This window comes from Haemorhous mexicanus, chromosome 7 (assembly GCF_027477595.1).
Source record: "Haemorhous mexicanus isolate bHaeMex1 chromosome 7, bHaeMex1.pri, whole genome shotgun sequence".
Taxonomy (NCBI): domain Eukaryota; kingdom Metazoa; phylum Chordata; class Aves; order Passeriformes; family Fringillidae; genus Haemorhous; species Haemorhous mexicanus.
The window spans coordinates 19,614,959-19,719,714 of NC_082347.1; the positions used below are offsets into that span (position 1 = coordinate 19,614,959).

Sequence of the window (104,756 nt, forward strand, 5' to 3'; positions counted from 1 at the left end):
GCATTGCAAAATAGATGAGCTGTGAGATGAGCTCTTCAGGCATGTGTGGAAAGACAGGTGTTGCACAGTATCTAGAGAGAGAACCACGCTTGTATGCAAACCTGTCTCCACTTCCTCAGGGATCTCTTTGGGCTTGGACTAGAGGAACTTGGACTACCCTGGAATTTTTGAGGAATATTGACTTTTCTGGAGCCATTTTGTTTGGCTTCAGTTGTGCCATCATCAAAGCACTGCCTCTGGAGTCCCTGGAAAACTTACGTTGTAATTGACATGGATTCAGCTCTTAAACCCTTGTACCTCAGTGAGCAGGGCAACTACTTGCTGTGAAAAGTACATCTGTCATTCTTTGCAGAGCTAAGACATGGAATATAAGGAAATGCTTTTGCTTCTTCAAGGGCCTTTAGATTCAAATTGCGTTTGAAAATACTATTGCTGGCAAAACCAATGAAGATGGTGAAAATGTCCTGGGGCATTCTCTGGAATCTTTACTATTATATTTGGCTATCTTCTTCAACTGCAGTTTGGGTTTTCTTTCTACAAGCTCCCAGTTTTTGAATGGCTTGTTTATAGAAGTTGCCCATGGAGGTTTAGGGCACCCCTTTGCTTTTATCTCCCTGTTAGTGCTAAAAGAAGCAAATGATTGGTATAAATAATCTTTTGCCTTGACTTGAAAAGTGACCTAGAAACTGAACCAATAACAAGCTGCAAGCAACAGCTTTCAAAGGAGCTGTTTAACATCTGCTTGCTTATAGAAGTTGACCACATCACAAGCCAGCCCAGTCTCCCAAAGAAAATTAAATCATGCCCCTGGTCTGCTCTAAGCAAATGGGTACTGGGGATTGGCTTGCAGAGTGTCTTCCCTACAAAAGCTGAAATTCTTACGCCCCTGCAGGACTGTCACCAATGTGCCTCCACAGGATTTCTGGTTTTCTTTTGCTGCTTGTTTTTGGAAGCAGTTGTCTGAGAAACAGAAGTGATTGTGTGTATTCACAGCTCCAGGAAGAGACAATTTACCTACCCTTTTCTTCTCCCCCTCCTCACTCCAAACAAACAAACACCCTTCCTGCCAGCTCTTCTGCCCTTGAGGAAGGCCTTTTCTTTCTCTTTTAACAAGTTGATTAAGTCAAACAAGTTTTTTATTTGATTTTTGAACAGCCATGGGGGGAATCTAAAATCTTCAGCAAACAAGAGTTTTCTTTCTGTTGAAGCTTGTTGAAGCTCACTGAAATAACTGTCTCATCTTCATTTTAATTTGCCCAGAGTGGGAAGAGACCATAATAATTTTTATCTGAAAACTGCCTAGTGCAGTACAAGATGAAGTGACTGGTAGGTTTTATGGCTATAGAAAAAACCCCAAAAAACAAGGGGCAAAAAGTGGCAATATAATCCTCTAGTCTGCTTTCCCTCATTTGGTACGTCAAAGAAGTTCAGTGAAGAAAGAGCTAAACCATTTCCTGAAGTTCACAGTTACACATTTTTGGGAAGATAAATGATCCTTGTGCTTCTGTGAGTGTCCAACGGCAGCTCCCTCAGTCTGCAGCTGCAGCAGGAACTCTGAGGATCTAAGAATTTATGGGCATAGCCCATTCCTGGATACGATACTGGCAGGTGAAATATTTTCCCTGGGCACTGCTCAGACTGCTCACATTATGGTTTGGGGTTTTTTTTAATGGCTAAATGAGATCCTTTGACCTGCTGGCACATTAAACCAGCACCTTCCTATCCTAATTAATTGTCTATCAGTTACATTAATATGGAAAAATAAGCTGCTGTTGAGAGCTGCTTAGCTGCTAGTGTTTTGTGTTACACCCATGACAAAGTCTCTGTGGAGTTCATGTTGAACCTAAAGAGCTCTAATCTTAACTTTGTGATTTCTTGTATTTTTCATATGCCTGTCTTGGAGATTGCATAACCTTCCTTCCATTAACTTATGGTAAATCTCTCAATATTTTTCTCTGAACCATCATATGATAGTTTGAATCATATGATTACATGAGAAGCGTAGCTTTCATTACTAAGCCATTACTGCCACTGGAGCCTCAAGACCTGTATCCTAAGGGCTCCAATACCAAAAAGCAACTGAAATATCTCCCATGTATTTAAATTTAATTTTAAAATCCTCTAATCTTAAAGAAAACCCTCTGGTTTTGGCCATTAGAATATGTGATTGGTTCAAACTAAGGATTTTGAGGAGGGGATTTACCAGGAAACCTACAGAAGCAGAGCTGCTGCTGCTGTGACTTAGGCAGCAGTAAGCAGGCAGGTGGAGACGAGGAAATGTTTGAGGAGTGACAACTAATTTTGCCCAGAAGACTATTGTCCAATGAAAAGTTCCATTAGAATGAGTATAAGAAGCCTGTTTTAAAGCCTAGATATATCTAAAGGGTGTCCTATCAGAAAATATCAGCATTCTGGGATACTGTAGTGATCTGAATTCGGGTCACTGTATAAACTTTTGGCATAATAAATTTGCATCCATTTAATAATTTGAGTCTTCAAAGTATACCCATGTCTTATGGAAACTTTCCCTGCTAGAGGTCTACACTGAGTTAGGTAACAGAGGTAACAGCAAGGTCCCTCTCTTATACAGGCAAGGGTCTGACAGCTAGACCCATGAAGAGACATTTGTGCAATGAGAAATTTATCTGAATTTTTCTGAGAGCAGACTTGCCATTTGCAAGACAAATGGAGCACTAGAGACTTAGACAGGACAAAAAGGTAGAAACTGCATTTCCAAAAAGAAAGGAAGAAACCTGGTACAACAGATTTACCTGCTACCTGGCACTGCCTGAGAAGGGTAATAGCCAATGTGGATCTGCAGGGAAAAGGTGGAGCAGGTAAGGCATGATGAGAAGATGAATGTTTTATTTTGAAGAGAAGGCAAAGGACTAAGACACACTTCTGGAAGAGGCAGGAGTAGCAGTACCCAGAGCCACCACTTCCCTCTAGGTTTTGAAATGAGACTCAAATAGCCAAGTTATACCCTACCTGAACGCTGCCATTCCTGTGTTACTGCAACGTCTGGTGAAAGGTGCTCTTCAGTGCCCAGTCAGGAAGAGGATGGAAGTCAAGACTGTCTTTATTATTTCAAGTAGCAGAGAACTGCTGCATTGACCTAAAGCAGGGCTCATAACATAATGCCTCGTAATGAAATGTGATGGCCTGTTTCCTTTCCTTTACAGGAAACTGTTTAAGCACATACACAGTAAAATAATATTGTTAAAGGAGATTAGCTGAGGTTAGAAAGTCTTAATAACTTGTACACTCTTTCTTCAGTCTTTCTGTGCATGTGCCTTCCCAAAAGCTTTCCATGGCAGAGTGTCCTGTGGCAGGCACAGAGGGCCCTGCCATGGCACTGGCCAAGGGAGGTCTGCTCGAGTGGATGACACCAGGCAGCTTTCACTTCTCACCTCTGCTGTGAGGCCAGCAACTGATGCACACTGGTTAGCTAGCACTTGTGGAATCTGCAATTACTTGACCTGCAAAACTACCCAACTTTACCTAGAGAGAAATGGGCTGATTTTCTGATAAATTCAAGTAGACTACAACTAACATAGTCTGCAGAATTTGTAACATTAGTCATTAGACAACAAAGGTATAGCAAAGAAGTTGTTGAAAAAAAAAGGGATGCAAAATTAGAAGAAACTAGTCTACAAGAGCATTAAATAAAAATGAATGGACCAAAAAATAAAAATGAATGCACCAAAAGTGAAAATATTTATTTCAAAATCACCCCATTGTTGTAAATAATGACTTAAGGTCGAGAACAATCCCTAACTCCTCTTATTCTTTGTTTGCCTTCTCCAGAAGTAAAATGCATAGCACAATTGCATGTAACCCAAGAACTTTTTACATGAGAGAAATCATCATCTACTGAGCTATATAAAGTGGCTTGAAACTCAGTTCAGGACCTGAATTCTGCCAGTGGGTGTGTTAACAGGAAATTTTAGGGAACAAAGACTTTCCCTTGTACCTCATTGAGTCCAGGTTTCTGGACACTAAATAAGCCACGGGGTTAGTTGGACCAGAGACTGTCAGATAATTGCCGTTCCTTCTTGATATAATTGGGTTACCACCACTACCAGTAAAGCCATTTCAGTGTAACTGAAAAGTATGAAATGTGAATTTAAGATGAGAACTCCTTGAGGTCATTCTGCAGTCTGTTTGCAAATTAAGCTAACATTGGGTGCAAGTGATGTTGGCAGCCCGTTTATTTTCAGACAGAAAAGTTGTTATTCTCCTATTTCTTTGATAAACAATTGAGTCCTCCTGCTACGGCTGACTACGGACACATCTGTACTCTATTCGTCAATTACCTGGTCTCTGGTCATTCATGAAACGCTGAAGAAATTTACAAGGAAGATGAGCCAGCAGCTCTTACTAGTGTTTAGATCTCCTTTGCAAACTTTTGTTTTTGCAAATTCTAATGGACAAAGCCTGTAAGCAGTCTGTTACTATTTAGACGTTTAGCTTCTCCCGGGTTTAGGACGAAATAAACCTTGACGCCTGAAGCTGCCGCCCGGTGCCGAATTCGGCAGCCTCAACAGGCGGCCGCTCCCGCCTTCGGGAGAGGGCAGCGGTACGGCCCGCCCGGCCCCGGCCCGTCACCAACGCGGTAGCGCCGCCTTTGTCTCGCCGCCGAGACACCCGGGCTGGGCACCCCCGTCCTGGCCCGGCGGAGCCCGGGAGGGAGGAGCGGCGAAACCTCCGGCAGGCCGCGCCGCGGGTCCCTCCCCGGCCCGCCCCGCTCCGCGCCGCACGGGGGCCGGGGGGCGCCCCTGACTGACGGCCGGGGGGCGGGCGGCGGCCGGGCCGGGCCGGGCCAGAGCGGGCCAGGGGAGCGGCGGCCGCTGCGGCGGGCGGGCGGCGCGGGGCGGGCGATGCGATGCCGCAGCCCCGTCTCGGCGCAGGCGGCAGCTTTGTGTAGCCAATATGGCTGCGTGCGCCCGCCGATGAAAGGAGGCGCCTGGAGCTGAGCCCGTCTCCCCGCACCCCCTCCCGGCCGTGTGGCTGCGGCGAGCGGCGGAGTGAAGTTATCCCGACTGCCCCGCGGGGGTGCGGGGTGCCGGGAAGCGGCGGCGCTCCCGGCGGCTCCTGCTCCCGGCGGTCCCCTCCCGCGGGCAGGCGAGAGGAGGAGGAGGAGAAGTTGTTTCGCCGCCCGGGGGGGCGGAAAGGAGGCGAGCGGGGCGCCAGACGGAGGAGGAAGAGGAGCAGCAGCCCTTGACGGCGGCTCGCCCCCCGCCTGCTGGAGGAGGAGGAGGAAGAGGAGAAGGCAAAGCCGCCCTCGGCCCAGGTCCTGTCCCAGCTCCGCTCCTCCTCTCCGGACGAAGTTTCGCCGGGGGCCGCTGCGGGGGCGCCGGGTGCCGGAGGAGGGCGGCCGGCGGCGCCCGCCCCGCCTCGGCCCGCGCCTCCCCGGGGGCGGCGGTGGCGGAGCGGCGGGGCCGGGGGCGGGCGAAGTTTGGCCGGCGGCGGCGGCGGCCCTGCAGCGGCCATGGAGCCCAAGCACAAGGAGCTGCTCGCCCAGTGCCGGCAGAGCCTGGCGCAGGCCATGACCGAGGTGGACAAGGTGGTGGAGCTGCTGGAGGCCGCCGGCGCCCTCGGCCCCCGCGACCTGCGCGACCTGGAGGCGGCGGGCAGCGGGAAGGCCGAGCTACTCATTGCCCTGCTGCTGGGCAAGGAACGGGACCACTTCCAGGACCTGCGGGTGGCCCTGGAGAAGACGCAGCCCCACCTGCTCTCCATCCTCTACCTGAACGGCGTGGCGGGGACGCCGGCCGCGGCCGAGACGGCCGGTGAGTGGGGCCGGGGACGCGGGGCGGGAGCAGGAGGAGGGCAGCGGCTGCCCCCGCCCACCCCCGCCGGGGCAGCGCGGGCCCCTCCGGGTCCCCCGCCCGAAGGTGGGAAGGGAGCGGGCGGGGGTCCTCCTTTTCCGGTGGAGAATAAAACTCTCCCGTGTTTGCTTTTGGGCTCTAGATGCTTGTTTTCTGCTTCCGACCCTTTCGCTTTCTCTCCTGGCGGGAGCGCTGGTACTGGTCCCCGAGAGGTGCCGCGGATGCTGCGCCTTGCCCTTTGGAGAGGCTAGCCTAGCCTGGTTCTTGCGGCTGCTGCCGTTCCCAAAGTCGGCTGTCGTCTGGGGACTCGGGAAAACCGAACCCTAAGGGGCTTTTCTCCCTTGAGCACCAGCGCCGGTGGTGTTACACAGCTGCTTCTTGACCGGGCAGAGCTGAAACTCCCCCGTGCAGCCACTCTGCCGGAGTTGGCCGGCGGGCAGGACTCCAGCAGATGTGCCTTTGAGTAAATATTGTAACTATTCCTCTGGACAGCCATGTGTTTGTTTGAGGCTATATTGTTGTAATTCTTCTTGTCGGTTGGAACAGGGAAGAACATTGATTATAACAGGTTACAACACTGATTTAACTGCAAATCCAGACGAGAAGCTTTTGGGTGTAAAACACCTCCTTAAGTAAATCGGGCTTTGATCCACAGGTCTTTCCATATTCTACTGCCTCCAAAACCAGTCACAGCCTACTTTCATGTGTACAAACCAAAGCTTTGAAATTACAATAGGTAAAAAGTACGTAAGGTGTTGCAAGCGCAGCTCTGTTTCTAAATGAAAAATTGGAGTAAATGGTAATTCTGTATTAAAGTGATGTATAGGTATTTTTATCCAGCATGACCAAGTGGACTGATTCAGAAATGTGGGGTCTCTCTGCTGTTGTTCCTGGATTCAGGATTTACAGTGTCACTACCTATTTACATAAGGAAATGCTTTGGAAGGGCTTCCTGACTCTTACAAATGATACAATTTCTTTAAGAAAATAAAGCCATTTAAGAGCTGCTTCTGTCTGGAAAATAGTCCTTGTATGTGTGGCTGCACTGTGTACTCTGCCCTTACTTGAATATGCTGTGGATGGTAAGAGTTCCGTAAATGCAAATGCTTGGGGATCTTAGGTTTTGTTTTATTTCAGTGTAGTGTAGTGTATGGCTTTTTCTAATGAATATATGGCAGGACCTCACAGATGGGGGAGAAATGGACTGAACAATAGATCTCAATACTTGAAACGTTATGTGGTCTGACATCAATGGGAGATGAGGGCACTCACTGCCGTGCAGAATGGCACCCATGATGGCTTTGTATGGCTAGAGTAAAGCTCATTCTTGTCTTGTTGAGAAGATGGATTGATGGTACTGTGCTACCAGCACTTCCCAGGCTTAAAATCAAAGGTGTAAAATATGAAAAGTAGAAAAAAAATACAGTATATGTTGGATGTAGTAGTAGTCTTAATTTTTAAAATGCGAGTTGGAATTGAAAAATGTCTCACAGCGCTGAGTTCTCAAGGAGAAAGTAGTTTGATTGTCAAGGTGAGCTATATCCTGTTTGACTGACTGTGTTCAGGAGGCTTAATCTGAGTTAAACTAACGTGTGTGGGGAGGAGTGTTTCTCTGATGGGATAAGTTTTAAAATATTATTGCTTTCATTTATCAGTGATAATAAAAGCTAACTTTGAGAGTTATGGATTTGTTTTCCTTGTGATAAACGTTTTTAAAAATTAGTTCACAGGAGACTGCTGACAGTGAGTTTAATTAATAGTAAACCATGGAAAGGTAGTGGGCCTGAGCCTTCAAATATATACTGGTGTATATATTCCAGCATCCCCCTGAAGAGGTGTTATGGTAATTAGTCATGAGACTGCTTGTGTGTCCACTGAAACTCCCTGGTAATTCCTGGTCTTTTTGCGACTTTGTCCTGGAGATGTTTAAGAGTTAATATTTGGGGGTAACTGTGATAGAAAGGTTCTTGTTGAACATGTAATCAGTTTTATTCCAATATCTCCCTGTAGGAAGTTTGACCACCCCTCTGCTCTTGTGCCATTTGGGAGGTTTACTCTTTTTCACTGGAGATACTGTAGGTGGATGAGTCAAGTCACTTTTTGTTTTTTGGCAAGAAGTAAGATGTACATGTGGCAGTGAGAAGTGTTGGATTATGTATTTAAAATACCAAAGTGAAACAATCCATGTCACTTAAAATGACTTTATTCCTAAAAATAAAAAAAAATATATATCTCAAACGTCCCTTTGATTAAACCTGTAGAGTTGAATAAGTTTGAGTTGAATAAGTTTTTTACATACATTAGTGTATATTAAAATGATAGCTTACAGTGGTACATGTAATTTTATTATTGTTTAGAAGAGGAGGCTAATAAAATGCTTATCACCTCAGTGCTTGTTGGAGATGAAAACTATTTGTAATCAATAATGTCTTGTAGTGGTGTTTGCTAATTTCTTTTTTCAAGTACGCTGCTATTGTGAGGGAAGTGAGAAGGTAATTTAGCAACATAATTTTGTTCAAAGTTTCAGAAATCAGCATGCACATCACTCACTACAGTAGGATGAGTGTTTCATCTGTTTTGTTGTGTGCAAACATGTACCATTACTCTGTGTTTTCTTCCTTCTCAGTTTAAATATTGCCTCCTTTTGTACTTTAAAGGCGATGTGTGAACTCTGATAGGAACTCTGGTTGTTATTTATACCAGCAGTTCTTGTGACTGGCTGGACAATGTAGAGCTGACACTTTTATAAGTATTTATCTGTGCACAGAAGGAGGTAAACAGCTGGGCTGACTGCTCAAGGGAAATAACTGGGGTCCTGGTAGCTGCTGAAAGATTTTTTCACTTTTTCTCTACTTTACAAACAGCTTTTTTGTCTTTATAGAGTTTCCCCTTTGTTCAGTCACCATTTGAAGACATTTGTCTTCTATGGGGACTTCTAATTGCTGATTTTAAACCTTAAACTGTACAGTTTCTCCAATAAAATGGATGTTTTTTTAAGTTTTCTCAGATTTGAAATAAAGCATAATATGCCTAACCGTGTTAGTTAAGAGTGCAAAATCAAACAGGAAATTACCTTCTGTAAAGCAGAAGCTAAAACCAAGTGGGATTTTCTGTTTCATTTAATCATGTTTGAAGATTTTAGTTCTTCCTTGAGTAAAACCTTTGATTACTACATTGCACTTCTTTGTAAACATGAGAAGAATTGCCTCTGCCCTTGTGAGAGTGGTTGCTTGGCTGATTTAAAATCTCCTAGTATTTTACACATGGATGAATTCTTTAAGTAGTGTGCTAAGTTTTCTCTGTATTTACTTGGGGGTGAATTTATAGATTACCGTTAAATACTTGTTTTGGCAAATGACCTCCATCATGCATCTGGGAAATCCTTATTCTGATGGAAGTACATATCCTTTATAATATGAAAATAAATTATTTCTGAGCATTCAGTTGTCCCTTAGATATCTTGCTTACCAGAAAATATTTCATTCTTACTATTGCTCTAGGTGAATTTTGTGTCATATAAAGTGTCCATGACAATAATGCAATGGAATATACTTCATTGTGATAAGTGCTATGAAGATGTATTTTCTTTACATGTAATTAAAAGACGAGAATGGAAATCTGAGGAACCTATGTAGTCTTCAAATGGCTTCAAAAAATGCAGAGCTTTGTACTTAGATTTTTGTGATACTACAAAGATGGGAAAAGGCAGATTTGGTTTTTGAGCTTGGAATTTGTTTTTGAGATGAACATGTGCAGCTACAGAGGTGCACTTTATCTTGAAACTGAGCAGACTGATGAACTCAAAAGCTTCATTACAGCTTGCACAGTTAATAAAATTTTAGGTTCAGAGTTTTCTTTGCTATTAGCAGCTGGTCTTCTATATTCCTTCAGCTGGAGTCAGTGAGCATGTGTTAGGCTTTTAAGGTGTTTTCTTTAACAGTTTCAAGATGAGAATTTAAGTTTTAGAACTCAAAATTGATTGCATGTTTAAAAAGATCTTTAAAGGGGCCGGAAAGAAAGAAGATGGTTGTAGATCGACTGTGAAATTTTTTCTTCCATTATTTATTAAGACTTATTTTTTTCTAATTGTGTTTAGTCAGACATAAAATGTTAATTCCCAGTCAGAAAGTAAATGTGGACATGTTTGAGAGGAGGGAAAAAAGGAGGGATTATCTCAGCTTCCTCTGTCTGCTTTGTATATAAAAAAATGAACCAAGTTGTTTTGGGCAATATGGGATTTGAAATCACAAAGTTTTAAATATCTCAAAGTCTTTCAGCATATTTAAAACCAAACACAAAAGGCAAGCTCTGTAAGTATAAGTTCAGGAGATAGGCAGCTGGGACCCACTTGTCTGACAGCATCACAGGAGACCCACAGGAAATGCAGTAATTCCAGGGTTGACCTTGAAGAGCTGGAATCCTGACTGCTTGGACCTGGTGCGGGGACATCCACGTTTTGTTTCTTCTTTCACATCTCTCACAAAGTCTTGACTGATCCCCACAAAGCAGTGGCTGGTGACTGGCTAAGGGAGTGGGATTGACAATTTGTGCTAGTGAGGAGCTGAGACTCTGGATGAAGAGTATGAGATGGGGAGGCAGGATGTGCTCTCCCTGTAGGCACACAGTTTGTGGTAATTGGGGTGGGGCTGGGGGAGCCCCATCCCCAGTGGGCACAGCTGTGAGCAGCAGTGAGCAGCACTGACAGCAATGAGCCATGGAGTGCCCAGGGGCACTGACCAACCACCAAAGGGAGCAGAGGGCACACAGGTGCAATGCATGTTGGATGAGAAATATAAAAGGTTGGGCTGAAGAACAAGAAGAGCAGAAGCTTAAAGCTTTCTGTAGTGATATGGTCATACTCTGTGTATTGTGGCTGTCTCGACTGCAGCATGTGCTGTATGCTGTGATACTCCTGTATGAGCAAGGTGGAAGAAAGAGGAGAAGACACCCTTCTCCAGGAGATGAGAATTAGTGCTGTAAGTGTGCATTCCTGGAGAGAGGGGAGAATGAGAGAAATGGTAAAAACATGATTTACTGACTCAAGGACTGAACTGACAATTTTGTAATTAAGTACAATTTATACTCCCTTCTGTCACTGAAATTGAAGAGTGGGAGCAGTAGAGCAGTATGTTTGGGTTTTTCCAGACCTGTTATTAGTTCCCAGGGAAGCTATGCAAGTCGTCTTGCAGGATTTCTTAAATCGTGTTGATGAAAAAGCAGGCGGTGTTCAGAAGTCACCGTTGGAGGAGAGGAGCACTGAGCAGTAATTAACCTCGATAAAATACCTGGCAGTTGTTTAGCAGTACCTGTGTCTTTTGATGATCTCAGATTTTTGGTATCTCGTAGAATTGCCAGGCAGAAAAAATGCAGGGAGATTCTGGCAAGTGTCCGGATGGGTATTCCCAATGAAATGTCTAATAGTAGTAAGTTCATGGAAGTAGGCTCTCAATTCCAAAGAAGGAAATGCATGTTTTAGTAGTTCATAAATCCCAAGGGTGGTAGTTCTCAATTACATATTTGCTGTGCTCAGGGAGGGAGTGGAAAGAAAGCTGCCCACAGTAGACTCCCGGGGACATTGTTTTCATCAGAGTAGAGGGAATAATAACCCTTTTTGTGGTGTTGGTGCATCCAACTATCAAGTTGCTTTGGACACACACAGGACTGGGTGTCTTAGAAAATTAGACATGATATCTAAGGAAAGCCAACAGCTTTCTGTAACTTGCTCCTTACTTACTTCTTAAAGATTGCCTGTTTCAGAGGTTTCATATGTTTAGCTTGTTTTAACTACCGTTCTCAGTCTCACTGTTCTCTTGCAGCTGTAACCAGTCCTACTTTGTCAGATTTTTTTTGGACCCCTTGTCTAGCTAGTGAAAACCAATCCACGACATGGAAATTGACTTTGGTCTTTCCAGTTCTCTCAGTGGTCTCTAATGTGAGCTAAGTATTTTTTTCCTCCCTTTTGCTGCTTGCTTTTGCCACTTTCTGGGTGTTTTTTATCTTCATTTCTTTATTTTTGCTTCTTATTTTTCTTAGCTCCTATTAATTGTTACTTTAATTATTTTTTTCTGGCATTAAAATTCCTTATTCAGAATTCCTGTTGTTAGAAAGATATCAGTAAGTGTTGATAAATTGCTTGTAAGGATTCCTTACTCTGTAAAACCCCAAGGACAGAGGCATCTTTCAGAGCTGTTCAGTCCTATCATGATTTTGGCTGGGGTTAAACCGTGATAAGCCACGAGCACATATTGGGTGTTGGTGTAAAGCAGTTAGTTCCTGTTGTGGGTTCTTTTCATAAGAAGAATTGTAAAATCTGTATGTGTAGTAATGCTAAAACATTTCTTTATGTAAACTGTTCATTGTGTTGATGGAGACAGAAAAACATGCTGTTAGTGGATGCAACTTTTTGTGAAAAGAGCTGTAGTCACATAGGTGAGACATCTAGGCTACCAAACTATATTGGGTAGTTCATGGTGGAACATTATTTGTGACCTTTGAGATGCAAGTTGTTGGCTGCTTTTTTGTGAACAGTGGCAATTTAGAACTGAATCATTCTGATGGAGGAGCTGGCAAGTTAGCAGTGACTGAGCTTTGGCTTGAGGCTAACAAGGCTTTACTAACAGAAACAGACAAGAAGGATGCTGTCCTCTGAAGAGACCCATGTTGTTAGTCTGTCTCAAATGTTGGAGCCTGGCTCTTCCAAAAGGGACATTTTTTTGGAGTTCCCAGTGATACTGTGGTGTATTAATTCTTGTCAATGGGAGACAGAATTACTGAAATATCAAAGGAAGTCCGTAGTGCTGTTACTTAGAAACCAATTCAAAAGAGCCAGTCCCCAGTGTGATGTGCAGAATATGCCTGTCATGGGTTGTGGTGCACTAGAGGGTGTATTGATGCTGATGGGGTAATACCAGCATCCACTCCTGTTATAGCTAACAAATAAGGTTAACTCTGGGATCTCCTGTTGCCAGCTGTTGTGCAAGAGTCTGATCTCCATGGGACACCCTTTCCAGGCTTCAGAAGCTGGTGACAGCCAGAACTGATGGCCCTTGAAGTTGATGGAAGTACTTGGCCACCCGGGGTGAACACTGAACAACATTTTTCTAGACAGTCTATGATTACTGGGCATACAGAATAACATCCTACAACTGGAAAGCCCTTCTTACCTGAACTGGTGTAGGAGGAAGTTAAAGGCAGCCTATTTGATATGTATAACACCACCTTCTTCCTCACAGCTTTCAAAACCTCTAATTTCACAGTTCATGGGTTGAGCTGCTCAGCAGTTTGCTTGTTCACAGCTGTAATATGTTTGTTCTGGAGAGCTGCTCTTTGTATTTTTGAAAATCATAAATTTTTTTTCTAGTTGTCTGATGAAAGCCTTGTATTTTAAATAGCCTGTATCACCCTGATTAAGATTTGCTGGCCTGTAGCTGGAGACAAGAAGCAAGTGAGAATGTAAAACCATTAGGTGTTTCAACTGGAGAGTTGAGGGGTTGGTTTTTTGCAGACTTCTAATGTAGTTGACAATTTATTATGTATCGGATGATAAACCAAAAAACTTCTTCCCCACCGCCAAACCCTCAAAGCAAGTGTTCTTTAAACTTATTTCAAAATTAGTTTTCCTAAAAATCTCCTTTTGCTCTAGCTTTTTATTCTACCTGCACATAATTGCTGATTCACAAACATGTTTATTATTCATGTACTTACCTTCCAGGAGGTGAGTAATCCCCATTTATATGTATCAGGTTGGGCATGTGCAAATGTTGCCAGAATCCAGGCCTTGCATACTAAGCTCTCTGGGTTGAACAATGTCATCAGTAAAGTACCTCTTGTACCTTAGAAAGTGAGGCTGATGGTTGTTTGCTGCTCAGTAGTGCTCAAAATGGAGTTTGTGTGGGAAGAGATAGCTGTGGTGTAGGTAGGAAGGTATTTTCCTTGAGGATGGATGTAAAATGTAGTGGGAATTGTGAACTCACTTTTGGTGTAAGTGAACTGTGTTCTTTTGATGTTGGTGCACGAAAATCCCTTTTTCAACTCTGTTCTCTCTTCCTGAGACTGACCAACTGACAAGTATAAGTATGGTTTTTGGTAGAACAATCAGACTTTTGGGTTGGGGAAATAAAGCTGGTGTAGACAATTAACAATCTGTCTGAATTGTTACGTAGATGTTCATGGGGGTTTTTAATAAGCACAAAACTATATCATCTTTATTTTATTGTTTGTTTTTCTTGTTTGTATTTGGTTTTCTTGTGGCTAGCTTTCTTCTGTTGCATGCTTTTGTACGAAAATCACCGTAGGGGGAATTTTGAGACTTGGGTAACCATGTGATCTAGCTCTTTTTGGTGCACTTATATAATCTGAGTTTGCCTTCCACAGTTCTGATCCTCTTGCAGAAAGAGGGGTTGATTGAGTTGTTGGGAGTTCTTCAACTATAAAGTGACAGAAGATTGACAGATGTTGTTTTAATAACTTCTTTCAGGGAATCTTGATACTTAGTTTTAAAGTTCTCTTAAACACTTCATGCATAATCTTGTGAACACTTGCAGTGATTTTTAAGAAGGTCTAATTCTCATTTAGGTCATGATGATGTGTTTTTCAGGTGGTGAGCAAGTGCGTGTGTTTAATAGTGGTGAAATTGGGTTATCTAAAGGTTTTATTTGAGGCTAAATGCATCAGTTATTAACTTCACTTCTCAGTGTTTAAAGTAGTCATGAATATCCAGTCTGGTTTTTCTTTTCTGAGCACTTGGATGAGAGAGAGCAATGTTATTTGCGAGCGTGCTTAAGCTTTAATTGAATGTAGGATGTGTTTTTACTCTTTCAGTTTAAAGGCCATTTGACTTTAGTAGATGTGGTTAAAAATAATATAAAATGCTAAGGTCTTAAAGAAAAACAAAACAGAGAAAAAACTCCCCAACAAACAAAAAGTCATAGCAGTAGGCTTTCCTTTGTAATTGATTAACTGGTTCGTCATTGTCATTGGTTGTTCCATCATGTACCTCTGATATTAGGCTGGACTCTGAACAAACTCTGTTGGTGTACCTGAATTTTAGTAATGCTGAAAGTGCAAAAAGCAGTACTAAACCCTCGCAAGATCACAGAAGAGGTAGTCTCAAGAGGGCATTCCCTTTCAATTCTGTTCTTTTCACCTTGAGGTATTGGTATTTTCCCCATTCTTTTAATGTAGGGTGTACTGAAAATCTGACTTGTTCAATCCCTTTTCTGCTTTCTGTGGCAATCAGCCTTAGGATGCTCAGGCTCCTATTTTTGCCTCCCTATTTAGAAATGCTGCCACAGCTTTCCTTTGCTGTGTACAAGCAATCCTTGCTTTTTTTTGATGGGGAAATTTAAAGTTTTGAGGCTTCTGGTTACCTTTAGGGCTTATTGGGAAAGGACACTTTCTGTAAGATGCATTGACTACTTTTGGTTAAGGGTCTGATTAGTTTACCTCGAGGCTTTAACCCTGCCTCCCTCTCTTTGAATAACTAAAGGCTGACTTAGGTATAGACTGCAGACATGAACTTGGAGAGGCATGTAGTGAGATCTTTTTCTAAACTGCTGCCCTTGAAAATGTGTAGGCCAGCACTTTAGGTATACTCTATTTCAGATATAATAATTTGTTATCCTGGTTCATGAACCTTTCCTTTTTTCCTGGCACCTTTGAGGTAATCAGGAGTATTTCAGGGGCTGCACTGCTACAAGTGTCAGAGCAGTGTTTTGGCTGAAAAGAATGTTCCTTGATAACACAGAGTAGTAGTTTCAGATCCTAAGGTCAGAAATACTTTCTGCCTCGGAATTTTAGGACTTGGTAGGATGTCAGGAGCATGGATACTAATATGAAAATCAGTAAAAACATACAAGAAAAACTTGTCTGTCAAGGCTGGTGGCAGTCCTGTTCTGTACAACAATATTTGGCTGAAACCTGTGTGTAGTGTGTGCTGGACTGGAAGGAAACACAGTGTAAATGCTGAGCTGTTTTTCTCCCCCTGGCTGAGTTGATCTTCAGTGATATGCTGTGCATACATGACTTGCATAAAATTTAATTTGTTGGGGAGTACCTCATTATACTGTCTAGAATGTCAAATCTCAATTTAATTTTAGAGCCAACTATAGCAAATTTCTTCAGTGCTGCAAAATGCCAGGTTGTTAATGTGGTTTTGATTCTGAGCTCGTCTTTTGGGGCCCATGATTTCCTCTACACCAGTGATAAGCAGAAGGTAAAGGCAGAATGGTGGAGCTGGAAGGATTGCAGTGGCTTTTGCTTGGCTGCAGTAATGAACACTTTGTTGCGCTTTGCTCTCTTGAAAGGAATTTCAGGCTGCTACTCTGAAAAGTTCTTTTTCTTCTTCTGCAACTCTGCATTGCAACAATACAGTGTGGAGTTGATTTGTTTTGCCCTGTATCTGTTTAGCTTTCTTGTGGGCACATGAGCCAGATCCTTTCTGAGGTTTGTAGTAGCTGATTGAGGAAATCCCCATAACAAGTTCTATGCATTCATCTCATCAATTGCATTGTATGTGTACTTTTGTGTGTGGAAATTTTGAATACATGCTTCGTTTTTTAATGAGAAATGCTTTAAAAAAAATATATGTATTGAAAGTAGATAGGGGGAAATTAGTCTTTAAAAATCCTATCAAAATATTTTTACTTGTTCCTGCAGCGCACCCCTAAATTAAGGCTTTGCTAAAGTATGGTTGCGTACATTTTTGTTACCGTGCAAGACACAAATGCACAGCCATAGCTAAAACCCTTTTATTGCACATTGTGGTGAAATAATAGTTTTTGAGAGGTAATAAATGTTCAGAAGAATTCCCTGGTCTTATCACAGTAAGAGGAGGTGAATTTGGATCACTGAGGCTGTAGGATTTCTTACCTTAGAGATTAGATCACGAAGCCTTGGCCTTCATTTGATTCTAAGTAGTGCCTAATGTAGATAGTATCTGCAATTTATGTGATGTGTTTCAGAAAATAACCAGAAGTGTGCTTCATTTGCTTGATTTCAACAGAACATTGTTAGCTTTTGGAGTGGAATCTCATTTGGCTGGCTAATCTCTGTTCTCCATTTTCTGCTGTCCCCATGTGTTTTTCAGTTCACATGTGGTGTGTTGTGAAGATAGGCTTCTCGGCTTTCCCACTGAGTACTCAGTGTCTGTTCTTGATGGTTGTGGTAGAGGACCTCTTTTCTCTGTTACCTATATGCTTTGTGGAAGATAAACATATAAGAAAGAGCCTAATAGGACAAATTACTCTGTATGACCTTAAGAGAGATCCTTATGTTAAGAACAGCTTCTTCAGTGAGACTCAAAAGTTAAAATTACATAAAACACAAGTTTCTGATGTTCATGTTACAAACTTATTTTGGTTAACTAAGTTGTTCTGAACATTTATAAATAAAGCTAATACATGGTGTGGCATGTTGGAAAGGGGAAATTAATTGTCTGTGTCTGATGATTGGATTGCAGGGTACGCCAGGGGCTAGGCATTTCCTGAAAGGTTTTTTGAAAGTCCTTGGAGAAATAAAATTTCTCTTGAGTTCTCTTATTAGAGTACAGAAGTGAATTATGGAAGTTAGTCTTTCTGCTCCAACAGTTTTTTCGTGTTGTGTGGGTGTTTTAATAAGTGCATCTTAAATATGTATATCGGCAGCATTCTGAATATAAAATTTGGGTTTGCCAAAGTGTTTATGCCTATCACAGGTCTTGCTGAATTTACAGGGGTGTTTTCCTTCTTTTTTAAAACACTTCAAAGAAAATACTTTGTGGTGCTTTTTTGTCCTAATTTTATATCAGCCTTGAGAAATTTACAGACTTCTTTCTAAACAGGAACTACACAAAGGCCAGTTTTCAGTAAGCATAGACTAGTTATCATAATGAAAACAATGAAATATATATAGTTCTCCCTGTAATTTTTTTTAAGATCAAGTTTAGGATTTAAATAAAGTAACATGGAGTCTTAGTTTCATTCTGTACACATAACAAGATACAGTGTCTATCTGCATTTTTGTCTGGAAGTAGCATCATGGCGAAATGATGCCATTCTGTGTATTCCCAACAGGTCTAGGGTTGTGTTCATTAAGAGTGAACCTGCTAATGCTTAAATTAAAAATGTTAATTTCATCTCATTATAAAAAACAATTTCAGCTTCAAGTAATGCTCTTTAAAAATGGCACTTCAGAGAGAAGCTTTCTTTGCCAGCTGCCTTCTGATGGTTTTTTTTCAGCCATTTCCTGGATGTCTAAGCTGAACATCCAGCATTACTTATGGTAATTGATCTGCATTAGTTTCCTAGTGCAGAAGTAAAGAAGGAGCATCGTGGAGGTAAGTGTGAGAATGTTGGTCATGGAATGATCGTCTCTGAAGGACTTCTCTGCTGTGTAAAAAGAGAGAAAGGATGTGTATTCAGAGCAGGATGTGAATAATGCATTGTTAATGAAGCAGGAGGCAACTGATCACAAGGACTGCTTTAATGGTAAAAATCAGGTGGAGTTCTCTAAGGGGGAAAAATATCCAGTGAGAAATTTTATGTTCAGGGCTTGCTTAAGCCCTGAGTTTGTTGGCAGACCTAAGTGACCTTTGGTGGGCTCAGGCTGGGGTGGGATTTTTTCAGCTTGCTTTGCAAATCAGGTGTTCTGTGTGCTTGGGCTTAGAGGAGAGCACACCAGCCAGTCTGGGCTTGGGGTCTCTCAGCTTTGTGGCATGGGTGGAGTGATGATGATCTTTCTAGGGATTCAGGGCTGAGATGTGGAGAAGGTGGCTGAGAGAAGTGAGAGCAAACTTGTTGAACTTCCTCTGCCGTGGTGGCTGTGAGCTTTTCCTGGATGCTTTGTCACGAAGTCAGTTAAAATAGCTGAGATTGTCGTCACTAGAGTTTGCACAAAGAGTTCCTTGCCACACATAATAAATGTTTAAAACAGCTTTTTACTCACCGCTATGGTTATAGTTACCACTCTAGTGAAGTTCATCTGGTTTTGGCATATCATTTTGAACATAAAGGTCAGGATATTTGTTGTCCAGGTCTTTGGCATGGTCAGATACTCAGTGATCCATAACTGAAAATGTGCATGAATGCCCTTAATTTTTCTGTTCTTAAATTTGTCACTTTATGACCCTAGAGTTAAGAGTTTGAGTCTGATCGTTTTACCATTACATCCATCTATTTTGTGATTCCTTTCCCAATTACTGTGTAAAACTCCTAAAGAAAGCCCTTTGCAGTGTATGGGAGGTGTAGCTGTTTTCCCCAGCTTGGATAGGATAACTCTGGTAAAATGGTTAGGGCAAATTTAATCTTTGCTGCTGCTTTCAGATAAGCAAATGGTTCATGTATTATGGTGGGATGTGAATTCTCTGCATTATGTGAAGATAAAGTATTCTTTTTTTGCTATGCTTAAATGCTGCTTGCACATCTTAAATAGAAACTTAGTAACATTTAAAATGTGCAATCTTAGTACTGTTTTCAGACACTAAGCAGAATCTGTTTGTAGGTTGGTGGTTAGTGGAAAATGCCAAACTATGTGTCTTATGCCTTGCTAGTGGATATTCCTCTTCAATACTCTTGCTATAAGAAACTATAGAATGATAGTTGAGTTCTACTTGCTATACCATGTTTAGATGTAGGATTACAGAATGCTTGTGAAAAGTTGATTCTTAGATGATTGTTAGATGGATGATGATATTGCTGACTCTTATCTCAAAATTGATAAGTTGTGAATTTTCATGAATGCATGGGTTTAGTGACATTGAGGAGTTGAAGACTTGTGGAGAGGTTTCCCTCATCTGGAGGAAACTAAGATGTGCATGCAAACACCATGGCAGAGCAGAACATGTCTTACAAAAACAGAAATGATGTGCCAAGGTACAACTTCAATTTTTTTTTTTTTTTGTTTTCTTTTAGAATTTAGGTTCAAAATCATGTTTTTTCTACAATTAATCTCACTTTACAGGTTCAGAACAGTGGTAAAATAGAGTTTTACAATTGGAGAGAGAGAAGGGAGTTGATCCTGAAGGACAGAAATGAAGCTGGGAATGCAATACCTACTCCAGTGCTTTGTGAGACGTGCAGCCTGCAGAAATGAGAGTGCAGCTGTAATTTTTTTCAAAATTAGTGCCTTAAAGTATACGATGCAAGCCCAAGCTAATATGAAAGCGCTTGAGTATATCACAGTAGCTGTGTCTTCCTGGCATATTTTGATAAAAATAGCTTACCAAATACAAAGTGGAAATACAGGAAAGCCTTCAACCTCTCCCAGTGGCTTACTGCTGATGGACTTTGTAATTACATCTGTCTATCTCCATCTGTACCCTGCTTGGCTAGAGGCTGGATTTAAGGTTAATTGTATGATGGAGGATCCTGGCTCAAAGCTATATCTTAATTAGAATTCACAATCCTCTTTACATAAAAATATCTAAAAACTCTTTTAGAAAAAAACACTGATTGTAGGGCAAATGAAAAGATTTTGATATTTCTTTTTTCATAATTTGTGAATAACTTAAGTATATATAAATATTCCCATGCCATCTGGTTTATTTCTCTCTTCATCTTACTCTTGGCTTCTGTCATCTTGCTTATTGCTCTTTGGCTTTTTAATTAAAGGAAAAAGCAGTAGAAATTACTTTTGTGATCACAGTAGCATTTCAAAGGTTATTGAATGCTATGAAAAATAATGCTGCTCTATGTTGTGAGATTTACTGCTGTTGAACACAGCTTTGACACGAACATACTAAATCCCTTTGACTTGGGTGTATAATATTCTAATTAGTGTAATTAATCAATTTTTTATTCTATAAAATGGACTGTTTTTCAGAAATATATGGTTCAGTTCTTGAACTACCATACAGAGATTGAGCTATCCTTGGTAAGGTTGTTACATATAAGTCTTATGTTCTGATGGTGTCCTGACTGAAATAGATCTTGTCCTAAAAGTTGTGGTTTGGAAATATTTAATTAAATGTGCTGGAATTAACAATTACAACATTCTCAGGATGCAGTTTGGTGAAAACAGAAAATTCTGTTTCAATGAGTTGTATAAGAAGAGAAAAAGGAGGAAAATACAAACTCGTGTTTCATTTTGATTAATTTCATGTCAAGTGCTACAATGTAACTTTGTTGTTGGATATTTTTGTTTGTTTTGTTTGCTTCTTTTTTTTCAACTTGTAAAAAGTGGTTTGGTCCCTAGAGATTTTTTTCCAGCTGAAGTGAGTTTCTATAAGCTAACCTCTTAGGTCTTAAAAAAAAGGAGGAAGTCCTAAAGACCTTCCTTAAACAGCCTCCCTTGAAAATTTCAGTTCAGTTTAACGAGGTGCATAAGCATATGCTCCTCTTTAGCAAGAGAACGCTTTGTCTCTTGGGTTGTAGTCAGATATTGCTGCTTGCATGAGTTAAGATGATTAAGTATGACCCTAATGTTGTTAAACCAGTGCCTGACTTCCTGATATGATAATTTGCAAACAAAATTTGCTTTCTCATAGTGTCAGTTGTGTTCCAGTTTGGCAGCATTTGGAAGTTAAATGCCCTCACTTGGTGATTCCTTGCTGCTGTTGGATGTCATCTTAAATAGGAAAGGAGATGTTGGACTGAAGCAAAAGCCTGAAGATATTTTTTTAAACCTCAGGATTTCAGTGTTTTTATTTAAAACTTTTGTTAAGCATCTGAATCATGGGATAATAACTTTTAAGATTCTTTAAAAATTGGGAAAATTAAGCTGCTTTTTACCCCAGACATAATGTATTTTGAAAATACGAAAATATGCAGATTTGTATACCAATTGTTGGCACTGTGAATCCCCAAGTACAGGATTGCATGAAGGTCTGCCACAAGGCTGTGTAACTGTTCAGAGTACCTGACTCAAACTCATCTCTGATTAGCAAGTCATCTTTTTTAGCTGTACTGCTGGAGCCATACTAAGAGTGAAGAAGGAAAAAATCTCTTCTGATATTTTTATTACTGCATCATCTAGGAACTGTTCATCTTAATGTGACGTTTCATTATAAAATGACTGGCATGGTATAGACGTGTTGTGAACTTGGCCCAATATTTCTTAGTTCATGTCTGTCTTTATTAGTTTGGCATGCACATTTGGAACTGGTGGTTAAATGAGGAGAATTGTGTCTTGGTGAGCAGCAGAACTGAGAGGAGAAATAGTCCTGTGACAGCACCTTGGGGTTGAGCCGGTGAGAAGTGCAGTCCAGTGTGATGGGATAGATGGTCTTAATGCTGGTGGTGTCCTCAAAAGAGGACAGAGCACAGCTGGGTATCTGTGTAAGGAAGTATCTCTTGAGTTTGTTTGTACCATATGTACAGAACTGACAAGCCTTAGTTTGTGCTGGCGTGTTGTACCTTATTGCTGTGCCTCAGTGTCTGGCAATAGGGTGTGATTGTTGTCCTTGCTAATTACTCTGCAGCTGTTGCCTCCTTCCCTCCTCAGTTCCCGTCTCAGTTCCCTCCTAACTTGGTTACATGGTTCTTTTAGAAAAGGTAACACAGTGTCTTTACAAACTAAAATTATTACACATATGTTTAAGTTACTTAGCTCATCTCAGGATTTGCACTTTAATTTTGCAGTAAACTTTATACAGAAAAAAAATAAAGCAGTGTTGCAGTCACTTGCCTAGATCTGGGGTCAGCCCGAAGGCTGGTTGCGCAAAGCCAGTAATACTGCTTTATAAAGGGGTTGTACTGCAGCGCTAAAATTCATCCGTGAGTGACCTCTTGGAACTCTGTAACTCTACACCCACACATCCTAATTGTCTGCGTAGGTCACAGCCAGCCTTTGATGTCCCACAGACCACGGCAGGGTACTGGGCCAACTGGTTCAGCTGCCGCCTGCTGCAGCCGTGGAACAAGAGCCCTTTGTTGTGCCCGGGCCGTGGCGCTGCGCAGGGACCGCCGAGCCGCGCCTGCCTGCGCGGCGCTGGGCCGGCGCTCCGCCGTGCCCTGCCGCCACCGGCACAAAGTCCGGGCAGTATTTGCGGGGTGGTCTGTTGGGTTCTGTCTGGGAAGGCGTCTGCTCCGTGCTCTGTGCACGGCTTGTAGTGCCTGAAATATGGCAGTAGTTTCTGGGTGAGTTAGCAGACTTCTCAGTTCGTGTTATTGCAGGAAATCTGCTTCTGCTTTAGTTTATACCAGTGGAGTTTCTTGTAAAAGCTTACTAGGCGTGGTCTCTTTGGTTAGTTAGTGGGGTGAGGTTTTTTTATTTGTTTCCTTGGAAGGTTTAGTGTTTGTTTTTTGTGGTTTTTTTTTTGTTGTTGTTGCTTTTTGTTTTTTTTTTTCTCCTTACTGCTTCTCTTCAGCCACTCTTGGACAAAGGCTTCTACACATTAATAGTTAAAACTAAAGCTGGAATGTCTTCTGCAGACCTATGTTGATAAATGTTCTGTTTTCAAGAATAAAATTTTAAACAGGAAAATGTTGATACATGCACACTGCCCCATGATTCCAAGTATTTGGAAAACCAGAAATCTGTGTGGTTACAGAGATGTTGCTTTAAAAGAATATTGCCACGCCGGGATGCGCATGAAGTATTTTGAACCTGTATCTAAGCTGGTTGGCATGCAAGACATCAACTTGTGTTTCATTTATTCAGATACTGCTCTGAGGATTGTTAGTGCTGATTTTATAGCTTCTTGTCACTTTAATATAAATTCATTCTGCAGCTTGACTAGCTGTGTTCCAGTAATTCTTGGTTGTTGAGCATATAGAGCTATAATTTCTTTAGGCCCCCCACACCACAGCATTAACTTATATTTTTAAATCATAGGGACTGAGCTCATTGTTTGATCATAGTCATAGAATATATGTTGGTACATATACAGTGCTTGGCAAAAGTAATATGCTTGCTTGTAATAATGCTTCCTGTGTGCTCTTTTTCATAGTTTCTTATTCCAACTTTTTGTTTTCCAGCTTGCATTAACTTAAGCTTAAGGCTTATTTCATGTTATGAGCTTGCTTGCTGATCTCATTCATCCCAAAAGCAATGCTGAAGAGGGCAACAAATACAATTATAGCTATAACACAGTGGAAATAAGGAAAATGAAGTGTTATGCAGGCAGCACCTGAAACCAGGTGATAATGACTATGGTTATTAAGCAAACTTGTCTGTCTTTAATCAGAGACCTGTTTGTGGAACACGGACTTGATGAGGAGGACAATAACAACGTGATAATGACAAAGCTTAGCCGGGTTGGGAGGATTTGGGAGCAGCATATATGAGATACTGTCTGTACAATCAAACTGTCATCTTTGGAGTTGAGAAGGAAGATGAGTTGGAAGAGAGGAGAAGCAGAAATGCATTACTGTAAAGCTTCACTGAAAGGTATGGCAAAGTTGAGTGGTTGCATTGGTGTTGAGTATCTTTATGGGCTCTTTGTTAGTATTCCTCTGGCTTTCTGCTTGGTTTTGCAAAGGAAATAGTTAAAGGTTGTGAAAAATTTGGAGTAATGTTTCTTTTTTTGTAATTCCTGTATGTTATTCTTCTTTTCTGAAGGATTTGGTTTTTCATAGCATTGATCTGTAGTTAGATGAGCAGAGAATACATTTATTTCAACCATTCTTTTGAGTAAGTTGGCTGTAAAATAAAGCAAAATGCTGTTTACAAGCAGAAACTAATGGAAATCAATTGCCAAAATTCCTTTAAAGAAGTAAAAACATTTTGACTGGGAAATCAAAGTTGAATATTCAATACAGCTTTTACTTTATAAGGCTTATGCTAAGAATTGTGCAGCATGAAGAAGTGAAACATTCTGTGGCCAAAATCAGTTTTTCAGTGGTTTGATTGTGGTAGTGTCAAAACCTACTTCCTTCTTTCAGTGTTCAGCAGCATGGGAAGCTCTTCAGCTGAAGTCCCCACAACCTGGGCTTCCTGTGTTTGTGGGGAGACTGATTAAAAGCAAAATGTGGGGGAAGAGAATTATTTTTTTTCCTTCCAAGACAAGTACGTGTCTTTGTTGTGTCCATACCAACCCAGGATGTATGTTCTATAGCCATATATGTGCTGTGAAGTAATTTCTCCTTGAACCACATTGCCTTCTTAGTTTTGTATAGAACCTGGAGCAGTTGGATAGCTTTTCAGGTCTTATGTGCGTTCCCAGGCAGTCAGCTTTTCTAGAGACAAATCAAGTGATTCCTGGTAGCAGGTAGCCAGTAGCTAAAATGGCATATCAAAAACATTTCAAGCATGTCATTGTTCTGCATGTGTCATGTAGAATTTGACAGAAGGGAAGGGTCGTTGTAAGTGTCATGTTGAAGTCAAGAGTGTGCAAGTGTGATGTATCAATATACCTTCCTCCATTTATAATCATATATAGAGGATATAGTCTTACCAGCAGGTGAGGCTCTAAAAGGAAAGCATTGCAAACCTGTCTTTGCCATCAGGGTTTTCTGCAAGTGACTGGAATATGAACAGAGGTTTTGGGGGTCACTGTACTCAGACATGGTGTTTTCATTTCTGTGTCATCATTCCCACACCCTCCATTATTTTATTCCTTGTCTTAAAATCTTGTGGAACTTTTCCTGGAAATCCCATGGGAGAGTTTGTATTGGCAGTGTATGTAAGGAAGTCTTCAGCTTGCAGCCGCAGAATCAGGTGGAAGTTGCTGTGTTTTGGACATTCTACAGCCTATATTTTAGATGAAGTGAGTGCCATAGCTTTTGCTGTAGAAGTTTATTGGCACTATGCTGGTTCTGCAAAGTTTGTGTCAAATGGGGCATGGCTGAAATCATCAATTCTGAAGCTTTCCAGGCTGTTATAGAAGGCCTGGTGTACTGAAGGCATAAGTGAGGCTGCAGTTCAGAGCTGTTTTTTTATGACACTGTCATTGTAATTGAACTATTTTTAAAAAAATACATTTAGTTAGAAGAGTGAGATGTGTAGTTGATGTTGAAACATTTTCCAGAGTTTTTTGTACCTATATGTATGCACACAGGTTCCTAGACACATCTGTAATGTACACCACTGCAAGACATTCTGACAAAGGATGTTATGCTTTTAGTGCATGTATGAAGCTGAAATATTACCCATTCTCATTTCTTTACTGGTGCAATAATTATGTAGTATTTCAGTAGTGAGAACAGATTTCAAAATGAGCAAATTGCAATAAAGTAACAAGGTTCAAGGTTTTGGAAATGTGAGTAGCATTTCATCCTGCATGTTAGCTTCTCATTCCACACCACAAGAAGTATCACTAAGGATGAAAATAAGTATTAGATGGTGCGCAGCAGTTGTCTTCTGCTGGAGCTGTGCCAAGGTTCAGCTTCTGAGGAGGCTATGTCTCCTGCAAGTTATAAAGAGATCTTCTGTCTGTTTTGATGAAAAGGAAACAGAATGGGGATCTCTGTCACCTTGGTGTGAAGCCTAAGATTGGAAGTCAGCAGCTTTTTCAGTCTGCAGGGAAATGCAGGGATAAAGATAATGTGCCTTTACTGTTTGCTTCACTGACATAGAACTTAATTTATGTGAGACATACAATTTATGTGGGAAGTTTTTCTTTTGCTGTGTTTCACATCAGAGTATTTGTTATTTGAGCAGAAACAGGAATATCGAGACAAATGAGCATTGGCTCCAGCTGTAGATCAGGTTTCTCAAGGTTCTCAATTTCATCCCTTTGTCCAGCAGTTTAAAAGCACTCTTCAGCATCCCTCTCAGAAAGTTTTTGCAACATTCCTCTTTAGTATTTCTATTCAGACAATAAGCAGAATTTTATTGGCCTGCCTTTTTAACAATACTGCCATTCTGGAGCTTCTGTCTTGGTAATAAGAATGGGTTGTATCATTGTAGTTTTCTTTGTGTGTACAAGCCATGCTGACAGATATTCTGCTGTTCACAACTAAACACAGGACAGAAGGAACAGGACTTGTTAAAACAGAGGTTGTGATTTGTTGTTTAGGGCTTCTGGGTCATGAATCTTACTCCTCTTAAAACACTATTAGAGCTTTAATGTTGCTTGACTAGACCCATAGAGAACATATGCATGCTACATTGCAACTGTAGGCAGTTCTGTCCAGGATATTCTTTTGCTTTGAGTTTGCTGGAAGTTTTTTAGTGGAAAAAAGTCAATGTGCTAGCATTAATTTTTGGTTTTCAAGTTGGTGTTTTATTATCTAGCTGTTAACATAATTTAGCTTAATACCAAACTACATGAAAAAGGTGTCAACTGTTAAAAGATTTATCATGCATTACATGACTGTGATTTGGTTGCTGGATTTTTCTTATGCTATACCTGCTTCTTGTTGTAGGTGTATGAAGTTGGGAGCTGTGTTTCAGGCTGAGCTGTCACAATGAGATCACAGTGGCAGAAGAGCTTGTGTGCCACAACACAGTTCAGAGTGCAGTCAAGAAAACTTCCCTACTTATCCCTCCTGCCTTTGTTCTTTGCATTTTTTTCACTTCATGCCATCTGCGCTTAGCCCTTCTATTCACAGGGACACGGAAGGTGTCAAGTGCCCTGGAAGTTTGGCATAGGAAGCAAAACACTAAAGAATGTGTTAACATTGATATTACTGCTTGACAGATGAACATTTCCTTTCATACCACAACATTTTGTCCAGACCTATTCCTGCTGTTAATCAGCATATAGTATTGTGAATACCCTATTCCCCATTCTTTTTTGTCCCCCTTTCCATGCCTGTGCCACTCACTAAAGTGCAGTGGTGTACGGATAGCCACTAGAGAATGACTGAGCTACTCTGAGTGGTTCTGTTTTTCAGAAAGCTTTCTGCTTCCTGTTAATTTTGGGAAAAAAACCCAGTCATTTAGCAGTTGTTAAGGTTAATTTCTGTTCTTTTCATATTGAATATTACTGGCTAAAATTTCTAGCTGCTGAAATCCAATCTGTTATCTTTCTTCTTTAATTTCATTGTTTGTGGGAAGAACAATACAAGTATAGTCTATGGATTTAGTGTGTTTTAACGAATTTTAATCTGAAATTTTAAAACCAGTAATAATGCTTTCAGTCATCACTAGGTCCATTTTCATGCTCTTATAAATGTAGACTACAGCACTAAGCATAAGATACTGTTCATCTTGACCTCCAGTATAGAGGTTGGATTTTTTTTTTAACAGTTCATAGTTTTTGGAAGGTAAGCCTAAACATAATCTTGCTTCTGTGTATCAACAGTGACATTCTTAATTATTTTAAAATTTAGTTTAAAAGAAATTAATCAAGCCACCTTATTGTTCTGTGCCACGGCTCGCAACAGAAAATTGTTGTCATTTGTTCCAAGTGACATCTGTTTGTTTAACTCATAACACAGAAAACCCACCTTGGTAAATTGAATTCAATGTGCAATCCACCTGTCTTTGTGCTACCTCTTGTTGCCAATTAAGACTTCAGTTTTTTCCTGCTTAATGAACATACGTCCTCCAGATACAGTAATCTATATTAAAAAAACCCAAAACCAAACCAAAAGTATGCAAGTGTTTTCCTTACCTCATTTCTTGGAAAGTAAAATATATAGACATCATTTGTGGTTTTGAAAATAGAATACTAGATTTCTGGATATGAAACAGGGATATTGATGAGGTGATGGGTGTTTTGTAAGATTATCATATGTTAGTGGGTCTGTTTTCTTTGAGAATACAGCTTTTCAGTCTCTTCTCCAAACATACAAATCATAAGAGCTCCCTTTCCCCACAATAATAAGACTTTTTACCCTTTTCATGCTAAGACAAACAAAAAATTAAAAGTAGGAATATTATAAAGGTTGGTTTCAGTAAGAAGATGAAGAGTCTCAGCAAGCTGTGAAAGATAAGGATGAAAAGCTAGGAGAGATCTGTTTAGTACGGGGGTCAGCATGTTCCTTTGGGCTCTAACTTCTACTACTAGGGGAAGCATCTTGTGTGGTTGTTGCTTTCCACTGCCCTAATAGACCGAGAATAACTTTTCTGGTGCAGTGTGGATTTCTTTATCCTGTTTCTACTAGTGCTAGTAGTTGGTTGGGTTTTTTTCCCCCATCCAGTAGAAGGGGAATGCTTTGGAAGATCCACTGTACTTTTGAAAGCACAAAGCAAATTCTAGTGCTTCACTAGATGTGCCAGTAAAACATAGTGGTTGTTTTCTGTATAGTCTTTCAGTTTGAATGTTTATCTCTACAATTTCTTTGAATCATTTTTTGTCCTATGTTCTCTTTAGCTGTCCATTGTCACTGCTATTTATTTGCTGGATATTGCTTTTATTTGTATCTGCTCTTACTTTGTGTAGGTGATAAATGTGCAGTTGTGTTTCTGTGTGTGACAAAGCATCCCAATTCCCAGTCTGCCAACACTTTGTTCCTGATGAGTTCTGCCCAGTGAGCACTACTTGCCATGCAGGCATGAATCAGTGAATGATCATTTAATCTGTGCAAATACTTGTCCTTTTTTCCTTGAGCTGAGGAACAGGGGAGGTGACATTTTAAAAACACTTAAGTTGTGACTCGAATCATCCTGCCTTGAAAACCAGATGATGCTGGTCTGCTGTGCCTAAATGTCAAGTGATTAATAGTTGTGGGTAGTATTTGCACTTCTAGGGATGATTACAGGGGTTCAGCCTAAAAGTAGCAGGAGGGAGGTAAGTTCTGTAACCAGGCAGGGCTTCTTCTGACTTGTTCAAAACAACTTACTTCCCTGATGGCTTCTCTTTATGTGTGATAATTGCTGTCTGATGATGTCACCAAAGAGCACTCCAAGTTGTGCTTTTTGATGGGCAAACTTCTTAATGTAGAATGAACAGGTTCTAGATCATCTTGTATACAAACTGAGCTCAGTTTTAAATTGTAAAGCTCCTTGTATTCCTGGGAGGCTGTTTCTGCATAGTGTGTCTTGGATAGTTGTGAATATTGATCAGCTCCTTGGTTTTGTGTATGTTTTATTTTTTTTTTCCTATTAGCCTACCTGAAGGTAACAACTAGGACTCTGATGCTTGGACTGTTAATAGTGCAGGGGACTGAGACAGGAGCTCTGTTTGGGTGGCTGAAGAGGGCTTGTTGGGTTTTATTTATTTGTTTTCTCAAACAATGTACGTTTGTACATTGAGACTCTTCCCTCTGATAATCTGTCTAGAGAATGGAGAAAAGCATGCTTTATGAAGCTGAGATAAATATGACCAACCTCAAACTCTCACCTGTCAGGATATGTAACTGGATACATACAGAGAACATGCCAAAAAATAAGAGTGTTTATGGGATTAAATCTTTCTGGTTCATCCCATTGTCCTCATACTGAAGATAGTAGCATGTATATAATCTGACTTTGCTCTTGATCTAAGTCTGAGCCTCTGTGAAAGTCTGTGAAGTCGTAAATGTTTCCTCTGGCTGGAACCAAGTTGTTGGGTTGTCCTGGTTTAGGGCAAATTTGGGAGAGAATCCCCAAAAGGGGGGCCTCTCCGGAAACCAAACCCACATGGCCCCTCCCCCCAACCGGTTTGGGAAGAATTCCTTGGAGAGAAGTGGAAAGAACCTTTTTATTTAACAAGCTCAGCACCCCCAGCACAAAAAATGAACAATACCATTTGACACCACTCTTTCACCGTTCTGAAAAAGATGACAAATTCAGAAAGTCTTTCTTGGGGGTGGTTGCTCTGTTATCGATCCCTCCGGCACTGGGAATGGCTGCTGCAGCCACAGGGTGCAAACTCTCTCGGTGTTTCCCAGGTCCCAGTCCGGAGCAGGTTCAAGAGGATCCAAACAGGAAAGGAGAAACAGTCCAGGAAGGAATTGGACTGTTTAGCTAAATTAACTAATGAGAAGAGGCAAAAAGCAAGAGCGAGCAGAAGCAAGAGCAGAGCGAAAAGCAGGGCAAAAAGCAAAAAAGCAGCACTATGTACTGTATTGTCTGTATGTCCCGCCAGCTGTGGGGGAGTGGCTGATAAGAGGCCAAAACAAAACTTTCCCTCTTCAGAGCCAGTCTTGAAGGCACAGAACATAATATCCAGCATACACAGCACACATGAATGAGGATACAAGCATCCTAACGTCACCCTAGGACATTCCACCCCTTATCCCCATTTTGTTGACATACTACCACACATTATGCATTTTATTCACATAAAACTTCCATCTGTTCCCCCAAAAATTACAAGCAATACCCATCATGCCCTCATCACATCCTCACACCCGACCACTGAATCCAGGCACCACACTGCAGAGCTGCAGGATTCCCTACTTTCACTTTACTCTCCCAAAACTCCATCTTTCCCTCTTCAGACCCAGTCTTGAAGGCACAGAACATAATATCCAGCATACACAGCACACACAAATGGCGATACAAGCCTCCTAACATCACCCTAGGACATAGGTGTTTGGCTTTTTTTGTTTGATTGGTTTATTTTACTTTCAGGATCTCTCCAGTGGCTTAGATTTCTTTCCCCTCACTTATTTCAATTATCTTAATTCTGTGCATTTTTTTTAAAGTACTGATTTATTAAGAATTTTTGGAGGATCTCTGTGTTTTAAATAAAACAGAATCAGCACAAGCATCTTTAATTAAGAAGCAAATTTAGCCCTTAAGTAAAAACATTGCAGGATTTATTTTCCCATCAGGGTAAAGGGTAGCAAGGAAGGGAAATCAATGATTAAAAGAGCTACATGCTATCAATCCTCTTTTCTTAAATTTGAAGAATTTAAATTTTCTTTGAAGTTTTCCTGTGATGTTATTTGTGAAAGAAAAGAGATAGTTAGATGCTTTTGTACAAATTAAAACCCTTTTGGGATTTGTTGCAGTGTGGATTTTGAAATGTGAATGGATTTCTAATGGATCCAAACTAATATTCACAGTTGTTTTTGACACATCTTCTAATGTAGACTCAAAATGTCAGTTTTTGGAAGATATTATCCAAGCAGTGAGAAGATGTAGGGCTGAAGATTCCCATGAGGAATTTGTGGTTTATAGCACTCTTAGGAAAGATGAAACTCTTGAGCTGAGCTCCAGTCGTCTGTTTGCTTTTACCTACTTCTGTTTACACATTATGACTTCTTTTTGTTTGTTTGTTTTGGGTTTTTTGTTTGTTTGTTTGGTCTTTTTTGTTTTTTGGGGGTTTTTTTGGTTTTTTTTTACTACTTTGTTTTCTTAACAGTAAAATCAACAGCAACATAAGGTGGATTTGGAAAAATTGTGATTGAATGTAACCCACTTGTTTGTAATTTAAATGTCTTGAATATTTTTGACTTATCTAATAGCAGTGTATAATAAGAGTATCTCTGTAACAGCAGCATTCTCTCTATGAGAGAATAAAGAAAAAAGTGGTGAAAATATCTTGTAGAGAAGAGTTGCTGTAACAAAGATGGCTGTAGTTCACAACTGATGATTTTAATCCTGTGATAAATGGTGATCCTTCTCAACCTGTGTCTTCTTTGTCGTTTCCTAAGCAGTTTCTCTTGTTACAGAGTAGTTGAATTTGTTCTTCATTGTAACATCTTTCAAATATTTGGTGGTTGTGGGTGCAGCAGTACTGTAATTCACCCCACTTCAGGCTTTAGGAGGGATTTTTTAAGGGAAGCCTTTTCTTAGTTTATAGGATTTGGTTTTGATTATAGTTTAGTTAGTGTTTAACTGTATGTCAGTGTTTCATGTTGGAAACTGTATGTCAGGAAAACAATGAATGCAATGAATATTTACCTTTTTTTCCTTAAACACACTACCATTCTCATGTTGTTTTCTGTCCTCTGCACACCCTTAACATCACTATTTTCATAGTTATTGTGGAAATGGGAAGCACAGTGGAACACTTGATCCTGATGGCAGCTAGTTTTATTGATGCCATCTTCTTTAGGAGAATTCTCAATATCTGCAGAACCTGTTCAAGGAAAAAGATCTAATGAAAGCTAGTATTCTGAAAAGAAGAAGTGTCAAAGGCAGCCATGAAGCTTGCACAGCAAAGCCTGTTTAAGGCTACTTTTGGAGACACAATATTTACTGCCTCTTCTGTTGCTGATGGTAGAATCAATGAAATATGGGTGTTTATTTGGTTAAATGAAGATGTTGCAAAGTGTTGCAGTTTGCTATGCCCAACCACCTGGCATGTTTATTGAGGGCGTGTTTGTGCTGCCATCAGTAGGGGAACCTGAATGTTAAAACTCTCCCCACTCCATGCCTGACAAGTGGTGCTGATGGGGAGGCAGCATCTTTGCTTGCTCCTCTACTCCAAAATGAAGATGAGAGATGGTTGAGACCTTTCTGATAGGCAGGTGACTTCCCAGTCACAACAAGCCTTGACTTGTTTATTGTCTTAGTCACCTCTCTTGGGTGAGAGGCTACTCTTTCTCCCCTCAACAGCTCTGATTTCTGCTGTCCGCTATGCCATGTTCTACTTCTTCTGTGTTGTAGTCTTGTTTCCTTTCTTCTTCTCTCTTGTCACTGTCTTAGTGGACTAGGGCATTATATTTGCATTTGGAGTACCATGCTGGACGTCAAGTGCATTTGCTGAATTTTTAGCCTGTGTCTCTTCCACAGACTCCAAGGAAGTCGGCTGCACTCCATATAGCTTAGTGTGTGTTGTCAAGCAGTAATGCTAATGCTACTGCTTCCTGTCAGAGTGTGATTTCAGGCTTTTATCTGTACACTGTCAGTGCATTAAGCTTAAACTTTTTCCAGAATTGCTGGAGCCAATAGGATTTGGCTGCCTCTATTGCAGGCATTGCCGCCCCTTTTTTCCCTGTGCCCTTACAGTTGCTCTTACAGTGAAAATTTGGGTTCTAGAAATCCTCCCCCTTAGTAAGATCTGCCTGCCTCTCACTAGGGCCTCAAGTTCCCACCTATTGCTTGTACACACACAGCAACTGATTGCTTGATAACCCAGATCTGTTGCTTTAAAAGGTCCTAAGGAAATCATTAGGCACTAGGTGACTTGCTACACTTGCAGCAATTACATTTCTCCCAAAATAATAACTACAAAAAAGCTAAAAGGCCAATTTAGTATGTTGATACCCTTGCTATGTAGGAAAAATCCTCTCTAGACACTCAATCTCTGAGTCTTGTCGTTAAGAAGCCAGGAGAAGCCACTAGGAGCATCTATGTCTAAGCAAGGAAACTCCTTCAATGTTGAAAAGCACACAGTGTGGCTGCCTCCCCACTCTATCAAACCACAGCAGAGGCTGAAAACGTTGTCTCCTCCTTGACCTGCCCTGACTGAGAGAGAAGGCAAAGTAGCAGCACTCGTGTCCTCCAGAGAAGAGGCAAAAAGCAGGAGTTTGAGCTATAATTGCTTCCAGATGAGTTCCTTTTTTTTCCAGCAGTCTCAGCTCCTAGGTAGAGGGAACATTTGTATGCATGAGCACTCTGGTACTTGGGGAGGATGGCTTTTTGTTCTATTTAGTTACGTGGGTTACTTTTGCCTTTAGGAAGCTTAAGCACTCTTTTTCTGTGTATTCCCTGTGTGTGTCAGGGACAGATCTGCTCACATACAACCTGGTGGTGCCTGTGCCAGTGGACGAGGTTATCGGGCTGTTACTGCCCCATCACAGCCGAAGGTTACCTCTGGTGAGGGATGGGAAGTTCTTCTGGGTGGTGCAGCTGTAACCAGAAGAAGCATGAAGTTCACGCCTGGGCATTTCTGCAGCAAACTATTTTTGTAAATAGTTCATCGGTAATAGACTCCTGTAATGATCACTCAGTACAGCAGAGCAATTAAGGACGTACTTTGGGGTGTTGGTTGAATGAGAGCATAGGTGTGGTTTCTTTTTTATATCTGTGTTTGTCTTTGGAAAAAATACAATCTGGATCAAATATATTCTTAATTGATATTGTTACTTTCTCTGCTCCTTCTTCTGAGGTCATAGCAGTGCTTGGAGCTTGCAAGAGTTGTCTGGTTAAGCTATTAGCTTTGTGAAAACTGATAGATTTCTGGAAAGATCCTGTATAGATGCACACAGACTGATAGATCCAATCTGTCTGGGTTTAGAGAAGGGTTTTGATCACTTGGCCATGGATTTGACATTTCCTTTGTCTGTGGTACTTGGTGTGTTCAAGTAGCATTCACACAGTTCTGATGACCTTCCTGTAATTGCAGAAGTCCTGAAAAGGATTTGGGCCTGAAGTCTACAGGTGACAAGGACTGACATCTCTTTTACTGTGCAGAGTCTTCTACTCTGTGCCTACAGAATAAATATGTGTATTTAATATGGAATTACTGCTGGCAGTAGGATTTCCTGATCTACCGCACTAGGACGGGAAAAAACTGTGTTTTTTGTTCTTCCTTACTTTTGCTATCTTAAATGAAGCTGAGCGTCAAATAAAATTAACTTGCCAAGGCGACAAGCAGATTTAAATTAAATTGTTTAGCTTAGATATATCTTTTTTCTTAGCATTTTAAGTAACAGCTGCTGTAAACAGAGACAGAAGAAGCTTGGATGTAAGTGCTCTTCTGTATGAAAGTGTGTATAGTTTTTTCCATTGTAACAACATAGCAAAGTTGAGTTGAAAACCCTTCTGTAACATTGCTTAGTGGAACCATCTTGGGACTATTTTTTTTTCCCTTGTATTTTTCTGAGTAAGGGTTGAATATTGAAGAATGCTATGAAGAGCTAGGGAGAATTCATTTTTTTAGGGCTTAGTTGGGGAGTATGTATCTCCTTTCAAGGTTGCAAGGAAGCTTTTTGAGCATTATGCCAGATTTCACACAAGTAACATGAAATTCTCTTCTGAGAAATGCATGAGTTGGAAAAGTCAAATTTCCCAACATGACTCTTAATTTCAAAGGAGGCACATTTAGTAGTGACTCCCACATAGTCCAAATTTGACTGGTTGTGTTGATACATCTCTTGCAGTCCTAAGAGCAGTAGGTGTGGACTGGTTTGTAACTTGTAGCAAAATGACGATTCCAGACTAGAAACATCAGGCTCAAATGAGGAGGTGTTGTGTGAGTAACTTCTTCAGTCAGTTGCTGCTTTGCTTCTTCAATAGTTGTGGGCTGCTTTCTGAGAAGAGCATTCCAACTACTTTGTTCTGATTCTTGTTAGAAAAAGAAGTTTGATCCATGTCACTGTGCTAGGGTTATAGAAATCAGGATTTTCAGAGAAAATAGATAGCTTTATAAGATTATATTGTACTCAGGTGAGTTTAGAAAAGGTAGATAGTATCAGTAGAGGGTAAAAAAATGCCTTTTTTATTATATTTTATAATTTTTATCTGAAGCTTATCATACATAATCCAGCAAACAACTGAAATGTTCCTGATAGCTAGAAGGAAGAAAAAATTGATACCTTTGCCTTTTTACCAGTGAAGTGGAATGGATTCCTTGGAATATGTTAATGGGAATTAAAGCATCTGTGTTAAAAATAAAAATTAAAATCATTCATTAAAAAATTTGTAGTTGTTTGAGAAGATAGTCAGCTGTGCTGCCATATCATGTTTTAGAACAGAAGATAGCACTGCTGCATTGGTGATAATCAGCTCGTGTGCAATCCACATGAGCTGAAATACAAGATAATTTGCTTCACCTACCTGCACTGCATTTTTACTAAAACTTGACTTTAAATGCGAATTTTTCCCATCTGTACTAAATACTGAAGTTGAAGAATTTATAATCAGTTACTCTTTTTTCTGCCTTTTGTGCATAAGCCTTTGAAAGCAAATATTTCTCTTGTTCAGATGTTGCTAAGAAAATAGGAGTTTTACAGATAATTGTCTAGCATTGTTTTTAATAGCTGAAGATCTGATGCTGTACTGAATGACAACTAGGAACTGAATTCAGGGCATCTTTATGGATGTCTCTGGCTTCTGGCATTTTTTTGAATCTAGGCCTTAACATAAATTGTCATATTAAATCATGATTATCACTTAAATCTGACTTTAGGTTCATTTTTACTAAATGTTTCAGAGAAAGGTGCCTCAGTCCTTTTTCATGAGTGAAGTGTTCTGTCCTTAACAAGAGTGTATTTATAATCACTTAGAATTCCAGATTGGCTTAAACAGTAAAGCATCTATATTTTCCCAAACAGCTATTTTAATGTTAATACCTAAATATCTCATTAATATCTTGTTATAAAAAGTTTTTTCTATTTAAAAGGAAAATAAACTTTTTGACCCTCACCATTTCTGTAAAACTGTTCCAGACTGAGCTATTTGGGAAATAAAAAAATGTGGGGTTTTAGCTTCTTAATTATTTAAAAAGCCATTTCATGTTCATTTAGTTTTCATGGTGTACTAAAAATAGATATTCAGGATAAATAACAAAGCTGTGCTTGAAAGCAGACAGGGAAGAAATAGCAAACTTTTGGTGAGATGGAATCTACTTTTATTTGACCTTTACTGCTAAGTTTGTACCTTTGTTCTTGGAGTTGCTCATATCCTTAAGGGTAAATGACTGTGAAACATCTGAAATAAGTGTGACGCAGGTGGAAGCAAATACTCAATTGAAGGTTTTGTATGAGATCAGAATTTAGTGTCTGAATTTCACACAGTTTGCAAGCAGTGTCCCTGTCTTGTGGTTTGTGGCAAACCTGGCTGCATAGGCTGCCATTGGAAGAATAGCTTCAGACTCGGAGCAAGGCAGATCCATGTGGTCTTGAGCTCCTTGGGCAGTTCTGTTTTTGTGAAGGCAAAGGGAACATTGAATTCTGGGTCATTTCCAGTTGTAATCAAACAACTGCTCCCCCCAGCACGTAGGAGTCCTGCCAATGTCAGTTTGGTTTGGTGCATGGAGATGTGGATAAAGCAATGTTTGTTGTGCTGCCCTCTCATCCAGTGCATTGGATTTCCGTCAGAAAAATAATTTGCTGACAATAAGTTGAATCAGCTGGCAGTCACTGCGCTGCAAAGGGAGGTGGGAGTAGGAGCAGAATTCAATTAGCAATGGAAATTTGTAGCTGAGGAGCATGGAGGGTTGTTTAACATTATCCTTAAACACAGAGAAGCAGCAAAAGAAATTTGTAGAGGCAAAGGCTCCTTCCAGTCTCGGTCCTACAATAAGTTGTGTTCCTAGTTAGAAATTGTGCCTAATTTAGGAGCCAACCATACTGCAGATCTAAATGCCATCCCTAAAGATGGATGACCTACCAAGAGCAGTGCAGCCAAGATCTGAGCACTCCCCATCATGTGGGATAAAAACAGTTTAGTTCATATAATGAAGCTTGGAAGATGAAATAGCCTTCTTTGAGTTGAGTTGTAAGATAAGGGGAGGAGGGAATAATTAGAGAATTGAAAGCATATGTGCAATGAATTTTGCAAAGGTGAATCCCTATCCCTTCTGTGGCCACTCCAGTCCCCTGGGATACACTATGCTTTAGAGCTATGAGCAGAGCCTGCGTATTTGTATGGAGGAGGATGAGAAGTTTCTATGTAGTACTGGCACTTGACAGCTTTTTTCTCTTAATCTGAACGCTGTATTTTTTCTCACAAGTCATTCATTAATATCCCAAAAGATATACTTGATCCTTTGTACTACTTTCTTACAGAAGGTCCCAAGTGCAAGCTTGTTTTGGAGACATTATTTGGAGATAGCTGACTTGGCCTTTTTTAGTTTTTCCTTTAAGAACAGGTGATGTCCAGTGTTACATGGTGTTTCACAATTCAGAAGTTAGAAAGATAGAAGAAAGAAGTGTTCTGTTTTCATTTTGTATGGCTAGTTTAATTCCACCAGTCTTGATTTGATAGTGCTGATGAGGATTTTTGCTGGTTTAGACAATTGCAGTCTTCTCAGGATGTGTAACTTTTCTCTTTTTTTCTTTCTGGTTTTTTTTTTTTTTTTCCTGTTTCCACCATAATTGTCTTTCTTAGCAAGGAAAATACATATCACTCTTTCTGTGTGGCTGTTGTGTGAAAGATGAAGGCAGACTGGAACACAGTTCTCAGTTCTCCCTGGAGGTGGCTTCCACACTTAAGCAACAAGTTCCTTTCTGGAATTTGCAAGTTCTTAAGTGGCCTTCCTGTAATCTGTTTAATAAAGACAGTAATAACTTTAAGAAATTTGACTTGCTCTAGTTGTTGAAAATAGAAGGAAATGAGATTGTTAAGGTTCTCAAGTATATAGCGTAGCAGTTTCTAAATCCCCATGCTCTGCCAAAGCTGTTTAGTACAGCCAGGAACTGATCCAAAGCCTATGTCTGGATAAGTAAAAGAGAAAGCAAGTCTGCCATGTTAAGATAGGATGGTCATGTATTTTCCCTCACTGTATGAATGTGTATCTGTAGAAGATATGTTTGGTTTTTGGTTTGCTTGTGCTTTTTGGGGTTTTCTTTTTGATGTAGTTGTTTGGTTTGGAGTTTTTTTTTAATTTCTGTTTTTAAGTAGGTAAAGGTTCTACTCTGTTTCTCAAATCCTGTCGTTGCAAGGTGTAATTTTAAACTTTAGGAACATGTCAGCAATTATTATAAACCAGTGAATTGAAATCAAATGTAGCAAGTTTTACCACTGGGGGATTTCAGTATGCAAAGTGAATACTAGCAGAAAAATATTAAAGGGAACTATTTGGAAAAGTGTGGTGAAAGGCATGTGAACTAGGTGTGAAGCACTTTCAACCTTTAGCTAAGACTTCTTATTGGATTTAGTGTTCAGATCTTATTTTCTTTTGATGCAATTTGACAAGATGGACAGTCAGAAAACATTAAGAATAAGAAATAAAGTGCAAAATTCTTTGGGGGGAAGGTGAGTTTTCAACAAGTTAATACCATGGTTGTGCAGCTTACAAATATACAGTCCTTTTGGTTATAAAAACTGACCTGTGCCTTTTTCTTTTCTTTTTTTTCTTTTTTTAACCTGTATCTAAATTGTTGGGATGATTTTGAGTGTTTTCATTTATGTGAGGTGGCATCCTCATGAGTGGGGGAATATTTCTTGAAGTGTTTGCAGGTACCAATGATATATTGTTAGTTTGATCAAGCAAAATATGCCAAGCACAATGCCACTTTAGCCTGGATTTAATACAAGGATGTGTCAGTACAGTACCTTAAGATGAATTTAATATTGTGACAGCTGTGTAGGGACCTGGTTGTTGTTTCTGAAGCTTATTAATACTGCTTCTAATGACAAAGATGGCACTTGTTACAGATAATGAACTTGTACCCTGTGTAATTTAAAAACAAAACAAAACCAGTCAATGTGACTAGATTGTTGTTGTTGTTATTGTAAGTGAGGAATTATGAACAGGTCAGATGATTCCTCCCCTCTTCACAATTGTAGGTTTTCTTGATAGCATGCCATGCATACCGGATCTTGTGTCTACAAATATGAGCTAATGTTCAAAGAACATATTTCTCCATTGATGAAGTCAGCTTCAAAAAACCTTTTGGTCCATTCCAGAGAGCAGAATTTAACTCATCTTAAGTTCTGTCTCTGGCTTGTAATGCAAGACAAGAAGACAGAGGGGATCTGTGTCTTGAAGATAAATAGAACAAAGATCAGTTAAGATGATGAGATTTTTGAGTCTTTTATTTCTTCACTCAAAAGAGCAAAAGCAGCTAACAATTGCTACAAGTTTCTTTAGATGTGGAACTTCTGTGTAATCTTTAGAGGAACTGGGTGATTTTGCCTTCAATTCCTGAGCAAAATTAAGTATCACTTCCTGGCACAAGATTTTGTTGTGCCTGAGTCCCACACAGTTTTGATACAATCTCAGTACATGTGTTCTGTCATAAAGATGTCCTACTCTGTTTAATATATTGATTATTTTTTTCAACTTGTGATTCTAGTCAGTTTAGGTGTAGACTTCAAGAAATGCTGCAAGTCATATGAGTTTAGAATATGCAAGGAGGTTAAGTATAACTAATGTGGAAAATATCTAGCTTTTAATAAACTTTAATTTAATAGGAATACAGCTGAAATTATTATTTGAAAATGTCTGAAGTAGAAGCAAAAATGTGCAGCAGATTTTTTCTAAACCCAGATAGTGTGTCAGTGATGTACTAGTATTTTGTTTAAAAATTTGAACAAAACAAACAAATTACATCCCCTATCATTGAATAGAATTATTGTAACCTATATATTTAAAAAAAAATTTCATAGAGATTTGTCAGATTAAACAGTCTACTTCAAGATGCAATTCTTCTTGCTTATTTTCATTTTTTTATTTTTAAAATTGATTTTTCTGTAATTATTTGTGTTAGTAGAATCATTTTATTACATCTTGCCTTTCATTCATCTAACACCGTAGTAGTTACAGATGTCATGATTTTCTCTAATAAGAAGGAGAGGAGATGAACAAAAACTAATTTCTTTCTTATTTTCTAGCCTATCCTTCCTTCAGTCTATTCCATGCAGTTATTCCTGCTGCTTCTCAGCTTTTATTTCTTATTTCAAAGAAACTAGAAGAAAGAAATATTGGAATATAAGAAGGAGGGACTCTCGGGAAGCGAGCTCCTGAAAGTATTGAAATGGCCTTAGGGCTTGGCTGTTGTGAGCACAGCCCTTGCATCCTGGCAAGTGCTGAAAATAGCCTAGATTTAATGGCTTTTGTACATAATCATTGCCTGTCTTTCTACCATGGTGTGTTTATCCTGTCTGTGAGGGATGGAGGAGCTGTTTAGTTCATGTTTTGAAGTAGGACCTGTCCTTCTAGTTCTTCTGGTAAATAAAATCTGGCATACTTCTAAAATAGCTAAAACGAAGGGCTTCACTGTCGGTTGATCTATTAATCCATGAGAAAACTTGCTGCTTTGTGGGTCCTCGCTTTTAAGACCAGATACTGAGAGTTGCAAATGGATATAAACAAATTTTATTTACAAATTAAATGGAATTTTTAAGTCTGAATGAAGTTTGTGAAGAATACAAATTAGTTACACAATGAATTTGGGGTTGGTACATGTGAAGACATGAGAAACCAAAATAGGTTGCCACTGTTGTCACAAGTATCACTCCTAATCTTTTATAATAGACTTGAAACGCTGAGTTTTCAGTCTGTCTGAAATAACTGATATACTTAATATTTTGCTGAACTCATTTTTACCATGTTAGCCAAAATGGTTTTTTACCACAAAAAGTGCACAGTGAAGTGTTCATTTACAAGTCATACTTTGCCTGTTAGATTTTTGTTTCAGTGATGTGTGTTCTCTCTAATTTAGTAATTTGAATAATTTTAATAATTTTAGTTAATTTATTTGGCATCTACAGTATCAAGGAAATGAATCATAACTTAGTTTGGAGAGAGGAAATGGGGGAGAAAAAGTAATACTATTTTTATTTTCCTGATTCTAGGGTCTACTTACAGTGTGCTCTCCATAATGCCTTCTGACTCTGAAAGCAGCAGCTCTCTGAGCAGCATTGGTGAGTAAAATATTAATATAAGAACTTGATGAGTGTGTCTTTTGGGAACTGGGAGAACAACTTTTTAAGGTTGCCTTTGGGAAGGGTAGAGAAATCCTGGTCATAAAATCAAAGAAGTTGAACTATAAGATGTAGCCATCCATCTTCACCAGGAACAAGTGTACTTTTGTGCAGTGCAAGCTAAGCCTTTTCATGGCTGGCTGCAGTTGCTGCATGTAAAATCTGTTACATTTGGATATATTAAATGATGTAACTGTGCCTTGTGTTACTTAGTAAAATGATGTAAAAATGGCAACATTTTGTTCATTGTGTTTACACAAGTCTGGGTGTATGAGAATATATTTAAGCGTGTGTATTTGTATGTGTATGTATTTGTGTAGATGTGAAAATTGTGGCCAGAGTCAAAAACATCATAGAAGTTATAAATGATGATAGCCAAGGGCATAGCCTTCTAAACCTTTGACAGTGGCTACAAGCTTTAGCAATTTTTTCCTGTGTTCAATGAATTGCTTCATTTTCTCTGGTTTTAAAATCACTGGGAAAGACAAAATACTCAGGGGAAAAAAATGGAGGTATAAGAAACATTATTAGAGGTGTTTTGTCCACAAGATGATCTTGGAGCAGCTCTATTACCTGTCTGTTTTCCTCATCTTTACTTTTAAAAATGCCTTTTATTGTGAAATCCGTGTAGAAGTCATTTGCCCTGGGTAGGGAATGCAGGCTCTTGCATATTTAAAGTTCCAATGTTGTGTCAGGCATCTATAGACTTCCCTGACAGCACCAGTCAAGTCAGTTGTCTTTTTAAGGATGTGGGTAGACATCTATTGCAGTCATTGAGTTGAACTTTTAACTCCAGCAAGCAGGAACAAGATTTTAGGCCTGAATGAACTCTTTACTGACAATACTGGAAGCTGTGACACGTTAGTTTATTTTAATCAAGACCACACTTGTGTGCTGCTGCCTGAAGGAAGGGTAGATTAAATTTGCTGCAAGTAAACTGGGGACTAGTTCCAGCTTAAGTTCCTAAATTTTTAGGATAATCAGACACCTTCCAAAGAAGGTAGTTATTCTAAAATGAAGTCCAGTAAGTTTGTGGGATAATTGGATGAAGTGATGGCTGAGACAGGAGAAATGCAGGTGGTACTGTCTAGTTCCATGTTCTTCATTTTAAAAAGGAGTGGCACATTTAAATCTTATTTTTTTTTTGTATTTTTATTTAATGTTACTTCCCACAAACTATGTTTTGTTCATATTTTAAGATCCTGAAGTTCATAATGAATTTGGATCTGTGCATTTGGCATAAGAGGCTGTCCTCAGAATTAGTTAATGTCTTTGGAGTTTGCAGTGATCAAAGTTGTTTTATGACCTGAAAATTAAGTGCCCTGCTATTAAACAAAAATTGTGTTCTACTATTGTCCCCAATTTTGTTTTATTCAAATTAATAATGAGTGCTGGGTATTTAATATTTAAGAAATTACCAGCCAGGAGAATTCTTTGTTTGAAACTGGCATGTTTATTTTATGGTGTGATTATAGACTTGTTATTAATGAGACTGATTTTTGCTCCAACTGTTTTCTCACCCTCATGTCTTGTTCTACAAGAGACAGTATTTTTTCTGATCCAATATCAATAGAAAAATTGCTTAATAACTGACATACACTAATAGACATCTTCGCAAGTCACTTCAAAGATTATTTTAATACTGATGGGTTTATTGAATGATGAACCATCATAACTAAATCTGCCTGCATGCCAGCTCCCCTAAGGCTTCATATGACTAGTTTGAATGGAATCCTAACAAATACTGAGGTGCCTGTAGCATTTGAGGAATTTCACATGCATCTTCCCCCCGCTCTGTCCCATCTCACTGAAATAATTTTCACGAGGATACTTCTGTGCAGTAGAAATAGTAAGTTTAACCTATGAAATGAATGCATCAGTGAAAAGAGGTAAATATGTCATGGTTTGGAGACAGTGCAAGCTTTTGAATATGTTCAGTTTGACATTGGTAGTTTTAAGTGCACACATTTATAAAGAAGTATTTTTAGTTCCCCGCTCACATAGACCTTCCTCAGGGGCAAGATAAGGGATCTTTTTTATTATAGCTGTGTTCAAAACACTGGCTTAAAATTCATACCTTGATTCTGTTTGTTGAGTAGCTCAAAAACAGATGGGCACATTGGACTTTTTAGGGGAAGTGCAAAAGGTTTTGGGGGCCCCTAAGTACACCCAGATAAATGTTCAGATATTTAAGCTTAGCATCGTCTAATTAGGAGAGATAACAGCATCTTTCATATGTAGTCTTTAGACTCCATAGTTCATAAATGTAACTAGAGACTTGTATGGCCGTGTGCTTCGTCTTTTCTTCCCAAGCTTTAATTACCCTAGCTATTGCTAGAGATGGTTCTGCTGCCAGCATTTTTAATTGCATGATCTTTTTCTGAAATACTTCCAAGTAAGTCAGGAAGTTGTGAAATGGAGGTGCTGCTCTACATTTTACAGCTATCCTGGATTTGAGTTAATTTATGAAACTATGGTATATAACAATGGGCTTCTTTTCCAGAAAAAGAGTCTGATCCATGAACTAATCTTGAACTAAGATTGTTGTTAGAAGATAATTCTGAGAACATGGGCTCAGTCTCAGTCCAATAAATAAAGCATAGTGTTAGTATTTTGAAAGGAGGAGAGAGAGATGAGACTACATGATTTGATCACTATATAAACCCATGGTGCACCCAAGTCTTGGATGTATTTGCAGTTCTGATTCTCTCATTGAAAACCAAGAGTGCAACCAGCATGGAGAGCAGCAACATAGATGAATGAACAGTTATCCAGGAGTTTCTGTATGGGGAACAAATGGATGTTCTTGAGTTCTCTCAATCTTCAGTAATGTCAATATAAAAGCAGAGCAAGGAGTGATGCAATTTGCATAATATGACTCAGAGATAAGCTTAGGGCTAGTCTATTCTGAGTACTGTCCAAGCTGTACTATTCTGAGTACTATCCAAGCTTTTTTTCTCTTTCCCTGTCTCTGTGGGGCTTGCAGAGGATGAGGGATGCAAGACTGAATTTTCATCCTCCTGTGCATGTGATAGCATAAGCAGTTGAATGGAAGACAGTTTCCCCCTGTGTAACAGCAGGTTAGCAGTCTTGAAGAAGAAACTCTGCCTTTTTATTCATTTGTATCTGTATGTAAATAAAAGTGCAGAGTGACAGCAGGTTTTTCTTGTGTATTTTCTTCATTGTTCAAAATTAATTTAGATGGCAATATTTTTTTCTCTTTTGCTTTCCTCCAGTTCTTTCTGATGTATTAATAAAATTCATGCCATGCATGTACAACAGGTGGTTTTGGTGGTACGGTGAGCAAATATTCAGTTTATTTCCAGAAGAGGTGCCATATAAACTGCTGTAATGGTGTAATACCACCACTGGCTGTCCACCCCAGCTTTGTCCCCTCAAAGGAAAAAATCCTCATTAAATTGTCATGGTCTTTCTCTGTATATCCTTTCCCTTTGTTCTTGGTCAATGACAAAGATTTTTGTGTGTAAATAAAAGCATCCTTCATCTGCCCACTCCCTGTGACCAGCAAACTCTCTGAACAGAACTATAGTCCTGTCTCTGATATCAGAACAATTGCTTATGGAGATTCAGTGCCTGTCGTGCCAAGCACAGAACAACAGTGTCACTTAGGAATTGGATAGAAACCAGTAACACAGCTCTATGTGACAGTCCCTGGCAAGTCTCCACTTGACCAGTCATGATAACGGAGAGGTATAGAACAAAGAATCAAGACCCCTTTTAAAAAATGATTTTAAAAAGTGTCAGTTTGTATAGTGCACTTAATAATTTGACATTAATGCCATGACATGATTATGGTTTCTAGAATCAAGCCATTTTTCACCTATTCTAGTACCATAATGAAGCTTCAGAGTTTTTCTTTAGTGCTTTAAAAATGGTTTTCTCCTCCTGTCCTCAATGCACAGATGTTTGGGTTTTGTTCTGGTTTGGTTCTAGGGAATGTTTTTTAATGAACACAGCAGCTTGAGTGCAGGTGACAGGCTGTGATTGGGAAGATCCTCCAAAATAGTTTTTATTATTAAAATAGTTTTTAACAGAGAGCCATTGCATTCTCTTCCATTCTTTTCAAGTATACTGAGTTCCTAATTAGATGAATTTTGGAATGGAAAAGACCTTCCATCTTTTCACATGTATATATATCTTCTTTCCGCAGCCAGACCTCTTTGCATTGTTTTGATTACAGTTGTCAATCTTGTAGCCTCTTCATTCCACATTGCATAATAGCACCTTTCTCTTTGAACAGACTATTACTTTCCAGCTGTCAGTTCTTTGCAAATGGTATCTCATCTTTTTCATCAAAAGTGTTTCTTCTTACTCTTCTCTGTTCATATCACTGTGCTACATTTTGCTGTGGGAGCTTAGATACAATGGTAGAATGGTTTGGGTTGGAGGGACTTTAAAGGTCATCTAGTTTGAAGCCCCATGCCATGGACAGCAATCTGTAATGAGCACCACCACTGGCTCTGCAGTTCTATGCCTTTCCTTGCAGCCATCAGGTGGTCATATGTCTGTCTCTCCACCAAGTTGTCCAACTTTGACTTCAACTGACAGTACTTCCTTGCTTAACACTTTTTTAGCTCATAAGCCTGACAGGCTGTTTACAGATCGTTTTTCACTAATTGCCTTTCAAGTTGCAATCTGAGAGCCTTAATTCTTACTCCAAAGCAAATATTCCTACCCTCCCATCAGATTCCTTCCCAACAATGTTAGTCTTTCACTCCTTCTTTTCATGTTGGCCATTTTGACAAGTGTCCTTTCATGTTGTTGTGATTTCAGTTTATTGCTTCATTCTTTCTACAGCTGGATGTAACAAAGTAATTGTTTTCACTATTCACAGAAAGGGTTCAGTCGCAGGTGTGGCTTACAATGCTCTTTTAGTCTAAAATACATACACTCTATCCTTGTCTGAAAGAGTTATTTATTTTCCCTGACAGCCTATAGTAGTCTCTCATTGTATTTCTTGCCTTTTTTTACTGACACAAAGTTCATATTTGCTAAAGACGCCTCAACAGTTAACACCAAGAAAAGTGACAATATTACACTTGCTGAAAGGCCATGAATGAGTAAGGAGAGGTCCTTAGGGACACTACCGGGACACCACGTCATACTCCTTTTCTGTACAGCAGTAATTACCTTTGTTGTTCTGCCTCCTCACCCATCACTCTTTCTATTCAGAAGTCGTTTTCCTGTAATATTTGGTCTCAATGATTGAATTAAAACTCTTCATCTATATTTGTTTCCTTTGTAGTAAACTACCCATTTAGTTTGCTGGAAACAAGACTTTCAACTTGGAAAGAAACACTTTCACACACCTCAAGTAAACTTCACTCTCTGTTTTTACTGTTTGCAAATCATGTAACTGTGATTTTTCTAGGTGATTTTTAGTGTGCTTATTAATAAATATCTCCTCTTAAGTAATAAGCATTATGAATAGCTTTAGTGTGTTATTGCTATGTTCTTTGGTGTCCATTTTCAGGCAGCTGCAGTCTTATATTAGTCATGCACAAGGTTCTCTCAACTTCTTTCTCTTCCAAGGTACTTGAGTATGCTCCATGGACATCATGCCATTTAAAAAAAATCAACATAACAATGAAAAGGTTGACTTTACTCATTTATACTGATGCAGTCTTGAAGAAGGGACAGTGGGGTTTTTGTGGCGAGAGAACCGCTAATAATAGACCTGACCACTTCGTGGTATTTTGCTTGTTATAGTATCTTCTTAACATTTGGCAGCTCCATATACGAATTTTTGAAGATTTGGTTGGTCTGCAATGATCATTTGGTTGGTCTGAATGGCAATAGTGTATGTGAACACCCACCTCCTGCACTCCAGACAGCACCTCTGGAGCATGGTGTCTTTCACTGCTCCTTCAGACCCTTTATCAGTCTGTGCATTCAGGAAATCCTTTTGGTGACAGTGGTGTTTTTTTTTGGAGCTGTGAAGTGGATGTGGTGAGACAGATCACAACTCCTACAGGAGAAGATGAGAAGGATGGAGTGCTGAAAGAATCTCATCCCCTTGGTTGGTGTGCAGCTGGTGACCATTGTCACTGTCCCCTTTAGGTTCAGTGTGGACACTTCAATGTGGGTTATATTTTCAGTACACAGTTTTAAGCCTGACAAAGGTGGGATTTGAGCCAGGGAACTCCTGTAAATTGAAGCCCAGAAACTCCAGCTGTACATGCCTTGGTCATGGTAACAGATTTTACTCTCACCTGTATTTCAGGTCAGCAAAATTCTGCAAGGACTTCTCAGACTGATGCTCTGCCTTTCCCCCACCGCCCCCGATCTCCTCTGCTGTTTTTTAGTGTTAGGTTATAGATTTTTTTTCATGTTGATCTTTCTAGAACCACTGCTCAGTTCTTTCTATAGTCTTGAACTTATTGAAGCTGAAAGTTTCATTTTAGATGCTGCTGGCTTGGTTTAGGTTTTTGTATTCTGAATTACAACAATATATTGAAATGTTATCCATCCTTTTGTCCTTGCATGTTACATGACTGTCGCTGCTTTCATAATCTATTAGGATTTCTGTCTCTCAGATGAAGCTGTTTCTACAGTTCATTATTCTACCTTTCATTTTTCTTTCCTCAGTGCTGCTTGTTTTTTTCTGAGGTTTTATTTACCTGCGTGCAATTCTGTTCTGTGCACTCTGCTATTCCATGATCACTTCAAAAGGTACATCTGAGGAAATGTATCTAAATGAGAACTAGAATGTAATTTAGATTGCAACCCTTTTCCAGTGCTCATAAATTATTGAAGGAAAGTAAATATTTTAGAATGCAATTTTCCTACATCAGGCATAAGTCTTTACTCTCGACACCTTCCCTAGCTTGGGGAGAAACCCCATTGATCATGCTTTGCAATACATCTTGCAAGTATTTTTAGTACTTTCTGTCATGATTTACAAGACCATGAAGAAATAATACTCTGAATATCTCTGTTCATTTTCTTTTTTATGAAAGAAAACAATGGAAAAGGCTTGACTGTACAATTAGTAGTCTCCTGTTTATTTTCAAGCAGGAAGGAGCACAAATTTATGAGTTTGAGAAAAATCATTGTAAAATTAAGGCATTCTGTTAGCTTGTGACAGATTGCTTTCTGAATTAGTTGAATCTGTTGTACAAGTTTATTTCTCAAAGATTAAGGAGTTTATAATAAACTCAATATATGTTGACATTATTTCTCAAAATTGGCTGTTTATGCATTGGTACCCATTTTCTTATCTCAACATACTCATTTGGCATTGTGGTTAACTTTGGTCAGGTTAAGTTTTTCAGCCCTGTTTCTGTTAAAATGTTCTATTATTCTTCAAAAAAAATGCTACCCGTTCCCCACATATGAAGTTAACTTCTTAAGCAGTAGTTTCTGTGTGGATGTTTTATCTCTTCAGTCATTGTTGATTGGAGTAATCATCGGGAGTTATATTCAGTACAGTGCTGCAGTAATGGATCTTTGTGGTTTCTGTCAAGTCCTGCATTTGGGCTATTATAGGGAAGATACAATTGCTCCAGATTCTGTTTTTGAGGCTTTTCTTTTATACAACCTGTGATGGAAATCCTGCAAAACCTCACTTTGGATGAAGTCAGTGCACACTCAAGACACAGACTGTACTGCCTTGTGGGTAAAGTGGGTTCTCTCCACAGCACCCATCCCTGCTGTCAGCTGCTCCAGGACTTGGTGAGTGGTGCTCACCTGGAGACTGGCCAGGGAGCGACTTCCAGGCAGTCGAGTCCTCAGCACCCAAGTGCAGCTTGTGTCAGGAATGAGTTGTGAGGCTTATGGAAGCAGATGAATGAGTTACACTTGGCAGGACATGCAGTAAATGTCTTTTCAGAAATCCAGGTTGTCTGAGAAAGGAGGTGAGTTACTGAAAGGTGGCATAATTTGTATAATGGAGATTTAGCTTCAGGCTTTTGCATTTTAAGGTCCATGTGACGGGTTGAAGTACAAAAAGGAAGTACTTCTGTGTAAAATATGCAGTCAGATGGAAAAAGAATATGAAGCTGGAAGCACAGGTCACTTTCCTTCTGCTGCATCAAGATGTCAGATGCAATAAAAGGATTTTAGCATTGAGCTCTAAAAGCTCCTTTAAAAGAAACCAAGACTAGAATTTTTCTGGTGAAAAAGGATTTTACTGAATGTGTGTGCCTATTTTTTAAGCATTCAGAAATCTGATTTAAGCTTTATAAGACCTTTTGTACAACTATTGAAAATGGAAGCCTGTCAGGAAATGAAGAAGAGGTAAATTTTCTTCAAAGGATCAGAGTGGGAAGAACTGCATTATATTGATCTGTGTTTTTACAGCCCTTAAGAGGTGTACACATCTTGTGGCTGATATTTTGTGTCAGAAATATCATTGCATTAGAGATGAAAGTATCTGTTGATGTACTTGTAAAAATTGACAAGTTAATGAAAAATAACCCCTTTTGGTACTAAGACAAATGGTTTCAAAATTAAGAAAAAAGCTTATTTCCTAAGGCTAATTAGCCCATCTTTATTTAAAGCGGACTTTTCTTTCTTGGCACAGTTTTGTGACTGTGCACAAATGTTCTTGCCTGAAGATTGTCACTTGGATGCTGTTAAAGCTGTCAGGGGAGGCTGAGGAGCAGAGGCAGACCTCTGGCCTGCTTTTATTGTGCTTAAAGATCCCCATGGTAGCCGTTGGGTGCCTGCCTAGGTCTTGTGTAGCAGACATTGTCCATGGGACTGCTGCTGGGTTAGCAGTGATAGTAGTGATGGACATTGTTCCTCCAGTGCCCTTTCCTCCCTGGAAAGCACAGCAGCCTTCCTGATTCATTTCCTCCTTCCTCTTGACCTCTTGCATCCTGTTCATCTGTTTTGCTTGCAAACGGCCCCAGGATTACATAGGCTTTTGAACCTCTCAGTAAGGATGAGAAGGGGATTTTTTCCATGTTACACATCCTCTGATGTGTCAGCTCAAGTGAAATGATGTGCAGGTCATTGCTGAATTTATCTAAGACCACACAGCTTCTCAGTACCTGAATTTGATTTGTCTGCCTTTACCTTTTAGTTCGTTTATGAAATTCCTTTTTCATTGATGTGTCCAAACTCTTTCAAATGAGTACATGTTCTGACTTTTTGTATCTACTTAGTTATTTCCGTCTTTTATTCTCTATATCCCCTGTATCATGTGTGTTATTACTGGTTTCTTGCCATAAAAATATGTGGAATATTTCTCGTCTAAAAGAAAGGATAACTTAACTTTGGAAGTGAGAAATCCTTAGTCGTTATGGATGAAGGGGCTTTGTCTGGATGCAGGAGTGAAACAAAGTAGTAAGAAAAGCAGCCTGCATTGAGAATTCTTCAGAGTGATGTGAGTTTGTTTTTTTCCAGAATGCACCTTCTTTCTGCTATTTTTTATTTCTTCAGTTTGCTATTAGTGTTTTTGCATACATTATTATGCAATAGTTAGATTAAAAAGAACAGCCTCTGCTCATAAATTCTCATTACAGTAGCAGCTAGAAGGTCTAACAGCAGGGATACTGTTATTGTAGATGCTGTACATATGATAGTCCTGACACTGCAGTTATTTTGGTGTGAGAACTTCCAAGCACAGGTAATTTTGCTGAAAAGCTGGAGGGGGTTTTTACATTCTGCAATACCTTAATGAACTGGGTTTGGGGATAAAAAGCTACATTCATTTGCATTTGATCCAGTGAAATAATTTTGAGTTTCTTTCTTTGAAAAGACAATGAGTGGAGAGCATTGTTTTTCTATTCTGTTGTTGCTTAATTAACTAAAAAAAGGCCTAATAAAGGTACATCCTGACAAGTTAATACGTATGTCAGCAACTTGTTTCAGTTGTATAATTTTGCAAACTATTTCTAAAATTTCTCTTTTGGGTAAAAAATAATCACCTGTATATGTTTAAGCCTTTAACTTTGACATCTGTGACCTGTATATTTTGAGTCTGCTCTCGTGTGTCTGAGAGACACATGAGCAAAACTACATCTACAACTTAATTTAAATGACCAGAACTAAAATTAGAGTTGATTTACTTGTCAGCAGTTAGGAAGTGATATACCAGAGTCACTTCTCTTGGGAAGGAAACAACCTTGTACTCTCACAGTTGTCTGAGAGGACAGTAGCCATCATTGTTCAGCTCTGATATTAGCAAAGCTGAGAATTAAAAAGTCCCACAAAACACTTTAAAGTATGACTGCCCCTTAGAGAAGTTTGATGTGTAGTCCAGTTGCAGTGATTGTAATGTGCTTGTGTTAGCCAGTGTTGGTAAATATGAAGCCCAGTTTTCATGATTTGTTGTTCAGTGAAATCCTTAACATCACATACTAGACTGAGAAATTGTGAACTATGAAAGCATAGAATTGCATTATAAGTAAATGTTTTCTGTAGCTCATGGCAGAATGGTATTTCTGTGCTGCTAGAAAAAGAGGAGAAGAGCCCCTGTGCTGTAGCAGTTTCTTTGCTATCTCTGAAATAAGTTGACGTGGGTGAATTTTACTGTTGTTGGGTTTTTTTTTTAAAGGATAGGCATTGTTCTTTATTTCAAGTAGCTTGACTTCTGTCAGTATGTCAGTTTCTGAGGTCTGCAATTGTTACTGCTAACTTGCCTTGCCTTTTAAGCTGCTTGTAAGTTCCAGAGTAAGCAAGGAACCTACCCATGCAAACTGAACTCACAACACAGGGCCTTTCTGCTAGCAAAGGATCTGACTGGAGTTGTTCTTCTTTCAACTCACTGATAAGAACTTACACGAATTGCTTCATTTTTGGACAGGGTTCTGCAGACAGAAATACAGGATTTTTTAGCATTAATATTCACTTCTTCAGTGAAGTTGTATTGTTCTTTTGAGGCATTTGCTCACTGCCAGGTATTTCTCTCTTCATCAGGTACGACTGGTAAAGCATCATCTCCACCACCTGTGATAGACACAAGACAAATGAGTGAGAAGCTGGAGACTATTTTATATCAGCTCCGTCAGGTGACTCGAGAGAGGGACGAGCTGCGCAAGCAACTTGCACTTTCATCTCCTGGCTCAACCTTCGATGACTGCAGGTAAACAGGAAGGAAATGGAGCATTTTCATTTAGGCTTTAGTAGTGTTTTCAAGTGCCTTGACACCTGCTTGTCTGGAAAGCATTAACTTGAATCGCGAATCACAGATGTTCTGAGTTGGGAGGGACCCTCAGGAATCATCGAGTCCCAACTCTTCAGTGAATGGCCCATACAGGGACTCAACCAACAACCTTGGTGTTGACTCTGTACACTGACCAACTGAGTCAGTCTCAGTGGCTTTAATCATCTAATGTTTTAACTTGATGGCCTCACAAATTAATGTATACATGTTGCTTATATCCTACTTGCATCCTGGTGAAGTGGCTACGTCCATGTTTCAGAGCTTCCTGTTGAGTGCCTATCCCACTTTGTCCAGCAATTTTTCTGTGGGACTGAGGGGAGAAGGTTTCATCTCTGTGTTGAGAAGAGGAAGCAAAGAAGTTGCTTAGGCTTCATGGGCTTTGTGAAGAAGAGAAGAGAAAGAGGACAGTGGATGAAGTATTTGGTGTTTAGAAAACAAGAGTGAAGAAAGCGAAATAGCTCAGAATACTTGGCTGGAGAACAGAAATGAGGAGAGGAAAAAAAAATCCAAGCTATTCCTATATTTCTGCAAAGAGAGAGTTTTGGATTTCTGCTGAGTGGAGTAAGTGTTGTTTAGAAGATCAGCTTTCTGGTATACGTATGTAGGGGAACTTGAAGCAGAAATAGGTTGAGAATAAGGAATTCTCCTCCATTGAACATGCTTTTTAAGTCATTTAACAGCCAGCAGGCTTGTCAAGCTCATTCTGATTTGGGGCCTGACATGTTATGAGGAAGACAGTAGTCGAAGTATGAGTTAATTATGAGTAAAGGTTGTATTGGGTAGGCAATAAAATTAGTTTATTTAGAAGAGTTAAGGATCTGCTAATGTTTAAATGTGTCTGGGTACACTGAGCACTTTTTGCCTATACATGTATAGAGCCTTAGAAAAAAAAAGTGTATGTCGCTGAATCTGAAATAAGAGCAAAGAACAGATTTTCTGGGAGGTGTTGCCATCATGTGTAACTTTTCTGTACTTTAATGTTGTTGTTGCTTGTTACTTAATCAGCTGTGTCTGTATGTGGTCAGGTGGTTAATTAGATTTTTTGTCTCTGTGAGAAGGTTAAGCTTTGAACCAGCGAACTGGCATTGAGAGAATCTGGAGGTTTTATAAACTCGGTAGCTTCTCATCTTAATGCCCCCTTCCTCCCTCCTTAAGTTCTGAGGCCTCCTTCAAGAGCATCATGTTCTTTGTAACCATCTCAAAGCATTGTGGGGATGAGAAAGGAAAAGATTGTCAAATGTCAACATCTTCTGCTCAGCTTCCAGTTAGTTAAATAGAAGGATTTCTTCTTTGAAGTTACTAGAGCTTAGGCATAGAGGATTTTATAGCTCCCAATAATCTTCTGCATAATCCAGGATGCTATTAATAAAGTTCTGATGAGCTGTCTTCTAGCCTGCCCTAGTTTTCTCTTTCTCAAATCAATCCTTTACTTTCAGTGTAGGATTTGTATTTTGTAGAAAACATGAACGTTTACAGCTTCCAGAACAACCCATCACAGTTAACCTTGTATTTGGGCAGTACGTATTAGATGGAGAATGCTGGCTCCCAAACAATACAATATTTCAAAAGTGGGAAGTGAATGAAGATTATTATTGACATACTTTTTCTTCACTGTAAAAGCAACTACTGCTCCCGTCTGCATGTACATTTCTGTTTTTTGAAATCTTACTGGCATTTGTTTTACTTTTTGAATTCTTTCCTTTTATAACACTAATCTTCATCCCTCCAGGAGTCAAAGCCCAGACTTGGTAAACTGTTAATACTGAAGTGTGAAAGCTGAGAGGTGATGATGTGGGTGGTGACTTTTACTACCCAGGCTGTGTGTGCTGCTGTAACTATGGCTGTACCAAACACAGGTGGTGCGGAGGCAGACCTTGGCACGTCACCTTGGATGCTTCACAATAGCTCACAGCACATTTGCAGTCTGGACTGTGCTGGCTGAGAAGGTTGCAAAACAGAGAGCTGTTTTCCAAAGCAAATGTTGACTAAGTCTAGAGCAGTGGCAGAGGTGCCACAGCAGTGGATTGTGATGTGCTGAATCAGATCAGCATGTGCCGTCCTGCTGGACAGGAGTAGGATTGCTCATGCTGTGCCTGTGGATTGACAGTGACTGTATGTGTGCGGGAGATTAGGTGAAGATTTGACCAAGTGATTTAGCATGCTCAAGTTGCACTTTATGGACTTAAACCTGCTCTTATTACTTTCGTAATAGTAACAGTAGAAGAGAACCACCACACAAATAAACTCCCTGAAAATTGTATTTCATAAGAGACTGTTTGTGTGTAATCTATAATTGCTGTTGCAATTAGAATAGTAAATGATAACTCCTTAGAAGGTGTTAGGTAGGATTGCCCACAAAATTGGACCTGTGGTTGGCTTTAGCTTTTATGTGAGCATCAGATATATGTAAATGTCAGTCTCACTGTGGCCTTATTTTATGGCCAGGGTAATTCCGCTATAGCATGAAGGATTTTTAAAGTTCTTGTACAAATATCAGAAAAAACAGTTGGGCCTTTGACACTAGCATTTTAAATTTTGTTAATGTTTGAACAAGTGCTTCCAAAGTAGTAACTGATACTTCTCCTTTATTGAAATTGTAACTTCTAGTATTTTCTGGGGCATTTTAGCATAAAACTTTGGTGGTCTTGCTTAAACAAGAGTCAGCCACTACATGCAGTTGAATGGATTGTTTTCTTGCAACAGTTTTGATTTTTGACTTCTGACCAATATTCCTTCTTCTTATTCCTGTTTTTCTTGCTGAGACATAAAGCGTTGGAACAGCAGTGTGGAACATATGGCCTAAGATCTCCATGTGGTTTTTATTTCATGTATATGAGGTAGAATGCAGAATGTTATTGGTGGCATTGTTGGTCCTTCCTCACTGTGTAGGTTGGCTAACTTGTGTAGTTACCTTCTTGGTCTCCATATGTTTATAGGTGGCTTGTTAGGTTTTTAATGTTAGTTGGTTGGTTTTGGTTGTGTATTTTTGTTTGTGTGTTTGGTTGGTTTTTTAGAATAACGTCAGTGTTACTTCAGCAACATATGAAACACGCATGATGCATGTTCGACTTGGAGAACAAGTTTCACCATAGCGTTCAGGCTGGCCTAATAGTTTAATATGAACATCTGTTAATAAGGCACAGTAAGCTTCATGTCCCAGCTGAGAGTTAAACTGTACTCCAATTAATGCTGTCATTTAAGACTGTGGTGGACAGATGGTGTCTACTTTGAATAATTTCACCCTGAGGTCTAATTTAAATCAATAACTTGGATTTGATGATTCTGTCAATGGTGTAGACATTTCAAATCAAGTTTAAGTTATGCTAACTATGTCTGCATTTTAAAAGAATAACCCTTCACTAGTTTCAGTGATATCTATAATACTGTGTGAGCAACATACTGCTTTTGATACTCATCAAAAATGAATTTAAAAATACCATAAAAGACACCCCTGTAGGCAAGACTTGAACATTTGATTGCTTTATGTGATTTTGGTTTTTAATTGTTAGTAAAGTTTATTAATCAAGGAAGGAGGTTTTTTTTTTTTTCCCAGAAGCACTTCTCTACAGAAAGGAGAAAAGGAGGAATTACAATTGAAGGCCTCACTATTCAGCAACCCATGTGCAACTGAGTTGCCAAAAAGTACCTTATATCATACACACACCCCCAGAAAATCTGTGAACCAGATGTGGCTGGCATTTCTTTAAGTTTTGGTTTTTGATTATTATTTTTCTAACGGCTGTTACCACTTCAGTAGTGCAAAACCATTTTCATTTTGATTCAATTGCCAGCTTCATTTCAGTTCCAGAATCCATGTTGCTGTTTTTTGTATGAGGCAAGGAAAATTCTGATTGCTTTTCAGGCTGTGCTTACAGAGAAGCCAGTTTGAGGAGTCTGAGGTTTGAGGGAGGAAGAGTGATCTGTGCAGCAATGGAGCAAATCTGATATGAGAACAAGCAGAGTTGAGTTAGAAAGCAATTGTTTTCTTTTAGAAGCATTAGTTTCCTCTTTTGATGGTTTGATTGTTTTTTTTTCCTCATTGCCTGTGGGGTTATAAGAGACTCAGGAGATGATACAGGGACAGATGTCAGCAGCTTCATTTTGAAACTAGAAAATTCAGTGGTGCGAAAAATCCTGTGACTGTACAGAGGAGGAACAATTCAATTCCGAGTCTCTTAGAGGCTTAGTGATACAAAGCAAGAATATATAATCCTGCTAATTTAGTTTCTAGCGTGATATACAAATCTAGTTAATTCTAATTTACAAAAAAAGGTATCATGTACAAGTACCATACATTCTGGACATAATCTATGCTGTCAATTGCTTGACCATGTAGATTGTTTTAGAAAATTGCTCTCCCAATCATCCAAAAGAAATTTGAGTAAAAAAATTATTTTGATGGATTTTGGCATTTATTTTGAAAAATGCTTGTTGGAGGTTATATTGTGTTGGAGATTTCTAATAACCCAAATTTTGTTCAAATAATTATCTTATAGAAATGTGATGTAGACTCTGACATGTTTTCCCATTATTTATAGTAGCCTAAAATACTATGGTAGCACACAAACAGGTGTGTAATTCAGCACAATGACTTGGTCAAACAGGTCAAACTCTGCCAGCACAGATGTCTATTTTTGATATTCCGTTGGAAGTCTTTGTCTCAAGTCTAACTATCCTTCCTAGGGAGTTAAAGACAAGGTCCTCTAGATGCTGCTTTTGAGAAGCTTTGCTTAGCCCAGGTTTCCATTCACACCCAGCTGACATTGGCAGCCTCTTCCAGCCCTGCCCTCACTGCAGGTCTGGGCTTTGTCACTGCCACTTGAATGTGGTGGCCCAGGAAAGCCAGGTGTGCTGTGATGGACTCGTTCTTTTATCGGTGGAAGTTCTCTTCTGTGCTGGTGTTGCTGCTAAGAAGAGAGGGACATGCAGGTTCAGTATTTTCGGCCACGTTAGTGATAATTAGACAGAATCATCCCATTATGAGATGTTACATCACAATATAAAATTATTCTAAGTTCAAGTCAATGACTTTTTCTTAGTGGCTGCATCTTAAAGGGAACTGGTCAGTGTTTAAATTAGTGCATATTATAGCCTAAGTATCAACAGTTGTATGATAGCACTTCTATTGGATAATAATTTCCCAGGCTTTCCATTCACTTTAGTTCCTGATATTTGACCCCATATTCTTTTTCTATGCTAGGCCTAGTCCAAAACCAAATCATGATTATGAAAGGCTGAAGATTCAGTGTATGAAGGCTATGTCAGACCTACAGTCTCTGCAGAACCAGCACACCAAGACACTGAAAAGGTGTGAAGAAGCAGCAAAAGAGGCAGATTTTTATCAGTAAGTATTAGTACAGCTGTACAAGGTAAGAGTTTACCAGTCTGTCCTAGATCAAATAGTATTAGAACGTGGTATTCAAGTAATTTTTTAATGCTGTTTTTCCACTAAAATTGCAAGATGGATGTTTGCATCAGATAAAACGTTTCTGGTCCATTTGAAATGATCAAGTATGGACTGCCTGTTTGACTTCTAGGAATTTGAGATACAAATCCCCACTGTGTTCAGGGGATCAAAAATGAATGCCTAATTACTGACTTGAAGTTGCAGTCTAACAGTTTTACTGTCAGGCTAGAGAACAGAATATAATCCAAGAGAATGGAATTTCTTACTCTCTTTTAATAGATTGTGATAGGTCTTGTGATGATCTGTGTAAGTTTTAACACAGGTTTAATTCAACTGTCATTTTCTCCTGCAGCAGTTGCTAAAACCCTGTCTTCTTTTTTAAAAAAAATTTGCCTTCTAAAGACTTTATAATTTGCACCGAAATCTGAATGACAGCAGATTAGTAATCTGCATGCCAAGATTACATATGCTTGATTGTGGGAATATAATTTGTGAAAATACCTTTTTTTTTTTAACAGGTTGTTCTAATTTTAAGGAAACTTTTTTAATGCTTTGGTCATTCTGTGCAGGGGACATTGGTGTTTTACTTCATAAGGAAGAAATGCAACATATCTTAGAACACAAATTTTTGTATATAAATACACATTTAAATATTTACCAGCAAGTATGAGAGCTTAAGTAGAATTGTTCTGTTTCAACAATAGAAATACATTTCAATATCCAAAACTTAATTTTTGATCTGTAGTAGTAAAATACCTTCAGTTGATTTATCTGCTCTTTTTCAGCATTGGTTTAATCTAATTTTAGGTTTATAGCTTGAATTTTAATCTGAATGATAGGCTTCTAATGTGGCTCTCAGTTGTTTAAGTGAGAGTGTATTTTTTTCAATAATTATAGGTGGCATAATGAACTTTGGAGGAAATTTTTATCTCGAGTGTAGTTGAAACATACATATTGTGGTTTTCTTGGTTGTGGAGATTTTTGATAGTTTGGTCCTTTTTTTTCATTTTTAAAACAGTAGCACACAAGGAGATTTTATCTCATTTCCGTCCATGTTTTGTTTAGCTGCTGCTCAGCTGAGGAGCTCAAGACAAAGTGGAAATGATTGGTGGGATAGTGGCTGTTATCTCAAGAATCATCATATTATGCTGTTTGTGTTTGTCTGCCTGCTTTTAATGGCTATGAAATGGCATTGACAGGTGGCATAAATCCATCGTCTCTTCTGATGAAGGATGCTGTGCATGTCTGTGTATTTTTTTTTCACACTTAAGCCCTTGTTGGTTTCTGGTTTTGTTCTTTTTCCTGGTGCGTGGAATACACAAAGAACTGAGTTAGTTTGACCTGCTTTCTTGGTAGGAAACTCATGCTTGAAATGAATTACTCCAGGACTTTGTCCTTGCAAGTTGGCCTCTAAGAGCACTTTTTGTGTGCCCTGACAGCACACTGCACAGTCGGCTGTTGAGCGACCAGTCCCAGCTGAAGGAGGACATGGATACCCTGAAGAGGAAGAACACACAGCTGGTGAGGGAACACAACCACCTGCAGCAGTCCTGTGAGGAGATGAAGAGGCTGCACGATGAGGATCAGAAGGAGATAACAGACCTGCGCAGCCAGCAGCAGCAGGTGAGCCACGGCCTGGAGTGCGTGTGCTGGAAGAGATCCTGGCTTCTTCCTTCCATGGGGAAATGGGAATGTGCAGCATTGCTGCCTTTAGTGTCTTACTGGGTCCCAAACAGCCTCCTTGCCTTGTACAGTATTGGGGAGACAAAGACATCTTGTTTCCTAATTGATTTTCTTTGTCTAGCTGGAAAAAAAAAAGGGAGTTTTTAAATGCAGAGATGAAAAAGTGTACGTGAAGATGGTATTTGCGTGATATTTTTTTGCAATGGGTAGAAAGGCATCAGAAATCTAACTTGAAGTTGCAAAGTGATTAAAAAGATGACTAAGGTATTTCCTAAGGTATTTTTATGGGACAGGGTTTACTTTAAACTTGCATGCAATGTTTGTTGTTGATTTTTTGGGAAGAATCACAAAAGGTTGATTCATGTTTTTGAACTTGAAACAAAAAGACAAAATTTTCAGGACTGGAAGAGTTGGACATTTCAGAATTTTGTATCACAGGTTGTCTCCAGGTCAGTGTTGTTTACGTATTCTGAAAACTTAAAAAAGAGTAATGCTAAGGAGCAGCTGGTTGTATCAGGTCCACTTCACCTAGGAAACAGTGTGTTCATTTGGTTAGAATTGTTACAGTAGCATGTAGAATGGTTAAACAGAGTATCTGGGTTCAGTGTGTGTAGGCTGATTCACGGGGCAAACTTGCAAGTCAAACATTAGGCTTCAGAAGCAAAATCTATGCAAGCCAAAATAATTATTTGCTAGGGCAGGAGGGGCAAAGGTCAAAGCAAGCTGGATGTGCTGAATGGTACTTTAGGAGGTGCTTGAAGATAGAACCAATCTTTAGTCCTCTTTGCACTTTCTTTTTATGCATTTTTCTAACACTGTCTTGTGAGTTCTGGTGTGAAACTATTTAGTGGCTTGGTTCAGAAGACAGCAGAAATTATTTACTGTGTCAGCCTGGGCAAATAGCATAATTAGTCTCTGCCTCAGTTTCCCAGTCTGCAAGGCAAGGATGCAAAACCTCTGAGACAAGGCTATTCTATTTTGCCATTCCATCCTGAAGCTTGGAATTATCTGGAATCACAGAAGGAGGCTGATGTATCATTGTCAGGATTGATTTAAAGAAATCCAGTCTTATGTCAACATCATGATTAAACCTTTAAAGAAAATGATGTATGTGACTCTTAGTGGGAAAATCATCTAACTCCATTTCTCAGCTTGTCAGAGTGATTCATGGTGTCTTGAAGGGGTGCCAAAAGTCTTATCTTGTCCCTGTAACTTCTCATATGAATTAGTCTAGCTCTCTGTTGATCCCTCTGATGCGTTGTTTCGTTGTCAGGCCATAACAAAATACATCTTGGTGGCCTCAGAGAGCACAAGCTTTTGATCAAATTACTCTTTGTGTGGGATTGTCATGGATTTGCTGTGTAGCAGCTGACCAGCTTAAGTTTCTGCTGCTCACATATGAAGTTTCATGTTGCTATGGCTGTGTTCCTTGGGCCAGCTGGGACTATTTACTTTCTTTCACTGGGATTTTGAATGGGAGATGTTTATTGCACTGGTGCAGCCATCGTCCTCTGGCAGGTCTATGTTAGCAAATTTATGCTGAATTCTATCAAATTTCTTGTGTATTAATTCTTCTTTAATTATTTAGTGTGTTTTCAACATATATGCTTTCCATATATGCTTTAGACAGTGAAAAGTGGTTTGTTTGAATTCCTAAATAATGTTCTCAAAGCTGTTCTTAAACTCATTTGGGAAGTAGTCTTCAGGAAAATGGCTTTCTTGAGTGGGTTTAAATCCAGGTATTTGCATTTTACCTATGCCTAGAGTTTACCGTGTGTTCAGCTTATCTGAAATGGTTCACTGAAGCATGCTGCCTAATCACATGTCCAGCTCTGTGCAGGTTGTGCTGCTGAATCCATTGAGGATTTGAATATGTATGGAAATAGCCCAAGTGCAGTCTTGTTCCAGGCCCGCTTTTGTATATCCTGGTTAAATAAAGAAGACCAGTGTCAGGCTGCAGAACTTTTGTCTCGGTTCTGTTATCTTGCCTGTGTAGCCAAGTGGTTTATTAACAGTGACAGTTGTTAGCCTTTACCTCTGGGCAGTGAAGAGTGGGCAGCCTCTTGCTCTCCCCTTCCCTTCTTGTCTGCAGGCATCCAGGTTCCTCTCTTTTCAGGAAGTGGTCCTTATTCAAATAGAAGACACAAAAGATGAGGAGCCACTTAGTGCAGGATAGCTGCTGCATGTTGGGTTTCAAAGCTTTACAGTGCTCAAATTTTCTTCAGTCTTCCTTCTAGTTCTTTAATACTTTTTTTATTTTCAGATAGTTAGGGACATACCTCTGCAGGCTAATGTTAGTATTATGTAATTCCTGGCACCTCTCTATATGGAGCATTCCTGTTTCTTCCCACTGGTCCATCAGGGCCAGATTTCAATCTGAAAGACAAAACCAGAAAAAAGGAGAAGAAAAAAAACCAACAACAACAACAACCAAAAAAAGGCTTACTGCTTTATTTCAGGCATATTTTTTGCCTTTTGAGAGTAAACAAGGACTAGATTTGCTGACACTCATTAGGACTTTCTTATACGGTTGCTGGTCATGTATCATCAGTTTTGCAATTTACAGCAAGATTCCTGCGTTGGTGTAAATTAAATTAAAACTAAGATTCAGGTCAGGCTTTATTCATGTTTAAATGGATTTTTCTCTTCCTGTTCATCTTTTATGTATGCTTTTTGAAACACAAACCTCTGTGGGAAATTCTCAGATGAAATATTGTATGAATATTAAATAACGTGCCCGAGTGTATAACATATTTTGGGTAGATTTTATTTTCATTACACTTTTAATTATTTAAATCATTCAGAGGGTACAAGCAGCCTATCATGAATGCCACCTGGTGGGCATCTCTTAAATTACCACTATGATCTTGGTGATCAAGTAGTGATTGCCTCTTGTTAAAACTACAAGCATTTCAAAAATAACATGGGTTTAATAGGTGTTCATAACAGTTGCCATAAGAGAGATATTTTCATACACTTGTGCTCTTGTGATAAAGCAGACTTTTAACTCAACAGAAAGCAGATGTAATAATGCTTAGAGTGGCACTTAAAAGAAGCTCAGTCTTTCCTTAGTCATTAAAAAAATTATTACTGAAATTGGTCTATACATTTTTGTTCTAATTTTGTTTCTTATGTACATATTTAAAATCAAATTTCTTGAACTGATTAACAGTAAAGGTTATTGATGGAGTTGCTGGCATTTTTTTAAGGTTATGAAGCAAAATGGATCATCAGAGATACTAAATAAACTTTATGATACGGCCATGGACAAGCTGGAGGGAGTGAAGAAGGACTACGACGCCCTGAGGAAACGATACAACGAGAAGATCGCGAGCCACAACACGGATCTGAGCCGCCTGGAACAGGCTGAGGAGGAGAACAGACGTCTGCAGAAACAGATTGACATGCTCATGAAGCAAAGGGACACAGCAATTCATTTCCAGCAGCAATATTCATCCTCTCTGAGGAGGTATAACCGAATTTTCATACCTTTGACTTACCAGTGTTAATGTAGCATCTTACTTCCCTTGTGCTAGAATCACAAATACCTTTCTAATAATTTTTCTAAAATTTTCCTCTAGTGTATGTAATCTTGCTGTAATGAGTAAGCACGTGTATTTATATAAATTTTAAGGAAGGTTCTAGAATGTGTGATGGAGATACTAATTTGGAGAAGTTTTCCTAAGAAAATGGTTTTCCATTTACAGTTTTGGAATTGTATGAGGAATTTTAACCATTGTTTAGCTTGTGTGAGAAAGGGATACTCTGCTTTTCAACCTATGTTTATTTTTAGTTGTAGATACAGGAGTCAAATATAACCGAAATTTTGTTAAACCTCAGGCTGTGTTCCAAACAAATTCTTTAACTCGTGGCAAGCCTGTGTATATATCTCCTTATTTAAATACTAAAAGCAAATCAGTAAGGGAATATAATTTCTACAGGAGTTTTGCAAATGAAGATCATCTCAAGCCTAAGTTAACTTTTCATGGTATTAGAGTTGCAGACTGTGGGGGGCTATGAGACAGGGTTTTGGGGAGGCAACAGAGATCTCTGGCTTCAGGTGTTTGGGAGTCTTGCTTCACTGAGAAGGTGCTGCTATGAGCAGCACACATGTTAAAATAGAAGGGCACAGACACTCATAGCATACTTTACCCCCTCTCTGCTCCTTGATACCAAGCCTACATAGTTAACCACATGGGGTAGGAAGGATCAGCAAACAGAAGGAGTGCAGAGAGCATCCATGGGTGTGTTAAGAATGGTTTCATTGACTTTTAAGGGGTGATACACAACTCCCACAGACCAAAGTCTGTGGGAGTTGTGTATCAACCCTTAAAAAATGGTTTTCTCCGCATTCGTAAATGGTTCCTTTTAATTGTTATGGTTCAGTCCTAAAGAGGTTCTGTAATATTCCTTAAGGTTCACTAACATTCCTAAAGCAGTGGTTATTTTGCAGCACAGAAAAAACATTTTCTAACAGGTCCTCTGTGGTTATATTTTATCCATGGATACATGTGGTTACCCAGCCAAATCCTTAATGTATGAAAATGAGTAACAAGTGTCTTACTGGTGTTTCTGCTTGTTTTCAGGTTTGAATCAGTACAGCAGGAACTAAGCAACGCCACAGCACAGAACAAAGAGTTGCAGAGAGAGATGGAGCGATTACAGTCAGAGGTGACAAGGTTCAAAACAATGCAGCTGAAGGCAGCCAAGGATGCAGAAAAATACAAGGAAGAGAGGGATTCGGTTTTCAATGAGTACCGCCTCATAATGAGTGAGAGAGATCAAGTAATCAAAGAGGTAGATAAGCTGCAAACAGAACTGGAGCTTGCAGAGTCCAAGCTGAAGAACACTTCTTCTGAGAAACGAGTGGCCAGTGAAGAGATGGAAGCTCTGAGACAGGTACTAAGATATTGTTTTAGTGGGGAAGGGAAATGAGTGTATGCTGTTGATGCTGGAATCAGGAATGTATAACTGATTAATGGAAAGTAGGAATCCACTGCAAAGAGGAAATTGTGTGCCTTTTTACTGTCAATTTCCATGTTTGAACAGAGTACCTGCCAGTTGAAATTTGCTATACACTTGACTTAGTTCTGTCCTGCATATTATAAATCCTTTCCTTTCCTGTGTTAGTCTTTTATATCTTAAGTAATGCTATATAATAATATAGCTCTAAATATCCATTATTTTAAACTTTTAACCTCTACAGGAACCACTGGATGCTATCTGCTGTGGCTTAAGACAGTACATGATCGAGTCATCTCAAATACTTATGCAAAGCCTGTGCTGACTTGCATGTTCTTACTCATTTGCCCTTCTACTGCCTCTGAGTTCAAGGGGATATTTTGAAGATTTCTTCTTTAGAATTTAGGCATGCCTTTAAGTGTGTAAAACCAGAACTTTCCAATCTGTTCTTGAAATGCTTATATCACAGCCATGTCAAAATGAAGCTGTTATGATTTGCAGAACACAGTTTACTGCTCAGTTTCATTTCTGCTGACATGCATTCACTTTACTATTTGGTTTACAAATACTTAATTCAGCATGAAATAGATACAAGCAAATGTATTCCATTGCCTGTAAATCTTATTTTACTCTTTTCACAGCATTACATCTGAACAAAATATTCTTTAAAAAAATTAAAGGTGGGGCTTTCTTTTAAATAAATAACACGATTTTTTGAGGAACATAATTGAACTGTGACATGTAGCATCAGAGCTTCTAAGTATGACTAAATTCTGGTTTTAAGAAGTCATATTTTCCAGCCCTGCATATTTGTCAGCTCAGTAATTCAGCTCCTCAGTGAGTGAGGTTTTAATATGTTTCATACCTCTTCTACTTTCATCAAAGCATTTAAGCCAATCAAAACATCTATTGATTTCAGTGGGATCAGGGTAGGTTAGGGATACTCATGGAAATCACCACAATTAGTTGTTCTGTTCCAATTAGTTGTATCTGTCATTGTGGCACTATGAGTAATTTGCCAAAGTGCCTTAAGGGATAGGGAATTAAAATTTTAAATACATTGACTTAAAGGGGTGTTTGAACAAGAATCAGCAAGAGCTTAGGACTGGGGAGCATGATGCTGGCAAGGCAGACACGTGCTTTTTTTCACTCCCAGAACTGGCCCTTCAGAAATCAGAAATAACTGCTACTGTAATATTCTGAAAGGTGTGAAATAGCCATACTTGAGTTGTCTTTTTGTTTCCATTTTTCTTTCCTGTAGCTATGACTCTTCTCAGGAAAATGTTTGAAATATTAAAAAAGTGTATCAATCAGTGCATCGATTAAATTGAAATAGTATCCTGAAATATGTCCCCTGTAAGTGGGCTTACCCTCTCAGTGCATAGTTGTTCTGGTGCTCTTTGAAAAGGCAACTTAGTAGTTTTCACTTTTCTTGTGATATATGGCACTTCTAAGTGCTCTATAATGTAGGGCTCTTTGATTGTTTAAAACAGCACAGGAACTCATTTAGATAATTTTAAATGTAGTTTCTTCCCTGAAGCTTGAGTTTTCTAGTGCATCTTTGGTGTCCTAGAGAAATTGTAAAGCAGCTGAAATGGAGAAGAGATTCATTTTATTTTGTTTTTTAAGCATTATATCTGAGCAGCTACTGCTGAGGTCACACAGTTAATTTCCAAGTTAGACATGTAAGCTTTTATTAGTCACACATGCCCAAACTTATTGGTTTAATGGACATCTAAAATGTACTAATTTAGTATTTAGTAAATTATAGAAGAAATCTCGTTATTTTTCAGGTCTCATGAACTCACTTAATCAAAGCCAGGGATTGGATGTTAGAGATTTCCCCCTCTCTTTTCTCCAATGGTGTTTTTTTGTTTAGCATAATCTTTTACTCTGCCAAATACTTAGAATGGTATGTTTCATTTCAGTGATAGTAGGTTTTCCCCTCAGTTTAACAGATCTGTTATAGTTTGTCCTTATGTTGTATTCAGATGTGAGAACTTCCTTAAAGCATAAAAATAATTCACAAATTCAGAATAATTCAACTCAAACTGCTCTACTGTTATCAAACAGAAGCTGTTCTAGTCAGTGCCAAATGGTGCATTCCCCTGTGCTGTGTAGTGATAATTTTGTGCAAATGTCCTGGAAAAAGACAGAGGTGAAATTTTATCACTGATCACCAGAGGCAATGGCTGCTCCTATTCAGATGGTTTATATTGAGCATGCTGAATTCAACTGTGGTAATGTGTGTTTTTCCCAAACACTTTAAAGGACTGTAAATTCTTGTTTAGTGAAGGTCTTGCTGAGAGCTCTCCCTCAGCCTTGGTGAACTTTCATCTCAGCTGCTTGTGGAACAAGACTTAATATTATTGTTTAAGTTTTATGCACACATTTGAATGCACATTTTATACAATCTGTAGTTAAACTGTGCAAAATGCTGGTTTCCGTACTAAAACTAGCCTGCAACAGCAGACAGTCTAGGGATTTTTCTCTCTTCAGAGTTACTGAGCAAGGAAGGTTGTACTGGTGTTGAAAGCACTTGAGCATTATGTTGGTAATTGAGATTCACCTGCAGAGTGAGTCATTAATTCAGTGCTCATCTGCTACTCTACAGCAGCAATGGCACTCATAATGTCATTGTTAAAAGTCTGACTAGCCTTATTTAGATGCACATTTAAAAAACAATTGTGTTAGTACAGCAAAATGCAATTGTCAACTATGCTTTAAATATTCAGTTTTGTTTTTTGCAAACTGTAGAAGTAAATAAAATGAAAATCAGTTTATGACATGATGTCTTTTTATCCTTAAGCACTTCAACTGTTTCTTTCTTTTGCTTTTGAGATGCCAGTTGTCTCTGGTGAACTTTTAGCAATCAAAATGCCAGTAGTTTCCAGCTAGGAGTGCCTATGTGTAGGAGGACTTCTTTGTAGCCATTGACTGAATACTTCTAGAGACCTGAGCCATCTGAAAATGTAGTGGCAAGAAATTGGATTCTTTCAATGACCCATTCTTCTAATGGGAAGTCTAAGTTAAATAATTTTAGAAGGGCAGAATTCTAGAACATTTCTACATTTGCCTTATCTTTTTTATTACAATGCAGTCGAATTCCACACTTAAGATGTGCTGTCATTCCACTTTATAGAATATTGTAGTTTTATCTTCAGCCTTCTGTAGCACATTGCTATCTTAATGGCATATAACTTGAATGTTCCATGAAAATTTATAGAGAAGCTGTAAGATGCTTATGTAGCTAAGTTGTCCAAATTATTTCAGTCCTGTAAAACTGAAGGAGTTGTTTAAAAATATTGGTGCTATCTTCTTACCCTTTGATATATTTAACTTTTTTTTTAAAAACACCAAGTCTGTCTGGTTTATAACCTTTTCTCATTAAGGTTCCTGAAAGCTATCAGTGCTCCCAGAATCTTGCTTACTTTTGACAAAGCACTGTGCTCATGTGATGGTGTGATATTTTTAATACCACATTTAATATTCTTTGCTAGTACTTACTTGTATGTAATGTGATCTGCCCCCATTTTTCAGAACATTGGTGGTAAACTCTCTAGGCTTTCAAGGTGTCATGACATGTTTTCAGTTGGAAATATGAACTGTTTCCTTCTGAACTTAACCTACTGCAAACAATGGATCTTGTTTTAGGAGCTAAACTCTGCTCTAGTGGAAAGAGATCGAGCCATTTGTGAGAGGAATGAGTTACTGGAAAAATACTGTCATGAAGTGAAGGACAAAGCTGAGGCCCAGAAGGAACTTGATCAAGCTTGCAAGGATATAGAGACAGTGAAGGAAGAAAGAGATGTTGCCAGGAAAGAGAGAACAGAAGCTATCATCCAGAGAGACCATCTGCTAAGGGAATATTATCAAGCCCGTCAGGTATTGCAAGTGATGCCTTGAATAATGCCTTTTTCTTTCTTAGCTTAGTTAGATCAATAACTTGCAAGACATTAAAAGTCTGGGCACATTGGGAGTCCTGCCTCTTTTCCTCAAGTCACTCTAAAATACAAGCATGTGCATGTATGTTCTTCAAGACATACTGACAGAATTTATTGTTTGGAAGAAATGCATTTGTGCTTCGTGTTAAGATTGTTTGGAAATATGAATAGAAAAAGTTCACATTTTAACCAAATTGTAACTCAATAAGTCCAGACTCATTAGTTTCCTTTACATTTTTGAAATTAAACACAAGCAGTTGTTTGCAAGCCCACAGGTTCTGATGGGCTGTACTGTTGTAGTTGGCTTGTGTTACTGTGCTGCAGGCTTGGAGTTTTCTGTGTGTATTTGTCTTACTGTTGTCACCATCTCTCTTATTCAAAATAGGGAATTTGGGAGGGACAAGTTAACTTCAGAATAAAGTAATTCTTATCTAAAACGAGAAGCATTAAATAAAAACTCTTTCAATTTCATCGCTCTTCAGTTTCATTGCTTTGGAATTAAGGGACCTGTATGAATCCCAAGTCTTGGGATTGTTGTCTCAGGGTAAATAATAGGTGTTAATGTGGGAAATATGTGTTGTCTATCTATACTATATATATACTATATGCAGTTGCATATGGTAGTGTATCTTGAGTTCTAAATTAAGTTGAAGGTTTTTCCTATCTGCTAAGCAGAACAAGATTGAAGCACAGAATGTCATCTCTGAAATATGACATATTCACTGATGTTATTTTCATGTGAGGATTCTTATTCAGTAGTTGTACAAATTTGTGTGCTACTGGATGAAATGCATTACAGCAGGTTTTATCTTTCTTCTCGACCCTCCCAAAGTTGTTGCTGAAATAAATGAATATTTTTCATTAAATCATAAGAATTTAATACATCCAGCTACATTAAGATAGCAAAAGCTGTTTGTGCATATGTATCTAAAAATTGTGCCTAAAATACTTATCTGTGTTTCTTTATTCCTAGATACAAGATTCTGCTACCCTAGACATAGAAAGAGCAAACAAAGAAATTGAAATGCTTCGGAAGCAATATGAGGCAATGTCACAAGAACTAAAGGAAGCTGTCCAGGAAGCAGAAGTAGCCAAGTGTAGGAGGGATTGGGCCTTTCAAGAGCGGGATAAGATTGTTGCAGAAAGGGAAAGCATACGGTAAACAACTGCTAGATGATACCTGAGTGATCTCTGTAACACCTGGTGCACAGTTGATGCAGTTCTAGGATGGCTGGATTTTGCCAGCACTTCCTCTGCACTAGCTGTCACGTGATGATTTTTTTAAAAATGTTGAGGGCACCTTACAAGATCTTTGTCATTTTCTGTGCTTTCATAACCAAAACGTCTCTAGTAAATACCCTTAAGTCTAACAGCACTGCTGTGTAGGAACTGCCAATCGTGCAATCTTTTAGGCATGCTATACTAATAATCCTGCTGTAGCTCTAGTCCTGCACATAATTCTTTGTCTGTGGGGAGATGCACAAAAAGTGTCCAACATATTTGCTACTAAATATCTCTAAGGAGCTAAGAAAAATACTTAAATAAGGGGTTTTTCTGCTAGTTTAAAGAAGATAAGTAGAAATAAGATTCTGAAAGGGATGAAGAATTAAGACCTAGCATATGTCATTTTTTTCTTCCTTATCCTTTTTTTATTTTGCAGATAGAAACCTTTTGAAACTGTTTTTTGCAATTTTACATTAACTATACGATGTGGTAAAACCAGTTTACTTTAATAGGGTTTTAAGTAACTAGATTGACACCTTTTTCTTTTGAAGAACTTTGTGTGACAACTTAAGGAGGGAGAGAGACCGAGCTGTGAGTGACTTGGCTGAAGCTCTTCGCAACCTGGATGACATGAGAAAGCAGAAAAATGATGCTGTTCGTGAGCTGAAGGAACTGAAGTATGTTAGAGAAATGACCAAACTGCATTAAAGTTGGTGATGAAAACTTTGTGTTGTTAGCTGTGTTCTTAAGAGAACCATATGTTGTTGCAGCTTTAGGCAGCAGGCATTCATGTTATTGTGTGTGGAAGCACTGCCTGTGTTTTTAGTTATCATGGAAATGATCATGCCGGACACTATCTGTTTCATCTTTTTAATGAGACTCATAGTGTAAGCTTTGTGCTGTGGAGACACACTTAATAACGGGATCCTTTCACTGAAGTCCTATTAACTGCAGCTTAATTCCTCTCAACTGTTTACTCACTGGTTTATGGGAGAGGTTTTGTCTTTGGTATTTATCATGCCCTACATACTGATGAATCTCATCGGAGGGCAAATTAAATGCATTTTGGAAGATGTGAAAAACCTAGTTGTGCACTTTGTCTTACATTTTTTGCAATAGTTTTATATGACTATGTTAAGACAATGTATGGAAATGGAAAGTCAGTTTGACAGCAGACCAAGAATATTGCAAAGATAGAAAACAAAGGAAATTTTTGACAGCTTGGATTTTTGATTTAGAAAACCAAATATAATATCCATCACAATCTTACCATTATTTTTCAGTTTATTTAAAAGGGGGTTGTCTATGTCTGCAAGTAATAATTTTCTTTGCCTAGGGAAAAGATGGAAAATCAGTTGGAAAAGGAGGCCAGATTTCGTCAACTGATGGCCCATAGTTCCCACGACTCAGCCATAGATACAGATTCTCTGGAATGGGAAACAGAAGTGGTAGAATTTGAAAAAGACAGAGTAAGTAAAATCATATACTGTGCTGTCTTGTGTATTGGATAGCTCCAAAGCCAGTTATAGTCTTTAAATGCTAGATAAGATTAAAAATATGATTTTGGTCATTTAAATTTTTTAACGTTTGACCAAAAAACGTGTAGGCAGCAAGTGCAGTTACAGCTACATGAAAGTAGTTGATAAAACCAAGCTGTTATATACAAGCTTTATAATTTTTTTCATATGCATTATAAATAAAAATAGTTCCTCCATCTAATGTTGCAGTGTACCCAGGTCCGTGTAATGTGGTATAGTGGTCTCTAAATTTGTGATTCACTGCAGACATGGCATTGCTAAGGCAGCCAAAACTTAAAACGTGAAGGAAACAGTGATATTAGAGGCCAGTCTTTTACTGGCAACAACCCTTAAAATCTCTGCATAAAATAGTTAATGTTTTACATTAAGGTATTTATCCTACTTTTGCTCAGATCTGCTGATTAGAAATTTTAAAGTATTAAAAGTATTTATTCATGGTTTTAGGGAAACATTACTTTTCAGCTTGAAAATCTGGGATGAAAGGAGATGCTAATCTCTTGCTTGTCTGTAGAGGAAATTAAATCTCTCTTCTGTTTGGGCATATTAAGTAAGGTTCTTAAGTTTAGCAAGCCAGATAACCTCTACTTCTTATTATCCTAGTAGTATTTTTCTCCATATAATTTCACTTTTTTTTTCACTGTAGCCTAAAATTTTTAATTTGCTGCAATGTATGTAATTCTTTTATGCTTTTCTATGTGACATGTTTGGTTGGTACATCCCATTGTTAATGGTAACTTTTTTGGGCACATAAAATACACAGGTAGTCTTCCAGATTGGGATTCATTTATAACAGCTTCTGTATGTAGCAGAATTTCTTTGTCATTCCTGAATGACAAACTTTAGTGATTAAATTCTGTCAAATTAAATCCCTTTCATTCTACTGCAGTATTCAGGGGTCATCTTTTCTTATGCTCTTCCAATCTGTCTGTGTTCTGACAGTGCATCCCTACAAAATTAGTAGTATGTTTCTTTCTTGGCACAAAAAATTAGATTCTGAAATGCATATTGAAAAGATTAGATATTATATTATAATATTACGTTCTGAAATACATATTGAAAAGATTAGATGAACTGAATACTGATGTTGATCCATCAGAATCACCATCTGTAAATTCTTTCTGGAATAATAATGTAATAATTCCCCTTTGACCAAGCTGTTTCAGCACTTCTGATCAGCTCCATCAGTTTTGTTCCTTCTTGTTTTAACTGATAGCTAGTAATTTTGCTTTTCCATTGTGTGTTAAATTAACTAGTAGGTCTAGTGTATGATGTGCCTGTGCTAAACAGCGTAGCAGTGTGATGAATTTTTCATTCATGTGTGGTTATTTAGTTATTCTTTACTTCAAAGATTGCTCTACATGTTTGCATCACTGAGATCAGATATGTGCACTTTGTCATTTGGATGCGTTTCCCTTTTTTAAACATAGGATTACATTTGCAGCTATCAGATTATAGTAATAATACTGTGCCAACCTTGATCAAATATAGGGAAAAATCTTTGCTACCAGCATTTGAATTCCAGGGTCAAGACTACAGAGTTTAATACATTTCAGTTGTTTTATTTTTGCTTAAACTTCGCGTGTCTTATTAAACTTGTGTTATACATAATCACTCAGCTCAAAACTAAGAGAACTAAAACTCATTTTTCAGCTCTGATGCTGTGTGATGATACTGTGATCTCTACTTGATCCTTTTTTATGTCAGCCTCATGCTCTTCCCTATGAAATTTTTGTCTTAGGTAGGATATTGGGAAGAATCATAAGGATTTTAGGTTTTTTTTTTCAGCTTTAGCTCAATTTATTTTCTGCTAAATCTTTATCTTTTTGCATGCTTTATCTCCAGCTTTTATCAGGCACCTTTTGTACTCCCTGAAGACGTTATGCTCTTCTCATTCTGATGGGTTAACTTGAACCATGCTTACACATCTGCTTTAGACTCTACTTATTTTTTTGATGTTTGATTTTAAAGTGCCACCACCCTTCATTATGCTGAGATGGTTGATCCAGTAGACAGATTCAAGTAGAGTTCTCTAATTTTTAGAAGTGTATTATTTAAAAGTGAAAATAGCAATAATAATTCAGTTTGTGGTCAGGTACTATTTTTTGAATCAGTTTTTTCCTTACAGTGACCTTATTATTTACCAAAGCAAGCACTACATTAAAATTTCCCTGTTTTGTTCCATGACCAATCTCTTAAAGATTTTTGTAACTTTTCACATCAAGAATTATCTAGTTTGGGTCAGGCTTGGTAGAATATCACCTCTAAATCTGTATTTAGAAATGGTCCCCCATAATGTTAGAGCTGTTTTTCTTGTTTATTTCTGGTCTCTGGTCATACCACAGCAGAGGTCTGCCTGAGTTTGCCACTAACACACAATGCTGTTTCCTTACCTTGCCAGTTGTTTTTTCCCCCATTCTTAGGAAACATGTCCTTATTTTCTTACTACACAACCAATATTGTACCTTACAACAGGTAATATGAGTCTGAATGGGCTTTTTCACATGCTCAGCTGCTTTTCTATTCCTCCTTGGTGAAGTTGCCCTTTTGTGTTATTTAAGTCTTAATCTGAGAGAGAAGGATCATTCCAATGCCAAAAACCTAATGGAAATGGTAGTTTATATATTTAAGTATAAAAAAATCAAACCTTACTGTACTGATGCAGGAACCCTGTAAACAGAAGTAAATAGAAGTACTGCAAACATGCAGTAATGCCTCCTGGTAACAGACACTGTTTGCCAGTGCAGTGGAATCACCTGTTATTAATATTTACTAGGATGATATGGACTTGAAAGCACTTGGATTTGATGTGGCAGAAGGTGTGAACGAGCCGTACCTCCCTGGAGACTGTGGGATCTTTGTTACCAAAGTAGACAAAGGAAGTATTGCTGATGGTCGGTTAAGGTAGGCTCTGATTTTAGAAGATACCTGTTGGGTTTTTGATCATAATAAACTAAATCTGAGCCTATTGGAAATTGTCATAATTTTTTTCATTTTTTGAAGTTCTTTTTTCTTTATCATTTGCCATGTGTATATTATTAATGTTGGTTGGAAAATCACACTGAGAAGGCCGATGCCTACAAGCATTACAGAAATTAAACGCTGTTTGACTCAGCACTCAAAACTCAAAAGAATCTGAAATGTTTATTTGTTGCACTGTGCCCTGTTTACTCCATTATTATAATCTCCTCAAACTTGTATTTATTTAAATTTTGGGGAAGACATGATGGTAAGTTGTTGAGGGGGGGGCAGGAGAAAAGTAGAGTTTAAGCACGGGATTGTTTGGAGCCATCTGCTATTCTTGGTGTTGATAGAAGCTTTTTAGTAACTTTTTGGTAACTCTTCTCAGTACAAAGCATTGAAGAAGTAGTCATTAGTGATTTAAGGATATTATTTTCCTGGTGAAATGCAAACTAGTAGTTCTGGTTTTCATTTAGCTGCTATTTAATGCTTTTTCAGGAATGGATAACTCCAGATAATGAAGGATGATTTTATTGAGATCAGCTCTGTTGCATGCCTTTTCATGGAACATTATTCATGTGCTGTGTCCAGCAAAGTGTGCTTATAACTGACTTACCTAATTCTGTATATCTACCAGAGTGAATGATTGGCTGCTGAAGATAAATGATGTGGATCTTACCAATAAGGATAAAAAGCAAGTTATAAAAGCTGTTCTAAATGGAGGAGGTGTTATTAATATGGTGGTTCGAAGAAGGAAGTCTTTAGGTGGGCGAGTGATAACACCTCTTCACATCAATGTTTCTGGACATAAAGGTAATGACTAAAAAGGATGGATGTCAATGGCACATGTTTGTTCAGCCAAATAAGGCTTGACATAACAGTACATATTCTCTGAGCCTTTGCTCAAATCACATTTACATGTTAATGACCTCCTAGAGGGGAGTTTTCATAATTTTTTTTAAGCAAACTAAGAATGCTGTTATTGATAATAGCTTCATCTTGTAAGTACAGGTTTTCTTTTTGTCCTTGGGTGGGTTTTAGTTGATTCTTTTTTAAATACTTGTTTCTAGTTGGCTGCCTGTGTGGAATGTTTGTGGGAGTGTAAACAAATCTGTTAAACCCAGTTGTCCCATATTTGTGTGATTATATCCATTTTTGGGATAATTAAAGTCCTTGTTTTCCCCGTCTTGTTATTTCTTTGAAACGATTTTCAGAAATTGAAACTCAGCTAGATTGGTAGTCATATTTCTTTCTTGTGCAGGCAGGTCAGACATGGCATTTGAGCAATATATTTGAATTGCAGAATCAAATTCTTCTCTGTCTATTTCAGATAGTGGGGTCAGTCTCGAAAATGGAGTATTTGTTGCTGCTGTGGTGCCTGGAAGCCCAGCTGCCAAAGAGGGTTCCCTTACTGTGGGAGATAGAATAATTGCTGTAAGTGTTAAAAATCCATTTGTCTTTTTAAATTTTTATTTATTTTGAAGTGTTATCATTGATGTTGCTCTTTAGGATGCCAAACATTTCAATAATTTTTACTTTTGCAATATTAAATCCTTTTTGTAAATTCACTGGATATTTATTCTAAATTAATGTTTATGTATGCTGAGTGATGAATATAATGTGCAGCTTATTTCCTGAGTTCATATTAGAATTTTTGTCAGAAGCATTAGCTTATTCTTTACACTTGGCTCTTTTATATATATATATATATATATATATATATATATATATATATATATATATATATACATATATGTATATATACACACACACACACATACACACATACACACATACACATATATCTATTTGTCATTCTTATACTGACTAGGAAGGGTCAGTTCCAAAAAGGCATCCCTTCATTGAATGAGAGGTTCCTTGTCTTATAAATGTTGGTACCACAGCTGTCATCTGTTCTGGGGAGGGAGTCTGTCCCTGCTGCCCTTGCAGCCTTACAGGATGGGTGTGGTTTGTGCACTGTGGAAGGGGAGGTGATTGCTGCTGGTACAGCTGCACAGAAGGTGTAGTGAACTGGTGGTGTCATGCTGTGTCCCTGCAGGAGTAGCAGATTGGATTTAGGAGTTGTCCATTTTCCACTCTTGAAAATGCACAATCATCAACCAGACTTCAGTCACATATATGTGTAGGCTGGTGTTTTCTCTGTCTCAGAGATCATCTACCTTAAATCCTCCCTACCTATTACCTTGGATTTACACATATCTATTGTGGTTTCTTTTGTCTGCAGATCAATGGCATTGCACTAGATAATAAGTCACTTACTGAATGTGAAGCTCTGCTACGAAACTGTAGGGATTCCCTTACTCTGTCACTCATGAAGGTGAGTAACGGAAGCTAAATTTGCAGAATTCTCTTGAACTTTATGCAGAATTATTGTAATTGTTCAAGGAAGAATATATGCAAGAAAATTAGTATATCAAAATGGGAAAAAGACAACCGTCTGGATGCATTTCTCTGGTGGTATGCTTCCTCAACAGTTATTTCCAAAGTAAGGCTCTTGTGCCATCTAGTAGGAAATGAGATTAACTTACTGTCTTCTTTCCCATTTGTTTGCTGGTTACATGAAATTAGCACTACCACAATTGCTTGCTGCTTCCTGGGTTTTGCTTCAGAGCTGCAGCACTTTTGTACTTGAAAGATAAGCTTCTTGCTGGCTAAAAAAAGTTAGCTTTTAGTCAGGAGGGAGTTGTGCAGAAAATGAACTCTTGCTATCATGAAGATTAAGTATAAGGCTTTGATTTTCAGGTTTGCTTTTTGAGTTTAGAATCCCGTTATTCTGGCCCTGTTAAATGGATTTTGAGTTTCAGATCTTGAGACCTTGAGGTTTTAAGAAAGTAAGGAGATGAAATGTTTGAGGGGAAGTGGGCAATGAAAGCTATCTTATTGGCATCACTTATCAGAGGCAGATGTAGAATTCAGGACCCTTCACTTTCAATTGAGTACTTTAGCCACCATGTGGAGTTGCCCTTTTGGAATTGTTCTAAAAATGTTAGAAAAATTTTTCTAGATTCATTTCATCTGATGTTCTGTGCTTTGAATTGTGAGATATTACAAAGTGTATATTCAGGTATGGATAAATCAAGGAGGGTAGGATATGACTCATACTAAACGAAATCAGCCACAATAATAAGGTGATCACATGTCATTTTTGTTTTAGGTTTTTCCTCAGAGTTCTTCTTGGAGTGGTCAAAATATATTTGAAAATTTGAAGGATTCAGAAAAAATGTCAAACTGTAGAGTTCATGCATCAGAGATACAAGCACAAAATAAAAGAAATCTGAAACTCAACAGCTCAACCCAGACTGACATTTTCAATCCAGACATCATGGATGGCAAGAAGGAGCAGAGCGATCAGGGCAGCACTTCATTTTGCGATCACAAACCTTTCCCTAGTAACACATTACGAGTTGACTCTCGTAGGAACACAGTGCACAGTTGCCATAGCAATTCAGAACACAGTCTCAGCTCCTTCAGCCCAGAGACATACGGGGACCAAGGCTATGGAGCTGTTGACGTGGACAACAGGAGGCTGCCTTACGAACCGACAGGAACTGACTGTGTGATGGTTGAGACAGCATTTGACAAAGGACATGGAACTAAGCATAGTGGTGGTACCTGGCCAAAAGTCATGGTTAATATCTCAGCAACAGAAACAGAAAAGTTCTCTGTGTATAAAAAGCCAAAACAAAGGAAATCTATCTTTGACCCTGATACTTTCAAAAGGCCACCAACTCCTCCCAAACTGGACTACCTTTCCCCTAATCAGGTGACAGGCCATTCACCTCAGCCATCAAAAGCTGAAGTGGCTTCAACTCCTCCAACTCCTCCTAAGAGAAGTGACTCCATCAAATTTAAACATAAACAGCAGGCAAGCTCTGCATCAGAGTCTACAGTAACGACGGGATCACCACCCACCAGCCCAGCCACTGCCCAAGCTCCAGTTTCCTTGGCACTTAAACAGGACTCTGCTACTCTCAAGGGGCGCAGCAGGAACGCTGGGCATTATTATCGGGAGGAGGGAATTGACTGCACTCACCTGTCTTCAAGGAAATCCTGTGAAGATGACATTGGCTTTCAGAGAGTTGAAGAGCCAGAGATCAAGAGACCGCGACCAAAATCGGCTCCTGCTCTGAGGCATAAAATGACCCCTGTGCCCATTCCTAATCCTGCACTTCAGGTAGCATCTTGGTATATTGAAGCACAAAACTAGAAACCTTGAAGTGTGTTAGCAGTGTGGTTTTGGGTGCCCAGTTATGTACCAGAGCAGGAGAAACATAGCCCATCCTCAGAACTCAGGTTCTTCTTCAGAAGGCCTCAGGCTCAGTTGGCCCTTGGCAGTACCACAAAACACAAAACCAACATGTGGAGTTCCAGTATTTACCAGGCAGTGGTGGCCACCAAACTGAAAGATAGTGTTCTGCTTGGCCGCCATACCTGGGGTTTTAATGCTGCTTGTTGCAACATCTGGGCTCTTGTATGTTTTTGACAATGCGAAAAGACAAATAAAAACACAAAGCATCAGCTTTAGAAAAACTGAAAATAGGGTTTCTGAAGTTTTACTAAGTTGGGTTGGTTGTCCAGGTCACAGTACAATTTAATGGACAAAGATGTACCACCCATAAGGTTTTTTTTTTTTCCAAGTCTTTCGATGTGTCAAAATAATTTTGTACATCTTATCTGAAATTCAAAGGGTGTTAGGCCTATTACACTATAAAGGTGAACTGTTTATTAGAATATGATGCATGCTCAAAATCAGCATATAATTTGTTAGAATAAAGAGCCCTGCCGAGAAATGGTGGGCCATGTCTTGACAGAGTGGATGGAAGAAAAATTTTTGTGCTCTGGGAACGACCTATTTAGATGAATGCATCCTATAGTGACATAATCAATAATGCTATTTCAGATCCTCTGCCTCAGATTTGCTCAGCTGGCAGATGGAGGTTTTTTTTTTATTTTCCAACTAAAAACAGAAGTTGATAGAAGTGTGATTTTTTTTGTTAAATGTAATTACATCATAATGACTTAGAATTTCATATTCTTTTCCCTTATTTGTTTATACATGGGTAATCTCACCCTGTTCACAGAGTTTTAGAAACAATACAGATGGCAGATGTGAATTGGAAGTAGTGCAGGGATTAGAGCCTTGTATATGCAAAAATACTGGTGTAAGAGAACACCTGGCAGGTTTTTATGCCTTTTTTCTTGTCTGCTTCCATTTTGTTTTGTCTACGTCCATTCCTTATGCATTCCCAAACATTTTTGGGGAAAGATAGTTATGGAGTGCTTTAGGCCTCTGTGTCAGCACTGCTCAGCAAAAAATGAAAACATGCCTCTATTACCAGCACAATCAAGAAAACCATAGTCCATAGTAGCTACTATGAAGAACATTAACTCTGTCCCAGCCAAAACCAGCACAACAAACGACTGAAAGCATAAGAGTTCAATTTTGTAGCTGTAATCAGCAGATTTGGTCTGAAGAGCATTATGCTAAGAGAAAGGTCACAAGAACTGCATTGCACAAAGTGCAGGGGGGCATATTGTGATCTCATATTTTAGCATGTGTGTATCAACAAAACAAGATCAAGATACTGAACTTGTTTGAGTAGGGTGTTTGCTTTATACAGAATATCAAGTTGATCCATTAGCACTGATAGTCCCATTCCTCACTGTAGTGCATTGTCATGGGCATATGCACCACCCCAGTTATAATTGTAGTAGTGTTTGTATAGTGAGTAAGGAGTTGCCAGTTGTGACAAGGACACATGTAGGTGGGGACTTATGCCCAGGAGATTTGTTAGCTGGAACAGAGTGGGTGGTTTGGCACTCACTGTTGAAGAGACCACAGGGTACATGGGGACATGTTGCGATTGTTTCAATGTGCTGCCCAAGCTGTGTTACAGATGGCAAGGTAGGTGTTGGTTTGAGGTAAAGAAGAAAATTGTATAGTAGAACTACAATGACTTTTTTTTGTTTTGCTTTTTTAAGGTTAATTTATGTCTTTGTTAATTTTTAGTTTTAGTATTAAATTAAAACTAGGTTCTATGATTCTTTTTTATTTTTCTTCACTTTCTCCTGTCCACCCAGAAAATAGGCAGAACATTATAACTCTGAAGTTGTTGGCCGGAGAGCACAAGTGATACTGTGCCTCAAAATGGGAGCATCAGTCACTCTGAAATTTTTTTTTCTGGTGGAATGCCCTTGTCTGTTGCAACTATATGGCGCTGTTTGTGACAGTGTGCAGTCAGCATGCATTCACTCCTGAAGAAGTATTTGTAATAGCAAAATACAGTGTAATTTAATTTTGTAGCCATAGTGGGTGTTGTTATTTTATTTAGATGTGTATAGACACAGTTAATTTTGTGTACTTTGATAAGTTGATAAATTTAGGCGTGCTTTAATTCCTGAATAGGAGGTGGAACAATTACTAGTGCAGACATGAAAATTATCAAGAACTGGTTCTAAGAAGGCACCTGTGCCTTTTTGAGTCTTTGTGCTATCAGTTATTCTTCATTTAATTAAAATACCATTATCATAAAAACTTAAAGTACATTTTCAATATTTTTTTTTTACTTTTTTTGAGCATCAGTCACATACTCTGTGTTGTACATTTCAAATGTGTGAACGCTGTGTGCTGAGCCCTGCATTTGCAGCTCTCCTGCATCACTGTCAATGTCTGAGCTATTCTTATATATGTTCTTAACTCACCAGCGTCTACTTGCTATATACAGAACAGAAGTTGTGAAGAAACACTTGTTGTTCAACAACAAGTTGATTTGCTTGTTGAAGAGAGGTTACTCCTCATGTATCTGGAAATGCAGGCTTATAGGAAAATGCTTTCTGGCTTTTTAGCCAGATTTTCTGTAGCAAACACTTGTGACAATAGCAGCTGAAATATCCTGTGAAAGCAGAGAAATGTAACTGTATGCTGGGTGTTTCATTGATGCAAAAGGTATCAGTTAAATTGCAAATATTGGTTTAAAAAGATTACAAAATAATAAAAAATAGTAATGAAGTGGGATGGAGGAAAAATGGATAGAAGGACATAATTGAAAGACAAATGTCTAAGAAGCACTGGGGTGGCACATTCTGGAACCGATACTTGAAAGTTTGATGTTGCTTATAGTCCCACAGTTTGACTGTTTTACTCTTTTGAATCTCTAACTTCCTGTAATCAAATTTCTATGTTCTTGTAGGTGCAGAAATACGCTCCAGCTAGTGAGGAGCATCTGTCTCCAGAGCTACAGGAATGGGCACCATATTCCCCCAAACGTTCTGCTAGGCACAGCGATGGCTTTGTGCCTCCTGCCTTATACCCTGGCAGCATGTCAGCAGGTGAGTGGCAGAACTCCAGACTGATTCTAGGAATGCCCCAAGTCACTTGTTCACACTGGACAATATTGGGGATTACTTGTGTTAAGTACAGAAGAAACACGACTCACCAAACCTGTTTCCATGGTCTGTTGTAGTCTGAACACGGTGTGCTCAGCTTTTGGACTGTAAAGAAGTGAAGCCTGATTAAGAATCACTAAGGAAGCTGAGCAACTTCTGGCTGAAGCATTTGTGTTTCATCAGTTTCTGTGCAGAGGAGTTCTCAATACATTAGTGCAGAACAAGGTGTAGCCTGTCCTTTAGGAGGAAAAGTAAGATTTTCAGTATTTTTGAAAGTAAATGAAGGTATCCCAGGCTTTAGCTGCTTTATTTCTGAAATTCCTCCAAGGAAAAAATCTGATATTCAGGAAGTGAAACATATTAAGTTGTACCAGTTGGAAACATTTGGGGTATCTGATGTTGAGTGCCCAAACTGGCTGTGATCTTAATCAAAGTGAAAGGTTAAATGTGAGTGTGTTTGAGATATGAAGATACTGAAAAGGGGACTCACAGGAAGCTCAATATATATTAGTATAATCAGGACAGAAAACATCATTTTGTCTCAGTTGATTGAAGAGTTTTTGGTATTGAACTTCTTGTTAGCAGGTTTTGAATTGGCACTGACTAAATGGAGTGCTTAAGGAAGTAATTAGGATATTGTATGCTAGTTAATTTGTAATAGTCAAGAAGCATTTGGTAAATGTGTTTTTCGATAGATTGCTCAGTCTTTAGTGTCTGGTTTTAGGTTTCAGTTTTCAGCAGTTGTATATTAAATTCCCAGTCAGGTGATACTGATTTTTATGAGTTTATCCTCTCTTCTTGTAAGCCCCAAACTCCTGTAAGTTGTAGAAGTTATGGAGGATTTTATTCTTTCTGGAGAACATGAAGGTAATAATCTGAGTATCTGGAACGTTGGACAGCTTCAAGCAATGGTGTCTCAATCAGTTGAAAAGACATCCTCAAGAGTAACTCAGACCAAGAAGCTTTTGCTCTTGTTTGATTTCTTTCACTCTTCTCTCACTTTCTCTCTTGTAGAAATAGTATTAAAAGTACCTTACAGTTATCTTTTATCTTAGCGTGATACTTTTGCGCAATAACTGAGTCGAGTCAAACCTACTTTAGACAGTATTTGACAATACGAGTCTATGTCTTGAAATTTTTGCTACTGTGTTCTATGCTACCAACTCATTTAAAGGGAAATTTTAAGTTACATTTTGGTTTATTACTGAAGGATGAATATACTTAAAAAAGCAGCTTGAGTAATAAATTTCAGAAATAAACATCAGAATTTAAAGTCATGATAGAAGTGGGACCCTTTGAAACAACAAAAGAGAGGAACCAGAATAATTATAGCTGCAGTCAGTTCAAGTGACAAATGAAATCTTGCATGCTGGTTGGATGACTAAATTCTGAATGTCTATTCCTGGTTAAAAAATTTCTGTACTTGAAAATAGAAGATCTTTTATTTACTAGCACATATTAAAATCATATGCTGTGAATGGCTTCATTTTTGCTAATATAATCCACTTTATTACTGACTCATTACAGAATTGTAAAGAAGATTTTAAACATGCATGTATTATCAAAAAGGTGTTGTATGGTGCTTAATAATGTATTTGTATACTAATATTTTTATTTATCATACATGTAAATGTTAAAATATGTAATTATAAAACATTAAGGTTTATTTTAAATCTGGACTTTTTATGCTAATAATGTTGATAAGAATATGCTTCTATCATTGAAGCAGGGACAGTACCAAGAAGCTTAGCACCGTGTCCTGCAGTGACTGCTGTCATGAGAAATCCAATCTATACTGCCTGGAGCCATAGAGTTCACACCAGCAATTGCCCGTCAGTTGCCAGCCAAATATGTCACCAGCATCTGCATCCCAGGTGTTTTTAAATTTATGTCTCCCTACAATTTTGTTTTCATTAGGGTAAAATTGCTTCTAGTAGTTTGGTAGAGTGCAGAGTGAAACATGCTGCTATTGTGTGTTATTTTGATCCAGTAGTCTCAAAACCATTATGGCATATAAATGATGTGCCAGTTGCTTTCATGTCTTTCAGCAACTGATGGATTAGGTTTTCCTCTGCCCCACTGACTGATACTGACAAATAAAAAATTTTTTTTAATTAACTGATTTCTAACTTTTTTTCTTGAAACTGCCAAAACAAACAAAGCTTTCTTCTGTTTTATATACATCAAGGCTATTTTTCTTCTGTCTTCTAATAATTCATAAAATGATGGGACAATGTGGTAGTGGAAATGAAAGAAGCATTCATTTTATTCAGTACATGGGCTAACCAAAATCTTTTGTTGGTCAGTTTCTGTTTGCTGAGGTTCTTTGCCCAGTTCTAACTGTTGCCCTATTCTGCTTTTCTTTTGATGTAGCTCCCAGCATCAAGGTCGCCTGAGTTTGGACCTAAGTCATAAACACTCCAATGACTACTCTGAAAATTCACGTACAAGAGCATCTCATGGCTCAAATTCATTGCCATCTAGTGCCAGACTTGGTAACCAGCTTTTCTGATTTATTTTCTGTGGGATTCCTGTATACTGGAGAAAATTATAAATGGAAAACTCCTTAAGTACACTTGTTATGGGATTGTCATGGTTGGCAAAGCCTAAAAGCTTCTGGTGTTCCTTTGGTTCATTTCCTGTGAGTTTATGACTAAAGGTGTTCCCTGGAAGTTGCTGTGGTTAGTTTGTTCTTTACAGTCTCTTTGAAATGGTCTCTGTGTGTGAGGGATTCTCCTTTCCATGCCTGTTACTCTTTAAAAGTATCCTTAGAGAGTTGGGACACAGGGCCAGATGCTGAGGTTCAATGAGCTGGTGAGAGGAAAGCAAAGGAGAGAGCCCCTTGAACAAACAGTCAAGGATGACTAATAGAAAAATGTAAATTGTATTCTTGGAAAATAAAGTATACTTATGTTTAGTTGACTGACATGTAAATATTTTGTTATGCCTAGCCTAATGACACCAAAGCAAATGCATGCTTTATAGCAGTGACATTTTAACATTTTAGAATTATTTAAGTTTTTAATTAAATAATTCTAAAATGTGTAATAACTGGGGACTTTATATGTGCTTGTGTTCCTGTGTTCCATCAAAGATTGAGTAGAGCATGGTAGCTTTCTAAGCACAGCAAAAAGGGGCATAACAATTTGCAGCCAGTATCTGTGATGCTGTATTCATCCAAGCAGAATGTAATCAAAATATTTTAAATGCCCTTTACCAAGTCCCATGGATTCTTAGTGAACAGAGATGTTATATTCTTGCTTGGACTTGGAGTAAATTTTAATTTAGTAGGAAAATACTAAAAATATTTTTTCATACAAGTATGTACAGTGCATATATACTGTGTAGCTGCATTGTGTTCTGTTTATACTGATTGTGTAATCAAGATAATTTGCTATAATTGTGATATTCGCATTTATGTGGGTAATCATCAAAGCTTTTGCCTTGATCATTTAGAGGCCACTTTAATGCTCTTTGAAGAAGTACAATCTAAATGTACTTTTTTTTGTTGATTGTAGTTGCTTTTGTTTTGTCTTTTTATTTTTTCCTTGTTTTAAAAATAGGTTCTTCGAGTAACTTGCAGTACAGAACAGAACGAATTAAGATCCCTTTAACACCAAGATATCCAAGGTCCATGATGGGCTCTGACAGAGGTGAATTATTTAATAAGTAATTTTAGTTATACTGGTTTCAGCATAACCAAAACAAATCTCTTGCAGTTGTTAAATCAGGTTATGCCACAGTCTAAGTAGGACAATTTTATTAAGGTTACAAAATCTGCATTTTGCCAGAGAAATGTTAAAAAAGAAAAGAAACTTTCTAGTGAAAGTTGTTTTTTCTGATGGTTGACTCGAGTACTGGCACACTGAGTAAAAATGCAGAAAGTAGTAAGAATAAGCATTGCTGTATGTTTTGTAGTTGTTGTTTCTTCTAGAATGATGCCTTGAAAATTTTAAGTGAGCTGACATGCCTTTTTTTTTTTGTTTGTTTCTTTAAGTATATTATTTGCTTACTGTTGTGTCACTGATTGTAAATTATACTTCAAAATGCAGTGAAAATATTTCAGTACTTCATTCAAAATTGCTTAGTGGGAGATGTTTAAAGACAGGCAGTAGTTGGAGTGCGGCAGAATCAGGAGTTTGCTGACAGCAATCAGCAACTCTTTGCTGCCATCACTGCTCAAATGTTCTGCAGCCTTAATGTATTGTGTGCAATGCTTTTCCTAACTGGGCCAATAAAGTTCTGGAAAATATCTTTCATTTGTGATTAATAATTTGAGGTCTATTTTCTGTTGCTTTTCAAAGGGAGCAAATTGTCATGGCACTTGTTCTGTAGATTACTTAGGAAGGGTACAACCAGGGTAAAGATGCAATCTAAGTCATGTCAAGCTTGTTTGAATTTTCAGAGCTTTCCTGCCTCTCTGTGTAGGATGCATGCTTGACTTCTGTTATCTTTTTCAGGTGTCACATAATGTACCTCCTATGTAAAGTGAAGGGCTGCACATAAATATTTTATTTGAAAACAAACCTACGTATTAGATTTTTATTTTACTTCTTTCCTGTCTTTTATTTTTCTTAAACGTGCTCTTTAGACACACTCCTGGTGTAGCTTGTCTGTAACCTTGTCTCCTGTTGAAAATGGCAGTAGTTGTTTGCACTTGGAGAGGACAAGTTTAACACAGAGTCATTAAGGACAGTAAGTTTGCACTGTCTGAAATGAGTTGCCTGGTCTTCCTAAGCCATGACTAATAGATAGTGAACAGTCAGTCCTCTTTCTTGGCTCAGATGTGTGTGGTGTCTTTCACTGTGTCTGGGTAGATCTGCCAACTATGACAGATGCAGGACTCTAAAACTCCTGTTGCCTCTTCCTAGGCTCCTTGTCACACTCAGAATGTAGCAGTCCCAGCTTGATAACTCCTCCCCAGTCACCTCTTAACTTGGAAACGTCCTCCTTCACCAGCAGCCAGTCTCAGAACTCCCTTTCTACATTACCTAGGATTTCCATTAGCCCTGTATCTGTTGGAGAACGTAGAAAAGATAGGTAAGGCCCCCATGTTTTTTGTTTATAATACCAATGTGTCTGAGGAAATTTTGTGCGTTTATTAGCCTGAAGGAATGTGAACGTTTAATTTAAATGAAAAATATGGAGATGCAGAGGTGCATCTCAGGTCCTGTTGTTGAATGTTTTTTCCTTTAGATACTGTTTAAGAGATCTTTTTGTAGATTTTAAGAATGGGTGATTTCATAAAGGTTTTGTTTCTTCCGTGTTAGACTCATGGTAACACCAAGTAAGAGCAGTTTAAATTGGAATATACTCTTTCAGTTCAACTACCTCACATGCTTATTTATGATAGCCTTGTTCTGTATTCTAGAAATCTAAACAAAATTAAGACCTAGTAACATCTGATAGCTAAATATCAAGTGCCTTAGCATTGCAGAATATGTGCTCCAACCACTGTGCCTTGTGTCCATATAACCAGATAAAATGAAAAATTGAGCACATAACTGTGGAAGAGCAGTACAGGTGCAATTTTACTTCAAGCAGTACAGAACATGTACAGATGCAATTTCACTGCTCTGATCCCTTTGGCTGTACCTGGACCACTGCTAGTAATAGCATTCAGTATATGTGTAGGTGCTTGCAGAATTGGAATCTAACATGATAGCTTTCTTAAAAACATGGGCTTTGTGTTTAATGACCCTATATCTCACAATGAATATTTCAAAGATACATTGCTTATAGTATCAGTCTTGGACATCTGTTTTCATTTTAACCTGATCTGGCTAGACTGTATACATGAAAAGGTTTACAAAAATTCAAAGCATAGAACAGTAAGACACAAATTTGAATCAGACTTTTATTTCCAGTAAGGCAGCTAAATGCCACTCTGGCAGTGTAAAAGAGCTCTGATGTGTTGAAATAGATTAGATTTATGTTAGCTTCAAGACCCTTTTGTGTGCTTAATTTATGTGAAAACACTGACCATAAAAATGTGAATGATAATATTGTGAGGATGTTCTGTATTTTAACTTTTCTGGTGGTAATAAAAAGTTGTTTATAAAATGTTATGTGAAACTTTTGTCTTGTTTGAAGAATTTGTGACTAAGTTATTGTAGCAATTATAGAATGACTTGTATACAAAGAACAGCGTTATTTGAAAGGAAACATATAGAGGTTTTTGTGAATTTATCTTCCTTCTTCAGTGTGACACTTGTACTACATGTACTCAACTTCTGTTCTTGTATAAATGTTCCTCTGATTGTCACTTGCAAATTCTGAGTGTCTTTTCTCTTTCTCATGACTAATGATGTGAGTGTTCAGCTGAACAAGCTGGGGTTTTGGCAGCCTGTATCTGTGTCTTTGAGCACAAGATACATGTTCTGATCTCTGGGAAATAACAATTTTTCTTAATGTTGATCATATTATTGAAGTACATCCAGGTTCCAGCCCCATTGCTCTTTCTGTGCTTATGTATAAACCACAGTCTGAATTCATTTACTAAAAAGAGTATAATTCTAAGGTTTGGTGGTGGGTTTTTAAAACAAAACAAACTATTAAATAGTTATCAGTTTAGGAAAGTAGCTACTTAAATCTATCCTAAGAAATTTTTAAATTTTGCAGGGTTTTATAAGCTTTCCATTTCTTACAAAATACAAATAATTCACTTGGCCTTTCCCCAGATAAAATTAATAATTAAATAGATTTTAAACAATTCAGTGTTTCTATTTGTTCTGTTGATTTTAATTTTAATGAAAATTAAAAGATCTCATCAATAAGGACTTTTTTTCTCTACTTCGTGTCTAGTGATTCTGGCAGGCAGTCTAAATATTACAGAGAAGTGCTTCACTTGATTTTGATAAAACTGCTTATCAAATAAAATACCCTTTTAATGTTATCCTTCTTTTTTACTTTATTAGTGCTTTGCTGTACAGGCGTGGTTACCTGTCATTCTGTTCTTAATAGAATTCTCAGATATGTTTGTATAGGTTTGATTCCTTCTTACTCCAATCTGAAACAAATTAAAAGTGGGTGTGGTAGATGAAAAAGCAGAAAGGTACAATAGACAAAGCTCCAAAAGATGCAGTTTTAGTTTTTAATGTAGAAATAGACCTTGGTAAATTTTGTGACAAGAAGAAACTTCATATAATATTGCTTACGCACTCATAAGTGAGTGAAAAAGTAATCAGTTTTCTGCAAGTTATCAGAATTTAGTTATTTTTGGTTACATGCAAAAAATGTGAACATCAGTAATAAGTTCACTACATGGGTAAGCAGTTGCTGAGGGCATTACCTCTAATGGTGATGTAAGATGGCTGAGTTCCAGACTTGCATTCATGTCAACGGCCAACAGTTTTTATCTCATGTGCATTAATAAGCTGGCAAACTATTATGCCACTGCTGCAGAAGGCTACCAAAAAGATCCCTTCAAAGAATGGCAATATGCATAGTTATGAAACAGTGTCTCCCCTTCCCTCTGTCCCCAGCCCCAAATCCTACTTTTCCCAAAAATGCCTTTCCTCAGCCTTGCTCACTTTGGTGGTAGTGAGTGAAGTCTCTTTTGGTTTCTGAAAAGCACAATAAAATAGTTTAAGCAGTTGGCACAATTTAGAGAACATCTATATGGCATAATGAAATGCTAGGAAAGAAAACATTCAAATTAATGCATGTCAAATGCAGTATAGTGGTATTAAAATAAAAAAATACACCACACCTGGTGCCCAAGCTATTTCATTTGCACTGAGCTCAGTTGTTAGTGCCTGGTGGTGCCTCTTGCTGTGTAGACATTTTTAAGTTTATAATAGTGAAAACCAGGACTTTTGAGAAGGCTACTGTTGGTTTTATGCATGTGATGGAAGGACCAGCCTCATTTATACAGGTGGATACATCCCAAATATGGGGGTAGGAAAGGGGAATGTATCAGGGTATTCTTTTGTGTAAGCCTTTTTCTTGTTATACTTATTAGTGTCTTACTACTGTTTGTCTTGTTCTAAGTGTGCTTGTCTTCTCAAATCTTCTGCATCTTTCAGATATCTGTTCCGTAATAGGTCTTTTCTGAGAATCCCTGTGGCTCCTAGGCCTAGGTTCTCATCACTAAGGAGTTTGAGGTTGGCCTGATCTAAGGTTGTCCTTCTCGAGCAGTATTGCGCACTTTGTGCTTTTTTACGTTTGGATAATTGCCCTGAGGAGCATTTGCATGGTAATTGTAATGCTGCCATGCAAACCGCTGTCCTAATGGCTTGAGTTTGCAACTGCTTAATTTTCATCACTAATTTGTGTTTCCCAGCATACAAATATGAAATATTATATTTGTGCTTTGTTGTCCTTTGGTTTACCACCTTACTATTCATGATGTTTATTTTCCCTGGCAATGAAGACTCCCAGCATTTGTATTTGTAACATACCCTTCTGGAATATGGTTTTACAATGACATATTATATACAGTGGTTCAATTACTTCCATATAATATGCATCTGGAAGCTTCTTTCCTATCAACTTCATGACCATTCTATTTATAATTCATATTTACCATCATTTTTTGAGCAGTCATGTACCTGGTGTACACTTACTTCTGCCACTGTACATTGCATGGTGTTAAAGGAATGCATTTAAAACTGTTGACAATTAGTGGGGCTTTTTAAGTAACTGTTCAAAGCTGTTTTCTTATTACAGTTCAGACAGGCGTAAATATTGCATGTAGCTTTGGTCTTGTGGTGTTCCAGTGCAATTTTTTCCAACTCAGTTTTAAATTTCTTTTTAAAAGGCCCTACATGGAAGAGCCACGCCATGTTAAAGTGCAGAAGGGTTCTGAGCCACTTGGGATTTCCATTGTGAGCGGAGAAAATGGTGGAATATTTGTTTCTAAAGTAACAGGTGGGAGCATTGCCCATCAAGCTGGCCTTGAATATGGTGATCAGTTACTGGAGGTAATTGTTTGCTTCCTATTGCTAAGGTTTAATAAATCAGCTTGTATGACTGCAGCCATATCTGCCTTCCCCAAAACAACTATGTTGTGAAACCTTGTGCACTGTGAGATGTACACTCTATTGTAATAGTCCATAATTGTGATTGTTGTGACATTTTCAGGCTTTATTATAAAAATAATATCTTTTGATGGTAAATCTGCTTCTTGTCTTATGTAGATGTAATTAAAGTTTAAGTTAGTTAATTTCCGTACTTAAAACAAAATAGTCCCAATCCCATACTCTGCCTGGTAAGGGGAGTATATTTTCAAGCAGCTGGCTTTTACCAAGTTTCATGCTGTTCTTGGTGTACCATATTCATAGCTAAGATACCTGGTTAAAAAATTATTTATGTAGGCTCAATGATGTTTCTGCCTACTGCGTTAGATAAACACATGGAGTAGCATTTTGTAAAGTACAGAACTGCTTTGTAAGTGTAACATCATGTTAAAGCACCTTCTGTTGCACAGTGTGTTTCTGATACTGAAATAGACCTGAATAGATCTGAATTTATCTTTAGGTTCTGAATTTACTCATATTGTTGATCTGAACCAGCTTGTATCAAATCATAGCACAGCTCAGAAAATACGTGTCTTTTAACAGTGAAAGTATTGTTAAACTCCTTGTCAGGTTACAAAATACTTGAAAATTATGATGATTCCTTCCAAGGAGTAAACCCTAGAAATCACTGTTTAGCAACATTTTCATTCTTCTGTTTTCTCCAGTGGGAATAAGTGAGCATTTAGACATTACACTAATTAGGATGAAAGAATGAGCTTCCTGGTTTCCATTTGAAAACCTGACATTCTGGTTTGTGCAATTTTCCCATAGTTTAATGGAATAAATTTGAGAAATGCTACAGAGCAGCAGGCTCGACTAATCATTGGGCAGCAGTGCGACACCATCACTATTCTGGCTCAGTATAACCCACACATGTATCAGCTGGGCAATCACTCACGGTCCAGGTAAGGCTGGCTAGACCTGGAAAACGACAGCTCTCCTGTCCACACAATTATTTAGCTGGCGGCTAACTTCTGTACATTTAATATGTTTGCAAACGTGAGCACACGCGTGCTGGTAAGTCTGATTGCTTTGAAAAATCATGTGTGACTGCATGTTTGTCAAAAGAAGCATGCTTGATGCATCTAAATATATTTTCTCTTCTATTTGGGCATAATCTCTAAATATACTAGCGTAAAATCTAGTGATGACTTCTTCCTAGGATTATGAAACTTTAATACTTAAAGTATTTTTTGCCTTTTTTTTTTTTCAAAATTGGAATTTCCAATATTAATTAGAGAAGGCAAATGACCTGGTGAAATTCCTCATCCTATTTTGATGAATTATCACACTTCAAAACAGAGCTTTGTCTTTCTCATAGACTTATGGCGAACATATGTTTTTTGGCATGCCCATTTGAGTTACAGTGTTTGGGTTTTATCTTTGTTACTCTAAAATTGACTTACAGCCAAATTAAAAATTTTGAGTGGAAAATATTTGGCATTAACCCACCAGTCTTTTCTTCTGTTTTTTTCCCTGTCTTAGTTCTCGCTTAGAACCTGTGAGTAACCATTCCACCCCCCAAGGCAGCGGAGCTGCAACGCCTGACAATCATTCCGTAATCGACACTGTGAGTGAGCAGGACGAAGGGACAATGACGCCCCCATCCAAACAAACCACTCCAACTACAAGTCCCCGGAATTCCTTAAGGTAGAGAGTGAAACTTCTGTCTTAAAGGAAAAGAACTGGTCAGGGTGGGTATGAAGGGTGTTGAATAAGGAAGTGTACTTCTGTGGATGCTGTGTCTGGTTGAAATAAGTCAGCAGACAAGTTAAGTGGACCTCAGGATAGAAATGTGCATGTTTTCAGACTGTTTCTGAAACATGAGGTCTGCAAGGAGTGAAGAAAGCTTTCTGCAAGATTGGTTTAGCTGGAAAGGTGATGTTTGTTGTTTAAGACTCTCTAGGTGACCTATTCTGAGTAATATTTATATAAAAATATATTCTTCAATGGAAAGTTGATTTTATGCATGGCAAGTTTTTCAATTCTAGTATGTGTGTTATTTCTTTCTGTCAAAAGGGGCCCTGTGGACACAAACAAAAGGACCCCTGAACCTAGAATTGTTGTTGTTAAAAAATCCCAAGTTGATCTTGGTATCCAGATATGTGGTGGAAACCTGTATGGAATATTTGTCTCAGATGTAGATGATGACAGCCCAGCAAAAGGACCTGATGGACTAGTCTTGGGTGACATGATACTTGAGGTAAGCACTTCAAAAATGTCTGCAGTGCACTGACTACTGTCTGGGATGGCATAAAGAGGGAGATGCCAAGTGCTGTCCTGTCCCACAGTGTGGAATGTTCTGTGAGTGTGGAATTCCTGCCACAAAACCCAGGTAAGAATGGTCAGAAAGCAAACTTGAATTTTGGCTGCAGCACATGAGGAGCTGGATGATGTGAACCTGGAGTACTGTCACTGTTGATAGCACAGGATGCTCTGAAGTTGGAAGGACTCACATATGTCTACCTGTAATTACTAACACCTATCTGCTCCCTTTATCTCAATGGGAAGCTTTGAATCCAATTGCTGTATGTAGGAGAAAGGCAAGGATGTGAAAGGTACTATGAAGCAGAGATCAATATTGATTTTACCACTATGAAATTCTAAAGAGAGTTTAGGGAAAACCAGGTATGGTGTCTTTGACTCTGCTTTCAGTATCTGAAATGAGAATTTTTATCTGCTTGTCAAGACTGATAGGGTGATAGACACACATCTTTATGAGCTTTTCAAATGCAAGCGAGTACTGAGACTCTCCCTTTAAACTTCTAGTATCCAGATTTTGCTTTGTAATCGTTTGACTTCCTTCAGACCACTTGCTATCCCTGAAAATACTATTGTTTTTCAGTGTGAATTTTATTATTCTCAGCTTACACTTGCAAAACTTTTCAAGTGCTCTCTCACAGTACCTGTCTGCCATTTGTACTTGAGTTTTTTGTTTTCCACTGTAATGTCTCAGTCTCTTGCTAGATGTCTTAAGGTGCAAACTGTACTTGAGTTGCAAGTGACAAGACATATATAGAAACTGCAAGTGAGAAAAACAAACTATTTTTGCATGTTTTACAAGCTCACCTACTTCTATGTCTTGTTAAAATACAATTTCACATCTAAAGGTTTACTTTTGTGTTTTGCAGTATGGGTCCATTGACATGCGAAATAAAACAGCTGAGGAAGCTTATCTGGAAATGTTGAAGCCTGGAGAAAACATCAAAATAAAGACTCAATACAGGATAGAAGAGTTTAATAAGATAAAAGAGCTTCCTGGAGATGGATTCTACATCAGGTATTTGAGCGTGACTGGTAATGACAGCATAAGGCTGTTAGGATAACATGCTGACCATCATATGAGAGAGAGGGGGAACATAAATTTTGCCATGTTTTTTAAATTTGAAATTTACTGATTTATCCAGCTATTCCCTCAAGTACACACTCTAGTATAGCAAGTCTTCACTTTTCACTCATGTGTTCCTTAGATGTAGAGAATGGCACTAATCTGTTAACTTTTTTCAGAAAAGGTGTGTTTTTCCCTTGAGCTGATGGAGACCAGTTGCAGAGCCTGTTTGTCTTCCTTTGCAGAGCACTTTATGACCGTGTGGCAGAGATGGAGCAGGATTTAAGCTTTAAGAAAGATGACATTTTGTATGTGGATGACACTCTACCGCAGGGAAATTTTGGTTGTTGGATGGCTTGGCAGCTAGATGAGAATGCTCAGAAGCTGGAAAGAGGACAGATTCCCAGTAAATATATGTAAGTGACCTCAGTTACAGTATTTGTCTTTACAAGTCTGACTAGTGAAATGTGGTATAAAAGACTTGCTTGCTTCTGTTCTTTCTGGAAGATTGTAATTCTTAGATATGTCATTTTAAGGATGACATACTTTAATATACATTGAATTAAATATATTGCTGTAGCAAGTTGGTTTTAATGCTGCTAAATAGTAAACTAGAAATGACAATATCCTGGGGCGCATCAGGCACAGCATCACCAGCTGTGATACTGTCAAAAGTATTAAAAATATAATTTTAAATACCAGCCATTTTGTCTGTTTTATTTTAGGATGGATCAGGAATTCTACAGGAGACACAGCATGTCCGAGGCTAAAGATGAAAACAGTTCATCTAAGACATTGTCAGCAGCAGCAAGGAGATCATTCTTCAGAAGAAAGCATAAACATAAGCGAAGTGGTTCCAAAGATGGAAAAGATTTATTGGCTCTAGATACAATCAGTACGGACTCAATTCCTTTCTTGGATGGCAAGTACCTTTGTTATACTTGGGAGGGCTTTGCCTTTACTTCTCTTTCATTTTTAATCAGGTGTAGCACAGCACAACAAATAGTGTTACTTTCTAATTGCTCTGAATACAAATGGTGATCGTTATCTCTAATAAGAATTTTTTTTTGTATTAAATTACAAGCCAGTGTGTTTTAAAATATTTTCATAATTTCTTCCTGGACCTATGAGCATTACTATTTCATTTGGAGAGGGAGATTCTTTTTGATGCATGGTTTTGATGTTTCTTTCAACTATTTAATTTTGGTCCAGGTTGCTTAGTCTAGACAGAAATCCTGTGCACCACTCAAAATCTTCACTTTTATTTCTTCACTGCTTTAGAAAAATCATGTTGGTTACAATGCTTACTACCTTGTAAGAGCTCTACAAATCAAGCCAGATATATCAAATATTGTGTTTTGTTTACACTTTTAGGGATGACTGGGGAAGGTGAGGAGTTCATTTTTTTAAATTGAACAACAGGTTCAATTAGAAAAATGTCTAGTTTCAGCTGTCAAGTGGAAAAATTTCAATAATGACTGACCATATTTTGTATTTGTCAAGGGCCCTTTGCCATCCCTTGCAGAGGAGGTCTTCTCATAATTCCTATAAGGATGCTTCTGCTTGTTTGAGGAATGCCTGGAAATGTATGCTTTTACAAATATCTTCTGTGTGTGTAGATTCTGCAAGTTTGGCTTATCAGCGTGTCCAGAAAGTGGACTGTACCTCCCCTAGGCCTGTCCTTATTCTAGGACCTTTACTTGATGCTGTGAAAGACATGCTGGTCAAAGAATCCCCTGGAAAATTTTGCAGATGTCCCCTTGGTAAGTATGCAAATACAGCTAATTTACTCATGCTTAGAATACATGGTAGTAACATCTGTATAAATCAACAAAATGACAACACGAAGATGGGTAACACCCCAAGAATCTGAATTTGCAGGCATTTCTTAGCCTTGTTCTGTGCCTAAGGAACAGTAATGAAAGGAGATCTCTTCTATGCAACAGAGGTTATGAAAGCTTCCCAGCAAGCCATTGAGCGAGGTGTGAAGGATTGTCTGTTCATTGATTACAAACGGAGGAGTGGACATTTTGATGTGACAACTGTAGCTTCAATAAAAGAAATAACAGAAAAGGTGAGTCAATTTTAATGCTGTAGTTCTTTGTACAGTTTACATACTTATGTTGGGGGGTGGAAATTATGTTAACAGTGTCATCCTTTAAGATATTCAGAGAACTGTTCCCCAGGCTGCTAAATAAAATAAAACTTACCTTACTTTTGCATGTGACTATTTAAAATGAGCTCACCTTTATAAAAACTAGAAATGTTCTTATTCTTTTACTGTATTACTAAATAAAATTAGAAATAATGTTCCTAAATTCCATCCTCTTATCACTTCCAGAAAAGGATTTAATTTTTTAAACTATTCCATTTAATGCAGTCTTATAGAATATAAACATCATCATAATCCTGGAGACAGATGTTACCTGAAGTCTGTTCACTGCTTAGTTTTCAATCAAACATGGAAATGCTTGTGTTTGCTCATGATTTCTGAAAGAGAAAATTAATAGGAATATTTAAACTTTGAAAAAGTGTAATGCATATATTTAAATCTAAGTTTTCATTTCATAAGTTCTTCAAGTATATTTTTTTCTATCAATGCATGCTTTTGGTAGTATGAATGCAATTTCTTGCAATTTTTCATCTTTTATCTTTTGTTATAAATCCTTTGGGTACAAATTGCTCAGTAGTCCCAAAATGCTGTATGTATGGCAAAACTCTGTTGGGTTGCTATGATTTAAGTAGGGGAAGAGATGGGGGATTTGCATGCGTGCTTGTGCTCTTTAACTGAATGAGTGTTTTGCATTTACATTTGATCTTAGGATTGTCATTGTCTGCTTGACATCGCTCCTCATGCCATCGAACGGCTCCACAGTGTTCATATCTACCCTATTGTAATTTTTATTCGCTACAAAAATGCTAAACAAATCAAGTAAGTCTGTGAGGGGTGTAGTTCAGGAATGTTCATTCTACCTTAAAATAAGTCTAAGTTTACCTTATTGTTTATTTCATGCTAGTCATCTTAAATCTCTTAGGACAGCCACTGAGCTTGGCTCAGTTGGTCAGAGCCTGGTGCTAATAACACCAAGGATGTGGCTTCTATCCCTGTATGGGCCACTCACTGAAGAGCTGGACTCAGTGATCCTTCTGAGTCTCTCCCAACTCAGAACATTCTGTGATTCTGTAAAATGGGGAAAATAGTCCTTATAAAACCCACTGTGAGGAATACGGTCTTAAATTCGTTTGGGTTGCATGACAATTAAATGAATCTATCAAAGAAATCTATGGAGACCAAACCGAATGTCCTCTAGGAGGATCTTTCCTGCTAACCTTTGTGGTACATTGTAGGACTCATATGGGTGAGATCCACTGACATGTTGACCATGACAAAGAGCTGTTCTTCATCTTCTTAGAAGGGCCAAGAATATGGATGCAGTGCCAATTGATCCATAGCCTCAGCTTTCCCACCTTCATTCTCCAGTAAAGGAAGCAACGGAAGTCCCCTTTTGCCACATAGTGCATATACTGTGGTCTTTTCAAGCTGTGTTCTTCAGTAATTGTGAAATTCCTGTTTGAATATAGCCAGGAACAGAGCACAGGACGTGCAAATGCCAATCCCTCCCGTGATATTTGAAAAAGCCTTCACACATTTTGATAGATTGATTTGGCAAGAAGGGGAATAGTCTCCCACCATGAATATTGAGAAACACTTTGCTAAGAGATCGTATACTTGTGCTGTCTTTGTATCTAAAGATGAAGACTTCTTACATTCTTAATCTGTAGGTAAATTTGACTACTATCTATTTCATAAAGAAGATGAGTATCACTGCTTTAAAGTAGAAACAGGACATAGAGCCATGAGGTGTATTTCATTACCACTATAGGATTGCGTGCTTAAATGATAAATCGAACTGTCATGTCTTGACCCCCTTTGGAAGTGAAATTGTGACCATTACAGCTGTTTCCTTTTTTTGGAAAGGGACAGTGGTCAAACTAGTCAAGCCAGGATTTCTGGCAGTCATCAGTATAAGTTGCAGTGGCACATTTTGTCTGCCTGTTGTGTGCACCAAAAGTTTGTCCAAACACCCTTTTTGATATAGCACAAGCTCTATTGGCATTCTCTGAAATGCACCACAGCAATGATAGGTTAGTTTAGTAATTATGTTTTTTAAATAATTATTTTGGCATTTGTATTTCTCTGTTTTGTTTTTTTCATATTTTATTTTCAAGAGCTTGTGTAATAGAAACAGGGGCATCTCAAAAATGTCATAGATATGATAACATGGAAATACTGTTTACTTGGTGCTCAATACTTCCCAAGCCCTTAAAAGAGTGATACTTGTGCCCAGCTTTGTCTGAGGAGTATATGAGATGATGATGCAATTCATATGAACTAGAAAAACTTACATTCTTTCTTCATCCACTGCCTGCCAGTCTCTGAAACTTTAAAGAAATACCATCTTGGTCTGAGAGCAAATAAATTTGTTAGCTCTGAAATGATCCTGATCACTGTTGATGCTGCTGAAACACAGTAGATGGCACTCTGGGCCTAGGAGTCTGCTTGCATGTGAATTAGCCTTTTGTATTCGCCCAACTAGAGGCACTCTTTTCAAGTCCATTAAAAAAACTACTCTTATACAAGGTGTTTCTTTTTTTTTTTTCCTTCTCTTTTGTTTGTTTTTTTTTTTTTTTTTTCAGAGAGCAAAAAGACCCGATCTTCCTGAGGGACAAAGTTACACAAAAACATTCCAAAGAACAATTTGAGACAGCTCAAAAAATAGAACAGGAGTATAGCAAGTACTTTACAGGTTAGTATTTAATCAAACTTTAAGTAGGAACATGGTGGTAATTTAATCCATTTGATCTTTTGAACTAAAATGCAATGTCCCTTCAATGAGCACCTTGGTTTTTTTAATTCTGCCTTCCATTTTGAGCAACTCATGTTCTTATTTTATTTTACCAGAGGAGGAAATGTCAAGATAGAAATCTCCTTTGTTCTGAATGTTATAATCTTACAATCTAAAGAGCTTCTGAAAAGGTTTATTACTAGCCAGTAGTATAGAAAGTATGGTAAAGATATGATGATTTCACATAGTGTTGTTAGTGTTATACCATGTAAGGAGTAGAAAGGTTTTCCAAATTGTAAAAATCAAACAAAACAACAGAAACCCCTTTTAGTTTAAACTAACAAATCATGATTGTCAAAGGTCTGTTCCAACCTCAACACTTCTGTAATTGTGTGATTTTGATTTGTGAGATATACTTTAAATATTTCAACACCAGGAAAAAAAATTATCCAAGGTTTGTTGAGCATGCATTGTAATTTGGAATAATTAAATTCAACTTTAGAAGCCTTTTTAACTTCATAAAATTATGAAATCAGTCTTGGATTGTAGTATTTTTACTAGAGGAAAAAAACCAAACAGTGTTTGGAGATTGTTCTTCTATTTAAATTTTATTGCCAGGACATCACGATACATTCAAAAGAGTGGGGATAAAATTCTAGGTATGTGGAACCACATGGAAATATACTCTGAAATGAACAAACACCCTAACAAGCCAAAACCTAACTTTTCTTCCCCTGAACAGTGGGATTCTTACAGAAATATTTTGAGGCATAACTGCCGAGTGCAGAGAGACAAAAGGATGTGTTTAGTTTAGAGCTCTCTCAGTGCATCCTGAGAGAAGCCATGTGTTCTCAACAAAATGTTATATAATAGCCATACAAATGTTTTTTACATGGTGCATACTAAACCTACAGAGAACTTGACATGCACATGGCCAAATTGCATCACTGCATGTTATCTTCTGCTTCTTGTTTAGGCATTTGTGGCATTTTAGTTTGAGCCTGACAGTGGAAGGGGCACTCAGTCTGAGAGAGTCTTATGTGTGTCTTCTCACATGCCCTGTGGGAAGGGCCTCCTTCTGTTGGTGCCACTGTGCAGTGGGCTCCAGCTGTCATCAGCACTTCCAGATGCTGGTAGTCAGAGAGGGTTGGTGTTCAAATTGCACTGACATTGAAGCTTGTTAAAGTTGTAATACTGTACATGAAATAAGCCTGTAGATAGCATGTAGATAGATATAAGCACGTTGAATCTGTTAGATTAGTCTGGAGCTATAGATTGTAACTGTTTAACTAAGAGCTACTACTAAGAGCTCTTTAACTACTTCATGGAGTTCAATTTTTGACTAATGACTTTCAAGTTGGCTTTGTTTCCTCTACCAAATTGTGAACACAGTGTGTAATCTGAATCACTCCTTGCCTGCCATTTGTCACTTTTCACAGACCTTTTCAGTTACTGTGTTCTGTATCCAAAGCCACCTGACATCATTAACTGTGGTATATATTGCAGAGCCAAATATTATATATTTATGTGACATCGTATTTTCTCTTCTCAAAAAGAAAAATTATGCCTTAAGCTGTGTAAGACTTTCCATACTTTTTCAGCATTAGTGATAGCTGTAGCCAGAGGCTTTGCTCGCTGACATATTTCTCAAGTCATGAAGTTCCTCCATTTTTAAGTATTGAAGACAGTATGTTCTCCTCTCATGTGTCAGTGGTGGCATTTTACTTTTTATGTTTAGCAAGGGTAGAATAAAAGGTGTTCATTTATCTTGTGAATTGATTTTCAGGGAGTTGCTTGCTGTTGGCGTTTTGTTCCTTGAATCTGGTTGATGATAAGAATTGGAGTAGCAACCACTGCTGTTTTATTTAGCTCAGTGATCTGTGAGCTGCTCAGAATTTACTTCTAATATTTGTAAATAGTGTCTTGTTGCTACAGCTATAGTCTCTGTGTATATTACCCCGTAAATATAAAACTCTTAACACCACGTGTTGGACAGAGAAGGTTTATTATAGCAGGTTCTGACCAACTTTAGACTTAAACTTTGCCACCTGATGCCTCTGAAAATAGTACATGAAGTACAACTTACAAAACAGTTGTCTTAACTGATTATAGCCATCAGTTCCTTGACTTCCCTGGATTGTTTAGGAGCTAGCAGAAGAAACTGTGTATTGAATGCTTGACCTCTTCACTCTGTTTTTACTTTTTTTAAAATAGAGACATGCATCTGTCAGAGACTGAATTGACTTGCTTAACTCTGATCTGTTGATAAACACTTGTCAGATAGATGCAGAAGACTGTTCTTGGTAATTACTCATAACTGTTTGCTCCCATCTCATTTGTATGTGGGGTTTCTTTTTCTCCAGGCATTGTCCAGGGAGGAGCCCTTTCAAGCATTTGCACTCAGATTATGACAACTGTCGACCAAGAACAAAACAAGGTCCTGTGGATCCCAGCTGGCCCACTGTAGATTTATTTTGCTGTGAAACTACTTTCCAGATGTAAATAACCAACTAACTTTCTACCCAACGGACTCAGTTCATTTCTGTCTTTATAAAGATATCCATAAGTGATTTCTGTTTTGTGAAGGGGAATGATAACACTGACCACACGAGGACCTGACGAGGCATGTGGGAAGGGGTAGATCATCACTTCACCGAGCTTGTCTCTCACATCGTACGTGTACGCATGACAGGTTGCCGCAAGGGTGGTGACCTGTGTGTACTTGTCCATGAGTAATGAATTTAACAATGCTGCAAAACCCTGTAGAATGACACGTTTACAAAAACCTTTTCAAAGTATTTGGTTCTTGCTGTTTACTTGAATGTCTTTTTGTTTGGTTTGTTCTTTTTTTAACTCTGTGTCCTTTCAGTTAATGAGGTAACCCTCCAAAATGGAGTGAAATTTCTGAGAATGAGTGGACAATTTATGCGCAATGTGACTCTTAGTTACAATTTTGACCATTTCTAAGCACATTGTTGGCTTGACAACCAGGTAATAACGTGGGATTGAATCGGTACGTCTTGGGAGTAAGCTCAAAAGGAAGTACACTCCTACACAGGGCAGACCACTGTTTGGATCCTGTCAAAGCTTGTCTGTCAAAGATACTGTTTCTTGTTTTATGCATGAAGCTAATATTTAAGCATCATAATGTATCTAAGCAATCCAAGTTTAACATGTGTTGACGAAGAATAATTTTCCGTTGTTGGGCCTGGATTAAGTACAGGTGGAGTAGAGTTATAAACTAGGCCTAGCATGCTGTGTTCTGTCACTTTTAGATACTGTAAATATGGAAAGCTTATGTTGGTGCAATTTTGCAGGGTAATTCTTAAGCTTTGTATTTCAGTGTGTAGCATTCACATAGACTGTTTTTATTTAAGAGCAGACACAGTTTTAGGGCTTTGATTAAAAGCCTTTAGAAAGGTACTAAATTGTTAGTGTTTTCACTGTCCAGAAATAAGTGATCGTTTAGTTTTGGTTGCAATACTTATTTACCTGTTGTACCAAACTCTATTATATCGGTTCCCTTTTTGGTTTTTTGCACTTCTGACTCTGTGTTCCTAACACAGATTTTGTACCTGTTTCTTCTGTCTCTTGTGCCATGTTTCCTGGGTACTGTATTTTAATTGTTTTTAAAATATTATTTGAGTAGACCTGCTTCTCAGCCACTGTTTCTAACATTTCATTATGTAGGGTTTCTAATTTTACACTACAAGCTGTAATTTTGCTTCTGTTTGCAGCTTTTATAATTAAAAAAAAAAGGGATTCTTCTTGCACAGTTCTTCAAGAAAGATCTGGTCCTAAATTTAAATTTTGTTTTACAGTTGCTATTTTATAGTTCAAAATACTTTTATAGTATTTATATAGTTATACACTATATACAGTATTCTGAACTATAAAAACATCTAAAATATATATAGTATTTTATATAGTATTATACCATACTATTATAATACTGTATATATAAATTAATAAATATGAAATTGAATGGATGAATTAGTAGTTGAAGTACTTCTCATGGTGAGGGACAGAAGTTGTTTTTTGTTTATCTCAATTTTTTGTTTGTTTTGTTTATTTTTTAAAGTTTGAGATCAGAGTAGACTCCAGTGGTACAACTGAAACAGACAGGTACTGTTCTGACATGGATTTTTCTGTACTAAATGAAAATGTCACTTTGTATCAAAAAAAAAGTTAAAGAAACTGATTACTAAATAAAGGTCAATTTCTGTAACTTCACTTGTGTGTAACGGGTGCATAGAGCTCATGCTCTTCTTAACTTTGTTGAGTCCTCATATAAGGTTTGAATTTCTGACTAAAATTGGCATATCCACCTGATAGTTTCAAATGCCCACCTTGAGAAGAACAAGTTTGTTTTGTGCTCTTGCCTATCCTTGGATGCATAAATACCAGAGATGGTCACAAACTGTAGGACACATGAAGTTAGATGTTGGTTTGTGTTAACATTTTTAATGTTCTGGCCCATTGGTGTTAAGGATTTCAAATGGCAATGCTGTTGACTGGATGGAGGCTTTAACTGAAGAATGAGTCTATCACTGATATTTTCAAGAGATTGTCATTGGGGAGAAGTGAGAATATTAGCTCAAAGGCACATTGCAGAATGCTCTCAGTTTTTACACTTCTGAGAGTCCAGTCTCTTTTGTTCACTAAGTTATCCAAAAGCCTAGGGAAGATAATTATGTACTAACTTATCTGCTTTATCAGTTTCTTTGTTCTCAGATGCCAGATAGTCAGCTTCAGCATGAACCCAGTTTGTGGATGGACAAGTCTCGTGATCTGCATAACTAGTAATAGCCTTTAGTCATAAGGACTTGCACCTTACCTGCTCTTGAAAAAGCCACACCATGGTAACAGCATCTAATAGGGGATGAAGAAAATGAGAATAGACAGGTTCTGGCAGGTAGGTGACAGTCATACATTGCATATCTTCTGATCACAACCAAGTAGAACTGAAATCATGAGTGAACACTAGGAGGAGATGCCTTTAGCTCAGATCAGGAGTTTCCTGATATACCATTTTCTTTTATAACATTACATGCCAGACATAGATTTAGCCCTTGTTCTGGAATGAGTAATTCTGCCCAGGTGTTTAAATAAAGAATGTAGTTATGTGGATATTTTAAAAAGAATTTCACAATAGTAGGGTTAGTAACAAAAAGTCTGAAAATTTCACCCTTATGCTTGCAAGCCACCGTTGAGCCTGTGTGGCTGCAGGTGGAGTTAACTAGAAATAAAAGTCTTTGAA

General features: G+C 38.3%; 1 protein-coding gene across 4 annotated transcripts; it reads left to right on the top strand.

Moving 5' to 3' along the window:
- Nucleotides 1-5,434: 5,434 nt before the first annotated feature.
- On the top strand, nucleotides 5,435-103,729 carry DLG5 (discs large MAGUK scaffold protein 5). 4 transcript variants are annotated; one of them, XM_059851292.1, is made up of 34 exons: nucleotides 22,741-22,882; nucleotides 23,932-24,134; nucleotides 41,916-41,984; nucleotides 52,932-53,097; nucleotides 58,379-58,522; nucleotides 60,025-60,208; nucleotides 63,478-63,737; nucleotides 64,855-65,167; nucleotides 68,885-69,115; nucleotides 70,148-70,332; nucleotides 70,950-71,075; nucleotides 71,735-71,867; nucleotides 74,710-74,837; nucleotides 75,532-75,707; nucleotides 76,225-76,328; nucleotides 77,140-77,232; nucleotides 78,070-79,089; nucleotides 82,106-82,244; nucleotides 84,028-84,175; nucleotides 84,675-84,796; nucleotides 85,865-85,954; nucleotides 87,173-87,341; nucleotides 91,063-91,225; nucleotides 92,093-92,226; nucleotides 92,807-92,971; nucleotides 93,341-93,524; nucleotides 94,453-94,601; nucleotides 94,895-95,065; nucleotides 95,375-95,571; nucleotides 96,269-96,412; nucleotides 96,596-96,723; nucleotides 97,472-97,581; nucleotides 99,348-99,457; nucleotides 101,860-103,729. In XM_059851292.1, the coding sequence occupies exons 2-34, from the start codon at nucleotides 24,080-24,082 to the stop codon at nucleotides 101,961-101,963; spliced, it is 5,814 nt and encodes a 1,937-aa protein (XP_059707275.1). In that variant the 5' UTR covers nucleotides 22,741-22,882; nucleotides 23,932-24,079; the 3' UTR covers nucleotides 101,964-103,729. The 4 variants fall into 4 exon arrangements, with proteins under 4 accessions (XP_059707276.1, XP_059707273.1, XP_059707274.1 ...); XM_059851290.1 differs by lacking the exons at nucleotides 22,741-22,882; nucleotides 23,932-24,134 and adding an exon at nucleotides 5,436-5,792; XM_059851291.1 differs by lacking the exons at nucleotides 22,741-22,882; nucleotides 23,932-24,134 and adding an exon at nucleotides 5,436-5,792 and having other exon boundaries at nucleotides 84,031-84,175.
- Nucleotides 103,730-104,756: the final 1,027 nt, after the last annotated feature.

Bases quoted from the DNA above. Each gene is read 5' to 3' on its own strand.
- DLG5 (XM_059851290.1), top strand. From the start codon at position 5,492: ATGGAGCCCAAGCACAAGGAGCTGCTCGCCCAGTGCCGGCAGAGCCTG. The intron at 84,176-84,674 runs GTGTTTTTAAAT...CTTTTGATGTAG, and splicing joins CACCAGCATCTGCATCCCAG to CTCCCAGCATCAAGGTCGCC. The intron at 99,458-101,859 runs GTTAGTATTTAA...CTTTTTCTCCAG, and splicing joins GTATAGCAAGTACTTTACAG to GCATTGTCCAGGGAGGAGCC.